Here is a 144,179-nt window from a genome sequence, read left to right as displayed (position 1 = left end):
CATAAGATTCAAGAGGCAACTGAAACCAGAAAAAGGAAGAGCGAAGGTAGACTAGAGACAAGACAGTGGGAGAGGCCAAGTGACATAAAAGACTCTGAGTCAACAACGCGAAGACAAAAGACTGGGATGATCCAGAATTATGACAGCCTCACAGACATAACCTCAGGGAGTTATTCAACCCCAAGGAGTCACTTAGCAAATGGCACCAACCATTCTGAAGAAGAGTCAAGTGGGACATATCACAGAGATGGAACCGATGTCAGCTCACTCAACGAGTATAAAGGAAAGGCGAGTTACAGAATACCGGACCAGTCATGTCAACTCTGGGAGCCGGTACACAAACACACCCGAGAAATCCGCGGGTCACCACTCTTCACAGACAAGTCAGAAGAAACATGCAGCCGTAGAAAACACCACTCCAAGGACACAGACACCAGGGCTCCCAGCGAGCCAGAAGACGAAAGAGACCTCACAAAACTGGGTGATTCACTCCGACACCAGAAGGTGATAGGCAAGTCCACTCAGGACACACGTGAAAATGAGGAAACTGAGAGGAGACCAGTAACATCATACGAGAAGGGCAGCAACGAAAGGCCTCGGGATCGAACAAAAGAAATACACGCTTGGCTTTCAGATAATCATTTCACTGAAACAGCATGGAAGACATGGCGAGACACATACCCCAAGAAGTGTCCCACAGACAGCTCTAAATCTAAGAGCCGTTTGTCACAGCCTACCAGTTCAAGAAGTGTATCAATCCAAACACATTTGAAAAAAGGGTCCCGTAGAAAAGCAGCAAGAGACCTCTCTGATTCAGAAGACATGTCGGTACGATCACTGAGGTCAACAGAATCAAGTTCACGACAACATCCATGGCACCAATCACCTGAACGGACCTTAAACTCAGAGACTACTCCACTCATCCAAAACAACATATCGCACGCATATGTCTCGGAACATTTGATTACCCCGTCAAGTAACTTGTCCTGTCTGTCGCAGTCACATCCGGATTTGAGGAGGGTACCGTCACCCCTGACGGGGTTTGCGAGGCTGACTCAAAGGGTTTTCAGAAAAGGGGCAACCATATAGGACACTACACATTGGAGTGGGAAAGGACTGTCTCATCACTCCGTCAAAGAGACAAGGTGTGTTGGCAAAGATGGATCCGCATCGCGGAGACAAGAGGGGACGAGAACGGAACATGCTCATACCCCCACGCTCAAAGAGTTCAACATTTGCAAACGCGAGTGGGAGCAGATAGGATCTATAGAACCTGATACCCCCATGCTCAAAGAGTTCAACATTTTCAAACGCGAGTGGGAGCAGATAGGATCAATAGAACCTGCACATGAGTCCCAAAGCCGAACCAAGACACTCAGTGCTCTATCGTCCAACATGCAGGGTCGTGAGCATGAGAGCATTGATGCCCCTGACCGAATGGAGAAAGGAAGTGAACTCACAAGCGGATGCTTAGGAAAACATGTGCCACAATGGAGAACAGACCGCCACTGCCACGCCGAGCTATCAGTAGTCACACAGCAAAACGAAACTGTAACAACTGTGGAATCTGAGAACAAGCCGTTCACGCACGATGCCTCACGTTCTATGTACTCCCGTGGTCAAAGATGTCTGTGGTGAGACAACAGAAAGATCGACCAAAGACGGACCCATCACTGATTCGACCTTACTGATGCTCGAAGACCGGACTGAGTCTGAGCTCATGCATGGGGACACCTTCCTGTGGCCCAAACAGACTGTCTGCCGACTCATGGGGCTGAGTGGACAATTGCGAACTTGGTAGAAGTTAATTTCATTTTGTTAAGAAGGGGGAGATGTAACATTGATCTATGCAGTCTAGTGCTTGGGAGGGCGGAGCTAGGAAGAGGAACGGAAGGAGCCGGGACCGGCTCGTGGGCAGTTAGAGTAGGGACAGGGACCTGACAAGACATGAGTAATAAAGCTCTTGAATAGTTATCCACGTGTCTGTCTTTATTACATACCAGACACGACACCCCCCCTCTCGGAGACTACCTCATCCAACCAATATTTTGAAAAAGTCACTTTCACTAGTCCTTCCATTAACCAAATTGGCCTGCTTTTCTTTCTTTTAGGAACAGTTACCCTCCAGTGATTGTAATGTTAGCCTTCGGAGCTCGGGTACTGGACCTCTCTCTTTCCATTTTCTCCCAGTCCCCCCCTTCTTGTGTTCTCATGGATGGGCCATCCTGCCAGGATGGGAGAGGCAGAGGTATTCCCTGCCCAACTTCCATTTTAAAGGTCTGCGTCCAGCACACTCACGAAGAAACTTGACACCACCCTTTTGTCACCCAAGATCTCTTGGAGCCTGGGATGGGAAAGAAAGGGGAAACAAGGGATTATCCAGACCTAGATTAGGGGATGGACTAGAAGTTTTCCCCACCTCAAAGGATGGCACCAGGTTTAAATATTGGACCTCCTGAATCACTCATCGGTACACTGCTGGACCTTCATACATTACAGAAGGAGGACTTCCTTGTTCCTCAGAGCACTGCCGTGCTGCTTGAGGCGTGTCTTCTTCACCCAAAGGGCTGCACTTGTGCTTGAGGCTTGCTTTGTTCCCCAAAGGACTGCCCTGCTGCGTGAGGCCTGCCTTGCTCTGTGAGAAGAAAGACTGGACTTGCTTCCTTCATCTCATTCTAACCTAAGTGACTCCAAAGGTCAGTTGGCTGACCTCCTGTTCTGAGCTACAGGGACAGCCTCCCTGTAGCTGCCCAGCTAGCCTGCTGCAGCTGGCCCTGCCTGGACCTGCAACTGCCCTCTGCTGGACTGTGTTCCTAAACCCCAAGAGGTGCTACCCTAAGTCCTGGACCCTTAGCTGGCATCCTGTAAACTTTGAGAAGGTAACTTTTTTAGCAGGACTAACCTGGTCAATGTAACCGGCCTACCGTTCATCGCAGTTGGCATGAACTTATGACTTGTTTCAGTCTATCGCAACCTGATACCAACAGTTAGCGGTTTCTGCTTCTTGGTGCTATTTTTACTTAAATCTTTAAAATAGCTTATCTCTGAGTCTACTGAGAAGACGTTTGTGTTTTTGGGCTCATTTCATTTATTAAAGTTTACTCTCTGTTCCTAAGTTGGTGTGGGATATCTCTTGTGTTGTGTTTTAACTGTATTGCTGCTTGTGGCCGGCATAAATACTTAATGCAGTGTCTTTAAGTTAAGCCTGACTACTTTTGATCAATCTATCAGAGGGTTAAGCACAGTAGTGTAGCTTGTAGTGACGTTTGTGGTTCACTCTTACAAGTATTTTGGTTGTTGCTTGAGAAGGGTTTTCACCCTCCTCAATAAAAAAAACCAATTACTTTTGTGATGAAACAGCCATAAGAGATGGTGCTTGTTTTAATCCAGTATACAACCAAAACAGCTTGGTTCTAAACTACAGATCACAGTCTGTGTAAGATGATATATTCGGTATGCCTCCATGAACGCACTGGGGATCTAAGAAAGCATGAGTGATAACAACACATACTTTGTTATCTTGAGTGTCTGGATCCATTATATATTTGCACTTCGTTTACATTGTAAGAAGAACAGCAAATTGCATGAGCCCTGAAGAAGGTGAACATATTTACTTTATTCCACCGAAACCCTGGATTAATTTTTCTGTTTACGATTGCCTACCATCACACTGTTATCACTGGAAAACAAGATTTAGTCAAGTTATATTTTGATAAAAGTAGGGTGGGCACACTGCCTCACACCTCAGTTTTCATCAGTGGAGAGCAACAAGTCTCTTTGGGGTGCTTGAAAGACTTGTTGCTCTGTACTGATGATGGACTAATCCCAGAAACAAGTGTTTAGAGGTATACAGCACTGGTTGCACCAAGAAGGGTGACAAATTAAAGACTACAACTGAAGTAAGTGTTATCATACACTGCATTTACCATAATGCATTGTGTCAAACTGAGTGATATGATGTGATTCAATAAGCGCCCACTCTCCTTTTGTTTGAAAAGGCTCCCTTCATCTAATGAGCTGATGAGCTCTTGTTGATGCTTCTGTGCCCAGCGAGTGGTACAGAGACCTGAGAAGAATTTGGGCAGAATTTCCAGCACCCCCAAAAAGACTTGTGGCTCTCTACTGATGAAGAACGATATCCAGAAACACATGTCTAGAAATATTCAGCACTGGCTACACCAACAAGGGTGAAAAACGAAAAACTACCACTGGAGTAAGTATTATTATGCATTGCATTTACCATAATGCTTTGTGGCAAACTGCTAGCTGGGATAAGACGCAGTGTACACCCACCCTCCTTATGCAGAATTCCTGGAGACTATATGATTTGATGATGTGTGAAAGGAATAAATATAGAGTTTAGATATGGATGGATGTATTTTTTAAGAAGTGAACATTGGATTAATTAAGTGTATTTTGTCGTAATGTAATTTATGATTTACATTAATTCAAAACAAATATATGTAAGACTAAAGGCCTGGTTTAGAGTTTGGTGGACGGGTTACTCCGTCACAAACGTAATGGGTGTCCCGTCCGCTTTATTACAGGTGTCAAAGAATATAATGCACTTGTAATAAGGAGTACAGCATAGCCATCACATTTATTAGGAAGTATTTCATCCGCCAAACTCTAATTCCCAACCTAAGTATGTAGTTCTATTCCAGATGATAATCGGTGCAAAGTTTCTTTATACATTTTTATTTACAATAAAAAGAAGAAATTTAAAAGTCTGGCCTAAAAGGGGCGTGGCCTCCGCTCGTGGCGGGAGGGCGCGAGGGGGAGTATACGAAAGATTTTAGATCAACAAGCAGTCTGTTATCTAAAAATACAATAAATTCGTGACACAACAAAGTTTTTAAAAGCACAAGTAATCTGTGTAAGTAACTTTAAAAGAAACTGCCTCGCTCCCGGCTTTCCGCCTCAGGAGCTTACCTCTAACCTCTAAGTTTTGCTAAGTGTCCTCACAGCGTCAGCTATATTCAATAGAGGCTGAGGGCGTGGCCTAAAAGGGGCGTGGCCTCCGCTCGTGGCGGGAGGGCGCGAGGGGGAGTATACGAAAGATTTTAGATCAACAAGCAGTCTGTTATCTAAAAATACAATAAATTCGTGACACAACAAAGTTTTTAAAAGCACAAGTAATCTGTGTAAGTAACTTTAAAAGAAACTGCCTCGCTCCCGGCTTTCCGCCTCAGGAGCTTACCTCTAACCTCTAAGTTTTGCTAAGTGTCCTCACAGCGTCAGCTATATTCAATAGAGGCTGGGGGCGTGGGCTAAAAGGGGCGTGGCCTCCGCTCATGGCGGGAGGGCGCGAGGGGGAGTATACGAAAGATTTTAGATCAACAAGCAGTCTGTTATCTAAAAATACAATAAATTTGTGACACAACAAAGTTTTTAAAAGCACAAGTAATCTGTGTAAGTAACTTTAAAAGAAACTGCCTCGCTCCCGGCTTTCCGCCTCAGGAGCTTACCTCTAACCTCTAAGTTTTGCTAAGTGTCCTCACAGCGTCAGCTATATTCAATAGAGGCTGGGGGAGTGGCCTAAAAGGGGCGTGGCCTCCGCTCGTGGCGGGAGGGCGCGAGGGGGAGTATACGAAAGATTTTAGATCAACAAGCAGTCTGTTATCTAAAAATACAATAAATTTGTGACACAACAAAGTTTTTAAAAGCACAAGTAATCTGTGTAAGTAACTTTAAAAGAAACTGCCTCGCTCCCGGCTTTCCGCCTCAGGAGCTTACCTCTAACCTCTAAGTTTTGCTAAGTGTCCTCACAGCTTCAGCTATATTCAATAGAGGCTGGGGGTGTGGCCTAAAAGGGGCGTGGCCTCCGCTCGTGGCGGGAGGGCGCGAGGGGGAGTATACGAAAGATTTTAGATCAACAAGCAGTCTGTTATCTAAAAATACAATAAATTCGTGACACAACAAAGTTTTTAAAAGCACAAGTAATCAGTGTAAGTAACTTTAAAAGAAACTGCCTCGCTCCCGGCTTTCCGCCTCAGGAGCTTACCTCTAACCTCTAAGTTTTGCTAAGTGTCCTCACAGCGTCAGCTATATTCAATAGAGGCTGGGGGCGTGGCCTAAAAGGGGCGTGGCCTCCGCTCGTGGCGGGAGGGCGCGAGGGGGAGTATACGAAAGATTTTAGATCAACAAGCAGTCTGTTATCTAAAAATACAATAAATTCGTGACACAACAAAGTTTTTAAAAGCACAAGTAATCTGTGTAAGTAACTTTAAAAGAAACTGCCTCGCTCCCGGCTTTCCGCCTCAGGGGCTTACCTCTAACCTCTAAGTTTTGCTAAGTGTCCTCACAGCGTCAGCTATATTCAATAGAGGCAGGGGGCGTGGCCTAAAAGGGGCGTGGCCTCCGCTCGTGGCGGGAGGGCGCGAGGGGGAGTATACGAAAGATTTTAGATCAACAAGCAGTCTGTTATCTAAAAATACAATAAATTCGTGACACAACAAAGTTTTTAAAAGCACAAGTAATCTGTGTAAGTAACTTTAAAAGAAACTGCCTCGCTCCCGGCTTTCCGCCTCAGGAGCTTACCTCTAACCTCTAAGTTTTGCTAAGTGTCCTCACAGCGTCAGCTATATTCAATAGAGGCTGAGGGCGTGGCCTAAAAGGGGCGTGGCCTCCGCTCGTGGCGGGAGGGCGCGAGGGGGAGTATACGAAAGATTTTAGATCAACAAGCAGTCTGTTATCTAAAAATACAATAAATTCGTGACACAACAAAGTTTTTAAAAGCACAAGTAATCTGTGTAAGTAACTTTAAAAGAAACTGCCTCGCTCCCGGCTTTCCGCCTCAGGAGCTTACCTCTAACCTCTAAGTTTTGCTAAGTGTCCTCACAGCGTCAGCTATATTCAATAGAGGCTGGGGGCGTGGGCTAAAAGGGGCGTGGCCTCCGCTCATGGCGGGAGGGCGCGAGGGGGAGTATACGAAAGATTTTAGATCAACAAGCAGTCTGTTATCTAAAAATACAATAAATTTGTGACACAACAAAGTTTTTAAAAGCACAAGTAATCTGTGTAAGTAACTTTAAAAGAAACTGCCTCGCTCCCGGCTTTCCGCCTCAGGAGCTTACCTCTAACCTCTAAGTTTTGCTAAGTGTCCTCACAGCGTCAGCTATATTCAATAGAGGCTGGGGGAGTGGCCTAAAAGGGGCGTGGCCTCCGCTCGTGGCGGGAGGGCGCGAGGGGGAGTATACGAAAGATTTTAGATCAACAAGCAGTCTGTTATCTAAAAATACAATAAATTTGTGACACAACAAAGTTTTTAAAAGCACAAGTAATCTGTGTAAGTAACTTTAAAAGAAACTGCCTCGCTCCCGGCTTTCCGCCTCAGGAGCTTACCTCTAACCTCTAAGTTTTGCTAAGTGTCCTCACAGCTTCAGCTATATTCAATAGAGGCTGGGGGTGTGGCCTAAAAGGGGCGTGGCCTCCGCTCGTGGCGGGAGGGCGCGAGGGGGAGTATACGAAAGATTTTAGATCAACAAGCAGTCTGTTATCTAAAAATACAATAAATTCGTGACACAACAAAGTTTTTAAAAGCACAAGTAATCAGTGTAAGTAACTTTAAAAGAAACTGCCTCGCTCCCGGCTTTCCGCCTCAGGAGCTTACCTCTAACCTCTAAGTTTTGCTAAGTGTCCTCACAGCGTCAGCTATATTCAATAGAGGCTGGGGGCGTGGCCTAAAAGGGGCGTGGCCTCCGCTCGTGGCGGGAGGGCGCGAGGGGGAGTATACGAAAGATTTTAGATCAACAAGCAGTCTGTTATCTAAAAATACAATAAATTCGTGACACAACAAAGTTTTTAAAAGCACAAGTAATCTGTGTAAGTAACTTTAAAAGAAACTGCCTCGCTCCCGGCTTTCCGCCTCAGGGGCTTACCTCTAACCTCTAAGTTTTGCTAAGTGTCCTCACAGCGTCAGCTATATTCAATAGAGGCAGGGGGCGTGGCCTAAAAGGGGCGTGGCCTCCGCTCGTGGCGGGAGGGCGCGAGGGGGAGTATACGAAAGATTTTAGATCAACAAGCAGTCTGTTATCTAAAAATACAATAAATTCGTGACACAACAAAGTTTTTAAAAGCACAAGTAATCTGTGTAAGTAACTTTAAAAGAAACTGCCTCGCTCCCAGCTTTCCGCCTCAGGAGCTTACCTCTAACCTCTAAGTTTTGCTAATTGTCCTCACAGCGTCAGCTATATTAGGCTATAGATGCTATAGTTCAAGCATTTATGTAAAAAAAAAAGCATTTCAACTGCCACAAAACCTACTTGGGAGTGCCTTTAGGCATTGCACCTTCTAGTAACCTAGAGCCCTCAGCCTGTGTTTGCATCTTCTCTCCTTCGCCGTGGGGGGTCTATTTCTCAGGATTCAGTGAATTCCCCATTTGCAAAAAAGAAGCTAAGTTTAAGCCTCATAAAGATGCCTTAAAAAATTAAAGTCTCTTTTCTGGCATAAGAGCACATCCTACTAAATGAGGACTATCAGCCACCTCTGACTGTTGCGGAACTGAGGCCGAATGCCATGGGCTCAGACTCCTCAGAATCCTGACATTAAGAGGGAGGCAGGAGTCAAACTGTTTTCTGAGGACTTTGAATCAGAGGGCACTTCAGGGTTTTGCAACACTCCCTTCAGATCGAATAAATAAAAGAAGCACTGTGATCCACCTCCTGACCAACATCTTGATTGGTCAGAGAGTTCCATGATACGAGCTATCTTGGATGTGCTTCACCCGCATACGCTGATACACCAGGCCCACTTTATGTCCAGTCTAGATTATAAAATCCTTTCAACAGGCACAGTAGGAACACACTCAGGACAGGGTGTACAGTCCCATACCTTTCTTGACTGTTAAGGAGGCTGCCATCCCCGAATTTGACCCAAATATGTTAATTTTCATGGGGAAACTTTCCAGGGACTCCAAGAAGGAGTTTGATAGGACACTGAGTGAATGCTAGGATACACTGTTTGATTTAATGGGCCCCTGACTTAGAAGCTTGATCTACCAATCACAGCATAAGACAGGCTTTAGCTATTAGCCAATGTGTTCTGGCAGAATGGGCACAAAGAGGAATTTACCTGCTAGGGAATGTGAATTGTGCTTAGGTTTTGAAGAACTGCTTGGTTTGGATCGGGGTAGATCCCAAGTTATGGGATCTCTTCTCTTAAGAGGGGGTTAGGGTGGCAAATGGTTGTTTGGGGGCCTGCATGTTACGCAGCCTGGCAAATATGTCAGCACCTTTACAGCCTTGGACAATTGAGCCCTTGGAGAGATTTCAATTCTCCATGAAGCAAATCTTTAAGCAAGAGCTTTTTGCAAGGGTTGGCTGTGACTGGGGATGTGCACTTGGCCTCTTCAACCATAAGGCTCCCTGCGAGCCACACACTTTATGAACAAGAACATTTGTGTGGACCAAAAATGCTTTGAAAATGTTTTCTTCTTCAGAGCACGAAGGAATCTCTAGAAGTGCCTGAAACTCCAGAATTGCCTCCAACAGCGATTTCAATTCAGGATTTTCAAATGAGAATTATTATAGTTTCACAAGTTCAAAATGGGGGAACTTGTGAAATTGTTTGGTCACCAATCGTGGAAGTTGATAAATGATACAAGGGTCTTGCAAACTATTCAATGATTTTACTTAAAGATTTTTGGGACACCTAACTGCCTTATTGCCCAGGGCCATTTTTGATTTCTTCACAGCAAATACCCATTATAGCAGGCATTGCCCAGCTCCTGAAAAAAGGTGTGATCCAGGAGACTGTTTTTGCCCAGCAGGTTTTACTGAGCAATATCTTCATGAAGTCACACAGCAGTGATAAATCTAATAGAGCAAAATTCACAGCTACTGTATAGTGATTTCAAGGTGGAGGGGTTCTATCTTTTGAGAGACAACCTTCTCGGGGCAATTAGATGGTTTATCTGGACTTGAAGGATGCCTGCTTGACCATACCTATGTTCTGGTCTCACCACAGATTCCTTCACTTTCATTGGTGAGGCCGATCTTACGAGTTCACAGTCAGGCGCCCAACACCCATTAAGAAATAAGGGCTTTGAACCGTTGTGTATCATGGCGCAAGCTGCTGCGGCTTCCAGGGCAGGCACAATTGTTGTGCAACATGTCCTGTGATGTGTGGAGATGGGGCCTGTGATGTGATCACTGTAGATATGTATGTCTGTAAGCAGTCTCATAACTAAATCCTATTGAGTGCACCAGGGAATAGTGACGTGTATTTATCGTACTTCAAGGTCCCAGTCTGCAACTGAAAGCACTGTAAATATGCAAGCCATTATTTTAAAATTGTACACACAGTATAAAATAGGGTGCAGTAAAACCTGTAAAAAAAGATTTTCGGCCTGAAATCCAAAGACATTTTGCGGTCATAAAGCCTGCGATTTGTATTTGTAAAATCGCAGGGTTTGAGGGCACTAAATGGCTTTTTTTAAAGGTGCAAAACTAATTTTGCGATCAGTAACAGGATACCAAATAGCAAAATGGGTTTGAAAGGCATAATAAATCACTACTCAAAAAGTGTGTGTTTAGGGTGTTCCTTCTAATTAACAATTTGCTAATGACAGATTCATGTTTTTAAACTGAAATCCGGTTGAAAAACTTGAAAAGTTACGGACTCCTTAGCTTTGATGGTAACTCATTAGCAAATGTGAATGTAAAAAACAAAAGGCCTACTTTCTAAGTTGGTGGTATGGATGGGAAACATCCTTTACAACGCAACTTTTACCACGCAGTGCCTTTACGACACAACTTTTACAACGCAAACCATTACAACGCATTGCGCTGGGGGGCGCTCTAGGATAGGGAATAGACTTAATTTACTATCCAACACCTTCCCTACTATCCACGGGGACTGGAGTTGGAATAGTAAATTAAACTATTCACTATCCAGCACCCCAAAGCACTATGCGTTGTAAAGGCATGCGTTGTAAAAACCGCGTTGTAAAGGCATGCGTGGTAAAAGCATGCGTTGTAATGTCATACATCCGTATGGATACTTCTGTCAAAGACAAGATCCATTTGGGCTCCTTCTTAAGCATACAGGTACACCGAACTATCACACATGCACTGTTCAAATCACCAGCATTCATAAGAAACCAAAAAGATAATATAAAAATTATACTATATTTTATTATATGCAATCCTGATAGGATTCAAAATGTACAAAGTTAAAAAAGCGAATTCATTTTAAAACAACATATACATCGTCAATATGCATCAAATGATCAAATTAGATTAAAACACTTCCGAAAAGAACACAATCTGAAAGACTATAACGAGGGAGCAAGCCACAGTTACTTCAGTTTACTACAACTGGTGAAATGCAGTGTCATTTTTTAGGGTAAACTTTTATGTGCATGCTTTCATTGTGCACAGCGAGTGAAAGGCATAGAAAATGTGCAGCTGTTCTCACAGCCCTGACAACAGCCAAACCCAGCATACACACGGCCTTCATCCATATGCAAGGGTTATTTAGGTCGAGCCTAAACAGCGCTTGCACTGTCAGCGATCTGTTGTATGTGCTTTGTAGGGTCTGACTCCTCCTTTGCTTAGGATTGGCTTTTGTCTGTGTCATTAAAAAATAGTAGCTTGCAAATGGCTAACATTTGCTGCATGTCCCACCTTTTCTCTCAGGTTAAGACCCATGGAGTAATGGCTCAGGAACGAGCAGCGACGCGCGCGCTGCCGTTACCACCTCCACTCAAGCCGGAAAAGGCCAGCTGTTGAGCTCAGATCGAGCCGCTGAGAACGGGCGTGTGCTTTTGTGGTGCAGTGCCTTTCTGGTGCAGAGGGATTCCCCGAGACTGTGCAGCTGTGATGAAAGCTACAAAGCTTAATTCACGTTGACTTTGTTTACTTGTATTGCTTGTTTCAGGCTCCTTTCAAACATCTGCGTAATTATTTTCAGGGACTGGAGCTGTTGAATATAAGACATTGCCGCTCTCCAGTGGCAAGAAGCGGTATAACACAATCTCTTCCTCAACAGTCATTAATTTTCGTAATCCGGATGTGTCAGGCAGTGGCACAGCCCTTGAATTCTAAGGCACAAGTATCGAGCTCCACAGGGATAAAAGGTCATCCTTACGATGTCTTTGAAGAGGAAAGTATGGGCGATGCAACTTCTGCTACCCCTGGTATACCAGTGCCGTGATGTCCATGCGCGCTGGAGGACCAGATACAAATGGTTATCTAGTATAGTTTTTGCCTCCAATGGGGTTCTGGTCACAAAAGTGTGTGAAATGAATCGCACATGTGTTCTAGTCCCCTATGTTAGATACAAATTAATGATTTTTTTTCGAATCTACAAAGAGTCACACTCTTTGATAACTGCAACAGCCACAGAATTTACAGGAGTTTTCACATGGCCAAGTATTAAACTTACAGAAACATACCAGATGGATAGGTGTGCATGGTATGCAGAAATGCAATGCAAATGTACATCTGTCTATTAAACTTTGTTTTGCTTTCATGTTAGAGAAACCCTTATCTATGCACACTCCTGAATTTGTCTCTGAGTTCTTTTCCCATTCTGTAAGGAGTAATTTACAATCCTTTCCAGGGTGGTGAATACTCATAACAATCTGGATGCACCCCTGCCGATCCTGTTAACATGCATTTAAATTTACTCATGGAAATATGTTTTCTCACAATAGTTGCAAGAAGACAACACCCATTCAGACACCAGCCCTGTGTATCTAGGAAAAAAACATAATAATAAAAAAATACAGCAGATTCTACTGCTAATGGGGAAACATACACATTGGAAATATACCCCAAATATACCCTCTTGGAGGAAACTCGTGTTTAAACAGTTTCTCTGTATGGTTTCCTTTCTGTCTTTGACCAACACACTTTTGATGGTTTTCAGAATGGGTGTAGGCTGCATGTTCAATCTACAGGTTTATGGATGCTGTATGGATGTGATGCTGCTGTTCCATGGTTGTGTAGGAACATGAGCTGCTTAGGTGGTCCGAGTCATTTAGGGCCTCATTTATGAAGCCGCTTTTGCTGCAGGAACATCACTTTTTGTGACGTTCCGTGGCGCAGAAGCCTGCTCTATATTTACGAGCCTGTACTGAGACACTTTTTTGGCTTAATGCAGCCTTGTAAATATTGTTCCCTTTAACGCAGTTCTCTGCGTTAAGGGGGCATACAATTAGTGTTGCTGGGTGCGTTCCCAGCAACATCCATGGCGTTATGACACTGCCTCAGGTTTAGAAGAAATCATAACTCTGAGTCAGCACCAAAAACGTATACTAAGGGAGGAACAACGAGGAGAAATATCTTTATTTCTCATTGTTTTTCCTTTTTTAGGTTGAGGCTAGTTCAGCGTGCATGCGTTGCTCTATGGGAGGCTACTTGTGAGCACTCCAAACTGTTCCTAAACTTCTCTGTGGGAGTTAGTTAACTTCAACATATTCTATTGGCCTTTGTGTGTTGATTTCAGTAATGAAAGCACGCAAATGGACAAAGACGGCAGCAAGTCCCGCCTTTCTTCCAAAAGTTAACTCCCACTGCCTAAGGCTCTTGGGAGCAAGCAGCAGCGCGCTACATTCCTCATCGTGGATCAGGTTACCGATGCTTTCACTTTCTCCTGCATCAGCGGCCACGTTGCCAGCTGCATTCATTACAGCGCGCGTGCACCACTCTTTTCGAGTCGGCATCCGAGCTGTTTCTTCCAGATCGACTGCCCTTTGGAATAATCCACCAGGCACTTCAGAAATATGGCCCAGCATATGTGCTTGAGCAAAGCATTAAACGCATTTCTCTTCTAGAGTCGTTGCGGAAGGCTTATTCCACCGCTTTGAGCCTGGGGGTTATTAGCGCTATACAAATCCGTGTTGGTGCTGATGAGTCTTGAGCACTCCTGCTCCGGTCAGATAGAGACAGCAAACAATTAATCATTTGGCTATTTTTCCACCAGGATTCCCAGCGTTCAGGGGATTTTCACAGCATATGCCAATCGTTACCAGCCCCACTTCCACGTTCTCACATTACCAGCCCCACTTCCGTGTTCTCACATTTAACTGTGCCTCTCGAGGGACCTGGTAAGCCACCTGTCGTACAACTCGCACACACTAAAATATTGATTCTTTTGAACAGTTTCAATCTCCTGATGCATATATTTGATCTCTCGTTCACAAATATCGGATTCTGTTTCTGTGCCAAATGCAGTCTATTATCTCCCCTTCCCCTTCACCAATCAGAAGTTCTTAATTGTTAGACAGCGCTTTTCACTAGTGCGCGTTTCTGCTGGTTTAGTGCTCCCTTTGGTTCTGTTTTGTCGAATGATGACGTCATCCAAGTGCCTTGAAGCAGAAGAATGACCCTGTTACTGCAGAGGGTTCAAAATTAATTTAGAGGACACAGTTGTTCAAGAAACCTAACAAAAAATGTTGTAGGCCTCATAGGCCGTCTATGTGGTTCCCACCTTATTTGGACGTAAGGAGCGGCTTTAGTTTGATGCTGGCGCCTGGGAAATAGTTCATACCACAGGGCGCAAATCACCATAGCATTGGGGTCCACTCAGCGATTCATCCTTCTGAGGTCGAACAAACGTCTGCTTTTTTTCAGCGCCAGGATACTGTTCACGTTGAGTCTTAGTTTACAAATGCACACATTAGTTTACTCTGTGTCTGCTTGGCCTTGTTAGGACAAGTAAATCGACGCAATGTTTTTCACAACTTCGTGCCAGACAACCGCCCACGTGATACACTTAAATAACCCAGTCATGAGGTTTCACTTGTGAGTCTATACACTACTTAATAGGAGTTCCCACTCAGGAGTGTGCATAATCGTCTTGTAATCCAAAACTCAGTTATAAGTGCACACAACCGTCCAGAGGAGTGCTGGGCAAATTTGTGCACAAAGTCCCCTTACATTGGAGCCATCTTTGTGTGGAGACAGTGCTAGGAGGCAAGGTTTCACTAAAGATTGTGCACTGTCCTCCTGGTGAGGTATTTTTAGTAAGTGTTCACAATACTGGTGCAACTTTGCTCGTGCATGCAGAGAGAGTACACATGAGGTCTCAGTAAGAAGGGCACACAACAGTCCAGGTGAAGTCTCACTAGTGACTGCTTACAATGCAGCAGAGGAGGCAGTCAGTGCAAACAATATTCAAGGTAATCTCACTAACATGCACAAGCAGTACGGAAGGTGAAGTCCTACCAGTGACTGCATATAATACTCTGAAGTGAGATCTCTCCAATGAATTCACACATCACCCTAGAAATTTTTTTAGTTATGTGTGCACACAATGCAGCAAAGGCCTCACTACTCAGTGCAAACAATATTCAAGGTAATCTCACTAGCGTGCACAAGCAGTATGTAAGGTGAGGACCTACCAGTGTAATGTTGGAGTAGGTGGGCATGGTATTGGGGATAATGTGCAGCATGGCTAAAAACGTATGAGGTCCCAAAGGTGAGACCTTGAGGAACTGAAGTCTAAATCAGGCCTTGTGAGTAAACTGAAGACACATAGTATCGTTTAGAAATTAGCGTGATGTATCTATTCAGTTCAGTATAGGTACCCGTGCATTAGTGGGTTTCACATTAACTAGTTTCTTATGGTTGCTGAAAACGTTATATGAGTTTCTGACTTTTGACGGGTATTATAACTAGGGCTCCTGGTATTATGGTATTTATTTTTTTTGTCATTTCCGTCTGTATTTATCCATATTTATTTTTGAGGCATTTTATCTGTATTTATCCACATTTATTTTTGCCGCAATCAAAAGGCAGCGCTGCAGCTAGTATTTTTCCACATTTAAATAGACAATGTACACCGTTTCCCTTTCATTTCTGTTTAATATGGGTGATGTGTGAGAATCTACAGACATTTCTTTTAGAACAAAACAGACCTCACCTATGAAAAATGGGCAGGTGTCACAGTGATTATTTGCAGTAAAATAAATAAGCTGCTGCTGTTGTGCACTCGGGTGAGCACTGCCGCTGCTTCCTTTGAAGCCTGTTTGTGCTTGAGCCTTAGGCTTGGTTCATGGAATCAGAAAGCTGACTTCCTGGCTCAAGGCTTCCACTGGGGTGCGCTTGAAACCGGGGTGCTAGCAGCGATGAGACCACTGTATAGGGTGGCCCCGGCCTGGCCTGCACGAGTAATATCGACCTAACAAGCAAAATAAAAAGGAGTCAGAGAGTAAATACATTCAATTACTTTGAGCAGCAGCCGAAAAGGGTACATTTGAGGCGCCTCGCCCCCCCTAGGCCAACTACTGTATCACAAGAGGAGGGGATCCACCTAACTCCAGGGCTTTAAGCGAGCTGGGTCCCCCCGGTGCTCAGCATCAGCAGTTCTAAAAAACAGGGGTGTGGAATTCCGACCTGCACAATTATAACTAATTTGGTGTTTCTGCCCCTGGATTTACTGGGTGCAGGAACACTGGACACTGGACTCGGTTTTACCAGCCAGTATAATCCCAGAGGGAAAATGCTTCAGTGACCCTCTCCTGACCCTTGGCCAAGGCACTGGAGGGTATGTGATACCAGGCAAAATCTTTCCCTTCTCTCCTCTGCCCTCCATAACCCCCTTCTTCCAGCTCCTGACCCGCATCAGACCCCTGCAGACATTTACCACCAGCTAAAAGGAAGGGGCAAATGTCTGCATTAAAACCTCCAGAACAGGGAAGACGGTATACACTGCATCCAGTGATTCCTGGTTCACATAGTTATTCCCCATTCAAGAGAATTAACTGGGAATTCAAGGAAATTTACATTGAGACTCTGGATAGTTTCAAAAATTCAGTTTGTCCGGAATCGTCGCATACAATTCTTCACGGGTGGAAATAAGGCCCTAAGTCTTACAAAACAACCACCAGCCTCAAACTCAGTGTGCTAATGATTTACCCTATAAAAGTCGCATTTGTTGCAATTGTCAAGCCTTATGCCTTAAGGTGTCAGTTAATGGGTTTTTTAAGCTTCTCATATGTGGAGGCGTTTTGGTTTTATCTTTGCAAGTATGTGAAGGGAATTATAAACGGATCATTGTATATTTGATTCTAAAGAGCAAATAATTATCTGCATATCTACTAGCTACTTTAACATGTAGAGCTGCGAAAATAATTTGAGGACTGGCTTGTAGCAAAGCTGTGCTTACTATTTTAGAACTGTGGACACGTCATCAGGCTAGTAAAATAGCTCAGTGATTTCAGCTATTGCTCTTGACAACTGTGTCTGGTCGGCAGATCATAGAGTTGAATTTTGGCAAGTTTGACCCATCCTCTCATCCCTCCGATGTCGAAAAAATCAGCAGGCATTCTGACTAAATAATAATCATTCTATCATTATAATTGCCTTATAATTATTAACCTATATGTCCTTTAAATAATAAATGTTCAATGAATATTTTACATAAAGCGCTTCGGATAAAAGTGCTGTATAAATGTGCAATATATAAATTATTATCTTGGAACACTACATATTAAAATAGATAAAGACTAAACAGCTATTAAATCAATAGACGAATACTATATACCACAACAGGTCATACTGATTGACTCTGGCAATGCTTGTTGTCACTGGAGGTACCAGAGACTGCCTCTCATTTGTACAGAATGTGCAATCTTGTTTTGCGCAGTTAATAACTTCCAAAGAAGGCTCCATATCTTGTCCCCTCTCACCCTTTTTAGAAATGCATTATTCCGGACAACAATACAAGTAACACAACCCTGCAGGTATTGCTGCAATTCAAACACAAACCCTAATATCAATCTGAGTTATAGTTTCAGTGAAATCGGATTAAAAAGAAATGTTTTTCTTCTTGCACAGGGTTTACCCTCTGTAGAATCTGCCACTGCAGTATTTGCTATTGACTTCTGGAGAATGGTGCCCGCATCAGCACTGGTCCTTGAACACCTGCAGTGGTGGCATTTACAGATGCAGTGAACTCGCCTCCATCAGGTAGCCTCGCTCACAGTCGCAGCCACAGCTCTCACAGCGCACAATCACTGGGCTGTGCTGCGCAGGATGAGATCATGTCCCGCCTGAGGGTGGAGGGCTGAGAAAACATATCGGGGGGTGGGGGAGCTGACTCTCCCAGCAATAGTGAAATTGGAGATACAGGGGCTCTAAAAGTGGTGACAAAACAACAAAGCCTCGTTAACAAGTTAAAGGTCTTTTAAAGACCTGTGAAGTACTCGGGTGCGGCGGCTGTGTGTGTGCAAGCTGTCTCAGTCCAGGGTGCCACACATGAGGGGGGGGGAGCCTGCCTGCAGCTGAGGGACGTGGCAAGTCACCTCGGCTTAAGCACGGCAGCACGCAAATTCTACTAGTATTTTACCGCTTATAAATATAAATACAGACAAAGGAAAAATAGTTTTCCGTCTGTATTTATATGCAAATATCCGTTTAAACGGAAAACCGGGAGCCCTAATTATAACTTAACCCGACCAGCGCCATTTTGTGGCCTAGCTTGCCTGTAGCACTAGTAAAATCCAATCGTTATAGTCGGTAAGGGCTGTTCCCTCAAGAAATAGCATGACAAACTGCAACAAACTGCCGCTCCTGCATGTTAGGCCTGTCAAGGTTATAGGTGGGGGTAGGCCGGATAAGCACATTCCAGGAGGCGCCGTGCGAACCCTCTTGAGACAGGCAGAAGGGAGTTACCCTCATCGACCTTGCTATAATGAGCTCAGCTAACTGAAGCTGCTCTGTATGCCATATATGGTCTTTCCTTTTCAGCAACCTGTACCAACTTGTATTTTTCCTTCTTAGGTAACAGTTTTGAAATGTAACGGTATAAATGTGATCTCTTGATAATGTGCCAGCAGTCTTCTCAGCGGACCGCGAGGGGTTAGGTCGCGAGAGGCTCCTCCAGCAGAGTTGTTGTATAATAAATGATTGTACCTTCTTCACTGCCAACTGGCTGGTTATTGGTAATTGGTATTGGGGGCTATCAGTAAGTATAGCTCTATATGGTCTTATTTATTTTTCGGTACTTCAGTTGGCGACTCCGCCGGGACTCCGCGTTGGGGTCATCCCTCCGTAATTGGAAAAGAACGGGACATTAGAAAAGGTAATCTTGGTCGAGGGGGTGGACTGACCGCAGTTTGGGAATTACTCCGCTCTCCCGATCAGGAGGGCCTCAGCTGCTAGTGGCCCCACGCTGGAGTCCTACGGGTGTAACCCAGAAGCAGACCGTCTTGGTCTTCAGGAGTTGGCAGTGGATACATTTGCAATCGAACCTGAGTGCACCAGGTGAGTGATTCGTCTTGTTTTGTGTTGGATATCCTTTTGATTTTGGTTTTCGGTATTTGGTAGTTTGAAACCACGGAGAACTTGGTGGGGGTCTGACGGGGCAGTACTGAGACTGCACGGGCAGACGCTCCTATTTTGAGCAATCTTGGTGAGTAATAGAGATATGAACTGGACGCCTAGGTGTGACTTGTGACAAAGTTCGCACCCGGCCGGACTGCTCTCGGAAATGTTGGCGGTCACGATTGGTTAGCCCCTGGGCAGATCAGTAGCGACGCTTAAAAAGCGGGCTAAGCCAGAATAGTCCAGGAGGTGAACCAGGAAGACTGCCGGATGGTCCGTAGGTCGGTCTGTGGTTTGAAAACCTGTGTGGCTATCTCTAGGTAGTCTAAGGACAAGACTACTTGACTTTGGGTTTCTTTTTGTTAAGAATTGGAAAGTACACGAGTTCTCCATGAGCAGGAGTCGACGGGCTCTGCCTTTTATTTAGTACGAATTTGTTTTGTCTTTTATGTTGTCCGAAGATTGTTGTATGTTCACTGTATGTGAATAGTTGAAATCGCTTGAACATGGCCATGTGTATGAGAGCGTTGTAATTAACTTTCTTTCCCTTCCAGCCAGATAAAATAGACTCTAGAAAGATATTTGCTTCAGTAAGTTATGCTTCGGCTGTATTTGTCGGAGAGGCACAAGATTGGATGAAAGCCAACCGGCCCCTCCAGAAGGGAGCCCTAGTCATGATATGTATTGCAAGCACGGGATTGCACCACTCTTGTTTAATACTTTATGGCACAAATATACGAAGGATAATGTAGAACTACAGTGGCCGTTGACAGGGTCTTTTGATGAAAAGAAGATTCAATATTTACAAGATCATCTGTTTGATAAACGCAGCAGACAAGCCATGTTTGACACCCTTAACAAATGGCAGAAAGAAGCAAAGCGTAGACACATCAGAGCAGAAAACTTAGTCAAGATAAAAGAAGGACAGACTGTTACCCAGAAAGCCGTCACCTATGATAAAAATCAGACTGAACAGAATATTAATTGTTTGGATAGACAGTTTAGATTGCAGGTAGACAAAAGTTAAGTTTTTCGAAATGAAGCTGAAAATGAAATAGAGGATCTATTGGACGTTCGACCTCCCCCACCGTATGCACCGCAGCGCGTGTACCCCGCTGTTCCCCTCCAGTTAGCCACTGCTCCCTTAAACCCGGCCCCAGTGGTAGCTGCATCTCTAGCTACTGTTGGTACTTCGAGTACCACACCTACCTCACTAAGAGATACAGCTACCCTAATTCCTGATAAGCAGCAACCTATGGGAAGCTCCCGTGTAATTTTAGCAACCCCAAGTCCTATATGGACTTCTCAATCGGCTGGTACGACACCTGAAGTAAGGGACCATACTCCGTTAGGGGACATAAGTGGACTAAACGCTAGGCGACTATTCACAAGGGCAGCAGTTGGATATAGCGAAAAGGAAGCAATAGCAGAACAGGCAGTTAAATGGATGCGGAAAAATGTGTATACTGTGACTGACTTATGGAGTACCATAAGGGATCTTGAACCCGTTATGCAACAGCATGCATTGTATCAAATGTCTCGTTACCTTATTGAAATTTGGGAGAAATGCTTTCGAGACGGGTTGGCTCCTCAGATATTGTACGACATTTTGGACCGAACTCATAAGTTTGATTTAAATCCAGGGGAAGTGTACAAGATCGTAGAGACGTTGGTAAAATACCGAAGTAGAATGTTTTTGAAATGCCCCAATTGGGATTCTCAACACCCCATGAGGGAAGTGCATCCCATTTTCCATCCTGAAATACCCGAACTACGCAATGATCAGAACGTAGTAACGAGAGACAGAGTAGAGGCTCGGTTTCAGGAGCAATGGGTAAACACTCCATGGAAAAGAAGTGAAGTCCTGGCCCTAAAATCGCAGCTTCCAGATCCCCGCAAGAATCGCACAGCCTACTATAAGGAATAAACTGAAGCTGCGGCTTCAGCCGTAATGACCTCAGCCGATGTTGAATTGTTTTTCGGGCTGTTGGTCCCTGTGGATATATGGCGACAGGTACATGACACTGATCACGTTGCCGAATTAGGGGGAACCTGGGAACAGTTGAAAGAATGGGATAAGGACCGCAAACCAGGGGACAAGCCAAAAAATGAAATTACTACCCTCCCAGCCAAAATTATTGCTTATATGCATTCCTTGATCCCCCCTCGCAAGGTCGATTGGGATAAATTGACAGCCTGTAAGCAAAAGAAAGAAGAAAGTGTTTCCGATTTCTTCACGAGATTTGAAGGCACATTTATCGACTTTAGCGGACAGGACCTTGCTACAGAGGGTGGGATTCGGTTGTTTGTAAATCGTTTTGTGACTTACTTGTTACCAGAAGTCTCTACCCGGCTACAAGCTGCTGAGAGCACTTGGACTACGTCCACCCCTTCAGTTATATTGAGTATGGCCCAGTACTATGAGCATAGGGAAAATGAAAGTAAGGATAAAATAGAAAAGAAGGCTAAAGACCTCAAGATTTGAGAGTTATTGCAGAAAGTAGTCAGAGGATGAGGAGGAAGAAGAGGCATCTGAGGGCCCGTGTCCAGAGGGGTGGGGACAGGGAGGGGTGGAGGCTCAGTCCCGTCGTTGGGCATAAATCAGTGTGCGTACTGTAAACAGGAAGGACATTGGAGAGCCCAGTATCCGTTGCTGTTAGCACAGAACGGAGCTGTCCGAGGGCAAGGACGTGGTCGAGGTGGTCCAGACCGAAGTGATATGCATAGAGAAGAAGCAGCGCAAGGACAGTTTAACGAAATCATTTTGATAATCCTCAAGGTAGGCAATACTTTAACGAGGACTATGCGTTCAGAGACCAAGATGGGTATGTTTATACATAGGACAGCCAAGGACAGAGTGGGGGCCAAGTGTCGATACCAGTCAATCAAATAGGACCCTATGTGAAGGGGGAATTGATGGGGACTTCGGAAAATTTTCTGATTGACACAGGAGCAATGAACAGTTCCGTTGCTCAATCATTGGTCCCAGGGGCTGCTCTGTCCGGGCAAAATAATGTTTCAGTAGGATTTTCAGGAGTTCCGGTGGTAAGCCCCATCTCCAGGCCGCTCCCGTTCACTATTGGTCCAGTTACTGTTGACTCCCCCTTTCTGTTGACTTCGCATTGTGGTGAAAATGTATTGGGCCTGGATATGTTAAAGAAATTAAATGCAAAAATCCACTGCTCCCCGTATGGTGTCTATTTGACAATACAACCCCCCAATCTAGATATGAAACAGTACTTTGCTAAAAACGAACCTCTTTCACCTGAATTCGACACTGTTCCCTCTACACTGTGGGCTACGGGGGATGCGGATGTCGGTAAGTTAGACATCCCTCCCGTTCATATCACGTTGAAACCTGGTGTAAAGTTACCACGGATACCTCAATATAAGATTTCGCCGGCTGGCGAGCGAGCTTTACTCTCCATTATACAGGACTTGATTGATAAAGGTGTAGTAGAGGAAACAGCTGCTAATGTTTGTAACAGCCCTATTCTCCCGATTTTGAAAAAGACTCTTGACACTGGGAATTCGGAAAACGTCGATACATATCGCTTTGTGATCGATTTATGGGAGGTTAATAAGATTGTGGTGCCCCAGTAGTGTCTGATATAACTACCATACTTACCATGATCCCTCCAACTGCGAGGTATTTTTCGGTCATTGATCTGAAAAATGCTTTCTTTAGCATCCCAATCCATCCCGACAGCCGTCAGATTTTCGGCTTCTCATTATCTGGCCGCAGCTTCAGATTTTGCCGCGCACCTCAAGGCTATACCGAAAGTCCTAGAATCTATAGTCAAGCCCTTAAAGCAGTTCTAGACGATTGGATTTTGCCTACGGGTAATGTGCTCTTACAATATGTGGATGATTTGTTAATAGCATCAGACACAGAAGAGGGTTGTAAAGACGCCACTGTGAAACTGTTGCACCACCTAGCGGCGAAAGGTAATAAGGTGTCCCTGTCCAAATTCCAATATTGTCGACAGGAGGTGACCTACTTAGGTCATCTACTGTCGAAAGAGGGGAGGCGTTTGACTCCTGAACGTATTACTACTATCTCTAACATGTCTGTGCCTTGCACCCAGCGTGATGTTCGTGCTTTTCTTGGCATTACCTCCTACTGTCGCCAATGGATTCCTAACTTTTCTCTCCTTGCTAAACCTTTGTTTCATTTAACCACTAAAGATGTGCATGAACCCCTTCCGTGGACCGATTAATGTCAACATTCTTTTGACTCTTTGAAATCTGCTCTTTGTTCTGCACCCGTCTTGGATACCCCCGACTACCGTAAACCTTATGTACTATATGTGCATGAGGTCGACGGTTGCTCGCTTTCAGTGTTAACACAAGGATTTGGTGGTAAGCAAAGACCTTGTGCTTATTTTTCGGCCACATTGGATAATGTCGCCAGAGCGCTTCCTAGCTGTCTGAGTGCCACTGCGGCTGTGGCAGTGGCCTTCCGACAGTCGGAGGGGCTCGTTCTAAATTCTGGCCTAACAGTGATGGTGCCTCATGCTGTGGATGCCTTGTTAAATATAACAAAAACACAGCATCTCACGAGTGCACGCCTTACTGTTGCGATTGCTTACAGCTCTGACATTATCTATTCCTGGATCTCTCCTGCCCAAGACCCCCCGCACGAGTGTCGACTGCGGGGGGTCTCGGGCATGGGACACCAGATAGACCATAGGGACACCGAGGCGAGGATGGCCAGAGTAGTGGTGAGAGTATCTCAGCTAAGGAGGTGGAGACTGCAATCATTAGACAACTCCCTAACAAAGCACCAGGCCTCGATAGGGTACCGGGTGACCTTTTCCGTTCTCAGCCAAAGATCTGGGCTCCGTACCTAACCGTATTGTTTAATGCAGTCCTACTGGGGGAAAAGATACCTGACACCTGGGCGGGGGCCGAGATCGTCCCCATTTTCAAGAAGGGGTGCCCTTTGGAGCCGTCAAATTATAGACCAATCAGTCTCTTGGATACTACCCAGAAACTGATGGGCCGGATACTCCTGGATAGAATACTGGGATGGGCGGAGGAGCATGAAGTAATGACTACCCTTCAGGCCGGCTTTAGATCAGGGATCTCGGCCATGGACCAACTCTTTAGGCTGCAGGTTCTTTTTTGGAAGACCGTAAGTGTTGAGGGTGGCAGCCTCTACCTGGTCTTCGTTGACCTGCGGGCCGCTTTCGACCTTGTGCCGAGGGAGAGTTTATGGAGGGTCTTAAAAGACCTTGGCCTTCCTCCCTATCTATTGGAGGCCTTGAAGCGGTTTCATGCAGGGAACTATGCCCGGGTGAGGTGCGGGAAGAACGTGGGACTATCTGCACGTTTCCCTGTAACTAGAGGCGTACGCCAGGGCTGCGCCCTGGCTCCTACGCTCTTTAGTCTCTATATAAATGGCCTGGTGGGGTAACTAGATAGAGTCAGGGATAGCGATGCCCCTTGGTTGGCGTCAGGTCGGGTGCCTGCTCTGATGTTCGCAGACGACACCTTATTGTTGTCGCGAACATCAACAGGCATCCAGCGGGTTCTGGACGGTTTTGTTTCATTCTGCGCCTCGCGGGGACTCGAGATTAATTTAGAGAAAACAAAATTTATGATCTTCGGTCCCCCGAAACGCACCCGCCCTAGCCCTACATTAAACGGCACCCCGCTCAAAAGGGTGAGAACCTTTGTATACCTGGGGGTCACTTTGACTGAGGACTTTGGTTGGGGCCCTCAGGTAGCCAAATCTACCCTAAAGCTCTCACAGATACTAGGGGGCATAGGTAAGTTCCAGCGGACAACGCAATTTAAGCCAGTCTCCCCAGCGCTTGAAATCTACAGTGTTCAAGCTAGACCTGCTGTAACTTACGGTGCAGAACATTGGGGACATTCGAGCATAGCAAGCCTTCTCAGGGTTGAACGGGCCTTTATGAGGAATCTGATTGGTCTACCCCAAAGCACCCCGCTCATACCCTTGAGATTTGACCTAGGTGTGGAGCCCATCTCTGAACTATTAGCGGCCCGACCCCTCCTGTACTGGAGAAGGCTCTGGACAGTACCCGAGCTTGCGGACTACAGAGCTGAGTTCGCTGCTGTCTGCGGGTCGTTGAAGAGTAAGAAAATACCCTGGTTGCTCCACATTAAAATTATTGCCTATCGAATAGGAATGCCCCAAATATGGGGGACCCCGGCGGAGAGTTGTCCAGTGGTGCGGAGAACGGAGCTGCTGGCCTCTCTGAGGCACTACAACCTAAGTTTGCAGCACCGCTCGCCAAGTATGGGCAGGTTGTCTTCGGAATTTTTGCAGGTAAACCTCGTGCCCAGGAGGGAGGAATTTCTGGACCAAATAGAACCTCCCCCTGCAAGAAAACTATATACACAATTAAGGCACGGTTGCCTGCCACTTGGGACACTGACCTGCAAATGGGCAGGTCAAGAGGAGGGAATCTGCCCTGTCTGCAACAATAGCAAAGAAGACATTGCCCATGTTTTGCTCTTTTGCCCTGCTTATAGCGCAATCCGGAGAGCTTGGCTGGTACCACTATGTAGAAATCTGGGACTAAAACATTGTGCTCAAGCCGTTAGAATTTTAAAATATGATACATCCCCCCTCATTGTGTTTTCGGTCTCCCGCTTTTTGTACGGCATGTGGCGCAGAAGGTCCACTTTGATTAATTGTGACTAATTATAATGATGGCCATTTTTCGTTTGATAACTGATTGTATAATAATGTTTTAACTGCTGGTTCTTAATTATTTATGTATTTTATTGTATGTACATACTTTATCTGTGCTTTTATGGTCGTTGACCGAAATAAAGTTATCACAACAACAACAAAAGAGTAGCAATAATAAAATGCAGTGCACATAAGGCAGTGGTGGATGATGTAGGGGAGGGGAATGCTTTTGCTGACCAAATCGCTAAACAAACGGCCCAGTCCACACTCACCTCTATGTTTGTAACTTCCTCTGCAAGGTGGGTGGAGGAATCTGATTTGTTTAATAATACCATAGAAAGTGTGCAAGAAATACAGAAAGAGGCTACCCCGGTTGAGTTGGTTCGATGGAAGCAGGAGGTGGGAAGGTTGGATGAAAATAACTGTTGGGTGGATTTGACTGAAAGACAACGATGGCTGTTGCCCAGTGCTCTGGTGCAGGCCGTTGTAACTATGGCTCATGGCCCAGCTCATATTGGGGCGAAAGGCATTTGTGCCTTATTGGACCCAGTATGGAATAACCCCAATATTCAGAAGACGGCTGTCCATTTAGTCCAATATTGTATGGTCTGTTTGCAACATAATCCGGGAAAAGGGGAAACTGTTCTGAGTGGGAACTTTGCACCCCCGAACTTACCCTTTGAAGTGCTCCAGATGGATTATATCCATATGGAGCGCGTCAACAACCTGAAATACGTCTTAGTGGTGGTTTGTGCTTTTAGCAAATGGGTTGAGGCCTACCCGACTAAAGAAAACACTGCCTTGGCAACAGCAAAAGCTCTTCTCAAAGAGTTTATCCCAAGATTCGGATTGCCCCTTTTGATTTGGTCGGACAACGGGGGACATTTTCATGGGGCCCTTGTTAAGCATATTTGTAATGGGCTGCAAATAAGACAGGAATTCCATGCAGCTCAACATCCTCAATCAGCAGGATTAGTTGAGAAATATAACGGAATCTTGATACTAAAAATGGCAAAAATCCAAGAAAGTACTAACCTAAAATGGCCTGATACCCTACCCTTGGCCCTAATGTCATTACAAGTTACCCCTCATTCACGTTCTGGCCTATCGCCTTATGAAGTAATTTTTGGACGGCCTGCTAATGTATGGGGATATCCTATGTTAATAGACTATCTGTACACTCTGACTAAAGATCTTCGTTCTATTCATCAGCAGGTAGCATCCGTGTTGCAGCCCCTGCCAGAGGGCCCCGGACATCGTTTGGAACATTGTCAATGGGTACTGGTTAAGAAATATCAGCGAGACACCAGCCTGGCTCCAAGGTGGTCTAAGCCATACCAGATTATCCTGGCGACACGGACAGCAGTGAAGGTGGACGGGAAAAGACACTGGATCCATGTGTCTCACCTGAAGAAGCTGCCCCTCTCGCTTCCTTATGATCAGCAGCATCCCGATGGAATTCTGACACAGGAAAGTGAGAGAGCCACCAGATTTGTTCCTTTTTCCGACGCCTGTGAAATAGAGCAGAGGCAAGAAGAAGGAGTAACGGGATCAGGTGAGGCAGCACCAGTGGAATCTGCAATTGCCTCTGATCCTGTCGCTGTCACTTCCGTTAGTAGTGGCTCTGATGAAGGAGACACACCTTCTCCTGTGTTATTTTCTGATCAGGAAGTCCTGGGTCATGTCCGCTACAACCTGCGGCCAAGAAAACATCACGGTACCTCAGACGAAACAGCTAGGAGATAAGGAAAGACTTGAATAAATAGGGTTTGCTAGATTCTATTCTGAGGTACTGAGCGAGACACTGGACTGAACCCGTTGAGAGCTGGAACTTTGATATTTTGCTCTGTTCAGAAAGAAAGACTTTTGCATACCAGGGCCCAGGTTGTACGCTTGATTACCTCGCTGCATCACGAAGTGTAACACGGATTGATGGTTTTTGAGATGAACGATAGGAGTCTGCCTGTGAGACTCTAGACGGGAAGAAGAACCCTCTGGCAGGAAGGTCTGCTTTGGCCCAGTGTAGTTTTGGACTTTTAGCTAGGAATGTACCCCTTTGGTCGTATTGTGCCTGAAGAAGAACGCCCTTTTGCTCTACGACATTTACCTTTTTATGAACCCATGTTTTCTGCTTGGACCATGTGTGTGAAAATAGCCTTTGTAGTAGTGATAGCAGTTATATTAGTAATTTTTATGAGTGTATTCATATATTTAGAGTACCAGCATCCGATGAAAACAACGATGAAAACTACTGTTGCTCCCCCAGAACATTTGTTGTTTTCCTTAGCTTCCCATAAGGAAAGACATCGTCAAACATATGCTAAAAATGTATTTGTGGAAATGCTCCATCAAACGCATAGTACCACTAACATTACAGATCGTTGGGTTTGTGGCCTTTTGCCATCAGTTATGCACAAACATGATTTGTTCCTCTCCTTACCCTTATCATACTTAGGAAGTTGCGAAGCATGGTTCCAGATGTTATCAGTCATGTATAACCATTATGTGGAAAACCCCAAACAGTACACGGAAAAGGATTATAACATGATCCTAGCTTATATCGAGACACACCAAGGTTTTGACCCAGCAGGAAATGATGGGGAAGGATCTTTGGATCCAAATGCCTGTATGAATTTATACACCACTCATGAAAACAGAACTTGGTTGAAAAATTAACTTTATGATTTCACTAACTTCAATCATACACAGTATTTTCAGCAGTTTATTACCAGAAATGTTACTAGCGAGCGAATTATGCCAGTACCCATTTTGAACACTTCCTCCACTTTCTGTGTACAAGGTATGGGACATGTACAGGTCGGGAATAGTATTTGTAACTATACCTATAGAATGAAGATTTTCAGCAGCCCGCCGTTATTGACCCCTCCAAATGTTTATTTTGTATGTGGGGAAAATGCTTATACCTGGTTACCTCGGGGATGGGCAGGTCAATGTTATTTGTCTTTCTTGTACCCCCAAGTGTACATAGCACCTTCAAATTATCATAAAACTCACCAATTATATGATTCCAATACAGTTCCTAACAGACGCAGGATGCAGCGCGGGATGTCCGAAGTTGATCAAACTGACACTTCCTTGCAACAGTTTTATGACGTTGCCAAGGGATTATTTCCAATCTGGGGTCCAATATTCACTAGTAGAGAAGTTAGGCGATTGTCCAGGGTGGTGGAAAATGTCATCAATATTACAACGGAAATTATGACAAACATGACGGAAGAGCTTCAGGCCACGAGACTTGTCTCGCTTCAAAATCGGATGGTTTTAGACGTTATCTTGGATGATCGAGGAGGGGCATGCCGCGTGATTGGCAGCTCCTGCTGTGTTCACATCCCAGACTCCGCCCCCACAGTTCATTTAGCAATTCAGAAGTTACATCGCATAGCCTCAGAAATACACCCAGACAATGGATACTGGTCACTCTCTGGTTGGTTCTGGGGACTCTTATCAGCATGGGGATGGAATTTATTAATGATAGTGGCCGGGGCTGCAGGCATTCTATTCACTTGCTGTCTTTGTATGCAATGTGGTCCTGCCTGTTGCTCTTATTGTGCTGCTAAACTTACGGCCTTGATTGTCCCCTCTCCCATACCTTCAAAAACTCAGATGCTCCAACAGGAGATTAATGAGTTGATGGCCATTGATAAGGAGGTTTTCCAGGATTAGTTCCTAAATAGTTAGCTACATCACGCTAAAAGGAGGGTTTGAGGAACTGAAGTCTAAATCAGGCCTTGTGAGTAAACTGAAGACACATAGTATCGTTTAGAAATTAGCGTGATGCATCTATTCAGTTCAGTATAGGTACCCGTGCAGTAGTGGGTTTCACATTAACTAGTTTCTTATGGTTGCTGAAAACGTTATATGAGTTTCTGCCTTTTGACGGGTATCATAACTTAACCTGAGCAGCGCCATTTTGTGGCCTAGCTTGCCTGTAGCACTAGTAAAATCCAATCGTTATAGTCGGTAAGGGCTGTTCCCTCAAGAAATAGCATGACAAACTGCAACAAACTGCCGCTCCTGCATGTTAGGCCTGTCAAGGTTATAGGTGGGGGTAGGCCGGATAAGCACATTGCAGGAGGCACTCTGCGAACCCTCCTGAGACAGGCAGAAGGGAGTTACCCTCATCGACCTTGCTATAACGAGCTGAGCTAACTGAAGCTGCTTTGTATGCCATAAATGGTCTTTCCTTTTCAGCAACCTGTACCAACTTGTATTTTTCCTTCTTAGGTAACGGTTTCGAAATGTAACGGTATATATGTGATCTCTTGATAATGTGCCAGCAGTTTTCTCTGCGGACCTCGAGAGGTTAGGTCGCGAGAGGCTCCTCTGGCAGAGTTGTGGTATAATAAATGATTGTACCTTCTTCACTGCCAAATGACTGGTTATTGGTAATTGGTATTGGGGGCTATCAGTAAGTATAGCTCTATATGGTCTTATTTATTTTTCGGTACTTTAACCTGTTGGCTATGCCAATGCTAGTTTTTTTAATCTTTATTGAATTTTATCTATACAAAACTGAAACATCGCATGTATCTCGCATATAATAAAAGAAAACTTCTGACATGTTATAGACTTGCATAGCCAGGTATGTGACACATTTAAGAAACAGCGTGTCCTGTACAGTTATACTTTCCACGTTATCAGAGCAAAACAATGATCTGCATTGTGTGCCCTTATTTACTTCTTGTTGCCCCTAGTCTCTAATGTTGTCTCACATTGTGGTCATGCGATTAACACCTGTAATATCCTTCTTCTTCGATATTTGACTTGGGAACAATATGGTTCTTTGGGGGTTGTGTATCGCTTTGTTAATGCTGTTTACAAGCAAGTTCACAATTGACGATTCTTAATCCAACAAATATATATTTTTGAAAAACAAAGAAAAAAGAACCATAAACTGGAGAGGAAAAAAATGGCAATTATTAAATAACTAATAGGATGACAAAAGGACATTTTAAAAATGAAAAGGGGTGGGGAGACTACCATCTAATATATACTGTGGTTGGACTGGCGTTTGTGTATAGCCATAAGTGTGCTCAGCCCAGTGGTTTATCAGATATGCTGCCGGGGGTGTGGGGGCGAAAGTGGTGTTATTACAAAGCTGTGGCTAGGCGTTATGTGATGGAACAGTCGCTAGGTACGTTATATTTGGTAAGTCGGGCTAGGTTGGTAAATGTAACGCTTAGTTTTCTATTAGCTAGCGGCTGCTGCACTGACTCTGGCTACTTATGGGGGCATAACTTCTCATTCCCCATCCTGGCATATGGGTGTGTGTTGAATTGCATCCCAGGACTGTGCAATAGGATTTTTGCGCATTCCTGCAGTTTCTTCCCTGTGCAATGTAGTGCTCTCAGCTCGCGCCCACACCGCAAGGGATTTCTCCCAACTGGTTATTACTGGAGGATCTTTATGCTTCCATTGTTTGGTAATGAGGCGTTTTGCCGCTATTAAGCCCAAATCTTTAAATGTAGAGACAACTTTGTTTTGTTTCGTTCGTGTATAGAGTCCCAGTATACAGACCTCCCAAGTGCACTCTAGTGTGGACTCGATGCATCTCTCAAGCGTCTCCACAATCGCACACCAGTTTGCGTAGAGCTGGGTGCAGGACCATATCATATGCATAATATCGGCGTCTACGAGCTGGCATCTTGGGCAGGTGGAGGTGTTAATGTTAAAATATTTGTTTATTTTATCTGAGGAAAGGTATCCTCTGTGTATTATGTACGTTTTAATTAGTTTAAATTTAGAGCTTCGTGGTATGTGAGTGGAGCCTACCAGAATCCTGTCCCATTCCTTGTCCGTCCACGGCTGCCCCCTATCCACGGCCCATCGCATGCGAAGTTTCGTCAACGGTTTCAGTGTGTGTGTAAGAAGGGCTTCTGCTAACCAGTGCACTATGTGCAAACCTTCTCCCATGACATGGAGATATTGTAGTAAGTGTGTGGGTAATTCTGCTATAATGTCTCCCCATACTGCCGTTAAGGATCTAACAATTGCATTGTATAGGAGGGATTGTCCCGCCGTGACACCGTTGTCATTCCCTAGTATTTCGAATTTTAGGAGGACGCCCTCTGCGTAAAGATGACCCAGTGTTTCCAGCCCTGCCTCATGCCAACATAGGAAGGCGGAGTTTGTTACTCTGTCTCGGCCTCTGGGCGTCCGCCGCCAATGCTTGTTCTATGTGTGCTGCATTCTGCAGCACACATAAAAGGAGAAAAAAGCCTCCTGTAATTGTTTTTGTGCAGGAAGGTTTCCCTTCCTGCATAGAAATAATCATCCTTGCAAAGCAGGCACCTTTGCACCATGGTGCAAAGGTGCCTGCACTGGCGCAGGGCAGCCCATTGAGCGCCAGCACAGGGGAAAAGTACAGGAATGCGCTGTATCTGATAGATACAGCGCATTCCTGCCCTTTTCTTTTGCCAGGGGAGCGTAGCAGGAAGGCCTGTGGAGCTGCCCTATGGCAAAACCTTATAAATTAGACCCTTAGAATGTTGAGGTGAAGCTCTCTGTGACTCAGTTGTAATTACACTTGGAGAGAAGTTGAAGTACTGAGTGGACGCAGATTCAACCAGGCTCTACCCAGAATGTTATAGGATGTTGCTATGAAGACATATTCCACAGTCAGTCGCCTTTCTTGCAGCTTGAATGAAACCACCATTGCCAAGTGAAACCCCAAGCTCAATGGTCCCATTAATCTCATTCTGAAACTTTAATTCGAACCCAAATGGGATTGTTATCTGGTGGAAGTGAACGGGTGTTTATGCCCTCAATTTGCAGCAGGAGAGATCTCATGCAATTGGTGAATACATATTGCACATATACGTTGTTTACACATGCCATAACGGGAGTTAAGCGTGAGTTACATGAGCTCATTATGAGTTATTCCCTAATCTTGTGTATTTGGGCATAAAAATCAGACCTGCTTATTAGTGAACTATGGACTTTTGCAAACTTGTAAGTGTTCAATTTGCTCCTTCAAAATCTGGCCTAATTGTGATAAGGACCTGAAACATAAACCAGCATTGTTTATCTTATGACGCAGATTCAGTCACAAACCCAGGCTTAATATTTTCCATAGCATTGCCAGAAATGGGTGATATGCCTACACACTAGTTATTCACATTTTGTCGTGTCCTTCACTATAGTTTCTGCACATGCAGACATGAATTGAATTACTATACCAATTTCTTTACCAGAATGTTTGGGCCACCATGTAATGGTGGCTTTTCACAAAGTTAACTCAGTCAGACATGGTAGTTGACATCTGTGGAGCGGCAGATCCATCTGGTGGTGTAACCTCTGGACTTGCTGCTTGCTACGTGTCCACCCTTTGGACAACACTTAAGGCCTGATTACGATGTTGGCGGTGCAGCACCGGGTCCGCCCCTCTGCCAAAGCCATGCTAAGACCTCCTGCCAGATTAGGAGTTTCCTCCTGTTTGGCGGGCTTGCTTTTGACGTCTTGTCCTCGAAAATGGGCTCCACAATGGGAACGCCAAAACAGTTCCTGCATGGCATGGACTGAAAAGTTCATGCCGTGCAGGAACTGGGGCGCATGCACACAGGGAGGCACATGTTGTGCCCCTCTGCCTGCATCCCCATGCTGAGGAGGCACAAGGGGCTCTGCTTGGCCCCTTTTGTTTGCAATCCACCACGGTGTTCATGGAGTAGGAACCTCAATGACACCGCCGGCAGAGCAAAAACTCGTAATATGCTTGGCGTGATTGCGGCAGTCACGCTAAGCATATTTTGGCCTCCTGACCACCACAACACCGCCAGGGAGCGGCGGTGCTCTGGCGGCCGCGGCGGGGTTGTGGCAGACCGATCGCACAAATTGTAATAGGGCAGTAGTGAGACCGCCACGCCTCAACAAGTTTGGCTGTCTATGGAATGCCAAACTCGTAATTGGGCCCTAAGTTTGGAAGTAAAGCCATGGAGGTGCAGCCTAGGAATTTGTCATTTTAGGGCAAATTTTCTACTATTATCTTTTCCTAAATCATGGTAAATGTGCCTAGCAACACAAGGGAGGTTCTACTAGAGATAAGCAAATACTAACTGAAACCAATAAATGTCAATAGAAAGTAGGCACTAGCTCAACTGGAATTTTCTCTATCAAAGTTATATGTCCAAAACCCCAACTGCACACCTAAGGTTGTTGAAATCATTTGAAGACAGTAAGAGCATACGGATATAATGAACTTCAGTACTTCTGGATGAGAGCACAGAGCATTCCTTTCCTAGAGTCTATGAAGCATGAGGGCACAAAGTGGGTAGTGCTTGTCTGCTCTGTCATTGTGTACCAGAAAAGAAGATCTGACTTAACCACATTAGCTGCCATTTGAGCTTTCCATAGGTCAAGTGCTGTAATGGCTACCACATTGACTTCTATTTTTAAAACAGTAATTCAATCAATCTCAGGTCTCATTTATTCAACTCTTGTAATATGTATCTTATGAGCCTCTTATTTCCGCTGTTACTCTAATGTTTGGGAGCAAGTAAAAAGATGTGTTGATTCAAGCTAGCTTGGCTGATGAGGGGGGATGTCCCGAAACGGGTCCTAGGGTGCTCATTTCCCTTCCAGGGAGGACCTGATTTGGCAGTTCGGGGTGGCGTGGTGAGCAAAAGAACGATTAATAAAAACCCAGATCTTTGTGACTGGGGGTGAATGTTTGCATTGTTTAGCATTACGTTCATCTTTGGTTCCTTTTACACAATGTAACAGCACACCACATAATCCAAATCCACAAAATGCCACTCCACAACACACAATACCATTCCACATAATACATTCCATAACACACAGTCTCACTCTACATAATTCCAGTGCACTTAATAGCATTTAATTACTATCGACATAATTCCACAGCACACCATGCCACATATTTCTACTACAAGTCAAGTTCAAGTCAAGTTTAAATTTGTATAGCGCACTACTCACCCAGAGGGTCTCAAGGCGCTTGAGGGAGGGGGGAGCTTTACTTATCAAATATCCAAGTTTTTAGTTGTTTTCTGAAGGAGAGGTGGTTCTGTGTAAGGCGGAGGTGGGTGGGGAGAGAATTCCAGGTCTTGGCCGCTAAGTAGGAGAAGGATTTCCCCCCCATGGTGGATCTTTGGATGCGTGGGATTGCGGCGGGGCTTGATTGGATGATCGAAGTTTGCGGGTGAGGGTGTAAAAGGACAGGCGCGTATTGAGGTATTCGGGTCCTAGGTCGTAGAGGGCTTTGTGTGCGTGAGTGAGAAGGCGGAACGTTATTCTCTTGTTGACGGGGAGCCAGTGGAGGTCTTTCAGGTGGCCTGAGATGTGAGCTTGGCGGGGAATGTCAAGGATGAGTCTGGCTGAGGCGTTTTGGATGCGTTGGAGTTTTTTCTGTAGTTTGGCTGTGGTTCCGGCGTAAAGGGTGTTTCCGTAATCCAGTCGACTTGTGACCAGTGCATGGGTGACTGTCTTTCTTGTTTCGGTGGGGATCCAGCGGAAGATTTTCTTGAGCATTCGTAGGATGTTGAAGCATGATGAAGAGACGGCGTTGACTTGTCTGGTCATCGAGAGGGAGGAGTCTAGGATGAAGCCCAGGTTACGTGCGTGGTCCGTTGGTATGGGTGCGGTTCCCAGGGCCGGTGGCCACCATGAGTCGTCCCAGGCGGAGGGGGATGATCCTAAGATGAGGACGTCCGTTTTGTCCGAGTTCAGTTTTAGATTGCTGTTCTTCATCCACTCGGCTACTTCTTTCATCCCTTCGTGTAGGTTGGTTTTGGCGGTGTTTGGGTCTTTGGTGAGGGAGAGGATCAGTTGGGTGTCGTCTGCGTAGGAGATAATGTTGAGGTTGTGTTGGCGCGCAATGGATGCGAGGGGACTCATGTATACGTTGAAGAGGGTGGGGCTGAGTGAAGATCCTTGGGGTACGCCGCAGATGACTTCTGTGGCCTCTGATCTGAAAGGGGGGAGACGGACTCTCTGGGTTCTACCGGCGAGTAACGAGATTATCCAGTCCAATGCTTTTCCTTGTATTCCGACGTTGCTGAGGCGTTGTATAAGGGTGCTATGACAGACTGTGTACAGGCTGCGGAGAGGTCAAGTAGGATGAGGGCAGCTGTTTCTCCGTTGTCCAGTAGGGATCGAATGTCGTCTGTTGCTGCGATGAGGGCGGTCTCGGTGCTGTGTTTGGCTCGGAAGCCGGACTGTGAAAGGTCGAGGGATTTGTTGGATTCGAGGAAGGCGGCGAGTTGACTGTTGCCGGCTTTCTCAATGACTTTGGCAGGGAATGGGAGGAGTGAGATGGGGCGGTAGTTCTTAAGTTCAGTGGGGTCTGCTGTGGGTTTCTTCAAGAGGGCGCTGAGTTCGGCATATTTCCAGCTATCCGGGAAGGTAGCGGAGTTGAGGGAGCAGTTGGTGACGTCTCGGAGATGGGGTGCGATGATGGAGTCTGCTTTGTTGAAAATGTGGTGGGGACATGGGTCGGTTGGTGATCCTGAGTGAATGGTGTTCATCAGGCGGATGGTGTCTTCGGTGGTGATTGGGTTCCAGGCGCAAAGGTTGTTGGGGGGGGTTCAAGTTCAGAGGTGGGTGGGGTGGACTGGTCTCCAAAGCTGTTATGTATGTCAGCGATTTTGTTGTGGAAAAACGATGCTAGAGAGTCGCAGACTCCCTTGGTCCCTGCCCCGCCCCTAAGCCATACGTCAGGAACCTGGGAGTAATTCTAGACAACAAGCTTACCATGTCTGAACACATAAAAAAAAACAGTAGGAAGCAGTTATGGCCAGATGCGAAGCCTGAGGAAGATCTTTAAATGGATCCCTCTCTCAGCACGCATGCCCCTAGTCCAGGGACTCATTGTTAACAGGATGGACTATGGGAATGCCCTGTTCTCGGCCATCAACCTAACACTACTGAACCGATTGCAGGTCCTCCAAAACACAGCTGCTAGGCTGGTATTAGGTCTACCTCCTCGCACCCCCTCAGCAGCATGCCTTAGATCACTACACTGGCTTCCCGTACAAAAGCGTATAAAGTTCAAGCTTTGCTGCCTGGTCCATAAGGCAGTAAATGGACATGGACCTGCATACCTTGAACAGAAACTCAAAACTCACGTCCCAAGCAGGACGCTACGCTCCTCCAGTAAAGCCTTTCTCTCCGTTCCCAGAGTCCGAACAGTAAGAAACGGAGACAGAGCTTTCAGCAAAACCGCCCCAGAAGCATGGAACTCCCTCCCCATCTCACTGAGCGCAGAGCCAGATCATATGAAATTCCGAAAACAACTAAAAACCTGGCTCTTTTAATCTCTAGTTTACCGAGCCCCCGACCTCCTGAATCTGTTGGGTTTTAAGGATCCTTATCAGCTGCCAGCGCTCTGAGACCTTCGGGTGATTTACGCGCTATACAAGTGAAATAAAATGAAAATGAAATGAAATTGGGAGGGAGTGGTGTCGTTGGTGCCGGCGGTGGGATTGGTAAACTCTTTGACGATGTTGAATAGTTCTTTACTGTTGTGGGCGTTGTTGTCGAGTCGATCCTTGAATGATGAATTCTTGGTGGATCGGATCAGTTGGTGGTGTTTGCGGGTGGCGTTCTTGAAGGTGGCCAGGTTGTAAGAGGTTGGGTTTTTTCGCCATGCTTTCTCGAGGGTGCGGCAGATCTTCTTGGATTTCTTAAGGTCATCATTAAACCAGGGGGCTTTCTTGGTGCCTTGCTTGATTTGATGGTTTTTCAAGGGTGCTAATTTGTCTGCGCTGTGGGTGATCCATTGTGTGAGGTTGGTGGCTGCTTGGTTTGGGTCCGATGATTTTGCAGGAGGGTTTTGGTGAAGCGATGTGAAGAGCTGGTCGGAGGTAATTTTGTTCCAGTTTCTCCGTGGAATTGGTTGTGGGTCGTAGTCTTTTTGAAGTGAACGCAGCTGTGGTCCGTCCAATGGAGAGCTGTGGTGTGATTAGAGGAGATGTGCTTGCTGGAGGTGAAGATTGGGTCGAGCGTGTGCCCGGCATAGTGGGTGGGGGCGTCAACAAGTTGTTTGAGTCCGAGATTGGCGAGGTTGTCCAAGAGGGTGGTGGTGTTGCTGTCGTTGTTCTTTTCCAGGTGGAAGTTGAGGTCTCCCAGTAGAATGTAGTCCTCAGAGGGGAGGTCGTGGGGGCTGATGAAGTCAGTGATGTCTTCGTTGAATTGTGTGCGGGGTCCAGGTGGTCTATAGATGAGGGTGCCTCTGAGTGTGGTCTTAGGGTCGGTGTGGATCTGGAAGTGAAGGTGTTCGGCGGTTGTGAGGTTGTCATCGGAGTTGGTTGTGATGTGGATGGTGTTCTTGTGGACGATGGCGATTCCTCCTCCTGTTCGCTTGATGCGGTCCTTTCGGTTGATTTTGAAGCCGTAGCCACTCTACACAATTCCACACCACATAATACCACAACTAATAAAATACAACCCACATAATACAACTACACACCACATATACAATCCATAACAGATAGAGAAAAAACGTGGCCATTTACAATGCCAAATAGCTCCAACTCAAACAAATGCGAGATCTAATGCATTGCCAATGCTTGTTTTCAGTTTCACTTAGAACGAACTCGACTCAAAGGTATGGGAGTACCAGTTACAACTATACAACAAAATTACAAGATACCCTTGCACACAATTAAATATAACAAGTTGTGTCTGTGTAGACACTAATATACAATTTGAGCAAAAACAAAGCCTGTGAGTAAACACATTTTTTTTCATCAACTGGTCCTTGAGAAATAAAGTATTTTAATGTTCTTAAGAGCAATCCAACCGACACGTGTTTCGTCGCATGTGGGACTGTCTTCCCCAGACTCTTTAGGCTATGATGTAATGAGGGGTTATTGGGCTCATCCCCTCACCCTTTTTTGCACCACATTCCTAACCGAGTTTTCAGACACTTTTGCGTCCACTTTTAGCAGTGCGCCCTTTCTTTTCTTTTCCCTGACTAAAAACCCTTTAGACACACTACAACTACACAACAGGCTAATTTTTCGATTTTTAGGCAGGCAGAAATAACTGATTTGGCGAAGACGCAGAGACTCGTCTCGAACCTAGGGGCATATTACCAACAACTAGCGATAATTTTTGTCTCTAACTTGTTTAGAGACAAAAATTATCGCCGCACATCGGCGATTTTTATCGCAGATAAACCTTGCTATTAGCAAGGTTTATCGCAAATGCGATAAAAAACGGCCGCAATGCTTGAATATCGCTGAAAAGTCCGCGATATTCATGCATTATCGAGCAAATGCTCTTAGCCATGTTATCCACCTCCCATTGGATAACATGGTGAAGAACTGCTCAGGGCAGGTGTTAGCTTTTGGAGATATTCGCGCTTAGCGCGAATATCTCCAAAAGTTGGTAATAGGAGATAGCGATGTTAGCGACTGTTTCCAGTCGCTAACATCTTGGCACGCCCACTTTGCATGTCATTAGTGATAAATATCACTGACATGCAAAGCGGGGCCCAAGATGGTCGCTATCTCCTATTAGCTGTCACTAACTGGTGTTAGCGGCAGCTTGGTAATAGGGAGATAATTTTATCTCCGCTTTCTTGGCTTTTAAAGCCAAAAAAGCGGAGATAAACCCCTTGATAATATACCCCCTAGTTCTCCAGTTTCCAGATGGGCAGCTCCACCGAAATGCCACATCCTCTAGTGTGTTTCCCAAAAAGTTAAATCTACTTTTACCCATGTATATGTATTTTGCTTATTTTTCGTATATATTGAATTATGAATGTTAATAAGAAGAGATAACAGATGCCAAGTTTTATTTTTAACGATACCAGCATGCAGAATGTCCACGCGTGTTGCTTCCTTCTTCCACTAAAGACCTTAATGCATTTCTCGAGATTGAAACCCACCGTTTCCACACATTTACACTTATTTTCCAAAATAGTTGACCTAAACTTCGGAAGAGACGGCAAAACGCAACGTCGTTGCGTCTAGATGTATCTGCCGCTTCGGTGCTACTGAAATCGAAAGAGGACAGCGCCAAGAATGCTTCTTTCGATGCCAAAGCGCGGCCGCCATCTTGAATATGAAGAGGATACTCGCAGCCGATATCAAACACGTACAAGCACAACTAAAATCCAATGAATCTGTCACGGTAGTGTTGCAAGTATGTGTTACCTATGTGGAAAAGTGCGGTTTTTAACAACCCTGTTTTTTTCAAATTTAAATACATGCAGAGTTTAATCGGGAAATCTACCAGTAAACTAAAAAAAAACGATATAAGAAAAGGTACTATAGTCTAATTTGTTCGGTGGAAATAGATAGGAGGAGGATAGGAAAAAGTGACGATTTGGTACTCCTGTTTGTGTGATGGAGAATGTTACTGTACGTTTTTACGTTTCAAAGCTCTTTCTTCTATAGCCTGCTCTCGTCCTTGTGTAGGATTTTCCATTTTTTGGCATTATTTTGCCACTATTTCGACTAAAATAGACATGCCAGCTTTGAACTTGAAAACGTATCCTCTCACGTTAGGAATTAAGAGAACTTCGGTCCGGCGACTTTATTTCAAAGAGGGAAGCTATTGCTACACTGCAGGATCTCAGGTAAAGCAACCTACTAGAAAATAATGATGTAACAAGGCAAGCAAGTAATTAATCCGTTAGTATTTGGAAAGTATTGCCCTCAGATATTTAATCTATGCTTTCCTCTGTAAAATATTAGTTAACAGTTTTTCATGTTCGGTGACCTTACAATGACAAAACATCAAAACACGTATAAAATCGTGTTACTGGGTATTCTTGTTCCCAAATTGTACTTTATGTATATTTAGACTGCCAGTGTGTATGCTTCTGTGCCATTCAGACACTTTGATTAGCCCTTGTTAATCTTTTGTTTCCTGCAGTGCTCTTTAATAGCGCAAACCTTGCAGAACCATACTTTCTTTTCCATTTTAGGCACTGGTACACTAAGGAGTTTTGTCAGCATCACATGGTTTGTGCCGAAATCAGGATTCCAGCCTGGTTGTCCTGCATGCCTGTCAAGTATCACGCATCGAACGTGACGCTAACGCATTTCAGTGCGGGGTTCCGCATCACCGCACTGAAATGCATTGTCACGCATTTTAAGGCCACCGTCTCACTCTGCTTTATCAGCGCTGAAACTGGCTACGCCGGCTGCCAGTGCTTGTGCCTGTGACATCTGTGCGCCGCTCTGCTGCTTTCTGGCCCGGGCGCTGCCACCAGCACGCTCGTAAACAGTAAATGATGACCGTGTGCATTGTCTGCTTCAATGTATCACACTATTCTGCTCAGTGCTGGCTCCATTGAAATTCCCAGTGCCCGCGGCGCGGCTGTCACTTAGTGAGTTATTACTCACTACCAGGCCTGAGGTCACCTAATCTCCCCCCCCCCCCCCCTTCCCCGCCGATGTGCTCTTGTGGGCGGGCCGCCCACGTCACGTGTAAACGAGCGGTAGTTATGTTTTTGGCGGCAGTTAGCGTTAGGCAGCTAAAGAGTTGCGTGCTGCTTGCTCAGTCACACTGTTAGTAGTTGTGCCCTGATTCGTTCGTGGCTCAGAGTGATCATGCAGCATACTGAGCGAGTCCGCCGGACATCACCCAGCCGACTCTGTGTGCGGCAGCTGGCTTTCGCCACCCGCGAGTCCCTGCATCGGGGCCTGGGGCCAGAGAAGTCGTGGCGGCTGGCCCTTCATACAGTAGTGGCTTGCTCTGAGTGCGTGTCACTCATGAACAGGTATTTATCATTCTTTTAGGATAATATTTTTTAATTCATCATAGCGTCCTGACTGTTATCTACAGTTGAGCCTGCTCAATAAGTGCGCTGGACGGGCTAAAGCCACCTGGGCTGCACATTTATTTACCGTATTTAGGGGCATTAGACTTGAATAATTAATGGCGCAAGGGAGTAAAGGTGAATCTGGAAACTGGCGGACAGCAACGAGTGAAAACATGAAAAGCCTTTTTCTGAGCACCGTCATTGAAACGGCCTGTTGCAGAAGGTTATAAGGCCAAGGAAATCACAAGCAGGCCGGCGCGTCAGGCCCCTATCACCACACTGTAGCTGCAGCCCATGGCCCCCCCACCCAGACTGTCCCGGCCAAAAACACTTTCTGTGTCAGCCTTGCTGCAGTGATTAGAGAAGCACATATATCATGAGATCCGTTTAAATAACATGAAGTTAAAACCAACGTTAGTGGAGCTGAATTCTTCGTGTGCCCAGGAGTTTTCATGCAACTAATACAAATGTAAAGATAGCTCTGGTGAATGATGGAGGGCTGGGGCAAGAACAGCTTTTATTGAGTGACAGTTTTCCCATAAGAATATGAGCCACGCTTATTCTCAAAACTCTATTTTATGAGAATTAGCTGTGAGTTACTGCTTTTTATTTAGTTTGTGCCCTTCCATTTCTAGTTGTTTACAGCAGTTTTAAGATATTCCTAAAGTTTCTTGTTGCTCAAATTGGTGTAATTTCAGATATTTATATGTTTTCCTTGTGGTCATTGCTTGATTTTGCTCCCGAGAAAGTGTCACTCATAGTCATTGAATGTCACTCATATTTACAGTAAAATTATGAAAATGTCACACATAAGCAATCTGAAACCTTGGCAGCTATGTGTCCATATAACAACGTTTGCAACTTTACCCTGTAGGCCACAGCTCTTCCTAACTATCAGTTCACCATTATTTTCCAAATTATTTTATTGAGATTCTGCAGACAATCCTCAAAGCCATTCTATAACTCGAATATGTGAGTTCTCCCAGTGAATCAGGTGCTAAAGTTCCCCTCTACCACAAACTTCAGATTCCCTCTCTTTGCTGCTTTGGGATGCACAATTCCCATCCATAAAAACAAGCATTTGCAATGCAATAGGTCTCACATCTGCGAGAGTTCAATCAATTGGCATAGTAAATGACAATGTTTTTTATTTATGTTTTAAAAATCATCACATAAATTAAAGGCATTGTCGTTTACAATGCCAATAGCTCAAATACGAGACCTATTGCATTACAAATACAATTGCATTGTTGGGCTCCCAAGGGTACTGAATCTTTGGACTTCAGAACTTTCTTTGAGGAAAAAGCAAGTAAGACTGAGAAGGGATAATTTCGGAAAGGGTCTGAGTCAGGGGCGGCTGGTGACATTTGAAAGTGGTGGGCGTAAACTAATTTGCATATTGCACCGCAGCGAGCGAGCCCGAACCACCTTGCATCCATCCATACATCATTCATGCATCCACCCATCCATCCATCCACCCACCCACCCATCCTGCATCCATTCATCATTCATTCATGCATCCACCCATCCATCATGCATCCACCCATCATGCATGCATCCATACATACATCTTTCATGCATCCACCCATCCATCCATCCACCCATCATGCATCCATACATCATTCATTCATGCATCCACCCATCCATCCACCCACCCATCCATCCACCCACCCATCCATCCTGCATCCATCCTGCATCCATCATTCATGCATCCATCCACCCATCATGCATGCATCCATCCATGCACCCATCAACCCACCCATCCATCCACCCAACAATCATTAATGCACCCACCCTGCATCCATCCATCATTCATGTATTTGTATGACCATATAACTTGCACACTGCTTGTCAGTGTTCAATACCAGTCTCGAACCTTGTACTCCAGCACCAATGATACATGATTAATATTAATTGTTTTAAAAACATGTATTTATTCGACACCAATTTCACACCTTAGTCGGAACATCATTTTTATTTGTTTTTTAAAACATCTATTTATTTAACACCAAAGTCATGTATACATTTTTATGGCTCAATAAGAGGCTCGAACCTGGTTTCACAGCACCAAAGTCGGCCGCGCTAACCGCCAGACCACATCCTCTCCCCTTTGGTGTGGCCCTGCAGTTTTGATGGTACATATTCACACCAAAGTCATGTATAAATTTTTACAACTTCACACCAAAATCGGAACATACATAATGAACCCAAAGTCATGTATACATTTCTACAACTTCACACCAAAATCGGAACATACATATTGAGCCCAAAGTCATGTATACATTTCTACAACTTCACACCAAAATGGGAATCCCCGCTTTCTCCCATGCAAGCTAATTTTGTAATGCGCTGATAGTCACTGAAGAGGGCAGCGGCTGATGCTGTTGGGAGGCAGAAGCGAACCCCCTCCCCCTCCCCACACACACACAGTTTGACATATGTACTTAATGTATGTTGCGGTAGCGGATGGCGCTAAGTCACACAGTGATTGGCCTGCACGTGGACCACTGGACCAGCCAATCCTGGCGCTGCATGCAGCGCCAGGATTGGCTAGGGGGGCACCATGACTGCTCGCCCAGTCGCCCTTTAGAACCCCGGGGGCTGCGGCCCGCCTCCTGGTCCTCTCTCTAAGGGGGACTTCAGCAGGGAAACTATCTGCGCATGCTCGGGCTAGTTTCTTCCCAAACATTCACTTGCGCAGTACTGCTGCAGCTGAGTGGACTGTCACTCAAGCTGCAGCAGGCCCAGCCCCCCTTTCCCCCCTCCCCCCGCCCACTCCGGAAAAGTCGGGTGTCTCCCGGATTCCCGGCCGGCGGGTAGCGCGATCATTCTATACTTTTATTTTTATTTCAGTGACGACACGACGGCGCGGTGGGTCCATGGGGCTTAGTGGGGCTACGCACCGTGCCTGGTCTGAGTTCTCATCCCTCACCTTCAAGATAGGCCTATGGCCTCTCTCAATGCGTGAGAGGTGCTGTAATATGAGATGAGATGCTCTAATATGAGATGAGGTTCTAAACCTGAGTTCAATCCACCTGCAAAAAATAAAAATACAGTTACTATAAAAGCAACACATTTAAAACTACACAGCTGGTACAACAACCTCTTTAGCTGTCAATCGTCAGAAACTACAAGTGCAAAAGCACCATCAAGAACGATAACTGAGAGGTAAACAAACTTTTTAATCCCGCACACCCCCAGTGGGGAAAAAAAATCACCTAGGCCTACCTCAATTTTCACAATTATTCTATTAAACTGGCGATGTTTAAATATGTATAGAGTTATTTAAACATTACAGTTTAGTTCTGTTACCGTTTTACAAATGCAATCAAATACATAATTGTCAAACATACCATTCTTTGCAGGCAGGCTTTTTTAATGTGTAAAAGTGTCCACAGTATAATTATTTGAAATGGGGTGGGGGTTTTTGAGTAATATTTAGAGTCCGTTTCTTTTTGACACCTTCTCCCAGCCAGAATATAAATGACAAAAGTGGTTATTGATGTACCATAACAGAGCGGCTTAGTGCCGCTATTTTTTTTCTGCTGATCAGAAAGCACTGTAGTCAGCATAATGCTTCTTTTGGCCAGAGCTTGGCGCCCCACGGGATCACTTGAAGCCCCCCAGTTTGAAACCCCTGTTTTAAAGCATGTATATTCTTGATCCTCCTGTGGCTTGCACCAAGGAGTGGGTCGGCCCCTCAAGCTCTGCCAGGAGCCTCAGGGCTCTTGTGGGAAATCTGAGAGGAAGCACATTGGGAGTGAGCAAGACTTTTGGAGTTTTGGGATTGAGCAGGGGCCTAAGGATCTTTGTGTGAGCAGAGCACAAGTGGAGCTGAGGGTAAACAAGCTGCCAGGAATCTTATGGTGAGCGTAGAGTCTCCAGGTAATAGTGCACAAGACCTACATGGCATAAGGGAGAACATGATATCATGTGGCCTAAGAGTGAGAAGGATTCCAAGGGCACCAACATAAGGAGCCTCAGGGGACCAGAGAGTGAAAATAAGCTTATAAGTCCTGCAGGGGAGTAGGTAGTTAAGGGACCAACTCCGACCGACCCCTGCCCTCACCACGTCTTCAACAAGGCCGACACTGTCATCGCACCCCACCTGCGGGACATCATCAACACCTCCTTCGACACCGCCACCTTCCCGGAGAGCTGGAAGCACGCCGAACTCAGCGCTCTACTAAAGAAACCAACAGCGGACCCCACCGAACTCAAGAACTACCGCCCCATCTCGCTCCTCCCGTTTCCAGCCAAAGTCATCGAGAAGACCGTCAACAAACAGCTGGCCGCCTTCCTCGAGACGAACGGATCCCTCGACCCTTCACAGTCTGGCTTCCGAGCCAACCACAGCACCGAGACCGCCCTCATCGCTGCCACCGATGACATCCGAGCCCTGATGGACAACGGAGAAACAGCGGCCCTCATCCTCCTAGACCTCTCCGCCGCATTCGACACGGTCTGCCACCGCACCCTAGTGCAACGCCTCAGCAACGTCGGAATTCAAGAGAAGGCACTGGAATGGATCGTCTCCTTCCTCGACGGAAGAACACAGAGAGTCTGTCTACCACCGTACAAGTCAGAGGCCACCGAAGTCATCTGCGGCGTCCCTCAAGGATCCTCGCTGAGCCCCACCCTCTTCAACGTCTACATGAGCCCCCTCGCGCCCATCGCACGCCAACACAACCTGAACATCATCTCCTACGCCGACGACACCCAGCTGATCCTCTCACTGACCAACGACCCCGCCGCTTCCAGAGCCAACCTTCACGAAGGGATGAAAGCTGTAGCCGAATGGATGACGACCAGCCGCCTGAAACTGAACTCAGACAAGACGGAAGTCCTCATCCTGGGCTCCTCGCCCTCCGCCTGGGACGACTCCTGGTGGCCCCCCGCCCTGGGCTCCGCACCCACACCGACAGACCACGCACGCAACCTGGGCTTCATCCTGGACTCCTCCCTCTCCATGACCAGGCAAGTCAACGCCGTCTCCTCGTCATGCTTCAACATCCTGCGCATGCTACGAAAGATCTTCCGGTGGATCCCCACCGAGACCAGGAAGACGGTCACCCAGGCCCTCGTCACCAGCCGACTGGACTACGGCAACGCCCTCTACGCCGGAACCACCGCCAAGCTCCAGAAGAGACTCCAGCGGATCCAGAACGCCTCAGCCAGACTCATCCTCGACATCCCCCGACGCAGCCACATCTCCGGACATCTGAGAGACCTGCACTGGCTCCCCGTCAACAAAAGAATCACCTTCCGTCTCCTCACCCACGCACACAAAGCCCTACACGACCAAGGCCCGAGCTACCTCAACAACCGCATCAACTTCTACGCTCCCAAACGCCACCTCCGATCAGCCAGTCACGCCCTCGCCGCCGTACCCCGCATCCGAAGATCGACAACAGGAGGAAGGTCCTTCTCCCACCTGGCCGCCAAGACCTGGAACTCCCTCCCGACCGACCTGCGCCTGACCCAAGACCACCTTTCCTTCAGGAAGAAGCTCAAGACCTGGCTGTTCGAGCAGTAGCAGCACCCCCCCCCCCCCAAGCGCCTTGAGACCCTCCGGGTAAGTAGTGCGCTATATAAATGTCCATGATTGATTGATTGATTGATGATGAGCAGTAGCCATAAGGCCTTAGTGTGAGCAAGTCCTATGGGTCAATAAAGGTGCCCAGAAGTCTCCGGACTCAGGATTTTGAGGGTGTGTTTTTTTCAGTGGAAAATGAGGATTCCTAAGGATGTGCATGAACTTTAGAGTTTGAATATGGGAGTAATATTCAGGTATCTCAGCTATGGACCTAAGGGTGAACAGCAAATTCAGGGTCTTGAGGGCTGAGATTTATACACTTTCAGATTAGCTTCCAGGGAGCTATGGATAAGCTGCAGTGGAATAATGTTCTTTTTAGTGTTCACCAGTGTTAATGATGCCACAGCATTTTAAACAGCTTCATTAAGCATAGGTACTCCTAACCTGAGCTCCCTGATACAAGCAGTGTTTTTCGCAAAGTCTGTGATAGTGGGTCACTATTTTTTGGTCGATCGGCCTACTTTTTGTCCCACTATAGTCCAAACAATGGTTCAAGTACACCACTTGGACTAGAGACAATTTTTAGAGAAACAAGCTAGGGAAAAGACATCCCCAAATAAGAAGGGAGAAAAGTGCTACCCAACTATTAAAACACCCATACCCATGTACAAATTATTTTTCAAAAAATAATTTTGTAATATTATCAAAAAAAGGGTAGCAAAGACATATACAATAACGATGGCGCTCATACAGTTACACAGACAGTGTTACAAATGTGAACAATGACCGGTGTAAACAGACAAGTTGATGCTGAGGAAGAAATACAAAGGCAGGTTTCAAAACAAAACAGAAATACGCAACAAAACAATTTGTTTCCTCATTAATTAGAGCCACTCTTTTGGCGTCAACGGCGTTTCAACCCATGAATAAATGGAGGGTCATCATCCGGACAGAACGTCAAGTGTAGGAGTGTCCACCGTGTTTCAATAAAAACGTCTCAGTCGTCATGAAGAGTGTATCAACATGAAATGTGCATCAAGCACTGGTGCATTCATAAACTCAATGCAAGAGGAATAAAGACACAATCTGCTGGTATGTCAGAACATTTCTCAAGAAAATGAATCAGAACCTATAATTGTAGAGGGTGAAGCCAAAATTGGCTGAAAAAACGCAGTCATCTAATATCCATTCATACTCCTTGGAGCAGACGCCGAGGAAGTAGCATGAGTCGGCATGCTGGTGGGGCGAGGCGGCTTAAACTTGACACATAATTGAGCGCACCGACTGGGATCCCCGGATCCAGCATGACCGCTGGATAGTCTCACTGTGTGCAATTGTAACACACACCATCTCCACATCTGTTTTTGAAGTCCTTTTGTCAGCATGTCTTCCGCTTCATCTCCTTTCCTTTCATTTGCTGTCTTCTTCTGCAGGTAGTTTCTTTTGTCTCGTTGACACCATCAGATCCCTACATACCACGACCACCAACACTCACTGCCCGTATCTGCTCCCCTGCGCACCAGGTGCGTTGCAGCAGTGCAGAGTGCGCACTCTCTGTCCATCACTCCTCCCCTGCACTCCAGGCCCTGGGTTGTCAGTGCACAGTGTGCCCTCACAGTCCATCTCTGCCCCCCTTCACACCAGGTGCGTTTCAGTCAGTGCAGAGTGTGCACTCACTGTCCGTCTCTGCTCCCCTGCACACCTGGTGTGTTGTAGTCAGTGCAGTCTGTGCATTCACTACCCATCTCTGCTCCCCTGCACACCAGGTCCTTTCCAGTCACTGCAGTGTGTGCACTCGCTGTCCATCTGCTTCCCTGCACAAACGGTCTGTTGCGTGCACTCACTGTCCGTCTCTGCTCCTCTGCACAACAAGTCTGTTGAAGTCAGTGCACTGTGTGCACTCACCTGCCTTCTCTGCTCTCTTGCACACCTGGTGTGTTGTAGTCAGTACAGTCTGTGCACTCACTGTCCGTCTCTGCTCTCCTGCACACTAGGTCCGTTGCAGTCGGTGCAGTGCGTGCACTCACTGCCTGTCTCTGCTACCCTGCGCACCAGGTGCGTTGCAGCTGCTGCAGCGTGTGCACTCTCTGTCTATCTCTCCTCCCCTGCACTCTTAAGCCCCTGTTTTCAGTGCCAGTGTGCCCTCCATGTCCTGCTGTGCTCCCCAGCACACCTGGTCTGTTACAGTCAGTGCATTGTGTGTACTCACTGTCCCACAGTCCATCTCTGCTCCCCTTCACTCGGATGCGTTTCAGCCAGTGCAGGGTATGCACTCACTGTCCGTCTCTGCTCCCCTGCACACCAGGCCCTGGGTTGTCAGTACAGACAGTGACCTCACTGTCCGTCTCTGCTCCCTGGTACACCAGGCTCACCAGAAAAGCACTTCAACACCCATTCGAGGTAACAGGTGCTATATGAATGCAAATCTTTCTTCCCCATTCTATCCCTCTGCTATCCTCTCACTCCAAATAACTGACTAATATCCACCACTCAAATTACTTACATATTTCACCTTACTAATTCACCACTAATCCTTTATGGGTTCTCGGAGTAGTGCGCTACTGACCCAAAAAAAAAAGCACTTCCAACATCCCATACCTTTTTTCCTCTTATATCCTTCTGCTATCCTACCAAATTAAATGACTGATTAACCTGTCCACCTCTTAAAAGTTACTTTTATGTTTCACCATACTAATTCAACACTAATCCTCTATGGGTCCCGGAGTAGCGTGCTACTCGCTGAAAACGCGCTCTGATGCCTCGTCAGGGGTAGTAAGCGCTATATAAATGCAATTACAATACATTTACCAGGCCCTAGGTTGTCACTGCAGAGTGTGCACTCACTGTATGTCTCTACTCCCCTGCACACCAGGCCCTGGGTTGTCACTGCAGAGTTTGCACTCACAGTCCCTCTCTGCTCCCTTGCACACCACGCCCTAGGTTGTCAGTGCAGAGTGTACACTTACTGTCCATCTCTGCTCCCCTGCACAGCAGGTGTGTTGCTGTCAGTGCAGAGTGTGCACTCTCTGTCCATCTCTCCTCCCCCGCACTCGAGGCCCTGGGTTGTCAGAGCAGAGTTTGCACTCACTGTCCGTCTCTGCTCCTGAACACACCCAGTCCGGTACAGTAAGTTCAGTGTGTGCACTCACTGTCCCACAGTCCATCTTTGCTCCCCTACACAGCAGGTGCATTGCTGTCAGTGCAGTGTGTGCAGTCACTGTCTGTCTCTGCTCCCCTGCACACAGGCCCAGAGTTGTCAGTACAGTGTGTGTACTCACTGTCCATCTCTGCTCCCCGCACACCAGGTGCGTTGCAGTCAGTGCAGTGTGTGCACTCACTGTACGTCTCTGCTCCCCTGCCCTCCAGGCCCTGGGTTGTCAAAGCAGTGTGTGCTCTCACTGCTTGTCTCTGTTCCTCTGAACATCAGGTGTGGTTGATGTCAGTGCATTGTGTGCATTCACTGTACATCTCTGCTCCCCTGCAGACCTGGCCCTTGGTTGTCAGTGCAGAGTGTACACTTACTGTCCATCTCTGCTCCCCTGCACTGCAGATGTGTTGCTGTCAGTGCAGTGTGTGCACTCTCTGTCCATCTCTCCTCCCCCGCACTCGAGGCCCTAGGTTGTCAGTGCAGAGTGTGCACTCGTCTGTTTCTGCTCCTGAAAACACCCAGTCTGGTGCAGTAAGTTCAGTGTGTGCACTCACTGTCCCACAGTCCATCTTTGCTCCCCTGCACAGCAGGTGCATTGCTGTCAGTGCAGTGTGTGCAGTCACTGTCTGTCTCTGCTCCCCTGCACACAGGCCCAGAGTTGTCAGTACAGTGTGTGTACTCACTGTCCATCTCTGCTCCCCTGCACACCAGGCCCTAGGTTGTCAGTACATACTGTGAACTCACTGTCTGTCTCCGCTCTCCGGTACACCAGGCCTTGGGTTGTCAGTGCAGAGTGTGCACTCGCTGTCCATCTCTGCTCCCCGGCACACCAGGTGCATTGCAGTCAGTGGAGTGTGTACACTCACTGTACGTCTCTGCTCCCCTGCACTCCAGGCCTTGGGTTGTCAGTGCCTGGTTGTCAGTGCAGAGTGTGCACTCGCTGTCCATCTCTGCTCCCCGGCACACCAGGTGCGTTGCAGTCAGTGGAGTGTGTACACTCACTGTACGTCTCTGCTACCCTGCACTCCAGGCCTTGGGTTGTCAGTGCCTGGTTGTCAGTGCAGAGTGTGCACTCGCTGTCCATCTCTGCTCCCCGGCACACCAGGTGCGTTGCAGTCAGTGGAGTGTGTACACTCACTGTACGTCTCTGCTACCCTGCACTCCAGGCCTTGGGTTGTCAGTGCAGTGTGTGCTCTCACTGTCCGTCTCTGCTCCCCTGCAACCAGGCCCTAGGTTGTCAGTACATACTGTGAACTCACTGTCTGTCTCCGCTCTCCGGTACACCAGGCCTTGGGTTGTCAGTGCAGAGTGTGCACTCGCTGTCCATCTCTGCTCCCCGCACACCAGGTGCGTTGCAGTCAGTGCACTGTGTGCACTCACTGTACGTCTCTGCTCCCCTGCACTCCAGGCCCTGGGTTGTCAGTGCAGTGTGTGCTCTCACTGCCTATCTCTGCTCCTCTGAACACCAGGTGCGTTGATGTCAGTGCAATGTGTGCACTCACTGTCCGTCTCTGCTCCCCTGCACACCAGGTCCTTTCCAGTCACTGCAGTGTGTGCACTCTCTGTCCATCTCTCCTCCCCTGCACTCGAGGCCCTGGGTTGTCAGTGCAGAGTGTGCACTCACGGTCTGTATCTCTGCTCCTGAACACACCCAGTCTGTTGCAGTAAGTTCAGTGTGTGCACTCACTGTCCCCCAGTCCATCTCTGCTCCCCTGCAGAGCAGGTGCGTTGCCGTCAGTGCAGTGTGTGCAGTCACTGTCCGGCTCTGCTCCCCTGCACACCAGGCCCTGGGTTGTCAGTGCAGAGTGTACACTCACTGTCCGTCTCTGCTCCCCAGGCCCTGGGTTGTCAGTGCAGAGTGTACACTCACTGTACATCTCTGCTCCCCTGCACTCCAGGCCCTGGGTTGTCGGTGCAGAGTGTGCACTCACTGTCCCTCTCTGCTCCCCTGCACACCAGGCCCTGGGTTGTCGATGCAGAGTGTGCACTCACTGTCCCACAGTCCATCTCTGCTCCGTTGCAGAGCAGGTGCGTTGATGTCAGTGCAGTGTGTGCAGTCACTGTCTGGCTCTGCTCCCCTGCATACCAGGCCCTGGGTTGTCAGTGCAGAGTGTGCACTCACCGTCCCACTCTGCTCCCCTGCACACCAGGCCCTGGGTTGTCAGTGCAGAGTGTGCACTCACTGTCCATCTCTGCTCCCCTCGAGAACCTGGGTTGTCGGTGCAGAGTGTGCACTCACTGTCCCTCTCTGCTCCCCTGCACACCAGGCCCTGGGTTGTCAGTGCAGTTTGTGCAGTCACTGTCCCTCTCTGCTCCCCTGCACACCAGGCCCTGGGTTGTCGATGCAGAGTGTGCACTCCCTGTCCTTCTCTCTGCTCCTGAACACACCCAGTCTGTTGCAGTAAGTTCAGTGTGTACACTCACTGTCCCACAGTCCATCTCTGCTCCTCTGCACAGCAGGTGCATTGCTGCCAGTGCAGTGTGTGCAGTCACTGTCCGTCGCTGCTCCCCTGCACACCAGGCCCTGGTTTGTCAGTGCAGAGTGTGCACTCACTGTCCCTCTCTGCTCCCCTGCACACAAGGCCCCGGGTTGTCAATGCAGAGTGCACTCACTGTCTGGCTCTGCTCCCCAGGCCCTGGGTTGTCAGTGCAGAGTGTGCACTCACTGTCAGGCTCTGTTCCCCAGGCCGCGGGTTGTCAGTGCAGAGTGTGCACTCACTGTCCATCTCTGCTCCCCAGGCCCTGGGTTGTCAGTGCAGAGTGTGCACTCACAGTCCCTCTCTGCTCCCCTGCACACCAGGCCCTGGGTTGTCAGTGCAGAGTGCACTCACTATCCGGCTCTGCTCCCCAGGCCCTGGGTTGTCAGTGCAGAGTGTGCACTCACTGTCCGGCTCTGCTCACCAGGCCCTGGGTTGTCAGTGCAGAGTGTGCACTCACTGTCCGGCTATGCTCCCCAGGCCCTGGGTTGGCAGTGCAGAGTGTGCACTCACTGTCCGGCTCTGCTCCCCAGGCCCTGGGTTGGCAGTGCAGAGTGTGCACTCACTGTCCCTCTCTGCGCCCCTGCACACCAGGCCCTGGGTTGTCAGTGCTGAGTGTGCACTCCCTGTCCGTCTCTGCTCCCTAGGCCCTGGGTTGTCAGAGCAGAGTTTGCACTCACTGTCCGTCTCTCTGCTCCTGAACACACCCAGTCTGTTGCAGTAAGTTCAGTGTGTGCACTCACTGTCCCACAGTCCATCTCTGCTCCCCTGCACAGCAGGTGCGTTACTGTCAGTGCAGTTTGTGCAGTCACTGTCCGTCTCTGCTCCCCTGCACACCAGGCCCTGGGTTGTCAGTGCAGAGTGTGCACTCACTGTCCGTCTCGCTGCTCCTGAACACACCCAGTCTGTTGCAGTAAGTTCAGTGTGTGCACTCACTGTCCCACAGTCCATCTCTGCTCCCCTGCACAGCAGGTGCGTTGCTGTCAGTGCAGTGTGTCCAGTCACTGTCCGTCTCTGCTCCACTGCACACCAGGCCCTGGGTTGTCAGTGCAGAGTGTACACTCACTGTCCGCCTCTGCTCCCCAGGCCCTGGGTTGTCAGTGCAGAGTGTGCACTCACTGTCCCTCTGTGCTCCCCTGCACTCAAGGCCCTGGGTTGTCAGTGCAGTGTGTGCACTCACTGTCCGTCTCTGCTCCCCTGCACTCGAGGCCCTGGGTTGTCAGTGCAGTGTGTGCACTCACTGTCCGTCTCGGCTCCCCAGGCCCTGGGTTGTCAGTGCAGAGTGTGCACTCACTGTCCCTCTCTGCTCCCCTGCACTCGAGGCCCTGGGTTGTCAGTGCAGAGTGTACACTCACTGTCCGTCTCTGCTCCCCAGGCCCTGGGTTGTCAGTGCAGTGTGTGCACTCACTGTCCCTCTCTGCTCCCCTGCACTCGAGGCCCTGGGTTGTCAGTGCAGAGTGTGTACTCACTGTCCATCTCTGCTCCCCAGGCCCTGAGTTGTCGGTGCAGAGTGTACACTCACTGTCCGTCTCTGCTTCCCAGGCTGTCAGTGCAGAGTGTGCACTCACTGTCCCTCTCTGCTCCCCTGCACACCAGGCCCTGGTTTGTCGGTGCAAAGTGTACACTCACTGTCCGTCTCTGCTGCCCAGGCCCTGGTTTGTCGGTGCAGAGTGTTCATTCACTGTCCGTCTCCGCTCCCCAGGCCCTCGGTTGTCGGTGCAGAGTGTACACTCACTGTCTGTCTCTGCTCCCCAGGCCCTGTGTTGTCGGTGCAGAGTGTACACTCACTGTCCGTCTCTGCTCCCCAGGACTAGGGTTGTCGGTGCAGAGTGTGCACTCACAGTCCCTCTCTGCTCCCCTGCACACCAGGCCCTTGGTTGTCAGTGCAGAGTGTGCACTCACTGTCCCTCTCTGCTCCCCTGCACTCGAGGCCCTAGGCTGTCCGTGCAGGGTGTTCACTCACTGTCCGTCTCTGCTCCCCAGGCCCTGGGTTTTCGGTGCAGAGTGTGCACTCACTGTCCGTCTTTGATCCCCAGGCCCTGGGTTGTCGGTGCAGAGTGTGCACTCACTGTCCGTCTCTGCTCCCCTGCACAGCTGTGCATTCACTGTCCGTCTCTGCCTCCCAGACCCTGGGTTGTCCGTGCAGAGTGTGCACTCACTGTCCATCTCTGCTCCCCTGCACACCAGGCCCTGGGTTGTCCGTGCAGAGTGTACACTCACTGTCCGTCTCTGCTCCCCAGACCCTGGGTTGTCAATGCAGAGTGTGCACTCACTGTCCATCTCTGCTCCCCTGCACTCGAGGCCCTGGGTTGTCGGTGCAGAGTGTACACTCACTGTCCGTCTCTGCTCCCCAGACCCTGGGTTGTCAGTGCAGAGTGTGCACTCACTGTCTATCTCTGCTCCCCTGCACACCAGGCCCTGGGTTGTCGGTGCAGAGTGTACACTCACTGTCCGTCTCTGCTCCCCAGACCCTGGGTTGTCCGTGCAGAGTGCGCACTCCCTCTCCGTCTCTGCTCCCCAGACCCTGGGTTGTCCGTGCAAAGTGTGCACTCACTGTCCGTCTCTGCTCCCCAGACCCTGGGTTGTCCGTGCAGAGTGCGCACTCCCTGTCCGTCTCTGCTCCCCAGACCCTGGGTTGTCGGTGCAAAGTGTGCACTCACTGTCCCTCTCTGCTCCCCTGCACAGCAGGCTCTGGGTTGTCAGTGCAGAGTGTACAGTCACTGTCCCTCTCTGCTCCTCTGCACTCGAGGCCCTGGGTTGTCAGTGCAGAGTGTACACTCACTGTCCGCCTATGCTCCCCAGGCCCTGGGTTGTCGGTGCAGAGTGTACACTCACTGTCCGTCTCTGCTCCCCAGGCCCTGGGTTGTCGGTGCAGAGTGTACACTCACTGTCCGTCTCTCCTCCCCAGGCCTAGGGTTGTCGGTGCAGAGTGTGCACTCACAGTCCCTCTCTGCTCCCCTGCACACCAGGCCCTGGGTTGTCAGAGCAGAGTGTGCACTCACTGTCCATCTCTGCTCCCCTGCACTCGAGGCCCTGGGCTGTCAGTGCAGGGTGTTCATTCACTGTCCGTCTCTGCTCCCCAGGCCCTGGGTTGTTGGTGCAGAGTGTGCACTCACTGTCCGTCTCTGCTCCCCAGGCCCTGGGTTGTCAGTGCAGAGTGTGCACTCACTGTCCCTCTCTGCTCCCCTGCACTCGAGGCCCTGGGTTGTCAGTGCAGAGTGTACACTCACTGTCCGTCTCTGCTCCCCAGGCCCTGGGTTGTCAGTGCAGTGTGTGTACTCACTGTCCATCTCTGCTCCCCAGGCCCTGAGTTGTCGGTGCAGAGTGTGCACTCACTGTCCGGCTCTGCTCCCCAGGCCCTGGGTTGTCAGTGCAGAGTGTGTACTCACTGTCCATCTCTGCTCCCCAGGCCCTGAGTTGTCGGTGCAGAGTGTACACTCACTGTCCGTCTCTGCTTCCCAGGCTGTCAGTGCAGAGTGTGCACTCACTGTCCCTCTCTGCTCCCCTGCACACCTGGCCCTTGGTTGTCCGTGCAGAGTGTGCATTCACTGTCCATCTCTGCTCCCCAGGCCCTGGGTTGTCAGTGCAGAGTGTGCACTCACTGTCCATCTCTGCTCCCCTGCACACCAGGCCCTGGTTTGTCGGTGCAGAGTGTACACTCACTGTCCGTCTCTGCTGCCCAGGCCCTGGGTTGTCGGTGCAGAGTGTGCACTCACTGTCCCTCCCTGCTCCCCTGCACACCAGGCCCTGGGTTGTCAGTGCAGAGTTTGCACTCACTGTCCGCCTATGCTCCCCAGGCCCTGGGATGTCGGTGCAGAGTGTTCATTCACTGTCCGTCTCCGCTCCCCAGGCCCTCGGTTGTCGGTGCAGAGTGTACACTTACTCTCTGTCTCTGCTCCCCAGGCCCTGTGTTGTCGGTGCAGAGTGTACAGTCACTGTCCCTCTCTGCTCCCCTGCACTCGAGGCCCTGGGTTGTCCGTGCAGATTGTACACTCACTGTCCGCCTATGCTCCCCAGGCCCTGGGTTGTCAGTGCAGAGTGTGCACTCACTGTCCCTCTCTGCTCCCCCGCACTCGAGGCCCTGGGTTGTCAGTGCAGTGTGTGCACTCACTGTCCATCTCTGCTCCCCAGGCCCTGGGTTGTCGGTGCAGAGTGTACACTCACTGCCCGTCTCTGCTCCCCAGGACCTGGGTTGTCGGTGCAGAGTGTACACTCACTGTCCGTCTCTGCTCCCCAGGCCTAGGGTTGTCGGTGCAGAGTGTGCACTCACAGTCCCTCTCTGCTCCCCTGCACACCAGGCCCTGGGTTGTCAGTGCAGTGTGTGCACTCTCTGTCCATCTCTCCTCCCCTGCACTCGAGGCCCTGGGTTGTCGGTGCAGAGTGTGCACTCACTGTCCGTCTCTGCTCCCCAGGCCCTGGGTTGTCGGTGCAGAGTGTGCACTCACTGTCCGTCTCTGCTCCCCTGCACAGCTGTGCATTCACTGTCCGTCTCTGCCTCCCAGGCCCTGGGTTGTCCGTGCAGAGTGTGCACTCACTGTCCATCTCTGCTCCCCTGCACACCAGGCCCTGGGTTGTCCGTGCAGAGTGTACACTCACTGTCCGTCTCTGCTCCCCAGACCCTGGGTTGTCAGTGCAGAGTGTGCACTCACTGTCCATCTCTGCTCCCCTGCACACCAGGCCCTGGGTTGTCGGTGCAGAGTGTACACTCAATGTCCGTCTCTGCTCCCCAGACCCTGCGTTGTCCGTGCAGAGTGTACACTCACTGTCCGTCTCTGCTCCCCAGACCCTGCGTTGTCCGTGCAGAGTGTGCACTCACTGTCCGTCTCTGCTCCCCAGACCCTGGGTTGTCCGTGCAGAGTGCGCACTCCCTGTCCGTCTCTGCTCCCCAGACCCTGGGTTATCGGTGCAGAGTGTGCACTCACTGTCCCTCTCTGCTCCCCTGCACAGCAGGCTCTGGGTTGTCAGTGCAGAGTGTACAGTCACTGTCCCTCTCTGCTCCCCTGCACTCGAGGCCCTGGGTTGTCAGTGCAGAGTGTACACTCACTGTCCGCCTATGCTCCCCAGGCCCTGGGTTGTCAGTGCAGAGTGTGCACTCACTGTCCCTCTCTGCTTCCCCGCACTCGAGGCCCTGGGTTGTCAGTGCAGTGTGTGCACTCACTGTCCCTCTCTGCTCCCCAGGCTCTGGGTTGTCGGTGCAGAGTGTACACTCAGTGTCCGTCTCTGCTCCCCAGGCCCTGGGTTGTCGGTGCAGAGTGTACACTCACTGTCTGTCTCTGCTCCCCAGGCCTAGGGTTGTCGGTGCAGAGTGTGCACTCACAGTCCCTCTCTGCTCCCCTGCACACCAGGCCCTGGGTTGTCAGTGCAGAGTGTGCACTCACTGTCCATCTCTGCTCCCCTGCACTCGAGGCCCTGGGCTGTCAGTGCAAGGTGTTCATTCACTGTCCGTCTCTGCTCCCCAGGCCCTGGGTTGTTGGTGCAGAGTGTGCACTCACTGTCGGTCTCTGCTCCCCAGGCCCTGGGTTGTGGGTGCAGAGTGTACACTCACTGTCCGTCTCTGCTCCCCTGCACAGCTGTGCATTCACTGTCCGTCTCTGCCTCCCAGGCCCTGGGTTGTCGGTGCAGAGTGTGCACTCACTGTCCATCTGTGCTCCCCTGCACACCAGGCCCTGGGTTGTCGGTGCAGAGTGTGCACTCACTGTCCGTCTCTGCTCCCCAGACCCTGGGTTGTCGGTGCAGAGTGTGCACTCACTGTCCCTCTCTGCTCCCCTGCACAGCAGGCTCTGGGTTGTCCGTGCAGAGTGTGCACTCACTGTCCTTCTCTGCTCCCCTGCACAGCAGGCTCTGGGTTGTCAGTGCAGAGTGTACAGTCACTGTCCCTCTCTGCTCCCCTGCCTTCGAGGCCCTGGGTTGTCAGTGCAGAGTGTGCACTCACTGTCCCTCGCTGCTCCCCTGCACTCGAGGCCCTGGGTTGTCAGTGCAGAGTGTACACTCACTGTCCGTCTCTGCTCCCCAGGCCCTGGGTTGTCGGTGCAGAGTGTACACTCACTGTCCGTCTCTGCTCCCCAGGCCCTGGGTTGTCGGTGCAGAGTGTACACTCACTGTCCGTCTCTGCTCCCCAGGCCTAGGGTTGTCGGTGCAGAGTGTGCACTCACAGTCCCTCTCTGCTCCCCTGCACACCAGGCCCTGGGTTGTCAGTGCAGAGTGTGCACTCACTGTCCATCTCTGCTCCCCTGCACTCGAGGCCCTGGGCTGTCAGTGCAGGGTGTTCATTCACTGTCCGTCTCTGCTCCCCAGGCCCTGGGTTGTTGGTGCAGAGTGTGCACTCACTGTCCGTCTCTGCTCCCCAGGCCCTGGGTTGTTGGTGCAGAGTGTGCACTCACTGTCCATCTCTGCTCCCCTGCACAGCTGTGCATTCACTGTCCGTCTCTGCCTCCCAGGCCCTGGGTTGTCCGTGCAGAGTGTGCACTCACAGTCCCTCTCTGCTCCCCTGCACACCAGGCCCTGGGTTGTCAGTGCAGAGTGTGCACTCACTGTCCATCTCTGCTCCCCTGCACTCGAGGCCCTGGGCTGTCAGTGCAAGGTGTTCATTCACTGTCCGTCTCTGCTCCCCAGGCCCTGGGTTGTTGGTGCAGAGTGTGCACTCACTGTCCGTCTCTGCTCCCCAGGCCCTGGGTTGTCGGTGCAGAGTGTACACTCACTGTCCGTCTCTGCTCCCCAGACCCTGGGTTGTCAGTGCAGAGTGTGCACTCACTGTCCATCTCTGCTCCCCTGCACACCAGGCCCTGGGTTGTCCGTGCAGAGTGTACACTCACTGTCCGTCTCTGCTCCCCAGACCCTGGGTTGTCAGTGCAGAGTGTGCACTCACTGTCCATCTCTGCTCCCCAGGCCCTGGGTTGTCGGTGCAGAGTGTACACTCACTGTCCGTCTCTGCTCCCCAGACCCTGGGTTGTCCGTGCAGAGTGTACACTCACTGTCCGTCTCTGCTCCCCAGACCCTGGGTTGTCAGTGCAGAGTGTGCACTCACTGTCCATCTCTGCTCCCCTGCACACCAGGCCCTGGGTTGTCCGTGCAGAGTGTACACTCACTGTCCGTCTCTGCTCCCCAGACCCTGGGTTGTCAGTGCAGAGTGTGCACTCACTGTCCATCTCTGCTCCCCAGGCCCTGGGTTGTCGGTGCAGAGTGTACACTCACTGTCCGTCTCTGCTCCCCAGACCCTGGGTTGTCCGTGCAGAGTGTGCACTCACTGTCCCTCTCTGCTCCCCTGCACAGCAGGCTCTGGGTTGTCCGTGCAGAGTGTGCACTCACTGTCCTTCTCTGCTCCCCTGCACAGCAGGCTCTGGGTTGTCAGTGCAGAGTGTACACTCACTGTCCCTCTCTGCTCCCCTGCCTTCGAGGCCCTGGGTTGTCAGTGCAGAGTGTGCACTCACTGTCCCTCGCTGCTCCCCTGCACTCGAGGCCCTGGGTTGTCAGTGCAGAGTGTACACTCACTGTCCGTCTCTGCTCCCCAGGCCCTGGGTTGTCGGTGCAGAGTGTACACTCACTGTCCGTCTCTGCTCCCCAGGCCCTGGGTTGTCGGTGCAGAGTGTACACTCACTGTCCGTCTCTGCTCCCCAGGCCTAGGGTTGTCGGTGCAGAGTGTGCACTCACAGTCCCTCTCTGCTCCCCTGCACACCAGGCCCTGGGTTGTCAGTGCAGAGTGTGCACTCACTGTCCATCTCTGCTCCCCTGCACTCGAGGCCCTGGGCTGTCAGTGCAGGGTGTTCATTCACTGTCCGTCTCTGCTCCCCAGGCCCTGGGTTGTTGGTGCAGAGTGTGCACTCACTGTCCGTCTCTGCTCCCCAGGCCCTGGGTTGTCGGTGCAGAGTGTGCACTCACTGTCCGTCTCTGCTCCCCTGCACAGCTGTGCATTCACTGTCCGTCTCTGCCTCCCAGGCCCTGGGTTGTCCGTGCAGAGTGTGCACTCACTGTCCATCTCTGCTCCCCTGCACACCAGGCCCTGGGTTGTCCGTGCAGAGTGTACACTCACTGTCCTTCTCTGCTCCCCAGACCCTGAGTTGTCAGTGCAGAGTGTGCACTCACTGTCCATCTCTGCTCCCCTGCACACCAGGCCCTGGGTTGTCGGTGCAGAGTGTACACTCACTGTCCGTCTCTGCTCCCCAGACCCTGGGTTGTCCGTGCAGAGTGTGCACTCACTGTCCGTCTCTGCTCCCCAGACCCTGGGTTGTCCGTGCAGAGTGTGCACTCACTGTCCTTCTCTGCTCCCCTGCACAGCAGGCCCTGGGTTGTCCGTGCAGAGTGTGCACTCACTGTCCATCTCTGCTCCCCTGCACACCAGGCCCTGGGTTGTCCGTGCAGAGTGTACACTCACTGTCCGTCTCTGCTCCCCAGACCCTGGGTTGTCAGTGCAGAGTGTGCACTCACTGTCCCTCTCTGCTCCCCTGCACTCGAGGCCCTGGGTTGTCGGAGCAGAGTGTGCACTCACTGTACGGCTCTGCTCCCCAGGCCCTGGGTTGTCAGTGCAGAGTGTGCACTCACCGTCCCTCTCTACTCCCCAGGCCCTGGGTTGTCTGTGCAGAGTGTGCACTCACTGTCCGTCTCTGCTCCCCAGGCCTTGGGGTGTCAGTGCAGAGTGTGCACTCACTGTCCGTCTCTGCTCCCCAGGCCCTGGGTTGTCAGTGCAGAGTGTGCACTCACTGTCCGGCTCTGCTCCCCAGGCCCTGGGTTGTCGGTGCAGAGTGTGCACTCACTGTCCGTCTCTGCTCCCCAGACCCTGGGTTGCCTGTGCAGAGTGTGCACTCACTGTCCGGCTCTGCTCCCCAGGCCCTGGGTTGTCAGTGCAGAGTGTGCACTCACTGTCCCTCTCTGCTCCCCAGGCCCTGGGTTGTCAGTGCAGAGTGTGCACTCACTGTCCGTCTCTGCTCCCCAGGCCCTGGGTTGTCAGTGCAGAGTGTGCACTCACTGTCCGGCTCTGCTCCCCAGGCCCTGGGTTGTCGGTGCAGAGTGTGCACTCACTGTCCGTCTCTGCTCCCCAGACCCTGGGTTGCCTGTGCAGAGTATGCACTCACTGTCCGGCTCTGCTCCCCAGGCCCTGGGTTGCCTGTGCAGAGTGTGCACTCACTCCCCTGCACCCCAGCTCCGTGGTCGCCGTGCAGACAGGGCTTTAAGTGGGCCGGGTCTGTCCGGGTCTGAGCACCGGCAGTTATTTTTATGGGGCCTCGAAACGGGTCTCTATCGGGCTCTGTTTTCGAGCCTCGAAGAGGTAGTCCGTTTCCTTTTTTTTGTTTGTTTCTTGGACTTCAGTGAAAGCATTTACATCGATGTGCACAGCTCAATGCTGGCATCCTCGGGGAGCGGAATATAAAACAGATCCCATTTCTCTGCCATATCTGTTTGTGGTTTCCGAGAGGATCAAACCCGAGTGGTCCTTCTCAAATAATGCACGGCCGTCAAAAGGGTAACTAAACTGCCGGATTTCTGCCTACATGACAAGCCTTCTGCTTCGGAAAAATCAGAGGGAATGCTAAAACAATACGGCAGGAACATTTCGTGACGGGAATGGCGGAAATGGAGGAGGATTGCACTACCAACAGTGACCCGTGCCGGGTCACGTGACCCTAGGGCTCGTGGCCTTGTATTCAGGGTGACGATAGGTCACAGGCAGTGTCTTCGGGTGAAGACCGCACTGCTTTCAGCATAACGCAGCGAGCAAACCAGAAGAGAATATCTATAGGGCCCACACGTTTACGCCTTGCTCATGACTGCATGAGCACTTTTTCGCGTGTTTGACTGTGAAATCTACCCCCACGAGAGCAGCAAGACCAGGTTATTTAAACAACAGTTGTGACTGCCAGCCAAATCAATTAATCAAACGTGGAAAGATAAATGGCTTGAGTCACTGTGCAGAGATTTGACCATGTGACCTGGAGGTTAACTCCAGATCTCTCCACAGTACACTCACCCAGTCTACATTTTACGTATTATGTGCTGGTGTGATGTTGCTGCTTGCGTGATATGCCCTTTTGCTTTAGTGCCAGAGAATCAACATGCCAAATGGTGGAGCGGTCCTGCAAAAGAGCACTTAGGTTGTCTGCCTCACAGATACAGAGAGGCCTTGAGCCAAGCGCGGGTCAGGGGGCTACCTGCTTCCCACCTCGCAGGAGCTCATATTATCCCTGGATGCAGCTTGGGTTGTAAGTTCCTCAGTGGGTCGGGTACACAGCCGTCCTGTCCCCATCTTGCACACACTGTCTAACATGGTGCTTGCTCTTCACACCCTGGGATCTTGGCTCTCAGACCCACTGGGTGTTGCATCTGTTGTGCTATTGCCATCAGCAGCATAGGTCTAACTACTACTAAATTCAGGGCTTTAAGTGGGCCGGTTCTGTCTGGGTCTGAGCACTGGCAGTTATTTTCAGGGGGCCTCCTAAGGTTTACTAAGGGGCTCTATTTTCGGGCCTCGCGGAGATCGTTCGTTTTCTTTATTTTTTCTTGGACTTCATTGATAGCATGCACATTGATGTGCGCATGCTCATTTTGCTCATTACTGAGTAGTGGAGGTCAAGGCATGACGTCATGCCAGGTGAACCGCGTTGTAGGAGGACTCTGTGGCATGTTTTGAAGGGGGTGGTGGTGGCTTTGTTAAAACTCACCCTGTGAAGCCGCGTTGCCTTCTTGGAGCAGTGCTTCTAGTATACTCAGCCTCATGTGAAGCCACCCTATACGGGAGGTGTCTTCCTGGGCATTTCCCAGGATGACGACACCGGTCTTGGGGTATTGGGGAGGGTGCATGGCGTTATCCATACATAATAAGGAGGGGAGAGAGCGAGGTTGAGCGGGGAATCCCAAATCTGATGACACTCTAAGGAGTCCTAGAGCGGACGGCTTGTCAGAGCAGGGGGTACTGCTACAATAGTTACCTTAATTTAGACCACATCCCCACTTGGATAGGCCACACCCCTTTAATATGTTGCCCCGCCCCTTTTAGAGCACCCCCAGTTTTTTTTTCCCACTTAAAGCCCTGCGTGCAGAGCGTGTCTCACCCTCCGCCCGGTGACGCAGTCGCTCCCTTTGCCGCGGGCTCAAAGGTGGACGCCTCGGCCTGGTTTCGTTTCCTCGCCGCGGACTTCCGGAGCTCAGTGGAGGCGGCTTCGGCGAGAGGAGGCCCCTCCCTGGAGACAGCGGAGGAGAGAGGCTGGAGACAGCGGAGGAGGGACGGGCGCAGTCGCACCGGGCCGGCCGCCTCACCCCCCGCACCAGGGACGAGCTCCGACGGGAGCCGCTCCGACAGGTCGGTACCTCAGGGACATGAATGTCTCTTCCCGCCGGCGCGCATCATCCCTGGTTCCGAGGGTGGGATGTTTAGCAAAGTCAGACAGACCTCGGATTGGAGAGTTCATTTAGTGTTCGTGCCGCACTTTGTAGGGGGATTTGGACCGTATCTCTTTATTCGCATTCGAGGGCCTGTGACGTAGATGCATTACTTGTAAGTGACAGTCAGGATAATGATTTTAACTTTCACTAAAATTCCTGATCTATTTGTAGTTTTTTGGGTTGCCCCCCTCAACCACGGTTTCCTGTTCCTGGTCCATGTTCATCACCACTGGACTCCGATTCTCCACGTTTGAAGTGAGATTACGTAAAACTCACACCTGTCTCCTTCACGTCCACGCTCACCTGTCTGGCGCACCCCCTTAAGTGCAGGAAATGAGGGGGGCCAGCCAGAATCGGCAGCTGCTATTGAGCCGCATCCCCAGTGAAATAATCTGATTTCCTTCCAGTGTAATTCGCCAACCTCGAGCCACAATTCACCAGCGCCTCCACACTGTCTGTTTTTCTCGCAGGGGGCTTTCTTATTTTCACTTCCAAATTGGCCCAAACAAAGGCCTGGTTTAAAGCCTTTCCTTTTGTTCAGCATCATCCTGGCAGGGGGTTTGTCTGAACCCCAACACCTCCATGCAATGAAAGGAAACACAGGCACACAGCTTATCACTTCACAAGTACTTAAGCGGAAATTTGGTGGCAAGCTTTTGACTTTGTTCAGGCTTTGTATATGTGAAATATGCATGCACAGTAATGTGTCGGGCGAATTATTAATACACAAATAAGAATTCAAATAGCACTTTCTCATTTTTTTCAATGTAATTCTTTTGTAATTTTACTCATCCCAACGTAGGGTGTTGGAGAACTTCACACCACATGCACACATTATAAAGAGAGAATAAATCCTACAAGTTTGTAAATCATTATACAGGAAATGTTATTTATTTATTTATTTATTTTATTTATTTATTTCTGACACTTATAAAGCGCTACTTATACCCTTGGGCGTCAAGGCGCTGAAAACCATTATTGAAGAAAGTAAGAAATGAGGGAATAAACAGAATTAACTATTGAAAGTAGATTAATGAGAAAAAAGCCAAGTTTTCAGGAGTTTACGGAACTGAAACAGCGTAGCACTTCGTCTGATGTTAAGAGGCAAGGTGTTCCAGAGTCTGGGGGCCGCCACCAGAAAGCGACGGTCACCCCAGGACGCTGTTTTGGTGCGTGGGACAGGCAGTTGGTTGAGGGTGGCTGAACGTAAATCTCTTGTCGGTTTGTAGAGTTGAAGTTTGTCTCTTAAGAAATGTGGTCCTTGATTATTGACTGATTTGAAAACTATACAGAGGGCCTTGAAGTGGATCCTTTTTTGTACATTCAGCCAGTGAAGGTCTTTTATGTTTTTGGCAATAGGTTCGAACTTTGTTTTGCCGGTAATGAGACGGGCTGCTGCATTTTGTATAGTTTGGAGTTTTGTAGTGACTCGCGATTGGGCATTGAGAAATAAACCATTACAATAATCCAAGGACGAGAGGACAAGAGCGGAAACCAGTGTCTTAATCGCAGATTCGGGAAGAAAAGAACGTATTTTACGAATCATTTTTAGTTTTAGGTGCGCTATGGATGCTGTCTTATTGGCGTGATCCATGAAGTTCAGTCCATCATCGAAGATAACCCCCAAATTCCTAACCTTCGAGGTCGGTGTGGGAGGGGTACCGAAGGTCTCTGGCCACCAACTGGTGGGCCAGGCTGGGGACAATGGACCGAAGATGAGTACCTCAGTTTTATCTGAGTTTAACTTTAAGCAGTTTGTTGCCATCCAGTCTCCTATATCTAGGAGCCCTTTCTTAAATTTTTCAGCTACTTGCTCTCCGTCACCTTTGATCGCCAACACTAGTTGGGTGTCGTCGGCGTACGAGGTAAGGCTCATCCCATGTGCTTTGATGGTCTTAGCTAGGTCCGACACATAGATGTTGAAGAGTGTCGGACTAAGGGATGAGCCTTGAGGAACACCACAGGGGGCGGAGAGTTGTGCAGATTGAAAGGGTCCTAGGATGACCGCCTGGGTTCTGTTAGCAAGGAAGGAGGCTATTAAGTTTTTGGCAGTATGACAGATGCCAAATCCTTGGACACGGTCGACCAAGATGTTGTGGTCGACCGTGTCGAAAGCCGCTGATAGGTCTAGCAGAACCAATATGGCAGTGCCACCTTGGTCCCTAATAACCCTGATGTCATCAGCGGCTTTGATCAGGGCTGTCTCGGTCCCGTGATATTTTCGGAACCCAAACTGCGTATTGTCCAGGAGCTGGTGTACTTCAATGAACTCAAAGATCTGGGTGTTCATGATCTTTTCAATTGTTTTTGCAATGAACGGTAAACTGGCAATTGGTCGGTAATTTTTCAGCTCATTTTTATCCAGCGAGGTTTTTTTTAGCAGAGGCTTTAGTAGAGTGTTTTTGAGCGAATTAGGGTATTGGCCTGACCGCAATATCAAATTGCAGACCTGTGTGAGTGCAGGTATGATAACGTCTAAGACTGGTCTGAGGACAGATAGAGGGCAGGGGTCAAGGGATGAGCCTGATTTGATGGTCAGAAGTGTGTTTTTTATTTGCTCCTGGGTGACTGGTTGAAAGCACGGAAAAACATTAGCTGAGGGGGAGGTAGCAGATGAAGTGGAGACCGGAAGTGATTTGGAGGAAAATGCTTGGTAAATGTCATCTACTTTAGTGTAGAAAAAAGATGCAAGAGAGTCACACAGAGATTGTGACAGGGGGGGCGTGAGATCCGGGGAGTTACCTGATAAAGCTTTGGTAATGGAGAATAATTGTTTACTAGAATTCCTGGCCTGCTCGATTTGGTCAGTGTAATATTCTCTTTTAGCTTGTGCTATCATGTTTTTATATAGGGCAACGGCTTCCCTATAAGCAGACTTACTGACAGCATCATAGTCTTTTCTCCAGGTTCTCTCCTTGCTGCGATTTATCTGTTTTTGTGTCCTAAGTTTATCGTTATACCAAGGAGCGGTGGGTTTAGCTCTGTTGCTGGAGTGTTCCTTGGAAGGGGCTGATTGGTGAGATGCCTGGCCAATCCAGTCATACAATTGCTGGAGAGCTAAATTGGGTTCGGCAGCGAACTCTGGGCAGGTTTGTATAAGTGTGAGCTTAAAATTTTCTAGATTTATATTTTTCCAGTCTTTAAACGGTAATTTAGGTACCGATTGGGGATTGTTTATACAATCATTGCCGGTAGCAATGTTCGCAAAGATTGCAAAGTGATCTGTCCACTGCATGGGCAAAATGTTAGTGATTTGGAGTCCTTCTAAATTTGAAAAAATGGGGTCCAAAATGTGGCCTGCTTGATGAGTGGGGGACATAACAAGCTGTTTTAACCCTAGATTGCCTAGGTCAGTGGTGAGGGCAACGGAGTCGGCTAGGTGATCAAGATCTAAATGAAAATTCAAGTCACCGAGAACTGTGAAACTGGTTTCTGTGGCTACAGATTCCATTATAGTATTTAAGCTGGACAGAAAAGTAGTTTTTGATCCCGGGGGCCGATATATTAACATACCCTTAAAGTTGAATGAAGGGGAGATATTAATAGAAAACTGCATGGCCTCGCAGGCGGTGGAAGGAATGAAGGTTGTTCTAACAGGGTATGTGTCTCTGGCGATTATGGCCAGCCCACCCCCTCTTTGTTTGGGCCTGTCTTGACAGTAGGCCTTAAATCCGGGTGGCACGGCGATGACCAGATCTGGCTGTGAGGAGTCATCTGTCCACGTTTCCGTAATGAACAAAATGTCGAGGGCATAGTCAGTAATAAGATCGAATATTTCCTGCCTGTGCTTACCAAGAGAGCGCGCATTGATAAGAGCTATAGAGGTAGTGGCACCTGCATCATGGTTAATTGGAGTGCCAGTGGTTTGATGGGGAGGAAGAAGGGGAATAGAGTGGAGGCAATGAGGACAGGCGATGGTCATGTCTTTATGGATTTCTGAGGGGTTAATTTTTAGACATTTGGACGTGTCGAGTGGACATGCGGCAAGTAAGTCATGTCTGGAATAAGTTATGGCACTTCCTGATGAATTTTTGGCAGGATTTGTGGCCCTGGGCCCGGTCCCGGCGCGGACGGGCGCAGACGGGCTCGCCTCTGGCGCGCCGCCGGCGCGCCCGCTGCGCCCGCCCGCTGCGCGGACGGAAAGTACCTTTCATTTTATACCTGAAAGGGGCGGGAAGGGAAGGAGCGTTCGATCGACTGGAGCGCAGCCCTTCCCTGCTCAAGATGGCGGGTGAGTCACGAGTAGTCACGTGACCGCGACCGAAAAGGCAGCGCTGATGTGAATGAGCTGCAGTCGCGCAATGCAGCGCGCGATGATTTCCAGGAGGTGATGTAAGTGTTTAGCCACCAATAATGTATTTAAAAATACATGTACAAGGTTATAGCCCAGTGAGCAGACAGTAACCACAATTATTGCAAGTACGCTATTTAAAAACTGCTACAGGGATAGAGAAGAGATCCCCCGGCTTCCGCCTCAGGGGAGAGCAAAGTTAAAATAAAGGTTTTACCGAGGTTAAGGCAGGACGCCTCTTAAATGTTAAATAAGAATATGGCATTACAAGGTGTAAGAGTCACTTATCGTCGTCCTTGCTGTAGGCAGTATATGTTAAGAGTGCATGGTCAGGAGAAACACAAGGCCAGGCTTTAAAACGCAACACAACAGTTGAGGTTATTTGTGCTAATTAAACTTTATTGCTACCCTAAGGAAAACCTTTTAGCAACCTTGGAAGAAAGATAGATTGAGGGGAAAAAAAACAATAAGGTGTTAACCCAAGCCTTTAAGTTTGCATGTAGCTCCTTGATGCCGGTTCCCAGCTCACTGTGCTATATTAGATAGAGGTGGACGAGCCAACAAATGAACAGGGAGAGCCGAGCCAGAGCTGAGCCAACAGTCTTGCTCGGATCTTTGAGCCCGTGCACAAGCCGAGTCCCAAAAATATTTGCTATGTAAATCACGCTTCAAACATCACGTTGAATATGGTAAAGTCTCATCAAAATTCAAAAAGTGTATTTCTTTAATGTGTGGAAGCTTTAACATTAATAAGGCACATTTTAGCACTGTACTGAGAAATACTTATTAATAGTGAGTTTCGTACAACTCGTATTCTGAACTCACGTATTTGAAAGCACTTTCATATGCGATAATGAAGAAAAAAAGAGTTTTGGTGAAATAAAGTATTTGCTTAACAGCACACAATTTAAGCAGGGAAGCTGCGATTATCCAGGTTTTCTGGTTTCACTTTCTACAAATCAACCAGAAAATGTGTCTCTATTTGCTTTTCATTATATTAAGTCTTTGTTTTGACCTCTTGGTTCATTTTCTGTAGTATTTTAATGCAGCATAAACTTGATCCGAAGGCTGAGTGCTTTACATGAGCAACAGTTACATTCCACAAGGTTACGTGCATTGTTGATAGACACGGGGAAATTACTGATGTGCCCAGAATCACAGGATATTGAGCAGACGCAGAGACTCGATCCTGTGTACACAGTCTGCAGCTCTGATAGTTATGCCACATTCTGAGGTAGGCAGACGGGTAGGCATGGGCTCATTTTTGGCTCACGGTTTGAAAAGGACCTCAAGCTGAACCAGAGCAAAGCTTTAGGCTCGAGCCTGGCTCGAGTTTTCAGTGGCTAGCCCACCTCTAATATTAGCAGTATTACAACTTATGAACTGCAAGTAACTAAAAAAATCTATGTATCGAAAGCAGTAAGCCAATCTGTGATCTCTGTTACTCAAATTGCTTTCTGCCGGCATGCTAATTCTCCATCATGCTACTTTGAGTCAAAACTGTGGCTAAATAAAACACAAATGTACCCAGTGATAGAAATGGGGCCTGAAGTTAACAGTGGTTTGTAACCTGTACCTTAAGGGACCCTCACTCTAATCAGGGTAAGCAAGTTACACTCTCAGATTAACTTGTGCTCACCCCCTTTGTAGCTTGACAAGAGCAGTCGGGCTTATCTCAGAAGTAATGCAGTTTAAAATATTTACACACACACACACACACACACACACAGACCCACCCTCACTCCCCCCCACAATAGGACTCCACACCTGATTAAAAAGAAGACCAAAATCCAACATACAAAAGTAAAGATACGAATTTTCAAAAAATTAAATAAAGTTATAGCTCTTAGAAATTAACAGTTGCACTTGACCAGGGCAAAGTACCTTAGATGTGGTAAGTTTAAGGGACACTTCTGCAGTTCTCCAGAAGAGCTCCCCAGAAAAAAATAGCTGTCAGCAGCTCCAGGAGGCCCCTTCTGCGCCTGGTGCCCACCATCTGGCCTGTGCTCATGGCGGGCTCTGCCCAATCACTTTTAGAATACTAGAAGCTCCCCCACAGTTCTTTGTGGTCAGCTTTCTATTGGCTCATGCCCACACGTAGTCATCACCTAGGTCCAAATAGTGAAACTGAAGGTGACCGCTACCACCCTATTCGTTTGTAGTGAACAAGATTTTTTCAGGTGTGGGGCCCCGAAAGCGTGCCTTCATTTTCTATAAATCTTACTTTTCTTTCTGGTAATTGTAGTCCACATATTCATTAATTTTCTCACCAAATTTATTTTAAAAAATCTGTATGGTTTTTGTACAAGCAAAGTGACGTGTTTTGCTCTTATTAGAGGTGGTTCAAGAGCTATAGCAATAGTTGCCCCTAGACACCCCTAAGGGTGACTGTGTTGTGCTTTACAAATGCTGCTGATCGATTTGATTGATTGATTGATTCTTAAAAGAACTGCATACATGTCTGCATGCAGAGTTCTTTTATTTGCTAGCGACAAAGAGTTGGAGCTGTAAACCAGGCGGCGACAGAAGACCCAAGGTATATGACCCTCAGTATGGAGCAAGAGCGTGTTGGTGAGACCCTCATCTCATTGGCTGATGACCTGCCGTAAGGTGGGCAGAGCGCTGGAGTACAACATTTTAGGAAACACTACAAACTCTGTACAGTCAGTCTAATAAGTAATTCTCATACACTTAAATCTTTCTGTCGATATGCAGCCCAAAGTGATGTTGGGGCCCTGAATACTTATGCGGAGTGGGCTCAACAAACCCTTAGCCCCACTCACTCCAGTGAGGTTTTGACATCAAATATGCAGGGTAAGAGGTCAAAGGTAACGTCAGTCGCTGAAATCGTTAAAACACAAAATGCAGTATATGAGGGCGCAGTCCCACCAGTCCTCAAATAGGAGGGCATAAAATGTGTAAGGAACAAGGGTTAGGTTGGCCGAGTTGTGTACTCATGTCAAGAGTTGTGAGGATTGAGAACTGGGAAAGGTGTTCCTGGTCATGATGGGTAGCGCTGCCCAATGGTGGTTTGCTGCGTGTGTCCTGTAGCACAATGAACATCATAGACAGGATGTCTGTTTTGAGATCCCAGTTTGAGAGGGAAGTGGCAGGGTGTTCTGCACGTTTATGGTGGGAGAGTGGTGGTGTCGCTATTGCATTTTGTCAACAATAAGCCACCAGAATCTTCACCATCCTGGCTGCCAATCTGAACCACCTAGGGAATTGATATTTATTCCTTCTCGGACCAATGGTGGGGAAGATTTCTTAACCCTTCTTTGGCTCTTTCCAGCCACTGGGTGGTCTAGCTGCATCATTAAGGGTTCTCTCAGAGACAGCAACTCTCACAGTATTGCCTCCTACAGTGAAGAATCAAGCAGTCGGTTGTGTGCTGTCTCAATTCCAGGCTCATGGAACACTTGCGGCGTAGCGATCTCAGGGCTATCAGCCTTGTATATTCATAAAGGAGAAACAAATGCCACATTCCTTCCAATAAGTTTAGAAATTTACAGGAACCCAAAGACAGCTTTATGCACAATCTGGTATTGGAGGGAACTCATCTAGAGTAATTGGATGTCCCATCTCCCCCCCTGCCCCCTTCCCCTTCAGCCCTCTAGCCTCCATCCTAATGTTCACTCACTTTGTTTAGGGAAGTGGCGGTCAGTCTCATTGCCTGAGTACCATCAGCTGTCATCAGAGGATATTGCCACATACTTAACCCTATATATTCTGATTGTCTCTCTCCTGATGCTCCAAAGATGGGACCTCTCATTCGACCACTCAGTCACCACCACAATCCTCTTCCAAAATCATTAATCAAATATTAAAAATTGACCTGCAAGCACGTCACGTCAAACTCTCCCAAAGGACCTATGTGGGACAATATTTCACCACAAAGATCCTCAGAAAAGGTTCTTTTACTGGCTGTGTGGACAATGCTTCGGAGTTTGCTCTCAGCGTGGCTCATACATGCATGAAGTCCAATGCCTGTAAGCTTTCTGCTGTTGCTATTCACAGTAATACGCCTTACGGGCCCATTTCTGGTTTAATATGACTAAAAATGATCCACCAAAAATGTCCTGATAATTTCCTCAGCTCCGTAACCTGATAATATTAATAAATAGTGAGATTTGAATATTATTCTTCGACTTATGGCCCGCCCTCCGTTTGAACCTAAAATATGGTGCTTTTATGATTTTTACCTGTTACACTTCCTTCCAAGTGGTTGTCCCCTTTACTGGCAGAGTCTGTGCTCCCCCGGTGACCTTCTCTCAGGCCTGTGTTTGGTCTTTCACGTATGGGTGAGCTCCATCGGTTTATGTTTGGGTGGAAGGCACTCACATTAACCTTGCATGGTAATGTATATCCTGTACAGGGAGGTACTTGGTCTATACTTTTGGCGTGATCCTCCTGAGCTGTCGTCTTTTTGGCCTGAAATGTCCCTGCATGCATTTCCGATGTTCCATTGATCATGGTCAGCCTGGCCACGGATGTCGTTGGGGTAAAGCTCACAGTGGGATGGTTATGGAGATGTTCCCTGTCTTCTTTGTTTTTTGTTCATGCATGTGTTCTGAGAAGGACTTGTCTGATACACAGGGTGCACTTGTTGCCAGAATACATGTTTTTCTACAAAATATGAATTTATCTTGTGCGTCTACATTGAGCCCTATATATATTTTCTTGCAGACCCGTTAGGTCCTTCTTTCCCCGATCTTCCGAATGAGATCTTTTCTGCTTTCCCTGTCTGTTGGTTGTGCCCTGAGGAAGGTGGTTTTCCATCTTGGTGTTCACCGAAAAGCGCGTCCGCGCCACAGGGTGTGGAAAGTGAACCAGAAGACCACATGTTCTGTATATTAAAAAATTACTTTGTTCGTTTCTGGCCTATATATAACAATCTGTATTTGTTATTGAAAGATTCAAGTGTTTATGACATCAGTTACACTGTAGAGAAACATACATTCTGTGGTAGAGTGTCATCTGGTTTCAGTGTATTCAAAGAATTCTGATGTCTTTAGTTTGTGTGCGGTCAAAGGGATGAAGTGTGATTGATACAAGAGTATGTGTATGTAGTGCTATTAGTAAGAGTGGGATGTCGGGAGAATGTTAAATAAAAGTTTTCTGTTCTGTATGTACTTTTGCTAAAGGAAAGCTATTGTTTCGAATGTAATGTTGTAGAAGAGGAACTATTATTGTGAACTTTTCTGATACTGTCAGAAATAAATATTTAATAAATTCTGTTTTGTACATTTGTGGGCTTAAGACTAGATGATATTGAATATAAATTGAGGATTCTTCCCTGTGTCTTGTGTTATGTGAGTTGGCAGATGTAAACTTTTGTAGCTGGCCTTTCACAGAAACCTTGTGGTTTCAGATTTTAACAACGTATAAGCTCTTCTCTGCCTTCCTGTTTACCAAGTGCACATGCTGAAAGGGCTAAGGAAACGAGCCTCCATTTCCTATTTCGAAATGCATATTATACCCAGGTACCTTACCTTCAGCTACTGTAGTTATTAGATTTTTCGTCTATTGAGGAGCTGTTAATAAATGGCTATGGACCGAGTTTGTGTATTTGATCTTAAAAGATAAATATAAGCGCCTTCCTAGGTAATTTTATAGCATTAAATTGATGCTTACTCACATGGGCATTCGTCTGAACCCTCTTCTATCCCCCAAAGTTTTTGAGGTCGTACGGAACTGACTTCCTGAATGAATTAAGCCCCAGGAGATGCACACGTTGAAAACAATTTGAAAAACAACGATGACCCTACTTACAAGCCCAATTAAGGGAGAGGATTGGAAAATGGGTGATTAAAGGGGTTAGGGGTGTTGCAGAAATAGAAGAGGAATTTTGCGAGAAAGAAGGCACAGAGTGAAGTAGAGACTGAACGATGGAAGTAGGTCCAACCTGCCTTTGCATGACCCCTTGCATTAACCTGAATTAACTACTATGCGTTTTTAAATTGTTTTTTGTGTGGCCTTTTTCAGATCTACAATGTCTGACATACAAGTTCGGGAGGAGGACCTTCTCGAAATGAGCACTGTGCTCAAGTCCAGCGCCGTACTTGAGGTCACGGAACAGGTGCAGTCCTTGATAACATCGCTGGAAGCCACCACTCTGGATATTGCAGTCGTAGGTGAATCTGGTGCAGGCAAATCCACTTTCGTCAATGCTATGCGTGGCCTTGGGGATGACGATGTTGGAGCTGCCCAAACTGGGGTCACAGAGACCACCAGAGTGCCGACGGCATACCAGCACCCAAAGCTGACCACTGTTCGCCTTTGGGACCTCCCAGGCATTGGGACCTCCAACTTCCAAGCAGACCAGTACCTGGACCTGGTAAACTTTCAGAGGTATGATTTCTTTATCATCGTTGCCTCCGAACGATTCAGGGAGAACCACACCAGGCTGGCCCGCAGCATCCGGGCAACGAAGAAGAACTTCTACTTTGTCCGTACCAAGGTTGACCTGGATTTGAATGCCTGCAGGAGACGCAGAAAGATGCAGTTCAGTGAGGAGAAGGTCCTCAATGAGATTCTTGTCGAATGCACACGATGCTTGGAAAAGGATGGCGAGCGCGATCCCAAAGTGTTCCTCCTCTCTAGCTTCGAGCTGCACAAGTATGACTTCCAAAAGCTGCAGAACACCCTCGAGCAGGATCTCGATGGGCAGAAGAGGCACACCTTGCTTCTGTCCTTTCCAAGCATCAACAAAGAGATCATTAGGAAGAAGAAGTGTTCCTTACAGAGGCAGATCTGGAAGAAAGCCATACTAGCGTTTATCATATCATCCTTGCCATCCATACCAGTGCATTTGAACATGCCTATGCTCATGGAGACCATAGCATCCTACAAGCAGGCCTTTGGACTGGACGATGAGTCCCTTGGCTCTTTGGCATCCAAAGTTAACAAATCGCCTCACAGCCTCAGAAATGAGATCATCAGTCCTGTGGGGAGAGGCATGAATCAAGACTCTATGAAAGCTGCATTACGTACGGCGGCTGTCGCAGGCCACACAGCTTCCAACCTAGTGGAGAAGCGAGTCCCCGTAGTTGGCAACCTCGTGGCTGGAGCAATCTCTTTTGTGGCTGTCTACATTCTTCTCCACAGTTCGTTGGACAAGCTTGCCAACGATGCTCAAAAGGTCCTGGAAAGGGCTTTCTGTTCCGAGGAGGAAGAAAAGATGGAGGCCTATCAGCGACTAGACCCAGGCTTTCTGTATGACTGATGGGTGCCGCAGAGTTTGAGATGTGGCTCTTCATAAACCTGTCAAAAGACTGAATGCAAGGCAGATGTCCACTGTCTCTTGAAAAGGAGCTTCTTTCTATTTGGTTTAAATGCAGCTTCGTCAGAGGGACCCTAAAGTGTTCAGGGCAGAATGGTGTATCACACCTGCTAAAAGGTACTACCCTCTGTTTGTTTGGCTTTGAATAAAGCCGGAGAAATTGTTGGCAAATGTATGGCTTAGGGTGCAGTGTGTTGTACTGTCAGAAATATCCATTTTGCTTCTGCCAACACCCTGGGCACCCTTACTTGGAAACGATGCAGTCAGAAATCTCCAAGCATGCAGCTGCGCCATTGGGATCTGTAAATTTGATTGGACCTTTCAAGTCTCAAATCATCAATGCATGTTTCATTCTGCCCTCTGATTGAGGAGCTGTAACGTTTGTTAAACCAGCATATTGCGTTCCGCTCAAGCAAAGGGCTGCTTCTTATTATTTTGCTGAGGTTGCTTCTACTGACTTTAGTCTCACCATATTGTCTTAGCTCATCGTGTTCAAGTAAATCCTGTACTATCCAAAGCATATGCGTTTGCCACAATATCCCGTGCAACATCAGAGCTTAGATGTTAATGATTCTCATAGTCTAAACCTGAAGTTGACGATGTTGTCCACAAGTGCCACAGCCATTCCAGATTTCCAGATTTTCAGAATTTCCACAGAAGATACATTTATATACATTTCATCTAACTATAAATAAGTCATATAGTTAGTGGTTATGTTGAAATTCTGAGAAAGATTCGGGTTTCACGTTGGCCTAAACAATTGACGTTCTCTACGTCAAGTTCATGCACCAGCTTGGTAAAGTCCTTTGCCTCTCCCAGTGTCTAGGGACATGCCACTGGCATTCTCTAAATGCCAGGACCACTGGATTTCTGATTCTGACAATGGAAGCCTACCTGAAACTACCAATGGTGGCTGTACGCGGCCCCCCGAGAATCACCAAATGAACGAAATCGGGTAGAAAAATCCATGCAGACACATTTGCCCTCCTTCAAGTCTCTGGGAATTCAGTGTGATGCCCAGAACATTTAGCATGCATGGTTTGTCTAATCCAGACACACCTTACCATTGAGTACTTCTTCACAAGGACTGTCCTAGGCCATTACACCAAGATGTGCATCCTAAAATGTAATAAACTATAGAAATCACAGATGTCTGTTACCACAGCTGTAGGCTATCCACCCAGACCTAGAGGGAAGCAGGATCTCTGCTACTATTGCCGCACAATGCACAACCGAATTAAGTAAGATCTCAGAATTTCCCTGGCACCGCTGAATGCGGTTTGTCTGGAATTAGGAGGGGGAGGGGTTCTAAAACATTTGATAAAGTAAAAGAGAACATTTCTAAATCTCCGTTAGTCGACCTGTTTCGGCTTCTCTGTTTTGGCAGTTATGAGGATGTGTGGTGTAATATTTAAGCTATACACTGAAGGTTCTAAAACTCCTGGCTAGTCTGTCCTTCTTTCTGTTAAAGTTACTATGAACATGTTTGTGGTAGTGGATTTTCGTTTGGGGGATGGAGGCTCCGACCACATTGCCAGAACACTGCGGGCTGCCCTCCCATGTGCTTGTATACAGTGTTTGTCTTATCTGTAGCAAGCATTTGGTCCAGTCATGTTTGGAAAATTGCTTCTCTGTCACTCTAATATCTATACAATGATTTCAACTGAAATGCACCTAAATTAAATGGAAATTAATATTTTCTCTGTGTATATGTTTGTGTGTGTTCGAGTTGGGTTTGGGGTTATTAGGCCCATATTGGAGATAGTGGAACAAAGTGTTATTGATGCTGCTGAACAAACTTCCAGAGAGGGGACCCAGACTGAAATGGCATGTCTCATGCAAATGAAATTTAATTTTGCTCACTAAAGTGGGATTTTGATGGCAAAATAATGTTTTTATAACTGCGTATTTTATTAAATGAAGGTTTTTTTCTAGTGGGATTGAAATAGAAACAGCACTGTAGAAGTATGAAGAATATTTTATGTCTTTATTTTAATAATAAATAAAGGATTTATTCATAATGGCTTGGGTACTGTTCTGCTTTATGTGGCCTGTTTTATTCTCATGTGTTATACAGGTCTACTTCGCTTTGATACATTTCCAAATTGTAGTATAGCCATTGGCCAACGTAGAAATATACATTTGGGTGAAATTCAATGTAATGTTAATATTGGGCAGATTCTGATACGAAATGCAAGGTCCCCACCTAAAAAATAAAATTGTTGAACAAAAAGTATTTACTAAAATATTAGAAGGCAATTTTTAAAAAAAATGTAAGTTACTCAGGTGGTGCAAAAAAGACACATTGATATCTGGTTGCCTAAGCTTCTTTACTTTACAATTATAAGTGACATGTAGAAAACCCATCCCAGTCCATCTTTAGTTGCTCACCTTGTTACCTCAGTTTGCACCCAGCTATATGTAAATAAATCTTGACTCTGCTCCAGTAGAAGTCCAGCCTGAACTGCTAAGCCAGGTCTTCCCTGGACCAGACCACAAACAACTCAGGGCCGGTTTTGCCCTTGTTATGGGCTCCTCAACCAGGTGTACCTTGCTTCCAGTGGTACTGTGAGCACTGGAACCACATCTGGGCATACCTTAGCCGCATAAGCTGGTAAATCAAACACACAAAATGTGATGGGAGGAATGCTTGCATTTTGTTTAAGCGCTGGCAATTGCTCTGGGTAATATCCCAACCCATCGTTCTTTTTCTCACCATGCTACTTCAGTTTGGACCCAGCCATGTGCAAATCAATCTTGACCCAGCTCCTTGTGGGAACAGTCCAGCCCGAACTGCCAGGCCAGGTCCTCCCTGAACCTGAACACAAGCAACCTAGTACTGGATTCGTCCTGATAAGGGATCATCAGGCAGGTTTAGCTTCATTTTAGTGCCCCAGTGAGCACAGGATCCATGTCTGAGCATACCCTGGCCACGTGGACTGTTCCCATTGGAGCAGTCAATTGTGATTTACATATAGCTGGCTTCAAACTGAGGCAGCATGGTGTGCAAAGTAATGATGGACTGGGATGTGACCAGAGGGGTTGTATGTCATTACAACGCAGGCTTTTACCCCGCATGCCATTAGAACGCGGGGATTACAACAAAAGTCGTTACATCGACTTTTGCTGGAGGGCGCTGGATAGTGGAATAGTTTAATTTTCTATTCCAACTCCAGCCCACGTTGACAGTAGGGAAGGTGTTGGATAGAAAATTAAACTATTCCTCATCCAACAGCGCCCTCCAGCGAAAGTCGTTGTAACGGTAGTGCGGGGTAATCCCCGCCTTGTGATGGCTGTTCTCCGACCCAAGGATTACCAGTGGCGGAGATGAATTCAAAGCATTCCGTCCATCACTGTTTTGTACACATTGAGTGAACGCCGTTGGGAGGTGGAGGGGGGGAGGGTGGAGTGGTCCTTTGGACCAGTGTCTGCTGCTTGATGCTGCTCAATATGATTCCAAAAGGGAAAGCTGTCCTTCGAGATGGTTTTTCCTTTCCAATTTGGCTGCCATCCGATCTTTTTGTCTGTAAATCATCCGTGACTTGCAGTCACACCGATGCATACCACTGCGGAAGATGACCCCCTCCTAATTGCAATGGGTTGTAAAAGCCACTTTGCAGGTCAGGAAGTTGCTGTCACACAACGCATTTTGCAGGTTGCACACATTTATTTTTCAGTTGCAAACTTTGTGTTTTTGTGAATTGCAGGGTTTCTGACCAGAGAAGCACATGACCCCAATGTGCCCTTGGTTAGAAGATCGCTTCTCTGGCTACCAGAGATAGCTCTCGGTGCAATGGCTCCTTCATAAAACTCTATGGGATGGCATTCCTAGGCCAGTTCCCCAGTTCATTATTGGCCCTCCAGGACCCCAGGCAGCTCCAGAAGAAACCTGCTGTGTATTGCAAAAAGGGAGAATAAAATGTTGGGGGCATGCTTTCCGCGTCTGGGGACTGCGACTGAAAATATACGAATCTCAAATTCAGGAAACTGTTAAAATACATCCAGATGTTTACCTGTATGATTTGCCCAGCTACAGGGTAAAGAGACGGGAGCTGAGTGCCACGAGACGGTTTAGTTCGTAGTAGATACTTTTCTCTCTCCCTTGCATTGCGTTGAACTATCACGCGCACCCAGTGCCCGGTGTACATTATTTGCAGTGCTCTGTGCGTATATAATGTTTGCATCGGTTGTGGGTGCAAGCGATGCTGCCACACTGCACAGGTGCTCTGATGACACAGGCCACCGAGCAGCCTCACAGCACCTCGGGCATTCAAATTGCCCGGAGTGGATTATAGATGCCAGTCAGGGCGGAACCTGTGTCTGAGATACGGGCTGCAGTGATTGGCCACTGGATGGAAGTCTAAGCAACAGATGCATTCTCTTCGATGAAGTCGATACCCCTATTTGTACGTGCATCAACTCCAGATAGGATGTGCGCGCCCTTTCATTGTAATGTGCTAACTCAGGAGTCCACTGGGGGGCAGCAACAGATCAGGAAACTTGCTATTGACAAGGTCACAAACTACAAGTCACAGCCTTCGGTAGACCTACCCTTCCAGTGATAGTTTGAACACAAAACTACCACTAAGCCTTTTCTTGAGTTCATAAAATCGGTTTGTAGTAAGCACACATTAAAGTGGTGGTGGGGCACGACACGCCTCTGTTGCACCCGTGCTCATCTGCTGGTGCATGGAAAACACTAAACAGTCCCGCACACAACGCACGTGTTCGCGTTTTAGAGGTTTAAGTGGTGCGGCTAATAAACCCGGTAATAATTAACAAGCATTTGCAATGCAATAGGTCTCGTATTTGTGAGCGTTTGAGCAATTGGCATTGTAAATGACAATGCCTTTATTTATGTGTTTTGAAAACCTGCAAGTGGTGTGTAAACACGCACTTTGTACTTGTCATTGTTGTTACTTACAAGAAGCACGCCTGGCAGTAACTGTGCCTCTGTTACTGCCAGCTTTGCTTCTCATAAGCAAGAACTATAAGTACATAGTTTGGCAAAACAAAAACACAATTTGGGCACAAACTGAGTTAAGACTATTTAATAACTCTTAACCAGCATGTGCACAGGCAGAGGATTAGACCCAGGGATTTGAAAGGAGAAACGAAAATGAAAAAAGTGCCCCATGCCGCGCTTTCACTAATGGCGGCCACACCCCTTCTTTAGACACAACTTGTTTAAAGAAAGGGGCACAGCTGCCATTAAAGTGAAAGCGCGGAATGAGGTGCTGTTACAAAAAAAAGTATTTGTTTCTCAAATTGACAAACAAATGTTTTTTTTTTGTAAAAGCGCTCCATCCGCGATTTAACTTCAATAGCGGCTGCGCACCTTGGTTCAGACGAGCCCAGTCTAAAGACAGTGGCCGGCCACTATTGAAGTGAAAGCGAGGAATGGGGCGCTTGTTAAAAAAAAAAGTAGTCCACAAATGAATACATAAAGAACTAAAGCTTAGGGAAACTGTAGTTGGCTGGTTCTCCTAATTCCCAAATATAAGTGATGTATCCGGAGCACCGGCCAATAAGGAGTCAGTAAACAAAAGCCATGGAGTTATGAACCAATAGCAAGCAGCTGCTGTAATATCACTATGTAGACTGATGACAGCAGGTCTTGCAGACAGGGCATGCGCGCTTATGCTCGACCTAAAAACGGTCATAAAAGCGAATCCCTGTGGGGCCCTGTATTAAAAAATGAGTCGATTTGTGAACAATGAATGTAATAACTTTAAGGTAACCCATGTCAGCGATGGAGTTAGTTCCTACTTATTTTTCACATTTAACCCGTTCGCTGCTAGGCCTTCTACCCCTGAGGTAAGCCTTTTTTGGCTATATGGTGCAGTTTGCCCTTAGGTCTAGATAAGGTATCCACACCAAATTTACGTCCCTTTCTTCCAACATTTGTTTGGGGGAATACATGGAGAAAAAGTACTGCAGAAGAAAGTGTCTGGTTTTTGTCTGCTAATGGTGTCAATGGAGGGTTTGTGGTGCTAAAATCACCATCTTCCCAGCTTTCAGGAACAGGTTGACTTTTGTCAGAAAACCAAAATTCTCTACACAGTTTTGGCATTTTACTGGGACATAGCCTATTTTTCCTGTTTTTTTGAGCTTTCAACCTTCTTCCAGTTAGTGGTAGAAATGGGTGTGAAACCAATTATGTATCCCGGAAATCTATGCATTTCTGAAAAGTATAAACAATTCTGAATTCAGCAAGAGGTCATTTGGGTAGATCATGAAAATGTATAGGTAAAAAGTTTCCAGTATCCTCTCTACACCCTGTGACACCAGTAAAGGCAAGCAACGCCGCCTGCACCATGTTTGGGGCAACCCAGAGGTCAGCTCTTCCAATGGGAAGCCTTAAAGCCCCAGGCTACAATCCATATTGCTCTTGCTGCTCTATCAGCACATCAATGTCCTCCTCTAAAACAGGCACTTCATCTGCACTGAGAGTAGCGTCATCATCAGATGGTTCCTCTCTGACAGAAAATTCTCTGCCAGAGTCAGTCTCTGAACCATGCTCAGAAGAAGACTCAAAAAGCATACCAACAACCTGCTGAGTGTTCATCCTGCAGCTAGCCATAAGTCTTACTAAGAGAAGAAACTTAACCTAAAAGTTGACAAAAACCAACACTGTGTAAAATAAGTAATAAACAAAGTGTGGCTTCATCACAAAGATCTATATACTCAAAAACAATACCACTCACTTGCCAGAGACAGCTAGACTCACCAGCACCTACTCTGCAGAGACATAACAAAACAAGCATTTACAATGCAACGGTCTCGCCTTTGCAAAAGTTAGCGCTTTTGGCATTGTAAATGACAAATGTTTTATTTATGTGTTGGTTTTGGAAACAGATAAATAAATGGCATTGTCATGAGCAGTAGAGAGTGAGTAGTAGAGAGTGAGTAGTAGAGAGAGTAGTAGAGAGTAATAGTGAGTAGTAGAGAGAGTAGTAGTGAGTAGTAGAGAGTGAGTAGAGAGTAGTAAGTGAGTAGTAGAGTGTGTAGTAGAGAGTAGTGAGTGTGTAGTAGAGAGTAGTGAGTGTGTAGTAGAGACTAGTGAGTGTGTAGTAGAGAGTGTGTAGTAGAGAGTGTGTAGTAGAGAGTGTGTAGTAGAGAGTGTGTAGTAGAGAGTGAGCAGTAGAGACTAGTGAGTGTGTAGTAGAGTGGTGAGTGTGTAGTAGAGTGGTGAGTGTGCAGTAGAGTGTGTAGTAGAGTGTGTAGGAGAATGTGTAGTAGGGAGTGTAGTAGAGTGTGTAGTAGAGAGTGTGTAGTAGAGAGTAGTGAGTGTGTAGTAGAGAGTGTGTAATACAGAATGTGAAGTAGAGAGATTGAAGTAGAGAGATTGAAGTAGAGAGATTGAAGTAGAGAGATTGAGGTAGAGAGATTGAATTAGAGAGATTGAGGTAGAGAGATTGAAGTAGAGAGTGTGGAGTAGAGAGTGTGGAGTAGAGAGTGGAGAGTCTGTAGTAGAGTGTAGTAGAAAGTAGTGAGTGTGTAGTAGAGTAGTAGAGAATGTGTAGTAGAGTAGTAGAGAGTAGTAGAGGGTGTGTAGTAGAGTGTGTAGTAGAGCGTGTGTGTAGCAGAGTGTGTAGTAGAGTGTAGTAGAGTGTGTAGTGTAGAGTGTGTAGTAGAGAGTGTGTAGTAGAGAGTGTGTAATGTAGAGTATGTAATGTAGAGTGTGTAATGTAGAGTGTGTAATGTAGAGTGTGTAATGTAGAGTGTGTAGTAGAGTGTGTAGTAGAGTGTGTAATAGAGTGTGTAGTAGAGTGTGTAGTAGAGTGTGTAGTAGAGTGTGTAGTAGAGAGTGTAGTAAGTAGTGACTGTAGTAGATAGTGTGTAGTAGAGAGTGTCTAGTATAGAGTGTGTCGAAGAGAGTAGTGGCTGTAGTAGTGAGTGTGTAGTGAGTGTGTAGTAGAGTGTGTAGTAGAGAGTAGTGACTGTAGTAGAGAGTGTGTAGTAGTGTGTAGTAGAGAGTAGTGACTGTAGTAGAGTGTGTAGTACAGTGTGTAGTAGAGAGTTGTGACTGTAGTAGATAGTGTGTAGTAGAGAGTGTCTAGTATAGAGTGTGTCGAAGAGAGTAGTGGCTGTAGTAGTGAGTGTGTAGTGAGTGTGTAGTAGAGAGTAGTGACTGTAGTAGAGAGTGGGTAGTAGTGTGTAGTAGAGAGTAGTGACTGTAGTAGAGTGTGTAGTACAGTGTGTAGTAGAGAGTAGCGACTGTAGTAGAGAGTGTGTAGTAGAGTGTGTAGTAGAGAGTGTGTAGTAGAGTGTGTAGTAGAGAGTAGAGTGCGTAGCAGAGAGTAGTGACTGTAGTAGAGAGTGTGTAGTAGAGTGTGTAGTAGAGAGTGTGTAGTAGAGTGTAGTAGAGAGTAGAGTGCGTAGCAGAGAGTAGTGACTGTAGTAGAGAGTGTGTAGCAGAATGTGTAGTAGAGAGTAGTGACTGTAGTAGGGAGTGTGTAGTAGAGAGTAGTGACTGTAGTAGAGAGTGTGTAGTAGAGAGTGTGTAGTAGAGAGTGTGCAGTGATTTGAGTTTTACATCAAATTAAAAACGGGAACGGAACAAACTCATCCTATACATTATTGTGGTAGGTGCCCACGCATATAGGGTTAAATGATGCGTTAGATGCCACAGGTCCCACCAACACGCTTCCTTTATGATAGGAGAATGCCCAACATCGCGGAGATTTGCTCTCTGCTCTTCCCGGATATTTGTATTTTCAAATGTATAATGTTATCCTGCTAAACGAAGACGATGCTCAAACTATAAAAGAAGAGGGTTTCACAGATATGTTAGTCCTTCCGGGCAAACGAAATGACCCAAAGAAAGATCAAGTGACAGTTTAGAGCTCCAAGTGAGTCTTAATAAAATCAGTGTCTGGAACGCATAGCATCAAAAAACGAGCGGGGCATCAAACTGCAGTGTCATTCAATCAAAGCTTCAAGGCTTCTGAGCGCTAGCCGAGAATTATTTTTTGTGAAGCACTAATCACTGTGGAAGGTGCCCCTGCTATCCCAGATGTGAGAAGTCAGTCTGATATGAAAATAAGCAGTATTTGGAATGAATGTATTTGGCAGGGGGAAGGTGGGGCGGCGCAAGACCGTACTGACGAGTGAACAGGAGCCATTTTGTACCGAGTGATTCTGCCTGTGTGCATGTAGACAAACCAGGCAGCAGCATGAGCATGTGATTCGGTAAAATAACAAGCATTTACAATGCAATGGTTTTGCCTTTGTTAAAGTTAGAGCTATTGGCATTGCTCTTGACACTCTGAAGCTCCACTCTGCACTCTGAAGCTCCACTCTGCACTCTGAAGCTCCACTCTGAAGCTCCACTCTGAAGCTCCACTCTGAAGCTCCACTCTGAAGCTCCACTCTGAAGCTCCACTCTGAAGCTCCACTCTGAAGCTCCACTCTCCACTCTGAATCTCCACTCTGAATCTCCACTCTCCACTCTGAAGCTCCACTCTGAAGCTCCACTCTGAAGCTCCACTCTGAAGCTCCACTCTGAAGCTCCACTCTGAAGCTCCACTCTGAAGCTCCACTCCGAATCTGCACTCTGAATCTGCACTCTCCACTCCGAAGCTCCACTCCGAAGCTCCACTCCGAAGCTCCACTCTGAAGCTCCACTCTGAAGCTCCACTCTGAAGCTCCACTCTGAAGCTCCACTCTGAAGCTCCACTCTGCACTCTGAAGCTCCACTCTGAAGCTCCACTCTGCACTCTGAAGCTCCACTCTGCACTCTGAAGCTCCACTCTGAAGCTCCACTCTGCACTCTGAAGCTCCACTCTGCACTCTGAAGCTCCACTCCGCACTCTGAAGCTCCACTCCGAAGCTCCACTCCGAAGCTCCACTCTGAAGCTCCACTCTGAAGCTCCACTCTGAAGCTCCACTCTGAAGCTGCACTCTGAAGCTCCACTCTGAAGCTCCACTCTGCACTCTGAAGCTCCACTCTGCACTCTGAAGCTCCACTCTGAAGCTCCACTCCACTCTGAAGCTCCACTCCGAAGCTCCACTCCGAAGCTCCACTCCGAAGCTCCACTCCGAAGCTCCACTCTGAAGCTCCACTCTGAAGCTCCACTCTGAAGCTCCACTCTGAAGCTCCACTCTGAAGCTCCACTCTGAAGCTCCACTCTGAAGCTGCACTCTGAAGCTCCACTCTGCACTCTGAAGCTCCACTCTGAAGCTCCGCTCTGAAGCTCCACTCTGCACTCTGAAGCTCCACTCGGAAGCTCCACTCTGAAGCTCCACTCGGAAGCTCCACTCGGAAGCTCCACTCGGAAGCTCCACTCGGAAGCTCCACTCGGAAGCTCCACTCGGAAGCTCCACTCGGAAGGGGCAAAGATCGGAGCATCACGGAACTAAAACAAATATAAACAAGGCAGTGAGTGCAGCACCGCCTTAGCAGTGGGATAGCAGCCTTGATAACATCGGAGCAGCCCCTGCGCCCGGCCTCAAAACAATAAAGGCAACTCTAGAATGCAGATTTACCTGTATCCCGCAAGTGATGTACGCAGATGGGAAAGAAACAAATAGCAACCTTGGAGAGCTGGCGGGGCAGGCAAACACAGCATCGGGAGACGCAATATAAATAAAATAACAGCTAGTATCAAATTATACAAAAGCCCAACGTAACGAATTGCTCAAAAAAGTCAAACATCATGTGTACATGAAGACGCAATATAAATTAAAAAAAAAAAACAGCCACCAACAGATTAAAGAAAAGCCCCTCCATAGCGGATCGGTAAATAAACTCCAAACGCATCTGTTTATGCAGCATCACACAACCATCGGGAGACGCAATATAAATAAAATAACAGCTAGTATCAAATTATACAAAAGCCCAACGTAACGAATTGCTCAAAAAAGTCAAACATCATGTGTACATGAAGACGCAATATAAATTAAAAAAAAAAAAACAGCCACCAACAGATTAAAGAAAAGCCCCTCCATAGCGGATCGGTAAATAAACTCCAAACGCATCTGTTTATGCAGCATCACACAACCCACATGCCCGTAATATTAAACAAACAAGTGATAGCCGCAAACCTTATCATTTAAATTAGTTAAAAAGCCGTTGTCCGAGCACCCGTGAATTGCCTGAGAGCTGGGGTACAAGCCTTCGCCAATGCAGAACGGGCACAGAGAGGCAGCCTGCTGTGGCGGAGCGCAAAATGATGCCCCCCCTGCAGAATGCGAAGAGGCCCCGAGGCTCTTGAGTATAAAGCATGCCTCGCAGATATGTAATGAGCTTGGGCTGAATAGGATCCCCCCGAAAGGCTGCAGGGTTTCTGCATGTTAGCCCCTAAAGAGCGGTAACATTATTAAAGCCGGTTTATGAGGTAATGGACAAAGTAAATGACTTCAACTAAAAAGGGTGTAAAAAAGGGCCGTGTCTTGATTTCGAGTGCTCGATCGGTTTATGAATTATGTGATGACTCGGTTCAGATATGGGGTCCAGGATCAGTACATATCCAAACGCCTTACGCTATCGGCTTGGATAGAAAGTATTGTAACCAAACTCGAGGGGACTTCAGAAGTACAGTGCCATAAAATTCAGCCATCAATGTTTAAAACTAAATAAAAAGGTAGCGTCCCAAAAAAATAAATAAATAGCGCCTTCGGGTAAAGTCCGCGCTATATAAAAATGCATAAATAACTAACTAAATACATACCGCAAATCACTGCCGTCACTCTGCCGGCCTGCGACCAGGAAGTCAGGCAGGCCGGCGCGTCAACAGGAAACAGGAAGTAGGAGGGCGGGAGCCTACCCCGCCTCCCACGGAAGAGCCGCGATTGGACGGAGCCGCCGTGTTTGGAGCACCGGAGCAGGCAGGAGCCTACCCTGCGCCCCGGTGCAGAAGGAGGTAAGAAGAGTCCTGCTGCCGGGCCCTGCAGCTGAGGAGAGCCGCCGCACGAAGGAAGCCGGTGAGTGCGTTGCTGAGCGGGGAAGGGGGAGGCGGGGGGCGCGGGGAAGGGGGAGGCGGGGGGCGCGGGGAAGGGGGGGGCGCGGGGAAAGCATGTGCGGGCGGGCGGGCTTTGTATGTATGTGTGCGTGCGTGTGACTTCGGGGGAGGGGGGTGTGTGTGTGTGAGCGAGTGTCTGTGTGCCTGTATGTGTGTGCCTGCGTGTGCATGCGCTCGCCTGTGTGTGCGTGCGTGCGTGCATGCAGAGGGGTGGGGGCTGCCTGCCTGCGTCTGTAAAAGCAAGGGCTGTGAGTTACTCTGCGCATGTGCGGGGGCAAGCCTGTTCATTCCAAGCCAGCCTCAGCCAGCCTCGGGAAAAACGAAAGTAATAAAAAAGCGAAACTTACACTGCCACTGCAGACAATGCTGCGCGCTCCCGAGGTGAAATCCGGCACTGAAAACGCTCGTAACACTTTGGTGTCCACTCTCCTAAAAACGGATCACATTAGTTGTCGAGCTGACAGCATTCATGCTTCGCATGAATGCTAACGTCAGCTCGACCTAAAAACAACTATATCCCACTGGAAAGAAAAAACCAAAAATGATTACTTACAAGACAACACATTACAAATTGTGCACACATGCAAACAGCTTTCCACACACTATCACAGAAGCTAAACATGCTGCTATTATTACACCATTTACAAAAAACGCACTCATGAAGGGAAATGATACTCATTTACAGGAAATAGTACAAAAACGTTTTCTTACCAAACACAGGTAACTACACAAACCGCAGAACTACCAGCAGCGAAACTGCAAGCAGGAATAACAGTAAAAAAAAGAGAAAGCTTTGAACTAGAATAAAAAGAAGAAATAAAACATAACAATCACAAATGCAAATGACTAGAAATAAAATTTAACAATTTAAAACCCAAATGCCAGTCCACACACTCTGCCAGCCAAGCGATAGTCCACACACTCTGCCAGTAAAACTCCAGCCACACTCAAAAACTTTCCCTGGCGTCTAGTGCTTTTTGGCCTAAAAATATGGCCAATCTGAAACAAAGGGGGATAGAAGAAACTGCCAAAAGTAAATAGTAACCGATGCCCCACCCCATTGGAGCAACCCTTACCCTCCCCAAACATAATTATTTACATATCCCTGGTGCTAGTGCGTTTTTCTGCCCCCCCCTGACCCTCCCTGCCCCCAGCAGTTGGGCCTCTAAGGATGGGCAATATGACCCCAGGGGGCAGAAAACACCAAAAGTAAATAAAAGAAATGTCATCCCCAATTGGGGGCGACCATTGCCCAAGGGGCCGTCCCCAACAGAACATGATATCCCTGGTGCTAATGAGTTTTCTCCCCCCAGGGGCAGATGAGCTTCCAAATACGGCCAATCTGCCAAAGGGGGTGGGGCAGAAAACGGCAAAATCTGTTTGCCTCCATTTCCAAGGTGAGAGGTACGACTGAAGGTGTGAATGCTGTGTTTAAGTTAGAATGAAAATGCATCTCTAGACCGAATTGTTGACTTTATGAGTGATAAAAACCAGACTATAATAATGATAATTGAATACATTTTATACTTTTAATGAAGTTTAAAAAAATGTAGATTGTTAATAAAAAAAAAACTTTTGACCTCACAGAGTTACTTTTTTCTTTAGCCCTATAATGTAGATAGGAAACTAGTCTGTAATTTGTTAGGAACTGCTCCAGAACCCAAAAAGGTGGTAAAGATACTGCACTTCTTAATAGACAACGCTCTTTCCCTACCAGCAGCCGCGGCCCGTGCAGGTGAGAGCAGTGGTGCTGGGATGGGTGGGGATTGGACAGATGACCACGAGGGGAAAATAAATAAATAATTAATTTTCCCTTGTGGTTGTCTGTCGAAATCTCCCCCAACGCTCCCCCCCACCCACCCGGCCTCACCCCTCTTACCTGCGCGGGCCGCAGCTGCCTACAAGAACAAGTAACCAGGGTATAGGGGATCAGTTTTGGTCTTTTACACACCCTTCGGAAACTATTTTGCTGGATCCCGATGACATGGAGAAGAAATATATTTAAGCCTTGATTATGAATAGATTGGAGTATGGAAACGCGCTGTATGTAGGCATGGTAGAGTATTTGTTCAAGCGGCTCCAGCAATTTAGAAGGCAGCTGCAAGATCGATCTGCAACAAAATGAACAGAAGCTCAGCCGTGGCTTGTTTCAATCATCTTCACTGGTTCCAGTGGAGCAATTTTCAAGCTAATGTGTCATATGCACAAAAGACTTTATGATAAGGGCCCAGTAATTCTACAAAATAGAGTAACTTTTCATAGCCCTGTTCGGAACCTTCGATCAGCCAACCAGGCTTTAGTGACCCACTCGAATAATCTTCCCCAGAGTTTACGCGCAGTGCCAGAGTTATTAGCATTTCAGAGATAGTTGAAGGCCTGGCTGTATTCACTTTAAGGTCTTGATTGGAACTAACAAAGTAAGGTCCAGCGCTAGGATATCCCTTTGGGGATGAGAGTGCACTCTATAAATATTCAAAATAAATAAATAAAGGTTAAATAATCTATTTCAGGTTGTGTTTCTGTAGTTCCAACGTGTATCATATTACTCTTGTATAGTGCATACTTTGCACTGAATTGCCTCCAAGTGTTTATAACGGGCCAAGATTGAGAGGTCTGGAGTAGAGGCTGAAGGCCTGCTTCTCACAGTTTCTGTCAGGGGATCAGAAAGGTGTTCAGAATACTTGCTCATCCAATCTTTGGCCTCTCTGCAAAGCGCACAGAGCAATAGTCTCCTAATGCCGTTGCAACTATGATTCTGTACAAGATGTGGACAGTTGTCAAAATATTCACATGTCTAAAGTAAAATATAGGGAATATGTTGTATGATCAGGGGTGGTAAAGTGAAGGAGTTGTGAGGGATTATATTCAGGAGAGTAAAAAGAGGATGCGGAAGAAGAGAGATTAGGTGTAAGATATGCAGATGGACGAGATGTGTAGAGAAAAAGGGCACACATGTTTAACATATAGTGAATATAAAAAAAGTGATTGAGACAATCTGAAGACCACTACCAAAGGCATCAATAATGTTTAATTCACAGTGTCACAATTTCAGAACTGAAACATTTTCAACATCATTTTCAAAAAATTCATAATTACTCATTTATCTTAAACAGCTAACAACCATTCACAAAGCCAATATTCCGGGCTGGTGTTAGGTATATATCTGTTATTGTGTTATATCTGGATGGAATAACAGAAAGCTTGGGTGGATGCAATAACATCGAGTTACATGAGCCACACCACTTTAATAGACTCCAAACATGCACACTTTTTTCATCTCACTTAAAAGGCTGCCCCGTCCTGCAGGCTGTTAAGTCTATGATTGAACAATGGGACTCTTCCCCACTCCCTAGCCCCAGGCCATGTACAAATTGGTTTGCCCTTTCTTTGACAAGGAATGGAATAAATGGCTGTGAGAGGACAGGGTTTATCCATCTCTGAGCAGAATCGAAACCAATGATGCTCCCTGCTCTAGGCCATCCCTAAGCCCTTCAACCCATGGCACTCGGCTGCCACACCACATGATCCTACTGTCGTACAGCTTATACTTTCTCAGTAAAAACTGTGCGTTTGTTGGTCAATATAAACATCAGGATTGTGTGAAACTGATTCTACACGCACCATCAAGGTATGTTGGCCTTAGTAGTGCTACCTCATAGTGCACCAACTGTGCCTAAACCTAATCAGGTAACAAATGGATTGTGCAACCTCAGAACATAACAACTCTCACTCCCCAAGGTGGGGGAGGCGAGGTGAAGCACAACTCTCAGTCCCCACCATCTTACAGATGGGGGTACACAGCCAACCAGGGAAAGGCTTATGTCCCCCTCCCACTGGTATTTGGCATAATAGGGGGTGCACCCAGCCCAGGGAAGAGACCTATTGGTCCCAACCTTTTACCTACCTGTAAAGCCCCTAAATCTAGTATTTAGGGGAACCCCTGAACCTTGCTTCCTAAGACAAGAACCTGCAACAAGAAAAGAAGAAGAAGGACCAAACAGCCATGCCGAAGCTAACAAGAGGCACACGCCCACTGACTTGGCCCGAACAAAGCGATACCAAATGATGGACGGAGTGTCATGTCAATGTCATGTCAAAGGTTCTTATATAGCGCCTTATCACCGCAAGGTCTCAAGGCGCTTGCTTTGGGAACCCGTCCTGGCTTTTCCCTGTGAGATAACCCCTACTGGGCATCCCCAAGGTGAAAGCCAGGCATCCTGCCGCGGGGGTGGGGGGGGGGCATAGTGGAGATTAAGCAAGCTATTGCCCAGAGTTGCAGAGTGTGAACCCGTGATTCGAGTAGGCACCGAAGCGAGAATTATCGAGTCCGTGGACATTTGGGCTCAAGACCTTGCCGCGTCGGGAATTGAACCCTGGTCCCGGGTGTGACCTCTGCTTCAGGGTCTGCCTCCTCTAACCAGTGAGCCACACTTCTCCACAAGCATATCAAACACTCACCCCCAGTCAACTGATCTGGGTTTAATCCATCATCATTCTTTAGCTCACTCCACCACCCCAGTTCAGACATGGCCATATGGTGTGCCTACCGGCCTATCTCCACCACGAACCTGCTCCTGCGAAATCCCGGTGTGTCCTACAGCCAGCAACCTCGAAAACCCTAGAGGACCTGCCTGCCTTCAAACACAAAGACTGTGTCTCCTGTGAACACCGGATTTATTCATCAACAACCTCTGGCCCCGGCCGGAAACTGCGAATCCGCACCAGTCTGCACCCGCAGTCCATTGATGAACATTGATCATACCAAGGACATTTGAGTGAACGATCAGCTTTTTGTGGAGTTCTCCTAGGCAAAGGGAAGGACTCTATCGAGGTTGATAGTCCTCTACATTAAGATCTGCTAGTAGTGCTGAGGCTGTTACCACTGCATTGTCAGGCAGAGTGCCTGTCCTCGACACCTGCCAGGCTTTGACATGGGTGTTGGTTCAGACATTCAAGATCAGGTCCAAGGGAAAGACATTTCACCCATTGGATCCTTCAGGAATTGGTAGTCTCAGTCCACTTCACAGAGTTTCCACCTTTGGAAGGTACTGCTTTGGTATCTATTCGAAAGACGAGGAATGTGCGGTTGGAGGTATTGAACACTAGAACTAGTGACTTACCTTCGGTTGCGCTCTTTCTGTCGGATACTCTTTGTAACCGCAGATTCCTCACCGCCTTCCAACTTCCCCGTCCAGTGGAGTGGCGTCCTTTTAACATCTAAATTGGTCAAAAGTTCGGAATCTACAAACTAGTAGGGATGATTGTGCTACGCTACGCATCTGAAAGAGTCAAGCAAGAAACTGACGTCAGCGCGCAGGGATGGCGCTTCTAAGCAGCTCTGGTCTATCATATCATACCGGGGGTCGTACAGAGCTGCCACCTACCAGCACGTAGGCGCATTGCTATACAGTTTTCAGATCCAGTCTAGTGCCTGGGGAGTCTGGTAAAAGAGGAATCAGCGGTTAAATAGAGCATCCACCAGGAAGCGCTTTACTGAAGGTAAGTAACTTGTTCTTCTGGTCTCCGCGGTTCTTTGTAAACTCTATAACCACGGGACAGTGCAAACATGAAGGTAAACCCCACAATTAAACCCCATGCTCCATAATGAGCCTAGGCCTGAGCCATGGGGAGTATCGGCTGAACATATGCAGTGCCTAGAAGTCTAGGAAAGGGGGATGCGGTTGGATGGAATAATGGACCTGGCCCGGGGTGTTTCATTGTGAATGCGCGTGGCACCTGCATACGCCGTGTCCCAGAGACCCCCGGGGCGCACAGCTTGCTTCTCTCTGCCTTTTGGGAGTATCAAATAACGTGTTGCTCCCCTTGTATAAGGGACCCCTCATTTGCAACTTTGGGCTTCCATTAAGAACAAGTGCTGTTTTGTGCGTTAAGCCTATTGCTTCAGCTGTGATGACCGTGGAACTACAGCTCCCAGAATACATCAGTGTGAGCAGCCATGTGCTCACCTCTCCCTCCCAGCCGATCAGGGGCCGGTCCCTGTCAGCAGCGCGGGGACCGGCACGTTTCGCTTTCCTGTCAGAGGGCGGGGCCCCGAGCTGGAAACCGCCTCGGAGGAAGAGACCGCCTGAGAGGGAGGGTGAGACTGAGTGACAGGACAGAGAAAGTAGAGCAACCGAGGAGGGTGAGAGGTAGAGCACAGAGGCAGGGGAGGAAAGGGAGCACAAGAGCGAAACCGGGGGAGAGGCGAAAAGAAACGAATAGTGGCCGAGCGACCGGGGGACACCGTAGAAGGGAAAAGGGCACAAGAGCGTTCCTTTGGAAGGAGGAGAACGGAGGAACGCAGACTACAGAGGGGGGACGCCCGGGTGACTGGAGGCAGAGAGGCCCGCGAAGGAAGGGGAAATAAACGAAAGGTCATCGAGTGAAAGAAAAGCAGAGGCAGCCGGAGGACGTCGAGGGAGCCGACCGGAAACGAAAGGAAAAGGACCAGACACCACAAGTAAGAAGATGCCCCTTCTTTTCAGTGCCCCTTCGCTCTACCTTTCTCTCCCCCCACTCATTCTGTCTCAGCAAGTGGGGTGGAGGGAGCAGCAAAATCTGATTACTTTCTGTGTATAATGCAGAGATAAAGATCTGAATGTGATGATAGAGTGAAGTTTTACAAGGCAAACAGTCTCTTATGCAACTAATGGAAGCCCCCCCAGGGAGGTGGAACAATGCGCAGAATGGCCACTCCCACAATCCACGCGACACACGGGCTGACTGAAGGCGTCGAACGTGAGCCCCGTGTCCAGGGGTAAACAACGTTTACCATGAAACTTTTTGTCCGCAGGGAATCACAACGCGGTCGGCATATTCGTGCCCAGGCTCTCCTGTCATGTCATTCTATCATCTCTCACTGTTTGGTTTATGATCTCGTTGCCTTCTTTCTCTTTGTCCTACAACACCTTTTAGGATGTACACACGTATGCTGGTATGCACAGGCGCACGTCTAGGCACATTAAAATAGGTCCTGCTTCCTTTTGAACCCTCTTCTCACCTGTCTTTTATCCATTCTTTCACCTCTCTGCTGTCACCTATTTACACCTCTCTGCTGTCATTTATTTTTACACCTCTCTGCTGTCACCTATTTACACCTGTCTGCTGTCACCTATTTACACCTGTCTGCTGTCACCTATTTACACCTGTCTGCTGTCACCTATTTACACCTGTCCGCTGTCGCCTATGTACACCTGTCTGCTGTCACCTGTGCGGAGTCCCTGTTTTCACCTGTCTGTTGCCACCTGCTCTGGTGCCGGCTTTACATCTGTCTGCTGTCGCCTGTGTGGAGTCCCTACTTACACCTGTCTGCTGTCACCTATTTACACCTGTCTGCTGTCACCTGTGCTGAGTCCCTATTTATACCTGTCCGCTATCACCTATTTACACCTGTCTGCTGTCGCCTATTTACACCTGTCTGCTGTCACCTGTGCGGAGTCCCTGTTTTCACCTGTCTGTTGCCACTTGCTCTGGTGCCGGCTTTACATCTGTCTGCTGTCGTCTGTGTGTAGTCCCTACTTAAACCTGTCTGCTGTCACCTATTTACACCTGTCTGCGGTCATCTGTGCGGAGTCCCTATTTACATCTGTCTGCTGTCGCCTGTGTGTAGTCCCTACTTAAACCTGTCTGCTGTCACCTATTTACACCTGTCTGCTGTCATCTGGGAGGAGTCCCTATTTACACCTGTCTGCTGTCACCTGTGTGGAGTCCCTATTTATACCTGTCCGCTATCACCTATTTACACCTGTCTGCTGTCGCCTATTTACACCTGTCTGCTGTCACCTGTGCGGAGCCTCTATTTATACCTGTCCGCTATCACCTATTTACACCTGTCTGCTGTCGCCTATTTACACCTGTCTGCTGTCACCTGTGCGGAGTCCTTATTTATACCTGTCTGCTGTCACCTATTTACACCTGTCTGCTGTCACCTATTTACACCTGTCTGCTGTCATCTGTGAGGAGTCCCTATTTACACCTGTCTGCTGTCACCTATTTACACCTGTCTGCTGTCACCTGTGCGGAGTCCCTATTTATACCTGTCCACTATCACCTATTTACACCTGTCTGCTGTCACCTATTTACACCTGTCTGCTGTCATCTGTGAGGAGTCCCTATTTACACCTGTCTGCTGTCACCTATTTACACCTGTCTGCTGTCACCTGTGCGGAGTCCTTATTTATACCTGTCTGCTGTCGCCTATTTACACCTGTCTGCTGTCGCCTATTTACACCTGTCTGCTGTCATCTGTGCGGAGTCCCTATTTACACCTGTCTGCTGTCACCTATTTACACCTGTCTGCTGTCACCTGTGCGGAGTCCCTATTTACACCTGTCTGCTGTCATCTGTGCGGAGTCCCTATTTACACCTGTCTGCTGTCACCTATTTACACCTGTCTGCTGTCACCTGTGCGGAGTCCCTATTTACACCTGTCTGCTGTCATCTGTGCGGAGTCCCTATTTACACTTGTCTGCTGTCACCTATTTACACCTGTCTGCTGTCACCTGTGCGGAGCCCCTATTTATACCTGTCCGCTATCACCTATTTACACCTGTCTGCTGTCGCCTATTTACACCTGTCTGCTGTCACCTGTGCGGAGTCCTTATTTATACCTGTCTGCTGTCACCTATTTACACCTGTTCTGCTGTCACCTATTTACACCTGTCTGCTGTCCCCAGTGTGGAGTCCCTGTTTCCACCTGTCTGTTGCCACGGCCGGCTTTATATCTGTCCGCTGTCACCTGTGCGGAGGCCCTCCTATTTACTCCTGTCGCTGTCACCTATTTACACCAGTCTGCTGTCACCTGTGCGGAGTCCCTATTTACACCTGTCTGTTGCCACTTGCTCTGGTGCCGGCTTTACATCTGTCTGCTGTTGCCTGTCTGCCGTCACCTATTTACACCTGTCTGCTGTCCCCTATTTACACCTGTCTGCTGTCGCCTATGTACACCTGTCTGCTGTCACCTGTGCGTAGTCCCTGTTTCCACCTGTCTGTTGCCACCTGCTCTGGTGCCAGCTTTACATCTGTCTGCTGTCGCCTGTGTGGAGTCTCTATTTACACCTGTCTGCTGTCACCTGTGCGGAGTCCCTATTTATACCTGTCCGCTACCACCTATTTACACCTGTCTGCTGTCGCCTATTTACACCTGTCTGCTGTCACCTATTTACACCTCTCTGCTGTCACCTGTGCGGAGTCCCTTTTTCCACCTGTCTGTTGCCACTTGCTCTGGTGCCGGCTTTACATCTGTCTGCTGTCGTCTGTGTGTAGTCCCTACTTACACCTGTCTGCTGTCACCTATGTACACCTGTCTGCTGTCATCTGTGCGGAGCCCCTATTTATACCTGTCCGCTATCACCTATTTACACCTGTCTGCTGTCGCCTATGTACACCTGTCTGCTGTCACCTGTGCGTAGTCCCTGTTTCCACCTGTCTGTTTCCACATGCTCTGGTGCCAGCTTTACATCTGTCTGCTGTCGCCTGTGTGGAGTCTCAATTTACACCTGTCTGCTGTCACCTATGTACACCTGTCTGCTGTCACCTGTGCGTAGTCCCTGTTTCCACCTGTCTGTTGCCACTTGCTCTGGTGCCGGCTTTACACCTGTCTGCTGTCACCTGTGCGTAGTCCCTGTTTCCACCTGTCTGTTGCCACTTGCTCTGGTGCCGGCTTTACATCTGTCTGCTGTCGCCTGTGTGTAGTCCCTACTTACACCTGTCTGCTGTCACCTATTTATACCTGTCTGCTGTCATCTGTGCGGAGTCCCTATTTTAACCTGTCTGTTGCCACCGGTTCTGAGACCCTATTTACACCTGCCTTTTGTCACCTGTGCTGCATTCCTCTTTGCTGTCACCTGTGCTGTGCCGTGTTTATACCTCTTTGCTGTCACCTGTGCTGCGCCCGTGTTTATACCTCTTTGCTGTCACCTCTGCTGAGTCCCTGTTTATACCTCTTTGCTGTCACCTGTGCTAAGCCCCTCTTTATACCTCTTTGCTGTGCCCAGCAGATCCTCGGGTATTTCCTGCCCTCTGTATCCGTCAACTCTATTCTGCCCTGGGACCTTTTCTGCCGATTTTATCCCTCAGCTCCTCACTTGCTCCCCCCATGCCTGTGCCGTCACCTTGCCTGGTCCCTGCTGTCCCTCCCTATCCATGCCCTCGCTCCTTCCAGCCTCCTTGCTTTTAATTTCCCTTATTTTCCCCTGATGATTCTTGTGCAAGGCGTCGACACATACCTGGAGTTTCTCTTCATTGTCTTTCTGTTTTGTTAGGCCGAGCCTGAGTCCGCGTACCGTTTAGCGTACTCTTCCTGTAAGAAAGATTGATTCCTTTTAATACGTGCACTTTCTATTTATATTTACATTGTAGGGTTTATATCTCAACTAAGGACACGCATTTGCAATGCAATAGGCCTTGCATTAGGAAAGTTTCAGCTATTAGTATTGTAAATGACAATTTTTTTATTTGTGTTGGTTTTGAAAATAGCGAAATTAATAGCTTTGTCATTTACAATGCCAATAGTTATAACTTTCTTAAATGTGACACCTATAGCATTTGTAATGCAATATGTGTTGTATTTACGTGAATTAGCTGTATTGATATTACAAATAACAATGGCTTTTAATTTTTTTAAATAATTAATTCTTAAATAAAAGTTATTGTAATTTATAATGGCAATAGCTTAAACTTTTGTAAATAACTTTTGTGAAGATTATGTTCAGTGTATTTTATTGTGAAGAAAATCCAAGAACAGAAGTGAAATATTAACATCTTTTTGTGACATTTGTAATAAAGCTTGAAACATTGATACAACATATTTGAACCAGTTGTTGTTGAATGGTTGCACAGATTGATGCTGTGGTAGCGCTGAGTGATGTTGTGGTGGCGACGAATGATGCTGTGGCGTTCAGTGATGCTGTGGTAGTGCATAGTGATGTTGTGGTGCCCCTGAGTGATGTTGTGGTGCCCCTGAGTGGTGATGTTGTGCCCCTGAGTAATGCTGTGGTGCCCCTGAGTGATGCTGTGATGCTGTGGGGCCCCTGATTGATGCTGTGGTACCCCTGAGTGATGCTGTGGTGCCCCTGAGTGATGCTGTGGTGCCCCTGAGTGATGCTGTGGTGCCCCTGAGTGATGCTGTGGTGCCCCTGAGTGATGCTGTGGTGCCCCTGAGTGATGCTGTGGTGCCCCTGAGTGATGCTGTGGTGCCCCTGAGTGATGCTGCGGTGCCCCTGAGTGATGCTGCGGTGCCCCTGAGTGATGCTGCGGTGCCCCTGAGTGATGCTGTGGTGGTGCTGAGTGATGCTGTGGTGCCCCTGAGTGATGCTGTGGTGGTGCTGAGTGATGCTGTGGTGATGCGATAGATGGATAGAGTGAGTGCGATAGAGTGAGTGCGATAGATAGATAGAGTGAGTGCGATAGAGTGAGTGAGGGCGATAAATAGATAGAGTGAGTGCGATAGATAGAGCGAGTCGATAGATTGAGGGAGGGCGATAGATAGATAGAGTGAAGGTGATAAAATGAGGGCCATAGATAGGTAGACAGATAGAGTGAGGGCGATAGATAGAGAGAGTGAGGGCGATAGAGAGAGTCAGGGCGATAGAGAGAGTCAGGGCGATAGAGTGAGGGCGATAGAGTGAGTGCGATAGATAGACAGAGTGAGGGCGATAGATAGTGTGAGGGCGATAGAGTGAGGGTGATAGAATGACGGCAATAGATAGATAGAGTGAGGGCGATTGATAGAGTGAGGGCGATTGATAGAGTGAAGGCGATTGATAGAGTGAGGGGCGATAGAGTGAGGGGCGATAGAGTGAGGGGCGATAGAGTGAGGGCGATAGAGTGAGGGCGATAGAGTGAGGCCGATAGAGTGAGTGAGGGAGATGGATACATAGAGTGAGCGCGATAGAGTGAGGGCAATAGATAGATAGAGTGAGGGCGATAGAGTGAGGGCAATAGATTGATAGAGTGAGGGAGATAGAGGGCGATAGATAGATAGTGTAATTATGTGGCGTGTAATTATGTGGCACTGAGTGGTATTTGGAGTGTATGTTGCGTTGAGCGCAGTGTAAATATGTAGCATATAATTATGTGGCACTGAGTGGTATTTGGAGTGTATGTTGCGTTGAGTGCAGTGTAATTATGTGGCGTGTAATTATGTGGCACAGAGTGGTATTTGGAGTGTATGTTGCGTTGAGCGCAGTATAATTATGTAGCATATAATTATGTGGCACTGAGTTGTATTATGAGGAGTGTATGTTGTATTCAGTAGAGTGTAATTGTGAGGCGTGTAGTTATGTGGCACTGAGTGGTATTTTTTGGAGTGTATGTTGCATTGTAATTATGTAGCAAATAATTATGTGGCACTGAGTGGTATTGTGTGGAGTGTGTGTTGCATTCAGTAGATTGTAATTATGTGGCGTGTAACTGTGGCACTGAGTGGTATTTGGAGTGTATGTTGCATTGAGTGCAGTGTAATTATGTGGCGTGTAACTGGCACTGAGTGGTATTTGGAGTGTATATTGGATTGAGTAGAGTGTAATTATGTTGCATGTAATTATGTGGCTCTGAGTGGTATTGTGTGGAGTGTGTGTTGCATTCAGTAGAGTGTAATTAGCTGTTGTGTAATTATGTGGCACTGAGTGGTATTTGGAGAGTATGTTGCATTGAGTGCAGTGTAATTATGTGGCGTGTAATTATCTGGCACTGAGTGGTATTTGGAGAGTATGTTGCATTGAGTGCAGTGTAATATGTGGCATGTAATTATGTGGCACTGAGTGGTATTTTGAGTGTATGTTGCATTGAGTGCAGTGTAATTATGTGGCGTGTAATTATGTGGCACTGAGTGGTATTTTGAGTGTATGTTGCATTGAGTGCAGTGTAATTATGTAGCATATAATTATGTGGCACTGAGTGGTATTGTGTGGAGAGTATGTTGTATTCAGTAGAGTGTAATTATGACCATATAATAATGAGGCACTGAGTGGTATTGTGTGGAGTGTGTCTTGTATTCAGTAGAGTGTAATTATGTGGCACTGAGTGGTATTTGGAGTGTATGTTGCGTTGTAATTATGTAGCACATAATTATGTGGTATTGTGTGGAGTGTGTGTTGCATGCAGTATAGTGTAATTGTGTGGCGTGTAATTATGTGGCACTGAGTGGTATTGTTTGAAGTGTATGTTGCATTGAGTGCACTGTAATTATGTAGCATATCATTATGTGGCACTGAGTGGTATTGTGTGGAGTGTGTGTTGCATTCAGTAGAGTGTAATTATGTGGCACTGAGTGGTATTTGCAGTGTATGTTGCATTAAGTGCAGTGTAATTATGTGGTGTGTAACTATGTAGCACTGAGTGGTATTTGAAGTGTATGTTGCATTGAGTGCAGTGTAATTATGTGGCGTGTAATTATGTGGCACTGAGTTGTATTTGAAGTGTATGTTGCGTTGAGCGCAGTGTAATTATGTGGCGTGTAATTGTGTGGAACTGAGTGGTATAGTCTGGAGTGTATGTTGTATTCAGTAGAGTGTAATTATGTACACTGAGTGGTATTGTTTGGAGTGTATGTTGCATTGAGTGCAGTGTAATTATGTATCATATAAATATGTGGCACTGAGTGGTATTGTGTGGAGTGTGTGTTGCATTAAGTAGAGTGTAATTATGTGGCACTGAGTTGTATTTGAAGTGTATGTTGCGTTGAGCGCAGTGTAATTATGTGGCGTGTAATTGTGTGGAACTGAGTGGTATAGTCTGGAGTGTATGTTGTATTCAGTAGAGTGTAATTATGTACACTGAGTGGTATTGTTTGGAGTGTATGTTGCGTTGAGTGCAGTGTAATTATGTAGCATATAATTATGTGGCACTGAGTGGTATTGTGTGGAGTGTGTGTTGCATTAAGTAGAGTGTAATTATGTGGCACTGAGTGGTATTTGGAGTGTATGTTGCATTGAGTGCAGTGTAATTATGTGGCGTGTAATTATGTGGCACTGAGTTGTATTTGGAGTGTATGTTGCATTGAGTGCAGTGTAATTATGTGGAGTGGAATTCTGTGGCACTGAGTGGTATTTGGAGTGTATGTTGCATTGAGTGCAGTGTAATTATGTGGCACTAAGTGGTATTTGGAATGTCTGTTGCATTGAGTGCAGTGTAATCATGTGGCGTGTAATATGTGGCACTGAGTGGTATTTGGAGTGTATGTTGCTTTGAGTGCAGTGTAATTATGTGGCGTGTAATTATGTGGCACTGAGTGGTATTGTGTGGAGTGTATGTTGTATTCAGTAGAGTGTAATTGCGTGTGAGGGTGCAGAGTGTTCGAGGGTGCAGAGTGTGTGAGGGCACAGTGTGTGTGTCCTAAAGTAGCGTGAGGGCGCAGTGTTTGTGGACTAAAGTAGTGTGAGGGCGCAGTGTGTGTGGCCTAAAGTAGTGTGTGGGCTCAGTGTGAATGGCCAGTGTATGAGTGCGCAGTGTGTGTGGCCTAAAGTAGTGTGAGGGCACTCTGTGTGAGTGCACAGTGTGTGTGGCCTAAATTAGTGTGAGGGCGCAGTGTGTGAGTGCGCAGTGTGTGAGTGCTCAGTGTGTGTGGCCTAGAGTAGTGTGATGGCACACTGTGTGAGTGCGCAGTGTGTGTGGCCTAAATTAGTGTGAGGGCGCAGTGTGTGAGTGTGCAGTGTGTGAGTGCTCAGTGTGTGTGGCCTAAAGTAGTGCGAGGGCACTGTGTGTGAGTGTGCAGTGTTTATGGCCTAAAGTAGTGTGAGGGTGCAGTGTGTGTGGCCTAAAGTAGTGTGAGGGTGCAGTGTGTGTGGCCTAAAGTAGTGTGAGGGCGCAGTGTGTGTGGCCTAAAGTAGTGTGTGGGCTCAGTGTGTCTGGCCTAAAGTAGTGTGGGTGCGCAGTGTGTGTGGCCTAAAGTAGTGTGAGTGCGCAGTGTGTGTGGCCTAAGTAGTGTGAGGGCACAGTGTGTGTGCGCAGTGTGTGTGTGTGCGCAGTGTGTGTGTGCGCGCAGTGTGTGTGTGTGCGCAGTGTGTGTGTGCGCAGTGTGTGTGTGAGTGCGCAGTGTGTGAGTGCGCAGTGTGTTTTAGGTGTCAGTATAATGTACATGGTGCTCTTGTAAATCATTCCAGTGCCTTCAGGTACACGAGTGAGGGCGCAGGACATGGCTGAAGCAGGGGGCTGAGTAAAACAGAGCACGGAAAAGGTCGTGGTAGGTTTTAAAAAAAACATGGCGGCAAGCAGGTCAGGGGCTAGTGTGTTAACACAACGAATGCATGCTTATGGTAGAGCTGCTGACCCTGGAACTGGGTTCAACTCTCGGCGTTGCCTCCGGTCAAAAGCAGCTGGGGTGTTGCCTATAAACAACAAGCTCTTTCATTGCGCGGAGGCGGGTGGGGGAGCGGATTTCTTTGAAGTGTAAACCAGCATGAGTGCGGAGAGAGACTCACAGCTGACAAATGGTGTTCGATGTGCACGCGGCCGCACACATGCTCTGTAGGCAATCCGCCTAGAAAAGACTTTGGGAGCATTTTTTAAAGCCCCTACTTAATATCTCGCCAAGCATTGCTAACGCAATGGCTTAGGCGAGACCTAAAAAACTGTGAGCACAGTATGTTAAACTAAAATGGACGTTGCAGGAAATAGCTGGCTCCATCCCAAACCCTTCCTTTGTTAGTGTGCTTCCGTGCATTGCTGTAAATGGACGGTGAAGCGTTCGAGCCTGAGCTAGTAAAATAATTATGACACCCCCGAAATTGATATCACATGAACAAACCTGACGTTTATAGATTATTAATATGTCATCACCAGGCCAACACGTAGCTTTGTCACAGCTGGTGATGGCGTCATTAATAGTCCTTATTAGCATTTGGCAAGCAGGAGCAAAACCAGCCTTGTTGCAGTAATGTGCAATAATGTGCTTCATCTCTAAATACTTATAAGGTACCAAAGGCGAGATAGATTGCATTGCAAATGCTTTTTAGGTGTCGCTGCGAAAAGCGCACGAAAGCGCGCTCTCGCAGAGAGATCTATAGCTGTCGGCTCAGCCGACAACGAGGGACGACAGGAGCTGGCCACGCGCAGCATTTTCCCATAGGATTAGGTAGTGAGCTTCTGCATTGGAATGCATGGGCGAAAGAATCGGATCGCGTCGCGCGCCTCGTGAACAGTTCACGTGACTGACTTTGGAATGCAGGGGGAGGCTGCAGAGGTGCGCGTGGCGCTGTTCACGAGGCGCCATGCCGGGGGTTGAACTTTAAGATCGCATTACTAGTCAGCGGTGAGCGTTCAACTCTGAGAGACTCCCTCCCGCGCTTGGCGGAGCTGCAGGGTGTGCAGAGTGGCTGACAGGCACTGCAGGGGTGCCGGGGCACCGAGTTCCTGGTATTAGTGTACAACGGCAGGAGGAAGCAAGCCTGTGTCTGCCAGATAGCCCTCAGGAAACACATTGGCGGAAATGTTGCCAGAGCCCCTGGGGTGGCCGAGACCGATGTACCATGGATGGGGGCGGGGGGGGAGCGTACAGGCTGGGGTCAGTGGCCCCAGGGTGGTTAGGGCCCATGTGCCATAAACGGGGCTACAGGCTGGGTGGGGTCAGTGGCTCCGGGGTGGTCGGGGCACATGTGCCATGGATGGGGGCTACAGGCTGGGGTGAGTACCCCCTGGGGTGGCCGAGGCGGAGCTGCCACGGATGTAGGGATGTAGGGTTAGCACGGCTGCAGGCGGCGGTAACCTCGGCAGACGTCGGAGAGGGAATCTCTGCAGCCCTGGCGTAGGCGCAGTGAAGGGACTCCGCTGCTCATATGCAGGGTTGTACCTGCCCCGGACTCTCGGCACCAGTGCAGATGCACTCAGGGCCGGTCCTAGGCCTTCTGAGGCCGCGGGCGAAAGTGAAGATCCGAGGCCCCCCTTATTGCATATTGTGTCACAAGAAGTGACATCACAGAAAGCGACATCGCAGTACTATTTGGCATCACTCAGCACCACCACAGCATCACTCAGCGCCACCTCAACATCACTCAGCGCCACCTCAACATCACTCAGCGCCACCTCAACATCACTCAGCGCCACCTCAACATCACTCAGCGCCTCCACAGCATCACTCAGCGCCACCACAGCACCACTCAGCACCACCACAGCACCACTCAGCTCCACCACAGCATCACTCAGCACCACCACAGCTAGCACCACCACAGCATCACCCAGCACCACCACAGCATCACTCTGTAACACTACAGCATCACTCCGGAACACCACAGCATCACTATGCGCTACCACAGCATCATTATGCGCCACCACAGCATCACTCAGGGCCTCCACAGCATCACTCAGGGCCTCCACAGCATCACTCAGGGCCTCCACAGCATCACTCAGGGCCTCCACAGCATCACTCAGGGCCTCCACAGCATCACTCAGGGCCTCCACAGCATCACTCAGGGCCTCCACAGCATCACTCAGGGCCTCCACAGCATCACTCAGGGCCTCCACAGCATCACTCAGGGCCTCCACAGCATCACTCAGGGCCTCCACAGCATCACTCAGGGCCTCCACAGCATCACTCAGGGCCTCCACAGCATCACTCACGGCCTCCACAGCATCACTCAGGGCCACCACTTCACTCAGCACCACCACAGCATCACTCAGCATCACCACAGCTAGCACCACCACAGCATCACTCAGCACCACCACAGCATCACTCAGCACCACCACAGCATCACTCAGCACCACCACAGCATCACTCAGCACCACCACAGCATCACTCAGCACCACCACAGCATCACTCAGCACCACCACAGCATCACTCTGGAACACTACAGCATCACTCTGGAACACCACAGCATCACTATGCGCTACCACAGCATCATTATGCGCCACCACAGCATCACTCAGGGCCTCCACAGCATCACTCAGGGCCTCCGCAGCATCACTCAGGGCCTCCGCAGCATCACTCAGGGCCTCCGCAGCATCACTCAGGGCCTCCGCAGCATCACTCAGGGCCTCCGCAGCATCACTCAGGGCCTCCGCAGCATCACTCAGGGCCTCCGCAGCATCACTCAGGGCCTCCGCAGCATCACTCAGGGCCTCCGCAGCATCACTCAGGGCCTCCACAGCATCACTCAGGGCCTCCGCAGCATCACTCAGGGCCTCCGCAGCATCACTCAGGGCCTCCACAGCATCACTCAGGGCCTCCACAGCATCACTCAGGGCCTCCACAGCATCACTCAGGGCCACCACAGCATCACTCAGGGCCACCACTTCACTCAGGGCCACCACTTCACTCAGGGCCACCACAGCATCACTATGCGCTACCACAGCATCACTATGCGCTACCACAGCATCACTGAACGCCACAGCATCACTCGTCGCCACCACAACATCACTCTGCACCATAACAGCATCAATCTGTGCAACCATTCAACAACAACTGGTTCAAATATGTTCTCTCAATGTTTCAAGCTTCATTACAAATGTCACAAAAAGATGTTAATATTTCCCTTCTGTTCTTGGATTTTCGTCACAATAAAATACTCTGAACATAATCTTCACAAAAGTTATTTACAAAAGTTTAAGCTATTGCCATTATAAATTGCAATCACTTTTATTTAAGTATTAATTAATTAAAAAAATTAAAAGCCATTGTTATTTGTAATATCAATACATCTAAGTCACGTAAATACAAAACATGTTGCATTACAAATGCTATAGGTGTCACATTTGCAAAAGTTATAACTATTGGCATTGTAAATGACAAAGCTATTAATTTAGCTATTTTCAAAACCAACACATAAATAAAAAAATTGTCATTTACAAGACCAATAGCTCAAACTTTCCTAATGCGAGACCTATTGCATTGCAAATGCTTTTTCGGTGTTGCAGTTTATATATAGCTCGAAGCGGTATTGGAACGCTTTACATGAACACCAGTTACCTTCAGTGCTTGAAATGAAAAAATAGAAGTGCAGGTACTCTGTAACTGAGTACCTGCTTGTTTGAGTAGTGCTGGTACTCTCTAATTAAAAGCATTACCTCTCTCTTGAGAAGTGCAGGTACTCTCCCTCTCAAAATAAACAAGCATTTGCAATGCAACAGGTCTCACATTAGTAAAAGTTTGAGCTTTTGGCATTGCAAATAATAATGCAACACCAATAGCTCTAATTTTCAAGAATGCGAGACCTATTGCATTGCAAATGCTTGTTTATCCATTATCAAACACAAGAGCACTTTGAAATACCCGAGTTTCGGATGTGGGCAACACATAACCCATGGGTTTGATTTAACAAACTATAACGTTCCATTTTAATAACTTACAACACCTAGGGCCTACACAAGACAAATGGCTTGCCTCTTAGTTTAAGAAGCTGAATAAATCTGGTGGGAGCAGACTTCAAAAAATGCTGAAGCTCTGCTGCTAGAACTTCCAGACTTTAAATAGGAACATTTTATAGCACAGTCCTTTTCAGGGAGTGTTGCCAGAGTCTGGAACTCCTTACCAGCGGCCTTACGCACACTGTCCTCTCAATGACTATCTTCAAATCCCAATTGAGAGTCCATCTGTTGAAAAGATGCTTCAGTTTATTTCTGTCACTGAACAACAACATGTTCACATTTTCTAACTATTTATGTGTGATTAGAGTAACTTGTGATTCTTATATATTGTTTCTGTTTCTTTTGTAAAAAGCTCTAATGTATTTGGAAAATGTCTCCGCAGAATAAGGGCGCATAAATAAAGGTGGGAGCCATAGTGTAGGACGTAGTTTATTGACAAAGAGCAGGCCTTTAAGTGGGTCGGGTTCGGCAGTTCTATAAAGCGGGTGCTGGGACGGATCCCTATCGGACAATCCATTTTTGCCCTCAACCCCAGAGTGGAAAAAAATCTTGACTCTGCAGCAGTAACTGCCTTTGATGTAAAATCAAAGAGACTCGTTCTAGTTCTTTCTCTGTCTCATAATTTCACAACTGAAGCATTTTCAATATTATATATAACAAAGCCTTATGTGTTGCTTATTTAGCATATGCAACTAACAACCATTGACACAGTCAACAGTCTTGGTATGTGTTTTAAATGGAAAAATTTAAGTTTCTGAGAAGTGCCGGTACTCTCCAATTAAAAGTGCTGTCCTCCCCACCGACCAGGAAATCTAGCACGACGCAGAATGAATGCCGCAGTCGGCACCGAGGGACCTATGCTCCCGGAGCCAACGAAGTTAATTAGAAGTTGGCCCGCGCGTGCATTGTACCTCGGCCGCATTGGCACTGGCTTTTCCACTGCATGGCTGTTGCATCCACTAAATAAGTCCAGACTATAGCTTAATAACATTACCCACAGTGCATGCTTTCCTTCAGAACTGGTGAGACTAAGAAAGAAAAGTAAGTCTCTGTTAGCAAAACAGTGCACGGTGGGCTGCTGCAGTGTTTTTTTAGTTTTGTTTTTTAGCTTGGCCCGAGGGGTTGGCTGCCTTGTTACATAGGAGCATAGCACCCTGCATGCACCCACACCGAGAGAGGGCTGACAAAATGCACACATAAATCTGCCACCCCCGCTCTAACCTGCAATGTGAATCTCCGGCGTAGTACTCCTACCTGCCCCTGACCTGATAGGCCCCAGCCTGCCCCAAAACACACCTCTGAAATCTGTCCTATGCCACTGGGGGCGATGTGGTCAGCAGAGGGTCTTAAGGCTGGTATACATGGTTGTACATTGTCCATGCGGGAAAGTCCCAGTGGCGGGTCTCACGGCGCCGGGGGCAGCCCTCCTCCCAACAGCTGCTATGGCCCTCCCGCAGGTTCTGCTGGGGCTGCCGCCATTGGGCGGGATAACTGGCAACGGGATAAAATTGCAGGTTGCAAATCGATCGGGCACCCTGGTGGGGTTACAGGCAGGTCCTGCGCACCGAGCTAACTGGCAAGACAGAAAAGGTGGGCAGCTGGTGGGACTAGGGGTGTAACGCAGGCTCCTGCAGCCCTTGTGGGGCTTGGGGGGGCGTGGGGGGGAGCCCAGTCTGCTTAAGGCCTAACGAATATCTACAAAGTGCAGGAGTTTCATGGCCCTTCTAAATAGCACTTGTGCAAAGTAGTCTTTCAAGATCTACTTGCGCGTCCATGTTTAAAAGGCTAGTTCGGTGAACTCTTTGAAGTGTACCTGAACCAAAGTATTGTGGGCCCGTGCATCCGCCTGTGATCCCCTTGCCAGGTACTGTGGGGACAGGAGCGCAGGGACAGACCCGTTTCGCTGTGCATGAGATGTACCGGTCTGCTGGTTTGGAGGGTGCGATGGGTGAAGTGGTGTTGTAAGACGCGGAGTCACCCCCCACAACACCTCCGCTGATTACCGTGTGAAAAGAAAGTGCCAAGGTCGACACTTGAGGTAAAGGAAGCGGCCCGGGACCCCAACAGGCGACAACTGCCCCCGCTCCGTGCTCATCAGCACATTCCGTGTTTGTGAAATTGGGGACGACAAAGCAGAAGCGGCTTCTTTGAGGGAAATGTTTTGTATGATCTGAGTCACAGCGCAAAAGGCTTGCCCACAAACCTCCGATACACGTTTGATTTTCACTCAGGCAGCAGGTGCTGCAGATTGCAGTGTACGCTGCCTTTAACCACTCCCTTCACGATGTGAAGGATGAATGTAAGCATTTTGGGTGAGCTTTCTCCACCCTTTCACAAGGCTATGTCCACGATCCATCGTTCCTCTTTGCTATTTTTTCCGCCTGTCCCTTCCCAAATGAGCGCTTTGAGGTGACCTTAGCATTGCATTAACTTCTACACTAAAAACTTCACAACAAACTGTTTATTGAGGCGAGATTAAAAAAAAGACAACAAACGTGAGGTGTAAAGTCGCAGAGCTACTGGCCAGAGATACTGTCGCGTAATTCACAGGGAGTCACTTTTTATCGTTTCAATAAAGTGAAAAGCTGAGTCACACCATGTGGAAACCAAGCTGCGACCTTTTAGTTGACTTGCACTTTACCTAAGGGCATTGAAAACGCAGTGCAGTCCCTTCCCAAGGTATGCCTTTCAGCAGCAGTAGGAGGGAGAGGTAGAAAGAGTAGGAGTCAATGTGAAAAAGAGAAATACAGTCACATTAGAGTCTTAGGACAGGAGTTCGAAAATCACGCTCCAGTCGTAAGTTGTTAAACGTTTTATTAAATATCTGGTTAAAAAACGGGTCTGAGAAGAATAACTAGCAACAGCCGAAGGAAACGAGTGGTGCACGTGAGCAGCCCACCTCTCTTTCCTTCTTTAATTTAGTTGCTTCCCCGTGAAATGGATCCAAAAAAGAAGAAGCCCGCGAGTGGTGCGCGTGCGCCACATCGAGACATGTGCTTTCAATTATCGCGCCCTTGTCTGGGCACGATGATTGAAACCACATGACGGCCGGTGCTTGTAACAGACACCAATAGGCCATGGGCGGAGCAATGCGCCTGCCTTTGGCCTATTGCGTGCCATCTTAGTGAAAAACAAGCATGCAAAGCCCAATAGCGTGCCCCAAAAGGAAAAGCACATGCTCGTGTGCTATTCCTAGGTCAGCTTCTGAAACCCCATTTTTACCTACTAAATGTCTCACGCTACGCGACACTGCTGCACACTGCAACGCTAGGCGCGAGACCTAAAAACTGCTGGTACTCCCTACAGGCCCATTTAAATCACTAGTTACATTACACAAAGTACCGTTCATGTTTTTAGGCACAGAGAGAATCAGTCATTTGCCCAGAATCACAGGATGTTGAGCCGACGATGAGACTTGAACCTGCTTCCCCAGTTCCAAAGTCTTTCCACAGCCTCTCCACCTTTTCTGAGGTTCCTTATTTTCCCGGTAAACCAAACTGTTCCTAATTTTCTTTTCTTTGCAGTGGTAGATAACTTAAAAAGGACAGTGTGGGTTACAGTAGATTAAAAAAACGTTTCCAGTGGAACAAATCTGTGAGTGCACCCAGTGGCAATTTTTCAAGGAGACCAGAATGCATACAGGAGGGGCAGCAGCAGTGCAAGCTTCCTGTGTCCCAGAATACGTACAGCAGGGGCAGCAGCAGTGCAAGCTTCCCTTACATCCCAGAATACGTACAGCAGGGGCAGCAGCAGTGCAAGCTTCCCCTCTGTCCCAGAATACGTACAGCAGGGGCAGCAGCAGTGTAAGCTTCCTGTGTACCAGACATATAGCAGGGGCAGCAACATTGCAAGCTTCCTGTGTACCAGACGTATAGCAGGGGAAGCAGCAGTGCAAGCTTCCTGTGTACCAGAAGTACAGCAGGGGCAGCAACAGTGCAAGCTTCCCTTATGTCCCAGAATACGTACAGAATAAATGCAAATGCCGCTAATCAATTATCCGCAAGGTAAGAGGCAGAAAGAATAAGTGGCAGATAGTCGAGTAGTTGTAACCCCCACTCATAGTGACAGAGATCTCCTTTCTTCTCCACTGCTAAAAGGTCCTGATGAGAACCCCACACTCAATAGGGGTTCGAAACGCGTAGACCGTTTTTCTACACCATAAGATTCTTCAAAAATAATTACATATGTGATGAGAATTTCCAAAATCAAACAAATTACTGTCTATGGTGACAATTATATGTATTATTGTATAACAAATTGTAAATAAAGTATGTTTGTTGGGTATGTGTGAGAATGGAATGTGTAATGTTGATCAACGATGTATGAAAGCAAAGGATGAAGTGTTTTATTACGAAATTGTGTTTTGTATTGCTCCTTTTATGTCAATTGTGAAAATTGGTGAAATTTAACCAACAAATATATGAAAAATAAAAAGTGATTCATTCAGACTGATTTCTAAGTCTTGTACTCACACTAAGTTTCATTCTTTTTGTGGAGAATTCCAGCATGGTTAATTAGAGATAACAGTATTGGCACTTGTTTAGTTGTTTAGTTATCTAGTGGCTTGGCCTTACTGTGGGAAGCCCACACCCAGTGTTGTTCTCCAGAACAAGTACAGCAGGGGACGCAGCAGTGCAAGCTTCCTGTGTGCCAGACGTATAGCAGGGGAAGCAGCATTGCACGCTTCCTCTGTACCAGACCAAGTACAGCAGCGGAAGTAGTAGTGCAAGCTTCCTGTGTACCAGAAGTACAGCAGGGGCAGCAGCAGTGCAAGCTTCCCCTGTGTACCAGACCAAGTACAGCAGGGGCAGCAGCAGTGCAAGCTTCCTGTGTACCAGACGTATAGCAGGGGCAGCAGCAGTGCAAGCTTCCTGTGTACCAGACGTATAGCAGGGGCAGCAGCAGTGCAAGCTCCTCTGTCCCTGAATACATACAGGAGGGGCAGCAGCAGTGCAAACTTCTCCTCTGTCCCAGAATACATACAGCAGGGGCAGCAGCAGTGCAAGCTACATATGTACCAGACCAAGTACAGCAGGGGCAGCAGCAGTGCAATCTTCTCTTATGTCCCATGGCAAGTACAGCAGGGGCAGCAGCAGTGCAAGCTTCCTGTGTACCAGAAGCATAGCAGGGGCAACAGCAGTGCAAGCTTCCCTTATGTCCCACAATACGTATTGCTGGGGCAGCAGCAGTGCAAGCTTCCCTTATGTCCCAGAATACGTACTGCAGGGGCAGCAGCAGTGCAAGCTTCCCTTACATCCCAGAATACGTACAGCAGGGGCAGCAGCAGTGCAAGCTTTCCTTATGTCCCAGAATACGTACAGCATGGGCAGCAGCAGTGCAAGCTTCCCTTACGTCCCAGAATATGTACTGCAGCGGCAGCAACAGTGCAAGCTTCCCCTATGTCCCAGAATACGTACTGCAGGGCCAGCAACAGTGCAAGCTTCCCTTATGTCCCAGAATACGTACAGCAGGGGCAGCAGCAGTGCAAGCTTCCCTTATGCCCCTGAACATGTACTGCAGGTTCAGCAGCAGTGCAAGCTTCTCTTATGTCCCAGAATACGTACAGCAGGGGTAGCAGCAGTGCAAGCCTTGTGTGTACCAGAATATGTACAACAGGGACAGCAGCAGTGCAAGCTTCCTCTGTCCTAGAATACGTACAGCAGGGGCAGCAGCAGTACAAGCTTCCTCTGTCCCAGAATACATACAGCAGGGGCAGCAGCGCTGCAAGCTTCCCCTCTGTCCTAGAATACATATAGCAGGGGCAGCTGCAGTGCAAGCTTCCCCTCTGTCCCAGAATAGGGACAGCAGGGGTCGCAGCAGTGCAAGCTTCCTCTGTCCCAGAATACGCACAGCAGGGGCAGCAGCAGTGCAAGCTTCCCCTCTGTCTCAGAATACGTACAGCAGGGTCAGCAGCAGTGCAAGCTTCCCTTATGTCCCAGAATACGTACTGCAGGGGCAGCAGCAGTGCAAACTTCCCTTATGTCCCTGAAGATGTACTGCAGGGGCACCAGCAGTGCAAACTTCCTCTGTCCCTGAATACGTACTGCTGGGGCATCAGCAGTGCAAGCTTCCTCTCTGTCCCAGAATACGTACAGCAGGAGCAGCAGCAGTACGAGCTTCCTCTGTCCCAGAATACGTACAGCAGGGGCAGGAGCAGTGCAAGCTTCCCTTATGTCCCAGAATACGTACAGCAGGGGCAACAGCAGTGCAAGCTTCCCTTATGTCCCAGAATACGTACTGCAGGGGCAGCACAGTGCAAGCTTCCCTTATGTCCCAGAATACGTACAGCAGGGGCAGCAGCAGTGCAAGCTTCCCTTATGTCCAGAATACGTACAGCAGGGGCAGCAGCAGTGCAAGCTTCCTCTGTCCCAGAATACATACAGGAGGGGCAGCAGCAGTGCAAACTTCCCCTCTGTCCCAGAAAACGTACAGGAGGGGCAGCAGCAGTGCAAACTTCCCCTCTGTCCCAGAACACGTACAGGAGGGGCAGCAGCAGTGCAAGCTCCTCTGTCCCTGAATACATACAGGAGGGGCAGCAGCTGTGCAAACTTCTCCTCTGTCCCAGAATACATACAGGAGGGGCAGCAGCAGTGCAAACTTCCCCTCTGTCCCAGAACACGTAAAGGAGGGGCAGCAGCAGTGCAAACTTCCTTTCTGTCCCAGAAGACGTACAGGAGGGGCAGCAGCAGTGCAAACTTCCCCTTTGTCCCAGAATACAAACAGCAGGGGCAGCAGGAGTGCAGACTTCCCTTATGTCCCAGAATACGTACTGCAGGGGCAGCAGCAGTGCAAACTTCCCTTATGTCCCTGAAGATGTACTGCAGGGGCACCAGCAGTGCAAACTTCCTCTGTCCCTGAATACGTACTGCTGGGGCATCAGCAGTGCAAGCTTCCTCTCTGTCCCAGAATACGTACAGCAGGAGCAGCAGCAGTACGAGCTTCCTCTGTCCCAGAATACGTACAGAAGGGGCAGCAGCAGTGCAAGCTTCTCCTCTGTCCCAGAATACGTACAGCAGGGTCAGCAGCAGTGCAAGCTTCCCTTATGTCCCAGAATACGTACAGCAGGGGCAGCAGCAGTGCAAACTTCCTCTGTCCCGAATACGTACAGCAGGGGCAGCAGCCGTGCAAGCTTCCCCTCTGTCCCAAAATACGTACAGCAGGGGCAGCAGCAGTGCAAGCTTCCTGTGTCCCAGAAAAAGTACAGCAGTGGCAGCAGCAGTGCAGTCTTCCCCTCTGTCCCATAATACGTACAGCAGGGGGCAGCAGTAGTGCAAGCTTCATGTGCCCCAGAAAAAGTACAGCAGGGTCAGCAGCAGTGCAAGCTTCCCCTCTGTCCCTGAATACGTACAGCAGGGGCAGCAGCAGTGCAAGCTTCCTGTGTCCCAGAAAAAGTACAGCAAGGGCAGCAGCAGTGCAAGCTTCGGCTGTGTCCCAGAATAGGTACGCAGGGGCAGCAGCAGTGCAAGCTTCCCTTATGTCCCAGAATACGTACTGCAGGGGCAGCAGCAGTTCAAACTTCCTCTGTCCCAGAATACGAACAGGAGGGGCAGCAGCAGTGCAAGCTTTCCCTCAGTCCCCGAATACGTACAGCAGTGGCAGCAGTAGTGCAAGCTTCCTCTGTCCCAGAATATGTACTGCAGGGGCAGCAGCGGTGCAAGCTTCCTTTACGTCCCAGAATACGTACAGCAGGGGCAGCAGCAGTGCAAGCTTCCTGTGTCCCAGAAAACGTACAGCAAGGGCAGCAGCAGTGCAAGCCTCGGCTGTGTCCCAGAATAGGTGGGCAGGGGCAGCAGCAGTGCAAGCTTCCCTTATGTCCCAGAATACGTACTGCAGGGGCAGCAGCAATGCAAGCTTCCCTTATGTCCCAGAATACGTACTGCAGGGGCAGCAGCAGTGAGAGATTCCCCTCTGTCCCTGAATACGTACAGCATGGGCAGCAGCAGTGCAAGCTTCCCTTATGTCCTAGAATACATACAGCAGGGGCAGCAGCAGTGCAAGCTTCACCTCTGTCCCAGAATACGTACAGCAGGGGCAGCAGCAGTGCAAGCTTCCCTTATGTCCTAGAATACATACAGCAGGGGCAGCAGCAGTGCAAGCTTCCCTTATGTCCCAAAATACGTACAGCAGGGGCAGCAGCAGTGCAAGCTTCCCTTATGTCCCAAAATACGTACAGCAGGGGCAGCAGCAGTGCAAGCTTCCCTTATGTCCCAGAATACGTACTGCAGGGGCAGCAGTAGTGCAAGCTTCCCTTATGTCCCTGAACATGTACTGCAGGGCCTTGTTGTGGGTGCTGGCGGATTGTGGGCACCGGTAGAAGCTTTTTTTAATGGGAAGTGGAGTAGGGTGCGGTTTGGGTGTGGTCCGGTAAAAGCGCTAGTCTTCGAGGTGTTCCGTGGTTTATCTGGGCCAAACAAGGGTTTCCAATGGGGCTACAAGGCCTGCTCTTTGTTGCAGTAACAAAGGTAGAGTGATCGACGGAAAGGAGTGTATGGGAATGTGGTCACAGTCACCTAGAGTGTTGAACACTATAGTAAAGCTTCATCGGTATGCCTATGCATACATTTGTTGTCATAGCTTCGTTTTTTACCATAATCGTTCTATATTTTGATTATATTTTAGTTATCCAATGATAGAAGGAACGCAGATCGGTTCCTTAGAATGCAGTCTATATACCCCGTAAAGGTTTTCTGGACCGAGCAGTGCCCAGTTTTGTCTGATAATGTCAAATGTCAAAAGCTTTTATATAGCGCAACAAATCACCAAAAAGGTCTCAGGGCGCTTTGGTTGGCTGCCTTTTTCACACACCGCCAGGGTATCCGCTCCTTTTTCTACCACCTCGCAGCAACCATAACCTTTGTTCGTCATTTAGCTTTTGAAACTTTGTGATTTAATCTTAGTATTTGGTACAGTGGGTAAGAGCGTGATTGTGCTTCTTGCATAAGCTCCATTGCTTGCAGATCCTCCTTCCAGATCTGTTTCTCTTCCTGTTTCTGATTGTATCCAATAGTCTCTAACATTTTACTTGGACTTCGAATATGGGGTTTTTAATTCTTGCTTATTCTGCAAGGCTTTAGTCCCTCTTCAATGTTCTGTAACATTTAGTCTTGTTTCATTATCACATTATTTGTTTCCCTCATAGGTTTATGTAGTCATTCAGCTGCTTCATGTCAGTGATAAAAAAAATTGTGTTTTATTGTATTGTGTTTTTTTGGTTGAAAGTGGCGGGCTACAGATCACTTGCTTTTAGTGATTCCTGAAATGTCAGTAACATTTTTGGTACCCAGCAGTAAAGGGGATGTGCCAGTGTCGCTCTGCTTGCGTTTCTTTGGACTTTATAATTCTGATAGACAACAGTAGATGTCTTTCTCCTTTTGGTTTTATCAATGCCTCGGTTCAGAGTGGGTCCCCAGACTACACCGCAGTCAGCTAGTGTTAGTGGTAGTTGTGCTGATGGCTCATATCGACTTGTTTGGATTGTGTGGTACACATTGCTTAAATTGCTTTTTCCTGGAGGACTTTTGTAGCTTATGAAAAGTTTCGCAGGCAACAAGGATGGCCGATAGGTTTAGTACCCTGTGTTTCGGGGCTCATGCTTTAAATAAAAAGAACCTTATTTACAGGGTCTTATTACGAGCTACGGTGTTAAATAACGATATCGGGTACAATAAATAACACCTATTACGAGTTCATAGGGAATAACATGGAGACTTTGGTGCTTAACGCAACAAAATCCACATGACACGGTAAATACTGTATGTTTTCCACTGTAAATTTCGGGAGGTTAGACCTGCCGAAATTTGGCATAGGTTCGATTTATTTAACTCCTCCAACAATTGTAATATGTGTTAATACCTTCAGACTCATAATTCAGGAGTTTACGCGTGCGTCGGAATATTAGGAGGAGCTCATAGTCGGGCCCACTGCTGTTTCTTCTTTCTTTAGGTCGAGCTGGTAAACTGCACCCGAAGGATGCAGGTGTCCAGCTGGAGACCTAATGTTGCCTGTCTCGGAGGAAGGAGGACAAGAGGGTGTTACGAGCTTTTTTCCTGGATTTGTGTGCGCGAACGGGCACGTTCCGTCCTGCGCCGTGCCGTGCACTTCCCTCCCATACTCCCAGCCAGTCAGCCTAACGTGCATGCATGCACACAGACACACACGCGCGCACACGCACTTACACTTACACAGACACGCAGGCACCCAGACAGACAACCCCCTCCCCCCCCCCCCACAGTCACACACACACACGCATACACACAGACTCCAAGACACATACACACACGCACGCTCACACACATACACAGCCCGCCGCCGCGCGCGCGCACACACATGCCGCCCGCCCTCGCAGCCCAGCAAATAACAAGGCAAAGCCCCACTCACCGGCTTCCTTGGTGCAGCGGCTTTCACCAGCAGCAGGACTCTTCCTCCCTTCTTCGGCACCGGGGCGCAGGGTAGGCTCCTGCCTGCTCCGGTGCTCCAAACAATCGCCACAAGTCTTACTTGACTCCAGTTTCCGCCAATCAAAAAGCTCAGCACTGCACGACTGAGCAATCCACGGCACGTTTGATGGATGGGATGGGATCCAACTGAAAGAAGGGCGTCCCATTGTTTCATCCAGGGTAGGGCGGACTTGAGCGAAAGGAGCGGTGATCATTGGCTGCAGGGGAAGGAAGGGCACCTCCCATTGGCGGAGGTGGGGCTCTACCCTGGCTGTCAAGCCCTCTCTCCTTTTGTTCAAGGAGTTTTCAGTCCAGAGAGTGGGGAGTGTAGACCAACGGCCGCCGCTTCCAGGGGACGCGCCGAACCTTCCAGATCCAGCCCGGGATCCCTCCGTTTCCTACACGTCAGCCGAGGTAAATACCGCGCCTGGGTTGAGCACTTGCCGTACGGGGTCGCAGGTGCAGGACTGGAACCGGTTTAGGATCACGACTGCGCCGCACCTAGGAATCCGCCGCTGGGGTCAGCTCCGCTCGGAGCAAGCCCTGCCTGCTGTCCGCACCCCGGCTAGGCCCCTCCCTTCCAATGTCCACCTGCTGTGAAAAGTCAAGTGCCTCCCTTGCCCCCACACCTCTGCCCGGCGGTATACTTTAACCCTGCCAGAGGTCAACTTACCCTACTCCATGACAGGTGTGGGTTTCCTGTCTCTCCTGTAGTTGTCTTTCGTGTCCCACCTGTGTCAGGGGTCGCCCTTCTACTCTCCGGGGTTGGCACTGCCGTATCCTGCCCCTTCCTACCAGGGGTGGCATTTTTAGCCCCACCCTCTTGTCACTTGTAAGGTTTCGCTCGACTCTGCCTGTCAGATGTGACCTTCCTGCCTCTACAGTGGTAAGCTTAATGTCCCAGGTTTGTTTTGGGGCTTGCCCGCGCCACTTGCTGGTTCCTTGCTTTACCCTTGTGCTCCCTGGCAGGTGTGGGCATATTGCCGATTGAAGAGGGATACGTGCACCGCTTTCCCTCATACTGTCTATCAGGTGTGGCCCGCCAAGCCATGTTTTCTGTTTTGCTTTTTTAATCTCCTACCCTAGAAACCTGTTTTCTGGGCTTCCTTCTTTGCCAGAAGTGGCACAGAAGGGAGCCCCATACATCCCTCTATGGGGCTCACCACCCCATACAGGGAAGAATCCTCTTCACAACCACCCCTACAATTGGTGCCCCCCGCTCACGTGCTGCTTGGTGGCTCTTGTTTACCCCCCACCATTTTCGGCGCCCTGCACTGTCTAGCCCGTCAGATTTGCATTTTGTGTACCACCCGGACCTTCAGTTGTCTTTGGCCGCTATGTTTTGAGTTCAGGGGTGCACTACCGCGCCTTAGCTGGAGTGTGTTTATAAACTTTTATAATGGCTGGACATGGTTCTTGGGAGCAAGAGTGCGGCACCTACATGGCCAGGCAAGTGAAGGCATCACGCATGCTGTCCGCTTACAGTTTGAAATCCTCATTTGTTTTCCTTCACAAGATCTTTAATGTTAATTTCGATATCAGTTACCAGATGACGACAAACCACAATTTCTAATGTGATAAATGCACGCGTGTGTGCTCTGTGATATTTTTAAGCTGTCGTATATTTGCTTTAAAAATGCCATATACACCGTAATGTTCTTATCTCGGGTGGTTCGTGTAAAGCGTTGTACTATTTCCATTAAGGATCAGTATATTTAAATAGAATTAGCGTGGACAATAAATCTCGCACTAAAATATTAAAATGCTGTTTGTCTTCATTTGCATTGACGTTTCAAGCTGCCTGATTAGCTGAAACCCGCAAAACGTGTATATACAAATAAAATCATGTTTATTCCGTAATTCAGTTTACAAGTAGTGATCGGTGTTTGTGTTTTACTGTACCCTATTTCAGGTGGCCCAGGCTAGAGTGAAATGTGCATGTCAATAACGCATTTTAGCGCTGGCTGGTAGCCTTTACATGTTGCAGATTAAATACGGAGCCCCTGCACTTTTTTTCGCAGCACCATACTACTCACTCATATTTATTCTTGTGCTATGACTTTTCAGAAATTTTTTTTTACGTTTATTTCCTACAAAATTAACCGATTGGAACGGAGCTGTGGCATGGGACGAGGGTAAGCGCCCGCGCCCCCCCCTCGGGCGCAGTTCTTTCTAATGAGGTCATGGCTGGGATGTCTGCCTATAGTGTTTGCTTTTCTGGGGGAGGGGCGTGAGTATGTTTTTAGGTTTTGCTTGGCAATGCGTACGAAGTACGCATGCGCTAGCAAAATCCTTATGTTTCTCTGTGGGGTCGGGTATCCGCCCCCTCCTCGCCCCCTCCTCCCATTGGCTAGCTCCATAAATGGAGGCTAGCCATTGGGAGCCGGATCTGTCCGTCAAGGCCGGACCAGATTCGGGGGCGTTCCCGCGATTTTTTCCCTCTCCACCCACTTCGGATCGTCATCGCGGCGGAGGGTGTGTGTTATTTTTTTTTTTTTGAGTCGGCTTGTTTTCGTCTTTTTCAAGTGTCTGTTGTTGGAGTTGGCTGCGAGATTCGTGTTCCCACGAGGCGATCAGGTAAGGAGCATTTTGTTTATAAAAGTGCGTGTGCGCCGTGATCCTCCCGCCCCCCCCTGTCCGTGTATTTCCCGTCCCCCCTGCCGCTTCCGTGTCTTTCCCGCCCCCCCTCCCGCTTCCGTGTCTTTCCCGCCCCCCCTCCCGCTTCCGTGTCTCCCCCCCCCCCCCCAAGTCACGCGCATGGGTGCCAATCCTAGCATCCATTCTTAACTGCCGGCTCTCCTCGGGCATGTAAGGGCTGTTGTATATAAGTTATGCCCGTCGTTGCCAGTAAGTGCCAGGCGAGCACGGCTGCCGTGACCAGCAGCTGAAGCCATCTTTCAGTTGGCATCGGTGACAAAGCAATGCCTTTATAGCATAAAATCCGCACAGATCCTGTTCGAAGCAGATTGGGTGATTTGACCACGATCACACGAGGTGATAGATGTGAGGGGAGCTGGGATTAGAACTCAGGTGCACTCTATTCGCAGGTGTCAAGTTGACCAACCGCCCCACGGCGTTGTTGTGGTGTGAGCCTGTGAACCCTATTCACAGAGGCCCCAGTGATGTCACTTCTGCAACATCACGAGCCAAAGTGCAAGGAGAAAGGGTCTATGCACCCCCCCCCCCAGACACAAACAGATCATGGCTCTCTTCTTTCACCCCCACAAGCAGGGTTTGCAGCTTCTCTTAAGATGCATCCACCCCTTCTGCTTTGAGCATAGCTCAGTCTTCAAGCAGAAGTGTATCTTGGCGCTTTACACCACACCTGTTATTATTGCCTAACACAGCGGTACTCCTTTTATCCGCACCCAAACTGTATACGTTTAGGGATCGCAGTACATCCATTCTTAACTGCCGGCTCTCCTTGGGCATCTAAGGGCTGTTGTATATAAGTTATGCCCGTCGTTGCCAGTAAGTGCCAGGCGAGCACGGCTGCCGTGACCAGCAGCTGAAGCCATCTTTCAGTTGGCATCGGTGACGAAGCAATGCCTTTATAGCATAAAATCAGCACAGATCCTGTTCGAAGCAGATTTGGTGATTTGTCCACGATCACACGAGGTGATAGATGTGAGGGGAGCTGGGATTAGAACTCAGGTGCACTCTATCCGCAGGTGTCAAGTTGACCAAGCGCCCCACGGCGTTGTTGTGGTGTGAGCCTGTGAACCCTATTCACAGAGGCCCCAGTGATGTCACTTCTGCAACATCACGAGCCAAAGTGCAAGGAGAAAGGGTCTATGCACCCCCCCCCCCAGACACAAACAGATCATGGATCTCTTCTTTCACCCCCACAAGCAGCGTTTGCAGCTTCTCTTAAGATGCATCCACCCCTTCTGCTTCGAGCATAGCTCAGTCTTCAAGCAGAAGTGTATCTTGGCGCTTTACACCACACCTGTTATTATTGCCTAACTCAGCGGTACTCCTTTTATCCGCACCCAAACTGTATACGTTTAGGGATCGCAGTTTGCGCGCAGATCTCTGCAGTGAGCGCCCAACCCAGAAAGCTATCTTACTGAACAAACTGTGTGGCAGGATCCATTTGCTGGCACATATAGCAATAATAGGTGTCCTGCAGAGCGCCAAAATGCTGCTTCGATGAGCTTCAAGCATCTCTATGCTTTCAGAAAAAAAACAAGTTAATAACCATACATTTGGCACTTTGCGCCTAAACCTCCTCTGTCGTTGTACAGCACTTTCTTCCACCTCTCTCCCTTGCCTTATAGCTACAAACTATATATATAACAATAGTGCCAACCCCAAGCCTGAAGGCGCTTTGCTAATAATATTTCGCTGTACTTCATGTTGTGCTTACACTTGCTTGTATTTCCTGTGGTTGGGATGACACCTCTGTGTAGGACGAAACCTTCACACCAGATTTCAATTCGGTGGGTGGACAAGGGGTTGGCGTCAAATAAACCCTGTTGCTGTTTCCAGTGCCATGCATAGACGAACTGGTGGTCAGGGCCGGATTTATAGCTGGTGGGCCTAGTGCCACAGTCTATTTGCCCTCCCCCACACCTACGACCTCCTTCTCTGTCGCAAAAGCGGTAACCCAGTTCTTTAATCTGCATTGTGCACGTACTGTTCAGCAGGCACATTAACCCTCTGCGCTACTTGGTGAATCCAAACTGCCCCTAGACATAACTCTGGTTTCACTTCTGCAGGGACATTAATCACCAGTTACTTTTACTTTTTACTGCTGGTCCCACAAGGAACTCTGCAGCAGCAGGTACTTTTGAATCAGTAAGATTAAAAAAAAAAAAAAAGCGGCAGCCATCAAAAACACAGGCAGTGGTATCCAGCTGCCCCATCGACTGCAATAACCGGGATAAATTGAGCTCTGCTACTAGTTTTGATGACCCAGGTTAGTAAAGTGCTCAGTAATTGTAATGATGGGCCGTTAAGAAAGCAAACAAAAATGCCCCTCAGGTCTTTCAGTTGTTGGTAAGATTGTCCCAGAATAAGGCGCTGTGAAATTTGCTGTTACTGTAACTATTTGAGGAGATAATAGGTGCAGTAATATGTGCTTTGTGGGGCTCGCAGTGTGGGGGGGCTCTGTGTGGGTGTGTGGGGGGGCTCTGTGTGGTTGTGTGTGTGGGGGGCTCTGTGTGGGTGTGTGTGGGGGGGCTCTGTGTGCGTGTGGGGGGCTCTCTATGGGTGTGTGTGTGTGGCATTTGCGAGAGATTAAGCTATTGCCATTGAAAATGACAATGCCATTTATTTATCTGTTTTCAAAACCAACACATAAATAAAGAAGTTGTCATTTGCAATGCCAATAGCTCTAACTTTTGCAAAGGCAAAACCGTTGCATTGTAAATGCTTGTTTTTTTTTCTTCGTTATTTGTAGTGCATGTGGCCCTGGGAGCGTCCTTACAGGCCGACGGGAGAATCTCTATTACTGTTGGCAATGTTTGTGTCCCCTGCCCACGCTTGCACCGACACACATCCCTGCGATTGGCACCGGTTGCATGTTTTCTTACAATTGAACGGTCTTGTCTTGCTTCCCTGCTGCTCACTGTTAAGAACCTCTTCCTTTTTTTTTTTAATCCAACTTCTCGATTTTCCCCAAACACTGTAAAATAATTTCCTAGATCTAGGTTTTTCTCATTCAAACTGTACATTTTCTTGTGGTGTTCTCACTCACGGGCATGTTGATTTCTGTTTTGCACAGCAGCATTGCATTCCAATAGTCTGTTCTTTTTGTTATGATATGTGACTTGAGGATGTAAAACTGCCCAGTCCTGTCTTGCAGATGCGCGGGGGAGGGGTGCATTTTCTCGTTTCTACTCCATTTCACTAATCCCTCCACAGTTTTGCTAGCTGCAGAAGACTATAAATCTCTCCCGAGTGATACCGCATGCCTCCTAACTCTGTTAGACATTGCTATTTTTTTTTGTTTTAATAGAAGAGCTTATTGCAATCCTAGAGGGAGAGCTACAATGTCTCAACATATACTATAAGCAATCTCTGTACTGCACTTGTCCTATATTCAGAAAGGCACTCTCTTATTTGACTCGCATGTTCATTTTTGGTTCATGGCTACTTAAAGCAGTGCCTTCTTGCACCCATCTGGGTGTCTTCTTTGTGTCCGTTGACTCCCTCGAGAGTTCGTGCGGCAGAAGTTATGTAGCTGCTTGTCATCTGCTGCCAGTTTACAGACCTGCACGTAACGTTACTCCTATGTTTCAGCAGTATCTGAGTAGGCGTTTTGTACATGTTCCTAGTCTGATATCATCTACCTTATTTAGTCTTTTTAGGTCGAGCTGGTAAACTGCATCCGAAGGATGCAGGTGTCCAGCTGGAGACCTAATGTTGCCTGTCTCGGAGGAAGGAGGACAAGAGGGTATTACGAGCTTTTTTCCTGGATTTGTGTGCGCGAACGCGCACGTTCCGTCCTGCGCCGCGCCGTGCACTTCCCTCCCATACTCCCAGCCAGTCAGCCTAACGCGCATGCATGCACACAGACACACACACGCGCGCACACGCACTTACACTTACACAGACACGCAGGCACACAGACAGGCAACCCCCTCCCACAGTCACACGCACACACGCATACACACAGATTCCAAGACACATACACACACGCACGCTCACACACATCCACAGCCCGCCGCCGCGCGCGCGCACACACACACGCCCCCCGCCCTCGCAGCCCAGCAAATAACAAGGCGAAGCCCCACTCACCGGCTTCCTTGGTGCAGCGGCTCTCACCAGCAGCAGGACTCTTCCTCCCTTCTTCGGCACCGGGGCGCAGGGTAGGCTCCTGCCTGCTCCGGTGCTCCAAACAATCGCGGCTCTTTTGTGGGAGGCGGGGTAGGCTCCCGCCCTCCTACTTCCTGTTTCCGGTTGTCCCGCCCGGCCTGCCTGACTTCCTGGTCGCAGGCCGGCGGCGCGAGCTTTGGACGGACTGCAGCACGCGCTCTCGCGAAGATTTCCCTGCCCTCGCAGTTGTTGTAAGGTAAGAGAAAACTGCAACGAATACTTCACTTGGCTCCCTAGTGCTTCTAAGCACTGTTCTGTTTTTGTGAAATACATTGTCTGGAAGGACGTTGTCTTTCCTCACAGAATCAATCTGTGCAACCATTCAACAACAACTGGTTCAAATATACGCTATCAATGTTTCAAGCTTTATTGCAAATGTCACAAAAAAATGTTAATATTTCACTTCTGTTCTTGGATTTTCGTCACAATAAAATACACTGAACATAATTTCACAAAAGTTCTTTAGAAAAGTTTAAGCTATTGCCATTATAAATTACAATAACTTTTATTTAAGTATTAGTTATTTAAAAAAATTAAACGCCATTGTTATTTGTAATATCAATACATCTCAGTCATGTAAATACAAAACATATTGCATTACAAATGCTATAGGTATCACATTTGCGAAAGTTATAACTATTAGCATTGTAAATGACAAAGCTATTAATTTAGCTATTTAAAAAACAATATATAAATAAAAACTTTGCCATTTACAATACCAATAGCTCAAACTTTCCTAATGCGAGACCTATTGCATTGCAAATGCTTGTTTTCATTCTGCTTTGTGTCATTTTTGGACCAGACACTGTAGTGCCCCCTCACCTAAATTGGACTGAATACCTGGGCAGGGCAAACTCTTAATACTTCGTGGATGTAGACCTGATTGGCGATCAGAAATATATCTGGAGAGATTGCTTTTTGAAAAGACCACACAACGTGTGGATGTCATCATTTGGGCGAATGTTGTATATCAGATTGTGCACAGGCATTTCCGGCACACAAGTGTTTACAGTTTGCATGTAAACCACTGGGGGATTCTTATGTCAGCAGGCAGACTATGTAACTGAATATGCGCTATTGACTGTCTATGCCAGTTGGCTGACTGTGTCCTGGGTGAACAACAGTGACCGAGTTCATTCTCAATACTTATTCTTCACAACATGGAAAGCTGTGTCCTCGGGTGGGTCCAGCCAGATATCTGGCATTTGTGTAGTGGCCAACTGCATCATGGCATGCTAACTGCTCACCTCGGAAGATTAGAGGCGGACATATATGCCTAGTGATGTGTGTGACTGCAGTCTGATCTAGGTGGGGAGAGCTGGGTGATGCGTGTAAGTTCTGACACATGCTCGCTAACTTGCACTCATGGTATGCACTCTTATATTTAAAGCGAGTATGACCACATTATAGACCACGCTTCATGCAGTTTTATTGCACCTGCAGGTCAGTGAGTTTTCATTTGGAAGGTGCATTATCCAGTTCTCCTGCTTATGTTTAACTAGTTCCATTGTTGATGGGGTTGTCTTGTGGGTTGCTGAAAGATCACTTGCTGGCCGGAAAATGCAACTATCCTGCTTGAGTGCCTAAGGAGGACCCAAGAGTGGGTTCCTGGACACTGGAGATTAGTGCTTGAGTGCCTCAGGAGGATCCAAGGGTGGGTTCCTGGGGACACTGAAGACCAGTACTTGAGTGCCTAAGGAGGACCCAAGGGTGGGTTCCTGGGGACACTGAAGACCAGTGCTTGAGTGCCCCTGGAATACCCATTTACAAGTCCCTTGCACCGCCGGTGCATCACGTTGCGTGATGCACTGGCGGTGCTGCGTATTATATTTACAAGCATACGTAAAGCCACCCTTCGTGGCTTTACGTCTGCTTGTAAATATTGCCCTTTTTCACCCAACACTTTGCATGTTATGGGGCGTGAAAGGGGTGTTGCTGTGGGTTTTCCCACGCAACACCCATCTCCACTGATGCATTCCCATATTTACGAGCAATCGTACATGTGGGAATGCGTCAGAATGCTATGCGCGTGGTCTGGCCCCGCAGGAAGATGGCCGCCTGACAGAAGAGCTCCGCCGAGTGACGGACCCCTGACGAGCTTCCCTGGCTCACCTGGTCGTTTGAATCATCCCTTTTGTGTCCTGCAGCCGCCGAAGACTATGTGGGACACATCGGTAGTCTTCTTTCGTGGCTAGCGGCATCCACTCCTATCCTCCGGCATGACGGTGAGGTAGTCGGCTCTCCTGGTGCACGCCTCGGAATTCGTGCGCTGCCGCAGCCGCGCCTCCTCACAGCACAGGTGGCGCCCCTCGCTAACACAGGGCCGTGCTTCTCCAGGCTTTAGGCCGCACCCCCTCAGACGACGAGGTCGCGCTTCATTGCGACTGCAGAAAGCTTTTGCCTGACATTATGTGTATCCTTAGTACACGGCGCACTCTCGTGGCCCATTCAGGAGAGGTTTTTCCTCAGCGTTAGTGGTGAAGTCCTTTGAAGAAATATTTCACACATGGACTTTTACTGCCTTAACAACGCATGAAGTTTCACATGCAGGAATATATGTTTTGCTCTTTTTTTTTACTCCTTGGCTTTCTTCAATTGGATTTTGTGTCTTTATTTTTGCTTCTTTACGTGACATTTGGTGCAGAATTAATTGACTCCATCATATCTATCACTTTTCCTTCACTTTTACTATCTCAGGCTGTTCTCTCATTATGACTTTATGCTACATATAACTTTAGGCAGAGGTCTTCAAACTGTGGGGCGCGCCCCCCTGGGGGTCCGTGAAAGGTTTCCAGGGGGGGCGCGAATGCCTCTGCAGTTACATGCAAATGAAGATTGCCTGGAACTGCTGCCTTGTTCATTTGCCGCATTTCCAGGCTGTCTTTATTTACACGCAGCCCTTTAACTTTGGGACTAAAAAGTTTCGGATGAAGAGGTCACAGGGTGTCAAGAATCTGGCTAAAAAGAAAATAAGTAAGTAGATTAGGTATTTTGTAGTTGGCAAATACGGTCACTGCAGATGCCTGAGTCTGAAACCTGAGCAACACGTAATTGGACCATCGTTGACACTTTGGCAAATAGTGACCTTTAAACTGAAAGTGCTGCGTGGTCCCAGCCTGTGACAAAAAGTACTGTGAACATGTAAGTTAATATTTTTCCCTTGCATTACACACTGTCTAACATAGGCTGCTGCAAAATGATGCAGTGTTTGAGATAACAGCACATTGTGTGGTTAGGTTTACTACATTTTTCGTCATTTTTACTAATGGTAACACTGTCATGCGAAATATTATACCTCATCATTACCAGTTTTGCACCTAAATCCATCAATAAGCAACTGCAAGATGACCAATCAACCTTTATGAAGGGCCTTCTACTGCCCCGGAACACATGTTGCCAGCCACTTTTTAAGTAACGTTTGCTTAGTTTGAGTTAGAATCAAATGTTTTAGTTCAAATCTGCAGATTATGCAGCAGTTGATGAAATATGTAGCAAATGTGGTAAACCCATAACTATGCGGAAAACGCTGCTACCTCAGAAACTCATAAGTGTCTCAATCATTTAATGGCTGGTAAGAGGATGTAGTGTAACGACCAGAGCGCCTGACTTTGAAGCTGGGGAACCAGGTTCAAGTCTTGGCGGGAGGCTCAAATATCCTGTGATTCTAGGCAAATCACTTAATCTCCCCTTGCCTGAAAAAAGATTTACGTGTCCGTCTGTAATGCAACTGGTGCTAATGTAAAGCACTCTGATACCTTCAGGTCGAGTTTGCGCTGTATTAAACTTTTTTTTAAACGCTTGTTTCTGTTTTTAACCGTCTGCACCACCACCCCACATTTGCTTTCAGGGAGATACACCACAAAGTCGGCATTGAACATTCAGGGGCAGTTGCTTTTGTAAAAGGTGAGTCCAGGGGATGGCAGGGAAGAAGTCAACAGAGTTCCATTCAGATGCAGAGCCCTGATCCTCTTGACCCCTAGGGCCTCAGAGTAATGGTCCAGGAGAAGGAGAAAAATAAGGAGATTCATGAATATACTCAAAGAGATGGTCCAGAAGAGGAAGCACTATGTAGGGCTTCATTTTTATGGTTACAAATGGCCAGAGACTGTGTCCTCAGAGAGATACCCCAAGGAAGGGGACGATAGATATGGGCCATCCATTAGTGCAGCAGGTAATGCTGTCCGCTGTGTTAGTGGCGCTACTGCTGCTCAGTTATAGCTGTCTTACCGTGGAGTGGGTGCCCATTTTCCTTGTTAGCATTAGAGCCCAGATAATGTTTGCTTTTCTTTAACACAAAGGGGCAGAAAGAATCATTGGTACTGCAGGTACAGTGGTACCAGGAACCAACTAAACATTTATTATGGCTATTTTCCTTCATGCATTAGGACCCTATGAGGATTAGGGGGGCCGGGCTGCCATTGTCCCGCAGCAGCCACCAGGGAACTGCTGTTCCCTGGCAGTGGTGCAGCAGTTAAGAGGCATCAATATATTGGTGGGACCGCCACAGTCCTGCCAAACATATTAGGAGTCTCCTCTCTGCCATGGTTTTCATGGCGGTTCCTCCTCCGTGAAAACCTTGGTGGAGAGGAAACATAAGGGTTTCTACAGGGGCCCCATTGTGCCTCTGTGCCCAGGGATGCATGCAGAGGGTGACAACATGTGCCCCTTGTGTTCATGCACCCTGGTTCGTGCACAACATAAACTTTTCAGGCCATGCTGTGCGGGAACTGTTTTTGGCTTTCCTATTGCGTTGCCCATTATCAGGCACCACTGTGGGAACATCAAAATAAAAGCCCACCAGACATGAGTTACACTTGTAATCCGTCCGGTAGTCCGACCACAGCTTTGGCGGTGCTGTGACGGGACGGACCCAGCGCTGCAACACCAAAGTCGTAATCAGGCCCTTAGTGTGGTTTATGAGCAATAGTAAACGTACTGAAATGATCTCATAAGCCATGCTCTCTGCCTTCAGCCTTATCCCTCCCATTCACCCAATCATTACCGTAAAGTTTTGGAGGGGGGCCTCTCTTTAAAACATTTTGCTTAGGGGGGGCTTGGAGCAAAAAAGTTTGAAGACCTCTGCTTTAGAGAATGTCTGCAATTCATTCACCGTCCCTGTTTTCTGTACCCTGTTTTCTTCTAACTGCTTTTCTTAAGGAATTTTCTGATGCAGTTGTGAGTGGACTGTGATTCTGCTCTCTCATGTACTGCCTTCATAATTAGGGACACACTTTCTAATGTGTACAGACCTTAATACACTTTTTTAAAATTTGTTCTCATAATACTGCCGGTCTGTTGCCGCTCTCATTAACTTCACTCGCATGCTTTTGTTTATGAGGTAAGGTATTTTTGGTGTGCAAAGTCTAATGCTCTTGTATTGCACCTGTTTTATGAAACAATGCTTGCTGTTTTGTGGCCATAATATAGTGCTTTTTTCAATTTGATGCATTGCCTGTATGCTGCATGTATTGGTCACTGATTTGTTGCTTATGTTTCATTAATTTTTAATCAGGAACCTATTTCCTTCCTTTGTTTTGTTATTTGATGCGCCATTGGTTTCATCATTGCCTCATATTCCAATATTTCATCAATTCGCTTTTGTAGACCACCACTACAACGGTGCGCTACAATGTCTAACAATAGAAATGGTGGTCGTGGACCTAAGCAGCCACTTTTTACTGAAGTGATAAAGCAGGCTTCTAATTCGACACTGAAAGGTAACGGCTCCACATCGCCTCCTTCATCGCAAGCTGCATCACCTCAGAGCGACAAGTCCTTGTCTGATACTTTGCAACGCATTTTGCAGGAACTTTCTGGGGTTAACCGTCGACTGAAGGGTCTAGACATTACCATGACATCATTGGCTGCAGAGACTAAGTCTATTAGTGCAGAACTCCCTACTTTTCATACAAGGATTGACGCTATTGATTCTAAAATATCGGATATTGAGAGTCGACTGGATACTGTTCAGGGTTCAGATCAAGACCTACTCTTTTTGCACAGTAAAATCATCGATTTGGAGGATCGCAGTCGTAGAGACAATATCCGTTTTTTTGGATTTACGGAAAATATTGAAAAGCAAGACATGAAGATTTTTCTCTATGAGACCCTTCCCATTCTGACTGGTATTTCTTTTGTTCTGCCTCTTGAGATCTAACGTGCTCATAGACTGGGTCCTCCACGTTCTGGTGCTTCTGCACGGCCCAGACCAATTATTGCTTGTTTTCTTCGGCATGAACAAACTCGGCAGATCTTGTCAATGGCTCGTTCACGTGGCTCCTTCCTATTTCAAGGTCATACTATCCATATGGCTGCAGACTTCTCTAAAGAAACTAATGAACGACGGAAGGCGTTTCTTTTCCTGCGACCTCAGTTGCGTCAAATGGACATCAAATATGGATTATTTCAGCCTTCATGTTTTCGTATTACCAGAAATGGAGAATCCAAAGACTTCTACGATCCTGCACTTCCCCAGCAATTTTTGGATGATATCAAGTCCAATCATAAGGAAACTCAACCTTCTTCCTGTGCTCAGCCTCCTCAATTCAAGACTTCATCTACAAACCTACCAACGTCTCACTTAAACGCCTCTAACGATTCCAGGCAACGTGGTAGGGATCTCACCGATCTGCCTCGCTCTCAGGATGATAAGGCTTCAGCTCTGCATTCCGTCTCCTCCCTCACTAACACACCGCAAAGGGACAAGTCTAGATCACCTCTTAAAAAGTCTTCGGATGCTGACTGAATCCTTTTTTCTGTTCTAATGTTTTCTTTTTGTTATTTTATAGACAATAAGAAATCCTTGTTGTTGGTGATGCTTTTGCTGTTCGCTTAGCTACCTGAGGATTTATTGCATTAGATGATATGCTCACTTCTGATTCATGTTTCATATTGTGATCTATGTCTTAATGTTGTTTTGTATTTTCAAATTTAGCACTATTTTCAGCTTTCGAAGAGTATTTATCCATTTTCAGGTCTTGCTCATCATATGCTAAATAGATATCGCCTCTTACATGGGTTTTTTCCTGTTCATTCCCCTTCCTATGGTGATGTTAATGTTGTTAAGCTTAACACTGTACATTTAATTCACTAGACATTCCTCTCTTGCATAATGTATTTTTATTTCATTGTTTCATATATTTCAAACTAAGCTTTGTTATTGTCTTCTATATAGGATTTGTTCCTTCCTATATTTTATCTTTCCTATTTCTTTAACTCTATTTTTCACACTTCTTCTGTTATGTACCATGTTTTTCTTTTATTTCAACTCCTTGGTTTTTATTTCTTATCATCATATTATTCTCTTATCGTATGGTTATCATATCATGGTTTTTAATGTTTTCTCTATTTCCTAACTGTGTTTCACGATATGCTCTTATGGTTTCTTACGATTTTGATAAGGTTATTTTATTCTATTGCGTTTCATATATTCCATATTATCCTTTGTTCCCTAGATCCCCATTCTTCTTTCCTCAGAGGGGGTCCTGCCCCCCTTGGCGCTGCTTTCAGTGCGCCCAGACCCGTAGTTAACAGTCTAGGTACCTTTTCTCTTTTCTTATTTTTTCCTATCTCCATCTCTAATACTTGTTTCCTTCTATTTCTACCTACTTTGTCTATTTCAGATCTTCACTCTGCTTTTCTAAACTACTTTTGTATTTTCTTTTTCTTCTCTTTCCTTTTCCGCTCCTATTTCTTTTTATTTCATTTTTTAGTTTATCCAACTTCTACACACTTTGTCTTCTGTTTCCCAGAGTAACATATTTCTTCTTTTCTTTCTGTCTACTTATTTCTTTTCTTCCTTTTTATCCTATTGTTGAATCCTATTATCATGTCTTCTACTCATCCGCTATCAGTGATTTCCTGGAATGTTCATGGCCTCACCCATTATATAAAATACAAGAAAGTCCTTTCATATTTGCACTCTAAACATGTAGACATTGCTTTATTGCAGGAAACACATTTGGATGATGTTGAATCTAGTAAACTCTGCAGAGATTGGGTTGGTAAAGTTATTCATAGTAGTGTTTCTCAGCCTGATTCCACCAACCCTAACCCTGTTCGTAAGTGTGGGGTAGCCATCCTTTTTCGGAAGTCACTCCCCTTCACAGTTTCCAAAACATGGTCTGATACGGAAGGTCGGTATGTGTTTGTTAAGCTGAAAATTGGGAACTCTTTCATTTGTCTTGGTTCTGTATATGCTCCACTAGGTCCCAAAAAACAATGTTTCCTTCGAATGAATCGCCTTTTCACAGAAATAAATGCCTCTCAATTTCTCATTGGAGGAGACTGGAATTTGGCTCCAGACCCTGCCCTTGACAGAACAGGTTGCCTTGATACCGTCAATGCTTCAGATAGAGCCATTTTACGTGACATTCTTGCTGACACTGGTCTTGTTGATCATTGGAGGCTCAGTCACCCACAGGATAAAGAATATACGCTCTTTTCTTCTACCCACGGCACATTTTCACGTCTCGATTATTTTCTTCTTTCGCAACAAGCAGTCCAGTTGGTTACAGAGTTAAAGATCTTAGAGGCAGCCATATCTGATCATTCTCCTGTTTTCTTATCTCTCGATTTGGGTCTCTCCAGTCCGGGACGCAAGCCATGGCGATTGAACATAAACAAATATAAAACACCAGCAGGTAAACTTCTTTTACAGTCGCACCTCCGACTCAATATCCTCTAAGAGAATGGTCTGGGCAGCTGCTAAGGCGACCATTGGAGGTCTACTCATGCGGGATGCTGCTCTTCATAATAAGAAAAACGCTGCCAAACATGTTGATCTTGAGAAAGACATTCGCCGACTTTCTCAATCCTATATTTCAAAACCAACCCTCCAGAATCGTAAATTATTGGAGCAGGCACGAATGTCTCTTAATAGTCTTTTTACTTCTAAGGCTGAATATGCCTTGCAAAGGATGAAAGGACGTCATTACGAACAGGGGGAAAAGGCTGGTCGGTTATTGCCTGCGCAACTGCGCCAGAGGGAGGCCGCTATGGCAATTCCAGCTATCAAATCAAGTTGTGGTGATGTACGTACTCGGCCACAAGAAATTGTTGAAGAATTTACCTCATTTTACAGATCTCTTTACTCTCCAAGCACTCATATAGATAGCCTCGAAATGTCCAAATTTTTAGATGCGGTACACCTTCCACGACTTTCTGATGATGGTAGAGCCCTACTTGATGGTGTTATTACGAAAGATGAAATTTCTTCAGCTATAACTGCCTTGCCGTATCATAAAGCTCCGGGTGATGATGGTTTTCCTCCTGAATTTTTTAAATGGACTGGTCAGAGTATGATTGATACTTTACATGCCGCATTTGGGGAAGCAGCGGAGGAAACTTCTCTCAGATCTCTTTCCAACAAGGCCATTATAGCTGTTTTACCAAAACCCGGTAAAGATCCTTTATTGTGCGGTAGTTATCGGCCCATATCTCTCTTAAATTCTGATGTTAAGATACTTGCTAGCATTCTTGCATCACGTCTTCGTAAAGTTTTACCTTCTTTAATTCACAATTCAGAAGTAGGTTTTGTTCCCGGTCGGTCGTTTCTGAATCATTTACGTACTCTATCTCATGCTTTATGGTCAGCTAAACATCTTGCTGATAATGCCCTACTTCTTTCTCTGGATGCTGAAAAAGCATTTGATCGCATTGAGTGGGAGTACCTTTTTACTATTATGCAAAGGTTTGGATTAAGCGATCAATTTATAGATAAAGTACGACTGCTTTATGATAACCCATCAGCTCAAGTCAACTGCGGTGGTTTCCTATCTACTCCATTTCCAATTAGACGAGGTACTCGTCAAGGCTGTCCACTTTCCCCTCTTCTTTTCCTCTTGGCAATGGATCCTCTGGCTACTGCAATACGTCAATCTGCTGCAGTGGTTGGAGTCCCTCTTCCAATTGGTCATTCTAAAATGTATTTATATGCAGATGATATTCTTCTCACACTTACTGATCTTCCCCGTTCTCTTCCTGCTCTCCTTCACATCATTAATGATTTCTCTTCCTTCTCCGGTTACAAGATAAACTGGGATAAAAGTAAAGCACTACCCATGTCCATTGGTACTAAAAAAGCAGCAATCTCTGGTTTTCCTTTTCATTGGCAATCATCCCGGCTTAAATATTTAGGAATATTAATTAATAGAGGATTGGATAATAAAGTCACGGACAATTTGACTCCTTTAATTGCGCAAATGCAAAGAGACTTTGATAAATGGATGGCTTTGGGTTTATCTCTATGGGGACGGGTTCAGGCGGTTAAGATGGTTACCCTACCACGATTTCTTTATGTTCTAGGTATGCTTCCTCTTCACATTCCCCTAACTACTCTTCGGGCTATTGACTCCAAAATAAAACTTTTTGTCTGGGGTACGGTTAAACCACGTCTTACTTTGGCCAAATTAAAATCTCAACAATTACAGGGGGGTTTGGGTCTTCCCTCTATCGAGCATTACTCACTTGCTCTTCATATTTCACAACTTACTTTTTTTCTGCCTAAGTCTAAGGACATACCTCAATGGGTCCCACTTGAACGTCACCTATTGGCTCCTGGTCTCGGTCTCTCCCTTCTATACGGCAAGGGTTCCAGTCCTTCCGATGCTAAAAACCCTATCTTATCTGCAATATATAAATCTTGGCAGAGAAGCCATCGTATACTTAAATCTAATTCGCAAATTCATGTCAAAGCTCCTTTATGGCTCAATTCAGCTATGCGTGTTGGTGGTCGCACTTTGTCCTTGCCTTTGAGGCAGGAAGCTGGTGTCCATTCTATAGATCAACTGTTTCATGGTGACACTTTTAAATCCTTTTCCCAACTTAGTGAGGAATTCCATTTACCATCCACACAATCCTGTAAATATATTCGGCTTCAACAAGATATCACGAAACATGTAGGTCCTCCACCTGACTTGCTATCCGTATCTCCTATTTTATCTTATCTGCAGTTGTGGGGGAATCTTAAAGGTGTGACTTCTGGTCTTTATAAGACTTTCTTGCATCCTCTATTTTCACAGCCTCTCTCACAAGCTCTCCAGTTGAAATGGCAATCTCGTTTATCAGTTGTATATTCCAATACTCAATGGGATCAAATCTTAGAAGGATTACATAAGGGAGTCCGGGAAGCCCGTCTCAAATTCTGCATTTTTAAAATTATCCATGAATGGCACTGGTCTCCAGTTAAATTGCATCATGCTAAGTTGTTATCACATACTTCGTGTTGGAGATGTTCTGCTTCCGGTTGTGATATTACACATATCATTTGTGAATGTCCCCGTACTAGATCCTTTTTGCTTTTTGTAAGAAAGCAATTGGCTAATACGATGTCACTACCTCTACCCTTTACTTCTGCAAACATTATCTTACATGATTTTCGTGGCCTCCCGAAGCTTTCTAAACCGCAAACTCGTCTTCTTCATATTGCTTTGGCCAAAATTTGTATACTGCGTCACTGGAAATCTCCCTTGTCTCCTTCCCAGGAATAGTGGTTGGTGGCGATGATGCAAACAGCTTTCCATGAACGTACAATTTATAATTTACAGGATCAGGCTTCCATTTTTCTCCAAATATGGTCCCCTTTCCCGGAAACCACTGTGGATAGTGACTCTGTCTCCACTCCTTCTTCTCCTCCAAATACTATTCCTTCTTAATTTTATTCTTTTTATGGTCCTTTTTCCTGTTACTTTGCTATTGAAATCTTTTCCCCTTCCTTGGTATCATCTCTCATAATATCTGTTTTTGTTGCTCTGGGATTCTTTCTTTTTCTTTCTTTCTCTCTTTTTTCCTTTGCTTCATTTCTATCTTTCTTCTTTTCTTTTCTTTCTTTTCTTCTCTTATAATATCATTCTCCTGTTATCTCCCTATTATCATACATTCAGGATTATAGAATATTTGTTATTTTTGCTTCCTCATATTTGCTATATCTTATGTAAATTTTCTTCTCACTTGTACTAATTTTTATTTACCAATATTTTATTCTGCTTTATTATTGCATTTGTATTTGTATTTTCATTTGAAAACTTTTAATAAAAAATTTCAACACAAAAAAAAGAATGCTATGCGATGGGTGGCTTAGCGAGGAGTGCAAATGTTTTCATTTCTTCTAGTCTTTTTCTTCTTTCAATGCGTGCCACATTCTACAGCACGCATTGGAAGACGAAATCACTTAAATTGATTGTTTTTGAGAGGAATGGGCACCTTCCTGCACAAAAACAATCTCCCCACGACGCAGTCAACCTTGAACCATGGTGCAAAGGTGTCTGAACTGCCGCTTTGCAGCAGTTTATGTACCAACTTAGGGAAGAGCACAGAAATGCAACATATTGTGGTAAATATGTCGCATCCCTGTGCTTCGAAACTAAAGCAGCACAGTAAAATGACTTGCGGCATCGTGCTGCGTTAGTTTTTCGTAAATAGGGCTCATAGTCTCTTACACGGATGACACTCAACTAATGCTATCCTTCCATCAGCTTAATTACACTTTAATTGGGGACTTTCAGGGCTGACTTGCATACATTGCTCAATGGATGCACAACAGCTGTTTATAACTCAGTTCTGCCAAAACAGAAACTTTGATGTTTGGCTCTGTCGTCTCCCCTCTCGACGCACTGGTCTCTGGCCATCTGACTTATGGCCTGCTCTCACTCCTTCCACAGTTCTGCCGAATCTGGGAGCCTTGATGGACACTGCATTTGCCTTCAACCCCCACGTCAAGGGCAACACTGCTACCTGCTTCAGTCTGTTAAAATCCCTGCAAAAGCATTTAAAATCTCTTTCCATGACATTCGTAAAGGCATTGTGCATGCACGAATCCCCTCCAGGTTGGATTATGTCAACATACTTTACCTAGTTCCCCCCAGAATCTGCCGTCACGTCTGCTGCTTGTACAAAACATCGCAGCGAACTAATTTTAAATATCCCCAAATGTCAGTTATTAGACAAGGGCACAAAGAGCTACACTGGCTTACAATCAATTCTAGGATAAAATTAAAAACTATAATGATCACCCACAGAGCACTTCACCATAGGGGTCCTAGCTACATCCTGGACAAGCTTACACAGTATTCTCCTGCTAGGGCTCTATGCTCTTCCAGCCACCTCCTATTGTGCATCCCTAGATTCGGCAAAGCAGGTCCTTTTCTATTCTGGCTCCTCGATTTTGGAATGCTCTTCCACCCTCCCTTCGTGCCATCCCCAGCGAACGCCTGTTCAACGCACAGCTGAAAACATTGCTGTTTGGTGAGCTGTCATTTTTGGTCCTACTTGACTTGCATGAGCACCAGGAATTCTGAAGCAGCAGTTGCATTCTACAAATATCTCTTAATTCATCCATACCATATAGTCGTATAAATGAGCGTATGCCCTGAACCTTCCTCTCACCTCTAGAAAAGACGTTGTGTAGAAAGAGACCCACATCTGAAAGCCCCACTCACCTTGCATGAGACCTTATCTAGAAAGTGGCCCTGGACTGTACACCCCTACACCCATACTCTGCAGGACATCGTATCTAGAAAGCAGCCCTGGACTGGACTCACCCACACCCATACTCTTCAGGGCATCTTACCTAGAAAGCAGCCCTGGATTGTACCCCCACACTCTGCAATACATCTTATCTAGAAAGAGGCCCTGGACTTTACTCCCCACTTACCCTGCATGAGACCTTATCTAAAAAGAGATTCACACCTGTGTGTCCCACTCACTCTGCGTAAGACCTTATCTAGAAAGAGGCCCTGAGCTGTACGCGCCACACACACTGCGTGAGACCTTATCTAGAAAGAAGCCCTGAGCTATACCCTCCACACACTCTGCATTATCTAGAAAGAGGGCCTGCATTTTATGTCCCACTCATCCTGCATGAGACCTTATCTAGAATGCGGCTTTGGACGGTACCCCACCACACACACCCACACTCTGCAGGGCATCTGATCTACCAAGAGGCCCTGCTCTGCACTCCCTACTCACTCTACATGAGACCTTGTCTAGAAATAGGCTATGGACTGTACTCTAGAAAGAGGACCATAACTCTACTTGACTTTATCTGGAAATTGAGACCCATGTCTGTACTCAGTCCTTCACTCTGGATGAGACCCGGTCAAACAATGTCCACTCCTCTTGAAGAGACCTTTGAACAGAAACAAAACATTGGAGCAGTGTTTCATGATCCAATCTTTGGTGATTCAGGAAAGTCCAAACAATAAATAAAAATGTCTTTCAAATTCTATATTCATCTGGTCACATTTGTTGCAAGTCAAAGTCAGAGGTCAAAAAATAATAATAATACTGTGATTTGTAAAGCGCGAACAGCTACCTCCTAGGAGGATTCCCGGCGCTACAGTGACAGGTGGCCTGCAGGATAACTTACTAGCCGCAGAAAGTATAGCCGGTTAGTCCAGATTAAAAAGCCAAGTTTTAATTGATTTCCTGAAAATAGTTTCAAATACCAAGCTGTCTTCTGACAAATTGCCGCTTATGTGTTTTTTTAACATGGGGATTGGTGTTTACAAAATCCTCTCACTTTTCAGACAGACAAAGAAAGTAAAGGGAATTATGTGATCGCCTGTTGAATAGTTCTCTTTACTCTATGAAAGGAAAGGCTGTAGGATGTCAGTTTTTTGTAACGCACAACACCATGTAACTACCTTTAAATGAACTGTACGTATCAGGAGTAACCACAGCAAAAATGAGCACATCGTTTTTGTAATTCTGTAGTGTGATGGAAACAAAGACTTTAATTGGATCAAAACAGACCAAGACACTTTACTTGGTGAGTCACAAATGGTAAATATTCACCGAACCTCGATTTAGACATATTATCGTTTGTGAACAATATAGTTTTATCAGTAAAACTGTATATCTGTGCAAATGTATGGCCATTTCAATGGAAAATGTGCTGTCCGTAAATGACAGTGCGCTACCACACGTTGCTTGCTTTGCATATAAAAATCGCCCGGCGCATGTCCATTAAAGCTAGGTGGGTCACACATGTTTGTTGTTTTTAATAAGTTTGGGAAGCACTGTAGAAACTACACTTCCCATTCGCTCTAAGGAAGACCTGGTGTAGGAAGACCCTGACTGAATTGCAGGAGATAGTCACCACACCTCTACAAGGGATGTCTCAACAGAAAGACAAAGTACAATGTAGAAAGGACATAGTGACATCATTTGCCTTGTCATCTCTAGGAGCAATGTTTCCAAAGTGAAACCTAAATATGACATTGCCTCTTGTATCTGTTGAAGCTATTTTTTCAACTAGGATCAAAACATTGAAAGTGCAAATAGGCTACAATTTGGCGTTGCTATTACAAAAGGTCATGTATGCTTCACTCTCCGCACAATCCCTACGGAAGAGTCCCTTCTAGAAAGAAGCCAAGGTTTGAATGATGCATCCACTAGGGACCATCCATCCAGGGAAGTTCAGATGATATAACATTCTAGCACTGGAGGTGATGCACCAGGATACACTGTGAGCTAAAAACAGGGTGATCATCCTGTGGGGACATCAGTGCTGGATTGGGCACTGAGACTAAACTCCACTCCCTCTCCTCACAGGTGGTGAATCAAAAGAGGGGCCAGGCTGGTCATTAAATGTGTTCAGAGACACTCACCTGTAGGGTCTTCTAGGAAGGCACCCACCTTGGACTATGCACAGACACTGAAAGCCACTTCCTTCCCGCGATTCAACTCCAAGAAGATGCAGCATGGATAGGAGTCTGATTTGAATCTCTTTTATTGAGTTTTAAACAAAAGTAAGGAGTTGACCAAGCAGGCCAAAATGCAGTGACATTCAGACATGGGTACAGTATGTAAAAGGTTGGTCAGCAGTATTATACTACAGAGTGTGCAGTATACGACATTGCTGTATGGAAAACTTTAGCAAACATTTGGCAATGCATGAAAAATAGGGTGCACATACATCTCATTGCATGGGCGTCTCTGTTGACTGTTCATGTGGCACGGACTGTAGGTGATGGAAAGGAGTCTGATGCCACTTCTTCAACTTTCAATGTTGTCATTTTAACTCTGGTGTAGTGTGCTTATGATAGAAAGAACTAACAGCATATCCTCTCTTCTTTTCCTTTCTAAAGACAGGATGTGTGCCATGGAGGTACGGGAGCTGGACATGAAGGAAATGAGTACCATGATTCAATCCAAGGTGGTGTCGGAAGTCTCCAACCAGATCCAGTCCCTCCTGAGGTCACTGGAGACCACCACACTTGACATCGCCATTACTGGGGAATCTGGGGCAGGGAAATCCACCTTCATCAACGCCATACGCGACGTCGGCGATGAAGAGCCCGGGGCTGCTAAAACTGGTGTCACAGAGACCACCATGGTGACAGAGGGCTACCCACATCCAAAACTACCAACCGTTCAGCTCTGGGATCTGCCGGGCATTGGAACCCCAAACTTTCAGGCATCGGAGTACCTGCAGCAGGTGAACTTTGAAAAATACGACTTCTATATTGTCCTTGCCTCTGGACGATTTCGTGAGAACCATGCAGACCTCGCAAGGAGCATCAAGGCAATGAACAAAAACTTCTACTTTGTACGGTCGAAGATAGACCAGGATATGGAGGCATGCAAGAGAAGAAAGAAGACCAACTTCTCTGAGGCGCAAGTCCTCAATGAGATGCGTGAAGACTGCATCAGGAGCTTGGAAAAGGTAGGTGTGGAGGACCCCAAGGTGTTCTTGTTGTCTAGCTTTGAACTCCACAAATATGATTTTCAGAAACTACACAGTACCCTTGTTGATGAACTTACTGGACAGAAGAGGCATGTGCTACTTCTGTCCCTGCCGAACATCACTGCTGAGGTCATTGAGAAGAAGAAGGAGTCACTGAAGAGACACGTTTGGAAGAAGGCCCTGAGCACCTGCATCATCTCCGTCCTTCCTAACCACCCCGTGGACTGCAGTATCCCTATGTTGATCGAGTCTCTGAGCAGCTACCAGAAGCATTTCGGTCTTGACGACGAATCCCTTCTGGCGCTGTCCAGAAGAACCAATGCCACACCTGGCAACCTGAAGTGCCAGATCAAGTCTATGCTGGGGAAGGACCTTTCAGAGCACAAGGTGCAGACAGTTCTGAAAGACGCTGCCCAGAGTGGGCAAATGGTGGCAAGCCTGGTGAGGAGCCGTGTGCCAATTCTGAGCCATATTGTTTCTGGGGGCATCTCCTTTGTGGCAGCATACACCCTTCTGAACAGTGCTCTGGACGAATTCTGCCAGGACACGCAGCGGGTGCTCAAGACCGCCTTTGGTGAGGAGGAGGTGGACATGGACCAGCCATATGGGGTGCCCGACCCAGGATATTTCTACTTTGACTAAAGTGATGTACCGCATCAGCACTTAAAGCAACCAGGAGTGGAAAGGCTCTCAGAAGGAGGTGGGCGCAGATGGATAGGTTAATCGACTTTTTAGATTGAATAGTCCCTTCTGACCTGCAACTTCATCTTGAATATGTTCTCTACCAGGAATTGCTTTATTGAGAGACTTAATATGCAAAGTCAATAGTCTTATACAAACCCTAATGAGAAAGTCAAAGTCAAACAAATATCTATGAGTAACATTTCTATTTTTAACAAAATGTACAAGCACAACAATTAAACTTTTCTAAAATATAGAAGACATTGTTTGCTTTGTGTTTCTTTGTTATAAATAATTTACTTTTCTCAAGTTGAAGTAGTCTGTTTTTTATTCTGCTGGTATGAAAGTTTGATCTTTTAATTTTAATCCTTTGCTGAATTTGCAGTTAAATATTTCAGTATGTATTTGGTCTCATATTTCCAAACAGACATATGTGAAAAAACTTGGCCCGAGACCTGCTTGGAACAAGCAATTGGGTCATGGACTATGGAACAAGATTTTGTCTGTTTCTTATATAATCAAGCATTGATGGACTCTGGGGCAAAGCCACAGTGATATTCATGTGTTGATTTATCCCTCTGAGAGACAACGGTTTTCGAAGTTTCAACTGGTGGTAATCTCTGGTTGGGTATTACAAGAGATTGGGTAGATCTGAAAGTCATGCCCATGCACAAACATCTAATGAGAGTGAATTTAAAACATTATGGCATTTTTTTTGCTACATTGGCCTGAGACTCAGGAAATGCTATTTAGGCAACTGTAGTATGCAAAAAATTGATGGATGGAATGCTTGAGTTAATCTCAGCCGCTGGTAATCACTCGGGCCACATCCCAGTCCATCATTATTTTGCACTCCATGCCACCTCAGTTTGAACCCTAACATATGCAAATCAGTCTTGACCCTGCTCTAATACAAACAGTCCAGCCCAAACCCCCAAGCCAAGTACCTCCTGAACTGGAACATGTCACCTAGACATGTTTTTCTCTTTTTAGGGCTCAGCAGTCGGGTATAGCTTGGTTCCAGGGACATAGTATGCATAAACCAAAGCTTGGGTTTGTTATTCAAGATGATTACGTTTTTAGGCTAGGTCTCCCTTTTGTATTTCCTCAATTACTGCTATAGAAAAGCTGATGGCTGCTAGGTGCAGAGATCTAACACTAAATTGTGCTCATGCGTTGGGTCCTTCTTCTTAGAGACCGCCCCGATGCTACCTCCTATGAGAACCATCACTTTACACAAAGATTGTCTCTGGAGAGCAGGCTGAGAAAGACACTTGAAAGGGATCCACATGAAATCAGTTATGATGTATGAGAGAATGGATGTACAGCTGCTGCCTAGAAAATGTCTATAAAAATGGCGTTCAAACCATCCCATTTTGGCCATGACCTTACAAGAGTAGTCTGTCAAGGAAGAGAAGCCCTGTGTGTTCCTCTGTAAGTGTATCACCCAGATGAAGTGGACGATGGCGGCAAGGCAAATCCGAAGAGAACCATATCTTGAGGGGGGTCCCACCATTCTCTGTGCGTGAGTCTTGACCATGAACTGACATAAAAACACTGTTCTTTGCAAGACTAGGCCGTATCCACTGTCCACGGTGAATGAGAGGCCTTGCACTCCTCGCACAGCTACCATGAGAGTCAATGAATCAATCAATCAATCAACAATTTGTAAAGCGCGCTACTCACCCGGTAGGGTCTCAAGGCGCTGGGGGAGGGGTCCGTTACTGCTCGAAAAGCCAGGTCTTGAGTTGCTTCCTGAAGGAGAGGTGGTCCTGGGTCAGCTGTAGGTGGGTGGGGAGGGAGTTCCATGTCTTGGCCGCCAGGTAGGAGAAGGATCTTCCTCCAGCGGTGGCTCTGCGAATGCGTGGTACGGCGGCGAGGGCGAGGCTGGCCGATCGTAGCTGGCGGGTGGGTGTGTAGAAGGTGAGGCGGCTGTTGAGATACTTCGGGCCCATGTCGTGGAGAGCCTTGTGTGCGTTGGTGAGGAGTCTGAACGTGATCCTCTTGTTGGCGGGGAGCCAGTGCAGGTCTCTCAGGTGGGTCGAGATGTGGCTGTGGCGAGGGATGTCCAGGATGAGTCGTGCGGAGGCGTTCTGTATGCGCTGGAGTCTTTTCTGTAGTTTGGCCGTGGTTCCCGAGTAGAGGGTGTTCCCGTAGTCCAGTCGGCTGGTGACGAGTGCCTGGGTGACTGTCTTCCTGGTTTCGGTGGGGATCCAGCGGAAGATCTTACGGAGCATGCGCAGGGTGTTGAAGCACGATGATGATACGGTGTTGACTTGTCTGGTCATCAAGAGGGAGGAGTCCAGGATGAAGCCCAGGTTTCATGCGTGGTCCGTTGGTTTGGGGGTGGTGCCCAGGGCAGGGGGCCACCAGGAGTCGTCACAGGCAGAGGGCCTAGAGTCTAGTGCGGAAAGTCTTGTTCTTTGCCCAGTTTGCAGAACCTTAGTATGACGGACTCAAGTACCATAGTTGCCCCAGTCTGCCCATGATCC

General features: G+C 47.4%; 2 protein-coding genes across 4 annotated transcripts; both read left to right on the top strand.

Moving 5' to 3' along the window:
* Positions 1 to 40,396: 40,396 nt before the first annotated feature.
* On the top strand, positions 40,397 to 141,943 carry LOC144770758 (interferon-inducible GTPase 5-like). 3 transcript variants are annotated; one of them, XM_078655504.1, is made up of 2 exons: positions 40,397 to 40,504; positions 140,408 to 141,943. In XM_078655504.1, exon 2 carries the CDS (start codon positions 140,413 to 140,415, stop codon positions 141,646 to 141,648), a length of 1,236 nt encoding a protein of 411 aa, XP_078511630.1. In that variant the 5' UTR covers positions 40,397 to 40,504; positions 140,408 to 140,412; the 3' UTR covers positions 141,649 to 141,943. The 3 variants fall into 3 exon arrangements, with proteins under 3 accessions (XP_078511630.1, XP_078511631.1, XP_078511632.1); XM_078655505.1 differs by lacking the exon at positions 40,397 to 40,504 and adding an exon at positions 64,023 to 64,143; XM_078655506.1 differs by lacking the exon at positions 40,397 to 40,504 and adding an exon at positions 93,763 to 94,225.
* On the top strand, positions 63,940 to 77,820 carry LOC144770759 (interferon-inducible GTPase 5-like). The gene is made up of 2 exons (XM_078655507.1): positions 63,940 to 64,086; positions 74,503 to 77,820. The coding sequence occupies exon 2, from the start codon at positions 74,510 to 74,512 to the stop codon at positions 75,740 to 75,742; it is 1,233 nt and encodes a 410-aa protein (XP_078511633.1). The 5' UTR covers positions 63,940 to 64,086; positions 74,503 to 74,509; the 3' UTR covers positions 75,743 to 77,820.
* Positions 141,944 to 144,179: the final 2,236 nt, after the last annotated feature.

Source organism: Lissotriton helveticus, chromosome 7 (assembly GCF_964261635.1).
Source record: "Lissotriton helveticus chromosome 7, aLisHel1.1, whole genome shotgun sequence".
NCBI classification, from domain to species: domain Eukaryota; kingdom Metazoa; phylum Chordata; class Amphibia; order Caudata; family Salamandridae; genus Lissotriton; species Lissotriton helveticus.
This window is presented reverse-complemented; position numbering and strand designations above follow the sequence as displayed.

Bases quoted from the DNA above. Each gene is read 5' to 3' on its own strand.
- LOC144770759 (XM_078655507.1), top strand. From the start codon at position 74,510: ATGTCTGACATACAAGTTCGGGAGGAGGACCTTCTCGAAATGAGCACT.
- LOC144770758 (XM_078655504.1), top strand. From the start codon at position 140,413: ATGTGTGCCATGGAGGTACGGGAGCTGGACATGAAGGAAATGAGTACC.